This window comes from Nicotiana tabacum, chromosome 1, assembly GCF_000715075.1.
Source record: "Nicotiana tabacum cultivar K326 chromosome 1, ASM71507v2, whole genome shotgun sequence".
Lineage (NCBI taxonomy): Eukaryota > Viridiplantae > Streptophyta > Magnoliopsida > Solanales > Solanaceae > Nicotiana > Nicotiana tabacum.
The window spans coordinates 138313974-138458152 of record NC_134080.1 but is presented as its reverse complement, the minus strand read 5'-3'; positions in this window follow the sequence as shown (position 1 = coordinate 138458152).

The following is a 144179-nucleotide window of genomic DNA, read 5'->3' as shown; positions in this document are numbered from 1 at the left end:
TAGAACCTGGCTAATTTGCTCACACCACAACCTCGTTAGTTTTGAGACATTTAACATATAGGAAATCTCACGTTGGGATTCAATGCACCTAATAGTTAAACGCTTCTACCATGTGTTTGAACGGTTTGCATGTTTCATACCGGCCTTAACTAACCCTTCCAGTATGTACCTCTTTCTTTTATTTCGGCCTCTTTTTAATCACTCTTGATTTATTCATTTTGTTTCTGTCGCTCTTTTATTTTTTGGCACTCTCTTTTCTTTTTTTTTTCTTTTTTTTTGTCACCCTTTTTTTGTCATTCTCTTCTTTTCTTTTTTCTATTTTTTGTCACTCTTTTCTTTTCTTTTTTTCACTCAATTTTTCTTTCGTTTTTTCAGTTTATTTTTCACTCAATTAATTTTATGGCTATGATCGAATCCGATGAGGATTGCCTACGTATCATGACGCCGTATGAATCAGATCTTGCGTAGTTTAGAAAGATCGGAAATGGAATAAATAAACTGACTCTTTTTTTCTAATTTATTCAACATTTTTTTTTCTAACAAGGAAAAATATTTTGTTTTTTGATTTTGAATTCTTTTTTTTCTAAAAGAATGATTTCTGCAAATTTCTTTTCTTTTATTTTGAATCTTTTTAGGAATTTCGATAGTAAAAAGTAATTTATTTTTGAATTTTTATTTGTTTTCTCTTTTTCTAAAGAAGAAAGAAAATATTTTTGGCTTTTGGATGTTGCCTCTTAATTTTCGAAAGAGGGACATTTTAAAAAAAATATTTTGGATTTCTGAGTTTTTTTTATTTTTGTATCTACAAAAGTACTTCTAAGAAAAACGAAAATTTTTTTGGACTTCAATTTTTCAATTTTTTTTACATTTACGAAAGAAAGACTTTTAAATAAGGAAAAGAAATTATTTTTTGAATTTTTGGGAAAAATACTTCAAAATAAAGGAAACCCGTATTTTTGATTTTGATTTTTTATTTATTTTTCTTTTTATTTCTTTTTTTTTCATATGAAAGATTTCAGAAAGAAAGAAACTATTTTTTGAGTTTAATTTTTTTAAATTTTCTAAGAAAATGCTTCTAAGGAAGGAATTAAAGGAAATTGTTTTGGATTTTTAAAAATTGGGGCCGGAATCGATGTGGTTTTTCTATGTATCTCACATCCGGTGAGAATCAAACCCGCATAGTTCGGTCAGTTTTGACGGAACAGAAAACATGACACTTGAGATTTTGGGCTCATTTTGAAATGACTTTGTCTTTTCTTTTCCTTTTTTCACAATTTCAGTTGAGTTTCAGGATTTTTTCAAATACCTAGGTTTTTTAGAACCTGGTGAATTTTCTCTTTCCTAGCTCACTCTGGTTTTCTTTTTCTTTTTCTTTCTTTTATTTTTTATTTTCTTTCCCTATTCTAGAAGTCGTTTAACATGCAAGCCAAAACAAACAGATGCGCAAGTAGCACGTAAGATGTATCAGGATGGTCTTTCAATTTGGGTACACCTGCCGTTAACGGACCCAACCCCTGTGTTGAGTCCCCAAAGTCAAATGCACGTGATGAAGACAAGAGTTCCTACTTGGGATCCGGCATGAGGCTATGTTATTATAGATATTAAACCTGGGTGTACTATTCTAGACCTGGATTACCGAGCGGATAACTCAAGCTGAGGGGGGCAACGAACCGGTAACCAAAAGGCCATCCGGCTTTGTAACTAATCCGATCCTCGTTCTAAATTAGGGTATGACACTAATAGAAAAAAGTCACGCCAGCATGCATATCCCAGAAGATTTAGAAGACTCAGAGAGAAGAAGGGTTTCGTAACAGTTTTATATACAGTTCAAACAATATCGAAGCGGTAAAAAGCGACTTTTAGCATATTAGGCTCAAACACGTAAAAATAAGATAATAAACAAAAGCCAACTATAACAGTTATTCTAAGCTCGAATTCTGAACCCCGAACCAGAGATTCTGGGTTCTAATCTCCAGCAGAGTCGCCAGAACTGTCATACCTCCTTTTTACCCGAGGGGTATATAAGGGAGTTTTTCCACTTCAAGTGACATTATTCGATATGGGATTATTTATTAGTTTATAGAGTCGACACTTGGGATAGTTATTATGGTGTCTAAAGTCACTGGTTCATTTTAAATCCCAAATAGAGGAAATTGACTCTATTTTTGGTCTGCGAACACAGAAGACCGAGTAAGGAATTCTGTTAATCCGGGAGACAGTGTTAGGCATTTTCGGATTTCGTGGTTTTAGCACGGTCGTTCAACTATTAATAATTGGCCTAATTACCTGATTAATTATATGTTTAAAAACTATTGTGCATTTTTAACTTTATTACCGCTGTTATTTATTATTTATGAAGTTATTTCTGAAACAAGTAACGATTGTTGTACTTATCGTTTTAATACACATTGCAAACCGCGCCACATGAAATGCACACGCGATTCACAACATGTTTATTTTTATTATTGTTCGAAGTTACGGTCGGTTCACATGAAATGCACACCCGAATTGGAATTTACGTATCGTGATCGTGCCATGGGAACCATACACATGGTCATGATGATTTATTAATTACGCCAAAAGTAAGCTACGATGTTCATGATTATTTATTTTTAAGTTTTAGATCACGTATTGAGAGATCTATAGCTACAAAATTATTTGGAGATAAAGTACACTAATCAAGGTAAATTTGGAAGTTAACTTATATGAACTGCCAGAATATTGAATACTTAAGATTTTTTTTTCAATTGAATCAAATTAATGAGTGGGTTGCTTTCAATTATTTATTTTAAATAAGAATTTATATGAAGATAACACCACTGTGGGTTAAGATCAATTGACCTCCAAAAGGCACGTGACTGCAAGTGGGCTTACAGTGAAGCCCAATACGCTGAGGAAAGGATCGAATCAAACTTTAGATAAAAAAGTTATCCATACTTCAGCCTACTTGAGAATAGATTTGTTGTATTATAATTGAAGTCTTAAAAATGATTAACAACAATGAGATTTTTGCACACAGTTCTATCCTAATTCCATGAATCAGAACAATTCAACACTTAAAACAAATTTGCACTTCACTTTTGTCAAGACCCAAATCCACTGAGGTTCGTGATAGCGTCGGACATCGCTGTCAGGCAAGCCAACCATGAATACTTAATTGAATTCTCATTTAAACAATTGTGAAAAACACTGATTCTTCCTCAATTTTTACTAGTAAAAGATACTCAGTTCAAATTAAATATACATGTCAAGAAGTCAATACAAAATACCCCATAACTATCTCAGAACCCGGTGTCACAAGTGCATGAGCATCTACCAGTGAATCAAATAAAATACAGTGACTGTCCGGAATACAAGTGGACAGAAATGAAAATACAATACAATGCTCTGAAGGAGACTCTTCCGACTGCGGGGCGTCTCGAAAATGCAGCTCACCTAAGTCTCCGTACTAACCATGCCACTATGCCACTGAGCCACTAGCCCCACATAAGCCTGTAAAATAAAAATGCACAACAAGTGTAGTATTTGTATGAAAATAATATGTACCCAACGAGTATCCCATCTAATCTCAAAAAATGAGAGACGAGAGGTCGACTTCAATATTTACTAGTAGTCCAATAGTAATATATTATTAATGCGAGTAATCATGGATTTATTAAGAACAACAGTAAATTCAAATAAGTCACGAAACAGGTAAGAGTTCCTTTTTATTAAAAGTCTCCGGATTCATAATCCATTAATTAACAATTATCTCAAGTCGGGAAGAGCAAATATTAATATCAATAACTCTCAAGGCAAGCAATACAAGCATGCGCAAATCATGCCGAGGTCGTACGGTCCGATCCAACAGAAATGTAAAATGTGCACTGTCGAGAGTTGAGTGGTCCGAACCTTAGATGCATCTATTACCCCGCTCGCGAATCATCCATGCGACACGATCAACATAAAATAAACAAACACCCTGCTCGCGAATCATACATGCGACGTAGTTACACATAGAATCACATATTCAAATAGTTAATCAAGACTTCATCGGGGAACAACTATCCAAGGAAAATCCAATTCTCTTTTTACAATTCAAGAAAATGAAGTTCAATCTTTTTAGAAATTCACTTACTAATCCGATGTGATTTAAGCAATTCAAACCGTCAATAGGATTACAAATATTTCCAAGTACAACATGCTTTTGGGTCCTAGAATACCCGTACAATAGCATAATAGTAGTTACGCATGGACTCTCATTACCTCGTGTGCACGTAGCCCCCACAAATAGGAGTACATAACCAATTACTCACCTATGGGGATAATTCCCTTTTACAAGGTTAGAAAGGAGGCTCACCTTGCTTTGAAGACCCATAACCGGCATTCCACGCTCTTTTGAAGACTCGAATCGATGCACAATGCTCCAAAACTAGCCAATAATTATGCAAATCCATTAATATATATTCAATTACTCATTACAATCCAATTTATAACAATTCCTAACCCCGATCAAAAATTTGACAAAATTGTCCTTGGGCCCACGTACCCGGATTCCAAATTTTTTCAAAGATAAAGTTTACCCATGAACGCACGAACTTGGAATATATGATTTTCTCCTAATTTCATACCCAAAATCGTGGTCAAATTCCAAGAATATCAATTTTCTAGGTTTCCTCTCAAACCCCAAGTTTCTACCAATTTCCATGTCCAAATCCGTATATAATCATGTATTTAACTAAAAACTAGCATAAATTACTTACCTCATACTTGGTGGTGAGAATGACACCTCAAAGTTGCTCCAGAATCGGCTCCAATGGGGTTGAAATGAACCCAACCCCCAATTTAAAAGAACCTCACTGCCTCCAGCATTTTCGCACTTGCAGTCTCTTGACTGCTTCTGCGGTCTCGCAGGTGCGAACCAAACGTCGCTTCTGCGGTCCAGGGCTCCCAGTCCATTCCTCTTTTGCACCATCTCCTCCGCAGATGCGGTCCCATATCTGCGGCAAAATGACCGCATCTGCGGTCCCAGCCTAGCCGTCCATTTTTGCTTTTGCGGCTCCGCACCTGTGGCCCTAGTCTCGGAGGTGAGATTACACCAGCAACCAACAACTCCAGCCCTTTCCAATATTCCATTTTCGATTCGTTAACCATCCGGAATTCACCCGAGGCCCTTGGGACCCAGCCAATCATACCAAAAGTCCCAAAACACATTACGGACTTGCTCGAGGCCTCAAATCATATCCAACAGCGCTAAAATCATGAATCGACCTCCAATCCAAGCTTAATGAACTTTAGAATTTCAAACTTCTTCAATCGATGCCAAAACATATCAAATCACGTCTGATTGACCTCAAATTTTGCATACAAGTCTTATTTGACATTACGGACCTACTCCAACTTTCGGAATCAGAATCCGACCTCGATATCAAAAAGCCCACTTCCGGTCAAACTTGTCAAAAAACATCAAATTTCTATCTTTAGCCAAATGACCTACGGACCTCCGAATACACTTCTGATAGCGCTCCCAATTCCAGAATCACCATACGGAGCTATTTCCAGACTCAGAATCTCAAACGGACATTGATAACTCAAAAATGCACTTCAATCCAAACTTATGAGATTCTTCCAAAAATGCTAACTTCGACAATAGGCGATGAAATGTTCCCGGGTCTTCCAAAACCCAGTCCGGATATATGCCCAAGTCCGAAATCATCTTACGAACCTGCTGGAACTTTTGAATCCCGATTCTGAGGTCGTTCACTCAAAAATCCAACCATAGTCAATTCTTCCAACTTAAAGCTTCCGAAATGAGAATTCTCTTTACAAATCAACTACGAACTTCCCAAAATTCAATTCTGATGATGCGTACAAGTCATAATACCTGATGTGAAGCTGCTCATGGCCTCAAACTACTTAATGATGCCCTAGAGCTCAAAAGGATCGGTTGGGTCATTGCATTCTCTCCCAGTTAAACATACGTTCATCCTCGAACGTCCGAAATCACTGTTTAACACCTTGTGCACCTACCCATGCTACTACAACCCAGTTGAGCACATTGGCTCGATCAATTCAGAAGATATTCCCTTTTATTCAAGCAAATAAGCTTAAAGCCCAATTACAACATCTGGAATTCTCTGCCAGGCGTGCTTCCAATATATGAACAACGAATCAATCACTACACGAGGTACCAGAACATGACTGCATGCCTTTGCTGAATCCTCACCATGCACCACATCACTCACAGGACCATAATAACATTCTCTGATCATAATAACCGACATTCCTCGAATCTGATGCTCACAATGCACCTCATGATATTTATAAGTCTTTTTCCAACTCTCGCAATATTGTGGAAAAGATGTGTAGAAATTCATAACCAACTGCCGAATCAACAAATCATTGGGTCTACACTCCTGACAGGAACCATCACCTCATTCTGAACCAAATAATGGTCTCTGCTCCTTAATATACTTCATATAATCAGATTGCAATTATCCTAAATCCAATGATCTCGTCTCACCCAGTACGAACTGCTTAGGTTATAAGCCACCTCGGACATGATCAAAAGTCTCATATGATGCCACAATGTGCCAATAGGCTACCAATTCGAACACGATACAAAAGGAAAACGAACTCTAAAAAGGAAATCCAATTACCTTGCTCGCGAATCATGCATGTGATGCAGGCACACAACTAATATGAACTTTCCTAAAAAAATAAGAAACAAAACACATAAAAACAGATACGGGGAACTGTACTCAACATCACACTGTTGCGGCGCACAACCCGATCCAAATAATATACCTATGGCGGCATGCCACCCGATCCGCACATAAAATTCACATAAGGAGATACACGCCGAGCTAGATTGCTCATTACATCAAAATACCGAATGTCGGTTACCAGCATGTCAAGTGCATAATACCATCCTTGGGGAGACATATAGCGCTATAAGCTACAAACTCAAGCACAACTGATGTGCGATATACGATCTGAATCTCAAGAGCCATTATGCTCATATAACATCATCTCTACGCAGAACCTCAACACATAAGAAATTCACCAAGCCATCTCACGACTCACACGGCGCAATATGTCATTACATGAAATAGCTGACGACCAAATACACCCCGACTACTCTTCCATAAGGAGCGCATTGCTGAAATGAACACATCTGGCCTGATATAGAGCCCATATTCACATTTAGATCCATCCACAGACCTCAAGCTAATTCTGATCACACTGAACTAGTCTAATAACCTTTCAAAGGTCCATAATAACTCCCATTTTCTCATAACACCCGAGAACTACCATCATGACCGGAGTAATCCTCCACAGTCCACAAACCAATAAACTGAATGCCCTCCAGGCATCAATTCTCAATTTAATGACATCAGTATAATCTTCATACTTGGTTTAACTTCTTCAATCAATCAAGTGACTACATGCCACACTTATACAACCTTCCCATGGGGCACGCTCCCACAACCTTCCATGATAGATAACAGGATTATACATCCAAACCACCAGCCGTACTAACGCTAAAAAGCGATCACGAATCCTTAACCAGGATGCAAAGCCTTTTTCAGAAAACACTAATCCCAGGTGACGTTGAGGACAATACCAACTTACTTTAAACATCCAGTCTCCTCTCCTGCTCATCCGGGCTCGTGACATCCTCGTCAACAACAAACTGCAACCTTGATCCTCACTTCAAATTCTATACCACTCACTGCACCTAACATGCCAATATACAATAGAACACGATTTTTATCATAACTCCGGAACCACTAATAGATTAACACTTCATCATATAAAAACTTTTCACTTAACTTACTTCATAAGAACCACAACAACACATAGGTGAATTCTTATATCCGTTGAATATGCAAATCTCCAAGTAGTGGTCTAAGCCACCATAGCCCTTCTGGAATTCGCCTACACATAACAGGCCATAACAGTAGAATACTCCTAAATAACATCAATTACGACGGCTGGCAGGCATTGCACGTACCACCACAAATCCCTTGCATAACTTGATCACGTTGAAGGAACAAATCACTACTACCAATATGCCAATTCAACTATGGCTAACCAATCTATCTTCTTCCAATTTATCCTTGATTGCCTTATAGATAATAATAACTCCATTCAACACATAACACACTCCATCCGCACTCATCCCGAGTGACCTTGAATCACGAGACCATGCTGTCTCAAATCCCATGAAACCATTTCATACCCCCACCCCGAAATGCTACACTGCAAGTCAAAACATCATAGGACATTATGTTCCTCTTCTTATAAGCTGCTACAAAGCTTGCTTCTTAACTGTACTTATAGGCTCAAAATCATTAGGCACCCCACTTTACCCCTTTGAATCTACTAGGGCCGTTCTTGAGAGCCACCCGCTCTGACTTGGCCCCGAATATAATCAACTCCATGAATCTTCTAGCACATGAATACCCTCTCAACAATGCACCTGACAAAATCACTTCCCTTGAAACCCGCACCTATACAAGGCATAAATCCCGAATCCTTCCCCAAGTCTGAACATGAACCAATAAGGCCAACCATAGTACCCCTTTAACAATTCTTTTGCTCAAATTACCACTTGTGTTCTCTTCCCGTAGCTGAAATAACCATCAATATGCTAATAACCAGAAACCTCGCAAGTAGTTAACCATACAACCCAATCATAGGCGGTGGGACTCTCCCACTTAGCTCGAACCCACTATTACATAACTCTGGAATTCACCAGGATTTTTCATCTCTTACTAACATAACCTTGTGCAATCAACCGCCAAAATTCTCGGAATCTTCCTGTAAAACCCTTTTATACTCTAAATCATCAACCACATTCACACGACAAATGTCTTTACTGTACAACCAATAGAATTCTTCGCAGAAGCCTTGCCAACCACGCGACTGCTAACCTGCTCACAGGGAATAACCCACTTGTGGAAACCAATTCCCGACATCTTCCAACGTTGTTGAACCGGGTACAATCACTACAACATCAATAACCCATCCTGAGTCCGAGCTCACTCTCTAGCTGCACAAGTCCATTCACCCCTCGTGGACATCAATTAAATGTGCGGCAACATCTTTCCAATTCAAAGTGATGTTGTATCCTTCTTTATTTTAAGCAGCCCCTGCCCGTTATATCGAATCTCCTACCGCATAATAGCCCATACTTCAAATTAAATCCGTAGGTCCCAATCACCAATCACTAAAATTCCCAAATCATTTCAAACTCTCCTTAAGGTGCGTAGACATCCTACCATAAAACCCACACGCACATCCGTCACTCTCCCACTTTGGCGGAACTCACCCCTTTAATCGACTACTTGACCTTTGCTTCTCATACATGGCCTTCTAGAAATTTAATCACCGCCTGACCCTCCCCACATGTCCTTCCTCATCTTTTGCTGCTCAGTTGTTCCTTAAATAAAATCTATCTTCATAGCACTTGAACCAACAAATAGCTACTAACTTTAAACCTTTCCGAAGATCATCTTTCTCCAGTCGTCAGCATTAGAAACACCGATTCAATCCTGAACCATCGCACCCCGCAATATCTAAAAGTCATTTCTCCAATACTATTTCACAATATCTTACACCAAAGGCAAATTGCAGAAGACCATAACACCGACGAACTTAACACATACAATCGAGGACGACGACGCTATATCGCAGATGAAAATTCCACCACGCTCGAAATACCAAGTCTCGTTACTCCATCACCCCAAATATGGACATTCATAGGCCAATTGCTTTTCCTCCACCGGAAATGAAATATCATATCTCTAAATCGTGCACTAAGTAGACTTCCTTTCAATTCATTTACTGCCCTAACACATAGGCAAATATCCTACCATCAAGTCAATATTGTGCAATAACCAATTGTGAGAATTATAGCAACCTGTTCATAGCCTCCTAGCTCTTAGAAGCACAACTACCAAGCCGAAATAATAGAAAAATGTTTCCGCAAAGTGACGACAGTAGCCCAATCAACTATACCGGGAGGAACATCCCTTACCACATCTGTAGTACCAATACAATTCTCAATTTATAACAAGCGATTCACATCGCGTAAGAGTGCGTAGGATGGAAACAATTGAATAAGCCTCAAGGAAGCAAATCGCACGATGAGGAATTAAGAAAATAAGTGCTCCTAATAGCCCTGTAGCCTCTCGAAGATTAATACAGACATCTCCATACCGATCCGCGAGACTCTATTAGACTTGTTTATGACTCGTGAGACCTAAGGGAACCTAGTGCTCTGATAGCATGTTGTCACGACCAAAAAATCTACTAAGGGCCGTGATGGCGCCGAAAACTGCTGTCAGGTAAGCCAACCATGAATACTTAATCAAATTCTCATTTAAACAATTGTGAACAACTCTAATATTTCTTCAATTTTTACTATTAAAAGATACTCAGTTCAAATTAAATATACATGTCAAGAAGTCAATACAAAATACCCCATAACTATCCCAGAGCCCGGTGTCATAAGTGCATGAGCATCTACCAGTGAATGATATAAAATATAGTGACTGTCCGGAATATAAGTGGACATAAATGAAAATACAATACAATACTCTGAAGAAGACTCTGCCGACTGTGGGGCATCTCGAAAATGCAGCTCACCTAAGTCTCCGTACTAACCATGCCACTATGCCACTGAGCCACTAGCCCCACATAAACCTGTGCAACAAAAATGCACATCAAGTGTAGTATGAGTACGAAAACAACGTGTACCTAGCGAGTATCACGTCTAATCTTGAAGAAGTAGAGACGAGAGGTCGACTTCGATATTTACTAGTGGTCCAATAGTAATATATTATTAATGCGAGTAATCATGGATTTATTAAGAACAACAGTAAATTCAAATGTCACGAAACAGGTAAGAGTTCCTTTTTATTAAAAGTCTCCGAATTCATAATCCATTAATTAACAATTATCTCAAGTCGAGGAGAGCAAATATCAATATCAATAATTCTCAAGGCAAGCAATACAAGCATGCGCAAATCATTCCGAGGTCGTACGGCCCGATCCAACAGAAATGTAAAATGTACACTGCCGAGGGTCAAGCGGCCCGAACCTTAGATGCATCTATTACCCCGCTCGCGAATCATCCATGCGACGCGGTCAACATAAAATAAGCAAACACCCTGCGCGAGAATCATACATGTGACGCAGGTACACATAGAATCACATATTCAAATTGTTAATCAAGACTTCATCGGGGAACAACTATCCAAGGAAAATCCAATTCTCTTTTTACAATTCAAGAATATGAAGCTCATTTTTTTCAAAATTCACTTACTAATCATATGTGATTTAAGCAATTCAAACCGTCAATAGGATTACAAATATTTCCAAGTACATCATGCTTTTGGGTTCTAGACTACCCGGACAATAGCATAATAGTAGCTACGCACAGACTCTCGTCACCTCGTGCGTACGTAGCCACCACAAATAGGAGCACATAACCAACTAACTCACATATGGGGACAATTCCCTCTTACAAGGTTAGAAAGGAGACTCATCTCGCTTCGAAGACCCATAATCGGCATTCCACGCTCTTCCGAAGACTCGAATCGATGCACAATGCTCCAAAATAGCCAATAATTATGCAAATACATTAAAATATGTTCAATTACTCATTACAATCCAATTTATAACAATTCCTAACCCCGATCGAAAAGTTGATAAAATTGCCCTTGGGCCCACGTGCCCGGATTCCAAAAATTTTCAAAGATAAAGTTTACCCATGAACGCACGAACTCAAATATATGATTTTTTCCTAATTTCATACCAAAAATCATGGTCAAATTCCAAGAATATCAATTTTCTAGGTTTTCCCTCAAACCCCAAGTTTCTGCCAATTTCTATATCCAAATCTGTATATAATCATGTATTTAACTAAAAACTAGCATAAATTACTTACCTCTTGCTTGGTGGTGAAAATGGCACCTCAAAGTTGCTCCAAAATCGGCTCCAATGGAAGAAATGGGGTTGAAATGAACCCATTCCCCGATTTAAAAGAACCTCACTGCCTCTAGCACTTCCGCACCTGCGGTCTCGCAGGTGCGAACCAAATGTCGCTTCTGCAGTCCAGGGCTCCTAACCTATTCAGCTTCTGTGCCCTCTCCTCCGCAGATACGGTCCTGCATCTGCGGTCCCAGCCTAGCCATCCTTTTCCGATTCTGTGGCACGAAGGCCACTTCTACGGCTCCGCACCTGCGGCCCTAGTCTCACAGGTGCGGTTACACCAGCAACGAGCAACTTCATCCCTTTCCAAAATTCCATTTTCGATCCGTTAGTCACCCGGAATCCACCCGAGGCCCCTGGGACCCCAACCAATTACCAAACAGTCCCAAAACATATTACGGACTTGCTCGAGGCCTCAAATCATATCTAACAGCGCTAAAATCATGAATCAACCCCCAATCCAAGATTAATGAACTTTAGAATTTCAAAATTCTTAATTCTATGCCAAAACATATCAAATCACATCCGATTGACCTCAAATTTTTCACACAAGTCAGACATTACGGACCTACTCCAACTTTCAGAATTGGAATCCGACCCCGATATCAAAAAGTCCATTTTCGGTCAAACTTCTCAAAAACCTTCAAATTTCTATCTTTAGTCAAATGACTCCAAAATGACCTACGGGCCTCCGAATTCACTTCCGATCGCGCTCCCAATTCCCGAATCACCATACGGATCTATTACAAACTTGAAATCTCAAACCGACATTGATAACCCTAAAGTTCACTTCAATCCAAACTTATAAGATTCTTCCAAAAATGCTAACTTCCACAATAGGTGCCGAAACGTCCCGGGTCTTCCAAAATCCAGGACATACGCCCAAGTCCGAAATCATCATATGAACCTGCTGGAACCTTCGAATCCTGATTCTGAGGTCGTTTGCTCAAAAATCCAACCTTAGTCAATTCTTCCAACTTAAAGCTTCTGAAATGAGAATTCTCTTTCCAAATCAACTCCGAACTTCCCTAAATTCAATTTCGACGATGCATACAAGTCGTTAATACCTGATGTGAAGCTGCTCACAACCTCAAACTACTGAACGATGCGCTAGAACTCAAAATGGCTGCTCGGATCGTTACAACTTTGAGGAATATTTCTAAACATACCAGTGAACAACAACTGCAAACTTCATAGCATTGCTAGTTGAGACAAGTTTACTATTCAAGTACCAAGTGTTATGGCAGTATCTGAATCCAATTTTATATTCAAATAGACACGACATGTAAATAAATAATTGTAATTATTTGTTCAACAGATAAGAATATGTATTTTTCCTAAAAATCATTTTTCATAAAACATGAGTGATCCAAATCAGATTACACAGTCAAAATAGAGGAGATGTACCTTGCTCCAACGGAATAAAAAGAGACAGCGATAAGAAAATGAATTTGGAGTTCAGCAATGCAGTGAATCAACAACACTCGGTAGTAATTTGAGAGTTTAATCAATCTCAGAAGCCTAAAGATTAACCCACAAATTGACAGAAAATCAAATGGGTCTTAAAATGCCCAGAAATTGAAGATTAACCACTCCAATTCCAAGCACAATTCGAACACAGTTTGCTCTCTTTTCTTTAATGAAGATCTCTCCATGTCTTCACTATTCTAGTTGTCTTCTTTTAGATCTCAGAGGATGATTTATTTTCCATTGTTTTAGTGAGTGAGAGGTGCAACTGAGAATGACGAGGCGGGCTGCTGGGATTGGTATTGAAGGACGGGGTCTGTGTGAATGAAGAACAGAGGACGACGACTCGAATCTTTTAGGGTTCTAGCAAAAAGGGAGGGAGGTTTTCTAATTTTCTCTTGTTGAGCAAGAGATGAGGACAAAGATCAAGGGGAAACGGTGCTCGGTTTATTTGGAGATGATGGTAGAAGAAGGGAATTAGGGTTCCCTTCAAAAAAGGGTTAGTCCGATTTTTCTTCAGCTTTTTTGATGATGGGGGACATGATGCAGCGGCTAGGTATTTTATGGGGACATCTTCTTTAGATTGTCATTAGGTCTCTAGGGTAAGGGTTATTTTAATGGTAGGAAATGGGTATTGGGATAAAACAATTGGGCTGGAGTGTGGGTAATTGGGTTATTTTAATGGTAGGAAATGGGTATTGGGCTAAAAGACCAAATCTACTTCTTTTCCTTTGTTTTTCTTTTGATTTTAAATTCTAACAAAATTAAATCCTAAATTAAGACCTAACTTAAATCTAATTTACAAAATTAATTCTATTCATCTATTAACAAATGCATGTAAAATTAAAAAAAATATTTTGTTTGATTTTTATGTATTAATTCTAACAATTAAAGAGTAATTAATTCCTAAAAATGCAAATTAAATTTACGATGCCATGAAACGAAAATGTAACAATTTTTATGATTTTTCTTATGATTTGAAAATATTAAACATGCATGAAATGTAACTAAATAAAGAAAAATTCCTAAAATCTATTTAAATTATTTTTGGTATATTTTTAGGAGTTATTTCCATGCGAGGCAAAAATTAGGTGCTCACAGGACTTCATGCATCATATGTCCCCTTCCTTCACATTTATGATATTGAATAGAACTAGAATGTGTGGACGGTTTAGGGTTAAAGGTTTTACCTCCCTCTTTGTTCTCAAATTTGCCTTTATCCTTGTCTTCTTGAGGTCTAGAAGAACTCTGCAACTCTTGATCCGGCCATGACTTCTTGGAGATGGTGTTTGACCGAAATTTCCACGAACTAGTTTGCTTTTTTTTTTTAATTTACTTTTCTATCTTTAAAGAAAAATCAACTAACTCATCTGGTGTTACCTATTGTTGTAATTCTACTACATCAGCTATTTCGTTATTTAAACCATTTAAAAACCTATCCATTGTAGCCTCTTCTTCCTCCATATAGTTAGCTTGGATAATAGCCATATCCATAGCCTTAAAGTATTCATCCACAGACATGGAGACTTGCTTCAATGTTTGAAGACGTTGTTGTAGCTTTCTTTGAAAGTGTGATGGCACAAATCTCTTCCTCAGCACCCTCTTTATCTCAACCCAAGTAGCAATTGGTTCTTGTCCTTCTTGCATTCTGTCCTTAGTAAGCTTTTCCTACCAAATAGTAACATAGTGAGAAAACTCAACAACATCAAGTTTAACCTTCTTACCTTCAGAGTAGTTGTGACAGTCAAAGATGGCTCTAACTTTTCTCTCCGAAACAAGGCACAAGTCTGGTGTCATGACCCAAAATCCAAATAGTTGTGACGGTACCTAACCAACCCGCTAGGTAATCCAATTAACACCTATCCAATCTAATGAGATTTATCAAAAGAAAAAATGATAATAAAACTGCTTTTATACAAAGAATGTCCAAGAACTGGTAGTACAAATCATGATTTCTAATATTTAAATTTCATTACAAAAACTAAATTGAAATAAATACATCATATGTTTGAAATATACATGAACATATTAAAATTATATAGCTACCAAGGACAAGAGGCAACTATAACTGGTACGCAGGTACTTCTTCCGATCCAACTCCCGCCATACGCAACAACATCATCATCCATCATCTGCACGCAAGGTGTAGAAGTATAGTATGAGTGCAACCGACCCTATGTACTCAATTAGTAACAAACCTAACATTAAGTTGAAAGTAGTGTCGAGCTGGGACAAGGGTCCGAGTACAACTCCAATAACCAGTCACAATTCATAATAATATAATAACAATGATACAAGAAAATAACTCAGGGATAAGAGTCTCAACTCGTTCACATTTACAGAAAGTAGGCATGCTTTTCAAGTATAATAGTAATTCCCAAATATTCCACCGAAAACACCAAAAGCATAAAGTAAGTTCGAAAATCGTGAATTTTCCCAAAATCCGTTCAACAATAAATAAGATGTTTCAATTATTTTAGATAGCATGAGAAAAGTACATATCTATGCCTACATGTCATGTTGCAGGTGAAATCATGAATGTCACCAAAAATGGGTGGTGTGAGGAAATGCATCTCTATGTTTGTATCTCATATACGCATGCCAAACATAATGCATCTCAATAATGAACTCATGTACTCAAATGCATAGAGTACTCAATCTCATGGTCCACTCTCTCACTCCTCACGCTCAATACTCAGCACTGTACAGGGCAGATCCAGCCCAACCAAACATAAATAAAACCTCATGCTTAGTACTGTATATAGCCAATCCAACCCAGGGAAGATCCATCCCAAATATAGATATTAACTGACAGTCAGTTACTTAGTCAGTCACTCAGTACTATATAAGGCCAATCCAGCCTAGGGAAAATCCATCCCCAAATATAAATGATTTGGGCAAAATCCATGCCAGGAAAGATCCATCCCACAATATAAATTAACTACGCTCACTGTGGGGTGCAGATTCCTGAGGGGCTCCTTCTGCCCAAGCACTATAATAAGACAAATCCTGGCATAAATAAATAAGACGTGTTGTGGCATGCAGCTCGATCCTATAAATATCACTCACAATCAGGCCCTCGACCTCACTCAGTCATCAATATCTCTAGTCCCTCAGGCTCACAATGCTCATACTAAGCAGCCCTAATCAATGATATGAGATGTGACAATACATAATAACAGAGACTGAGATGTGATATGAATATTGAATAAGACTAAGTATATAATTGCAATTTAACAAATAAGTCAACATCAAAGAACAACTACTATGGGTCTCAACAGTACCAAGATATAGCCTAAGCATGATTTCCTAGCATGAATCACAATTCAAGTGCTCTAACACATAGAATGCAGCAAGAATGTTCAGATAAAATGGCTACGCAGTCCTAGGTTAATGACTAAATCACAATTTCTACAGTGCAAGCCAAGATGCTCATCACTTAGCATGCGCGTCACCTCAAAAATTATCACATAACACGTAAGTTGGGGTTTCATACTCTCAGCACCAAGTTTAGAAGTATTACTTACCTCAAACAAGCCAAATCCAATACCGAGCAAGCCAAACAACGCCCCAAAAATGCCATCCCGTGTTTACCGACATCCGAATAGTTATAAACTAGCCAAAAGCAACTCAAGAATATCAAATAATGCCTAAGGAAATAATTCCAAATCATAAAGGTCGAATCTTTAATCAAAACGCCAAAGTCAACCAAGAAGTCAAACCCCGCCCGCACCTCAGAACCTGATAAAACTGACAAAATTAAATAACCCATTCAATTATGAGTCCAACCATACTAGTTTCACCCAAATCCGACTCTAAATCGTTGTTCAAAACTCAAAAATTCACTCTGTGAAACTTTGTAAAAGAAATCCCCCAATTTTCTCTTTAAAATTCACAATCCAATTACCAAAAACAAAGATAGATTCACGAAATATAACCAATCCATATGATTAAAATTTCTTCAAACATTGCCCATATCTGAGCTCCCCAACTCAAAATATGACCAATTGGACAAACCCTTGATATTAAATATTTTTTCCCATCTATTCTTTCTCATTTCATGTGCCAAATAATCCTAAAACTCGTTTTTGATACCTTTAATGGATTCATTGTGAAATTTCAGCTAAGTTAGGCTTTTGAATCACTCCATTTGACCTTATAATGAAGGAAATATATTAATTCTAATATTTGAAAATAGTGCAGATTTTTACATATGATGTGAATGACAATCTTACAATTAATTTGAAAAAAAATCTAACAACTCAATTCTTAGTAAAATGACCATACACTCCTCATATGATGTCCAAATTCAACGATTCTTCTTGCTATGGTTCCATAAATACGATACAGATCAAATGCTTCAATAAAAACAAAAATTGAAGCTTATTTGGTTAATGAGGTACCATTTATGCTTGAAGAAACTACGTCGAAACATAAAAAACAAGCGCAACATAATCCAAACATATCAGAAACTTACTTGAGCCCCTCGGGACCCCGTCCGAGCATACCAACAAGTCTTATTACATAATACGGACCTACTCGAGGCTTCAAATCATGCATAACGACATCGAACCGACGAATTGCACCTCAAATCAAACTCATGAACTTTCCAGACCTTCAAATTTCCAACTTTCGGCAATTAGTGCCGAAACCTTCTTGAAATATCCAAATGCGAATCCGGACATACGCTCGAGTCCAAAATCACCATTCGGACCAAATGGAACCAACAAAACTCCAATCTAAGGTCAAATGCTAAAAAGTCAACCTTGGTCAACTCTTGCAACTTAAAGCTTCAATCATGAAGTTCATTCTTCCAAATCGATTCCGAACAACTTGAAAACCAAAACCAACGATTCAAACAAATCATAGTACATCATATAGAGCTACTCATGCCCTCAAACTACGGAGCAAAGTATAAATGCTCAAAATGACTGGTCGGGTCATTACATATTCCCCCACTTAAACATATGTTCATCCTCGAACGTGTCAAGAGTTGTTCCAAAGCCGTCAAACCTCCATTTAACCTTACCATGCACATACCTGGGGGTTATCCCATGTCACCCTACTCCATATACTCCTGACGACACAACCTAATTGAAAATCCTTAATTCAACCTTATCCCATAAACCTTGGAACCCGATTCCCAACATCTGGAGCTCCTTACAAGACCCGAATCTTGCACCAACACACTATATAAGTCTGAACAAGCTGTATAAAGCCATAACCGTAACTCAAGACACAATCACAAGATACCCCACACAACTCAAATACTCATAGCAATAACATCCGACGCATTAGATGCTCGATAACCAATCCCATTCCGGTAAGAAACCTCATATCAAACAAAACCTTGTTCTAAAACCTTCGTACATTGCAGATGATGAAATAATCACATAGAAACTCATAACCATTCATCAGATCAACATGTCATGGAGCTCCCTCTCCTTCGACAAGAACTATAGCCAATTTCTAAGCCGACATCCGATATTATTCTTCAAAATATACTGCAATTAGATCCAATAGCACCCATTTTAGGTCCGACGACCTCATCTTATCAAATACATATGCCCTACTGACATGCCACACCAATACAACCTTAAGCCCAAACCGAGCAATCTGTGCACCAATACGTAATAATTCAAGTGTACTCAAACATAGAAAATGACTCAAATGAGAGAATCATCGCGCAAGCTCAATAAGTACCACTACAACTCAATTCTAAGAACCCACCACACACTATATAACCAAAACACACGAATCTATCACAAAGGATCATATCCCAATATAACTTTGTCCAAACACTGGTCCATATGAAATACCTCAAGTCACAATGCTCAGAATCAACGACCACACACAATTCAACATGAACTACCCAAGGTGCATGACCATAACCACGGAGGAGAAAATAACACAATTCCACAAACCCAAAAGAACATAACCAATGCGAAATCAATCATTCTACACCCCGATATCCATTCCACTCGACTTCTGCTACAAGACTCAAATATAACCACACCATGTGTGTACATAACCAACAAATCATAACCCCTCGTAGCATAGAATAGTAACTCATAGAAAATATTAGAATACAAACAAGCTCAACTCTCACTGACTGACTCCCCCCCGAACATTAACCATGCTGAGTCAACAAATCCAACCTGGTATCGGATACCTATGCTCATTAGGCCTACCAATGGGCTCTAGATGAACCCTTGTCATCCACAAGTAGATAAATAACCATTTGAAGGTCCACAATAACCTAACTATAACACATACTATCATCTGGCTAGCTTTGGCCACATGTGTGCAGCCCGCAACCACGAAATAATCCACTTTTAAGAACTCCTAGTCTCCAAATCTATAGAACATATGAATCACCATATCTTATCCCAACTCTACCGCCTGAATTTCTAACACATCTCTCACACATAATCATCCCCACAAGAAATACTTCCATCATTCTTCCATGCCACATAGCAAAATTTGAATATCAGCAGTCAATCAACCAGGAAGTACCGCAATACCAATAAAGCATCCGTAAGTCAAAACACAGCGCGCCTTCTGAAATGCGCACCCTTCTCAGGCAATATCAAGTAGTAATGTAATTCATCTAGACATCTGAAACCATCCATGTTGTCTAAGAATTCATGACCTTCCCTTCAAAAGGAACCGTGACCTTGCACATGCCAATCTCAATCCCACATAACACATCGCATCTATCATGCCATCATGTGAAAAGTACGAGAATATCATAATTAACACTGAGTCACAAGAAGAATAAATAATCAATTGGTCAGAAACCTTCCATTTGATCTCACCTAGGAGAAAATCACAATACGCAACATGCTCCTCTCACCAGTCGAAAATATCCATCTCAAATTGTTGTATAAACCATCAAGAACTCTTCGAATCTCATTTGCACATAACCAAACCATCAAAACTGAATCTCTCTAACTCAACCAAGTTACGGAGGTCGCCAAATCCAAGAGTATTTCCACAAAAGACCTATAGAAACTCAACACATTATAAGTACCCAAAGGACCGATCATATCTATTGTCGTGCTCATCCAACCCACCACTAAGATGTCCCATTTCTCCGAGTTCCTTTTCGAATTATCCTCAAGGTGACACTTTTTCTTGCTAGAACATCATGATCCCTACCCAAAGCTCACCACGAGAGATGCTAGGCCCATAAGTCGTCGTATTCCCTATTAAGCATACCAAAAGTACCACAACCGAGACACCTACTCTCAAGAGACCTTCTGTGAATCTAAATCCATTAACTTCACCTTTCTGATACTGAAATGGAGAATTCATATTGATATAGAATATATCGCGAGTCGCGACACAGTCCAATATAAATCTCAAATTCTAGCCATATACAAATTTGAATATTCGCAATTGTTACATATAAATCTCGAATCCATTAAAGCATTCTCGAGAGTCATCCACTATGCTCAAATCTCAATTGTACCAACCAAACGAGCCGGACGACCTATGCTTAATTAGCACAACACCCTAAAGAAGTAATCCTGCCTTAACGCAATTGAGCACGTCCCAACTCCATTCGCACTACATTCATCACGAATAACAACTCAAATCATTCCATGATTTCCATATACCCATAAAGTGTAATATACCCCGTATCAAGAAATTCCCTTACTCAAGTCATCCTCGATCTCAACCTTTGCAAGTCATAACTAATTCACAAGTATGCCTTAAACCGAATAACGTACAACACATAATCAAGCAATCTAATCATTGATAACTAACTCCCCCACTTGGCTGAAAGCTATAGATCAAAACAGTTGATAACTCACAATACACATATTCTATTACTGCCATAATACTGTAGTGAGATTCAACTCAATCCTTCATAAGCTCATGTAACACAAACCATATATTACCTTAAATCATTTGCTAAGCTCTTATTAATCCTCGTGACGATAAGGTCCACTTTCTCAACCAATCCAAACTCAAATTGCAACACATTTAACACACTAGTAGAAAGAAACTCTCCACACAACATCATAAGGATCACACATCCGTAGATTACGCTATAACCCACCCACTTAGCCTCAAACTAACACCTCTCTATACTCTTTCACAACCACTACTACTACACCATCAATTAATATTCTTGAGTCTGAACTCACAGCAAGACATGAAAATCTAGTTCACTCTACAATTAAACAACATGAAAGATCCTTCAACACACCCATAACTCGGGACTATACGTCAAATCATAACTCAATCTCATGGTCTCACTCTCTCACTCATCATGCTCAATACTCAGCACTGTACAGGGCAGATCCAGCCCAACCAAACATAAATAAACCACACACTCAGTATTGTATATGGCCAATCCAGCCTAGGGGATGTAACGACCCGACTGATCATTTTGCTTTCTAGAACCTCGTTCCCTTAAATAAGGCTTTCGTATATATATATATCAACTGACAGTCAGTCACTCAGTACTATATAAGGCCAATCCAGCCTAGGGAAAATCCATCCCCAAATATAAATGATTTGGGCAAAATCCATGCCAGGAAAGATCCATCCCACAATATAAATTAACTACGCTCACTGTGGGGTGCAGATTCCTGAGGGGATCCTTCTGCCCAAGCACTATAATAAGACAAATCCTGGCATAAATAAATAAGACGTGTTGTGGCATGCAGCCCGATCCTATAAATATCACTCACAATCAGGCCCTCGACCTCACTTAGTCATCAATATCTCTAGTCCCTCAGGCTCACAATGCTCATACTAAGCAGCCCTAATCAATGATATGAGATGTGACAATACATAATAACAGAGACTGAGATGTGATATGAATATTGAATAAGACAAAGTATATAATTGCAATTTAACAAATAAGTCAACATCAAAGAACAACTACTATGGGTCTCAACAGTACCAAGATATAGCCTAAGCATGATTTCCTAGCATGAATCACAACTCAAGTGCTCTAACACATAGAATGCAGCAAGAATGTTCAGATAAAATGGCTATGTAGTCCTAGGGTAATGACTAAATCACAATTTCTACAGTGCAAGCCAAGATTCTCATCACTTAGCATGCGCGTCACCTCAAAAATTATCACATAACACGTAAGTTGGGGTTTCATACCCTCAGCACCAAGTTTAGAAGTATTACTTACCTCAAACAAGCAAAATCCAATACCGAGCAAGCCAAACAATGCCCCAAAAATGCCATCCCGTGTTTACCGACATCCGAATGGTTCTAAACTAGCCAAAAGCAACTCAAGAATATCAAATAATGCCTAAGGAAATAATTCCAAATCATAAAGGTCGAATTTTTAATCAAAACGCCAAAGTAAACCAAGAAGTCAAACCCCGCCCGCACCTCAGAACCTGATAAAACTGACAAAATTTGATAACCCATTCAATTATGAGTCCAACCATACTAGTTTCACCCAAATCCGACTCTAAATCGTTGTTCAAAACTCAAAAATTCACTCTGTGAAACTTTGTAAAAGAAACCCCCCAATTTTCTCTTTAAAATTCACAATCCAATTACCAAAAACAAAGATAGATTCACGAAATATAACCAATCCATATGATTAAAATTGCTTCAAACATTGCCCAAATCCGAGCTCCCCAACTCAAAATATGACCAATTGGACAAACCCTTGATATTAAATATTTTTTCCCATCTATTCTTTCTCATTTCATGTGCCAAATAATCCTAAAACTCGCTTTTGATACCTTTAATGGATTCATTGTGAAATTTCAGCTAAGTTAGGCTTTTGAATCACTCCATTTGACCTTATAATGAAGGAAATATATTGATTCTAATATTTGAAAATAGTGCAGATTTTTACATATGAAGTGAATGACAATCTTGCAATTAATTTGAAAAAAAATCTAGCAACTCAATTCTTAGTAAAATGACCATACACTCCTCATATGATGTCCAAATTCAACGATTCTTCTTGCTATGGTTCCATAAATACGATACAGATCAAATGCTTCAATCAAAACAAAAAATTGAAGCTTATTTGGTTAATGAGGTACCATTTATGCTTGAAGAAACTACGTCGAAACATAAAAAACAAGCGCAACATAATCCAAACATATCAGAAACTTACTTGAGCCCCTCGGGACCCCGTCCGAGCATACCAACAAGTCTCATAACATAATACGGACCAACTCGAGGCTTCAAATCATGCATAACGACATCGAACCGACGAATTGCACCTCAAATCAAACTCATGAACTTTCCAGACCTTCAAATTTCCAACTTTCGGTAATTAGTGCCGAAACCTTCTCGAAATATCCAAATGCGAATCCGGGCATACGCTCGAGTCCAAAATCACCATTCGGACCAAATGGAACCAACAAAACTCCAATCTAAGGTCAAATGCTAAAAAGTCAACCTTGGTCAACTCTTGCAACTTAAAGCTTCAATCATGAAGTTCATTTTTCCAAATCGATTCCGAACAACTTGAAAACCAAAACCAACGATTCAAACAAATCAAAGTACATCATATAAAGCTACTTATGCCCTCAAACTACGAAGCAAAGTATAAATGCTCAAAATGACTGGTCGGGTCATTACATATTCCCCCACTTAAACATATGTTCATCCTCGAACGTGTCAAGAGTTGTTCCAAAGCTGTCAAACCTCCATTTAACCTTACCATGCACATACCTGGGGGTTATCCCATGTCACCCTACTCCATATACTCCTGACGACACAACCTAATTGAAGATCCTTAATTCAACCTTATCCCATAAACCTTGGAACCCGATTCCCAACATCTAGAGCTCCTTACAAGACCCGAATCTTGCACCAACACACTGTATAAGTCTGAACAAGCTGTATAAAGCCATAACCGTAACTCAAGACACAATCACATGATACCCCACACAACTCAAATACTCATAGCAATAACTTCCGACGCATTAGATGCTCGATAACCAATCCCATTCCGGTAAGAAACCTCATATCAAACAAAACCTTGTTCTAAAACCTTCGTACATTGCAGATGATGAAATAATCACATAGAAACTCATAACCATTCATCTGATCAACATGTCATGGAGATCCCTCTCCTTCGACAAGAACTATAGCCAATTTCTAAGCCGACATCCGATATTATTCTTCAAAATATACCACAATTAGATCCAATAGCACCCATTCTAGGTCCGACAACCTCATCTTATCAAATACAGCCGCCCTACTGACATGCCACACCAATACAACCTTAAGCCGAAACCGAGCAATCTGTGCACCAATACATAATAATTCAAGTGTACTCAAACATAGAAAATGACTAAAATGAGAGAATCATCCCGCAAGCTCAATAAGTACCACTACAACGCAATTCTAAGAACCCACCACACACTATATAACCAAAACACATGAATCTATCACAAAGGATCATATCCCAATATAACTTCGTCCAAACACTGGTCCATATGAAATACATCAAGTCACAATGCTCAGAATCAACGACCACACACAATTCGACATGAACTACCCAAGGTGCATGACCATAACCATGGAGGAGAAAATAACACAATGCCACAAACCCAAAAGAACATAACCAATGCGAAATCAATCATTCTACACCCCGATATCCATTCCACTCGACTCCTACTACAAGACTCAAATATAACCGCACCATGTGTGTACATAACCAACAAATCATAACCCCTCGCAGCATAGAATAGTAACTCATAGAAAATATTAGAATACAAACAAGCTCAACTCTCACTGACTGACTCCCCCCCTAACATTAACCATGCTGAGTCAACAAATCTAACCTGGTATCGGATACCTATCCTCATTAGGCCTACCAATGGGCTCTAGATGAACCCTTGTCATCCACAAGTAGATAAATAACCATTTGAAGGTCCACAATAACCTAACTATAACACATACTATCATCTGGCTAGCTTTGGCCACATGTGTGCAGCCCGCAACCACGAAACAATCCAATTTTAAGAACTCCTAGTCTCCAAATCTATAGAATATATGAATCACCATATCTGATCCAAACTCTACCGCCTGAATGTCTAACACATCTCTCTCACATAATCATCCCCACGAGAAATACTCCCATCATTCTTCCATGCCACATAGCAAAATTTGAATATCAGCAGTCAATCAACCAGGAAGTACCGCAATACCAATAAAGCATCCGTAAGTCAAAACACAGCGTGCCTTCTGAAATGCGCACCCTTCTCAGGCAATACCAAGTAGTAATATAATTCATCTAGACATCTAAAACCATCCATGTTGTCTAAGAATTCATGACCTTCCCTTCAAAAGGAACCGTGACCTTGCACATGCCAATCTTAATCCCGCACAACACATCGCATCTATCATGCCATCATGTGAAAAGTACGAGAATATCATAATTAACACTGAGTCACAAGAAGAATAAATAATCAATTGGTCAGAAACCTTCCATTTGATCTCACCTAGGAGAAAATCACAATACGCAACATGCTCCTCTCACCAGTCGAAAATATCCATCTCAAATTGTTGTATAAACCATCAAGAACTCTTCGAATCTCATTTGCACATAACCAAACCATCAAAACTGAATCTCTCTAACTCAACCAAGTTACGGAGGTCGCCAAATCCAAGAGTATTTCCACAAAAGACCTATAGAAACTCAACACATTATAAGTACCCAAAGGACCGATCATATCTATTGTCGTGCTCATCCAACCCACTACTAAGATGTCCCATTTCTCCGAGTTCCTTTTCGAATTATCCTCAATGTGACACTTCTTCTTGCTAGAACATCATGATCCCTACCCAAAGCTCACCACGAGAGATGCTAGGCCCATAAGTCGTCGTATTCCCTATTAAGCATACCAAAAGTACCACAACCGAGACACCTACTCTCAAGAGACCTTCCGTGAATCTAAAGCCATTAACTTCACCTTTCTGATACTGAAATGGAGAATTCATATTGATATAGAATATATCGCGAGTCGCGACACAGTCCAATATAAATCTCAAATTCTAGCCATATACAAATTTGAATATTCGCAATTGTTACATATAAATCTCGAATCCATTAAAGCATTCTCGAGAGTCATCCACTATGCTCTAATCTCAATTGTACCAACCAAACGAGCCGGACGACCTATGCTTAATTAGCACAACACCCTAAAGAAGAAATCTTGCCTTAACGCAATTGAGCACGTCCCAACTCCATTCGCACTACATTCATCACGAATAACAACTCAAATCATTCCATGATTTCCATATACCCATAAAGTGTAATATACCCCGTATCAAGAAATTCCCTTACTCAAGTCATCCTCGATCCCAACCTTTGCAAGTCATAACTAATTCACAAGTATTCCTTAAACCGATTAACGTACAACACATAATAAAGCAATCTAATCATTGATAACTAACTCCCCCACTTGGCTGAAAGCCATAGATCAAAACAGTTGATAACTCACAATACACATACTCTATTACTGCCATAATACTGCAATGAGATTCAACTCAATCCTTCATAAGCTCATGTAACACAAACCATATATTACCTTAAATAATTTGCTAAGCTCTTATTCATCCTCGTGACGATCAGGTCCACTTTCTCAACCAATCCAAACTCAAATTGCAACACATTTAACACACTAGTAGAAAGAAACTCTCCACACAACATCATAAGGATCACACATCCGTAGATTACGCTATAAGTGATAACCCTCCCACTTAGCCTCAAACTAACACCTCTCTATACTCTTTCACAACCACTACTACTACACCATCAATTAATATTCTTGAGTCTGAACTCACAGCAAGACATGAAAATCTAGTTCACTCTACAATTAAACAACATGAAAGATCCTTCAACACACCCATAACTCGGGACTATACGTCAAATCAAAACAGAAATCAAGAACCCAATAGTCCTTTTTACATCTCAAGAAAACTCTTCTCGCCACGTTCAATCCATCTGAATGCATCCCGCAGTAACATCATACTCATCATATAGCCATCCAACTACTCATCGAGCCACAAATTACAATAATATGGACACTACTAGGCTTATAAGTCCAAAATCATGTGCTCACACAACCAAAATCCCTATACTCAAGCTATAGTAAAAACACGGCCTCAAGTCCTCCAGGCTGGCCCATCATCAGCACACCAAAACCACATCTAGCACCTCATCCATGGAAACACAAGCCCCGGATGCACAACTGATACCGAGCGCTCACATGCGCATATGAATGCGTGGAAGAAATTCCATAAGTTACGCTTCAAGCTTAATCAATTCCACATAATAAGGAAAGAAAGATGGGAAGTTTACCCTAAATGCCATGTAGCCTCTCAAAGATAGGTATGGACGTCATTATATCAATCCGCAATACTATACTAGACACATTCTCATGACTTATACAACCTATCAACCTAGCTCCGATACAAACTTGTCACTACCAAAATTCAACTAGTCCTGACGGCACCTAACTCTACTCGCTAGTTAAGCTAATTAACAACTATCCAATCTAATGAGATTTATCAAGAGAAGAAATGATAAAAAACTGCTTTTATAGAAAGAATTCCCAGGGACTAGTAGTATAAATCACGAGCTTCTAAAATTTAAATTTCTTTACAAAAACTGAATTGAAATTAATAGATCATCGTGTTTGAAATATATATGAACAGATTAAAATTGTAAAGCTACCGAGGACAAGAGGCTGCTGTAACTGGAACACATGTACATCTTCCGATCCAGCTCCCACCTTACGCAACAATTTCAACATCCAACATCTGCACGCAAGGTGCAAAAGGATAGTATGAGTACAACCGACTCCATGTACTCGATAAGTAACAAACCTAACCTTAGGTTAAAAGTACTAACGAGCTGGTACAAGGGTCCGAGTCCAACTCCAATACCCAGTCAGAGTTCATAATAATATAATAAGAATGATACAAGAAAGTAACTCAGGGATAAGATGCTCAAGTCCTTCAGATTTACGGAATGTAGGAATGCTTTTCAAGTATAACAGTAAGTCCCAAGTCTTCTACCGAAAACACTAAAAACATAAGAGTAATTTCGAAAACCATTATTTTTTCCAAAATCCTTTCAACAATAATTAAGATGTTTTATTTTTTCAGATAGCATGAGGAAAGTACATGTCACTATGCAGGTGAAATCATGAATGTCACCTAAACTGGGTGGCGTGAGGTAACATATCTTTATGCTTATATCTCAAATACGCATGCCAAGCATAATGCATCTCAGTGATGAACTCAAGTACTCACACTCTCAGAGTACTCAATCTCATGGTCCCACACTCTCACTCATCACGCTCAATACTCTACACTGTAAAGGGTAGATCCAACCCAATCAAACATAAATCAAACCTCACACTCATTACTATATATGGCTAATCCAGCCCGGGAAAGATCCATCCCAAATCCGTCCCATATATATATATCAACTGATAGTCAGTCACTCAGTACTGTATAAGGCCAATCCAGCCAAAGAAAAATCCATCCCCAAATATAAATGATTCGGCCAAGATCCATGCCCAGGAAAGATCCATCCCTCAATATAAATCAACTCCGCTTACTGAGGGGGTGCAGATTCTGGAGAGGCTCCTTCAGCACAAGCATTATAATAAGCCAGATCCAGGCATAAATAAATAAGACGTGTTGCGGCATGAAGCCTGATCCCATAAATATCACTCAAAATCAGTCCCTCAGTCTTACTCAGTCATCAATATCTCCAGTCCCTCGATCTGATAATGCTCGTACTAAGAAGCCCCAGTCAATGATACGAGATGTGACAATACAAAATAATAGTGACTGAGATGTGATATGAAATGATGAATAAGACTGAGTACATAACTGTAATTTAACATATAAATCAATAACATAGAATGACCACTATGGGTCCCAACAGTACCAGCATATAGCCTAAGCATGATTTGCTAGCATGAATCACAACTCAAGTACTCCAACACATAGATACAACAAGAATGTTCAGATTAAATAGCTACGTAGTCCTAGGGTAATGACTAAATCATAATTTCTACGGTGTACGCCCAGACGCCCGTCACCTAGCATACGTGTCACCTTAACATCTATCACATAACATATAATTTGGGGTTTCATACCCTCAGCACCAAGTTTAGAAGTGTTATTTACCTCGAACAAGCCAAATCCAATATCGAGCAAGCAAATGATGCTAAAAAAATGCCATCCCACGTGTACCGACCTCCGAACGGCTTGAATCTAGCGAAATGCAACTCAAGAATATCAAATAATTTCCAAGGAAACAATTTAAAATGATAAAGGTCAAACCATTAATCAAAACTCCAAAGTCAACCAAAAAGCCAAATTCGGGCCCGCAACTCGAAAACCGACAAAACTTACAAAATCCAATAATCCATTAAATTACGAGTCCAACCATACTAGTTTCACCCAAATCTGACTCAGAATTAATGCTCAAAACTCAAATATTCACTATGTGATTCTTTGTACAAAAACCCTCAATTTTCTCTTTAAAATTCACAATTCAATTTCCTAAAACAAATATAGATTAACAAAATATAATCAAAACCGGGTTGAGAATACTTACCACAATTCATATGGTGAATATCAGCTCAAATATTGCCCAAATCGGAGCTCCCCAACTCAAAATATGACCAAATGGACAAACCCTCGATATTAAATATTTTTGCCCAGCTGTTCTTCCTCGATTTATATGCCAAACGATCTCGAAACTCGCTTTTGATGACTCTAATAAATTCCTTATAAAATTTCAGTCAAGTTAGACTTTTGAATCACTCCATTTTGGCCTTATAATGAAGGAGATGTGTTGGTTTCAATATATGAAAATAGTGCAAATTTAAAACATAAGTGAGTGACAATTTATAATTAATCTGAAAAGTGTGGTAACCCAATTCTTAGTAAAGTGGCCATAAGCTCATCACACAGCATCCAAATCTGACGATTCTTTTTGTTATGGCTCCATAAATATGATACAGATTTAATGCTTCAATAAAAACATAAATTGGAGCCTATTTTCTTAATGTGGTACCATTTATTCTTGAAGAAACAACGTCGAAACACAAAAAATGAGTGCAACACAATCCAACCCTATTTGAAACTCACCCGAGCCCCTCAGGACCTCGTCCTAAATGCCACCAAGTCTCATGACATAACACGGGCCTACTCGAGCCCTAGAATCATGCATAACAACATCGATACGACAAATCGCACCCTAAATCAAACTTACGAACTTCTCAGACCTTTAAATTTCCAACATTTGCCAATTAGCACCAAAACCTTCTAAAAATGTCCAAATGGTAATCAGGGCATTCTCCCAGGTCCAAAATCACCCCAGACCAAACGGAACTAGTAAGACTCCAATCCGAGGTCAAATGCTAAAAGTCAAAGTTGGTCAAGTCTTCCAACTTAAAGCTTCCATCATGAAGTTCATTCTTCCAAATCGATTTCGAACAACCTGAAAACCAAAATCGATAATTCACACAAATCATAAGACATCATACAGAGCTACTCGTGCTCTCAAACCACCGAGCAAAATATAAATGCTCAAAATGATTGGTCAGGTCATTACATCTGGATCCCTTTATTTCCTTCAAAGACGACATCTTCATCTTAATGCTACTTATATTGTCATATTCTACTCTACATCTTTGTCCCCTCCTATCTCTTCTTACCTTATTAAAATCAATATCATTAAAATCATCTATAGGGTTTTCTTGATATACAATGGGAGCAATGGGTACATTTCTCCTAGCTTGAGGAATAACATTATTTCCTCTCCTAAGTTCATCTATTGTATCATTTTGCTCAGCAATGGTGTCCCTCATTTCTTGGAATTGAAAATTCCACCTTTCGAATTGTTGATCCTTAACTTGCAAGGTAAAATCATTTCGTGCTTTGATTTTGTCTTCTTGGAGAACCTTTCGTTCATCATCACTACCTATACGCGACATCATTAATGAAATAATTAAGTTTTATCCCACAATTGGCTTTTCCCTCAATTGTTATCATAGATACTTGTCCTTTATTCCTCTCGAAATAACCTCTGAACGAAATACTTTGTAGATTTGTAGTTAAACCCAACTCGTACGAAGTTCTTAGTAGCAAAATACAGATTTTTGGAGAAAGAATAAAAGAAGAACCAAATCCTAGAACCAGTAACCTCGGTAGAAACAATACACGAACAAAAAGGAAAGAATTATATATTTATATCAGAAATAGTATGAAAAATTTAATTGTTTCTTATCTCTAAAATCTAGGATCCCCTCTTCTTGTTTTCTTTATTAATATTTGGAAACAAATTAAATAAAAAAATTCTTGGAGAATACCCAAATAATGTGCACGATGCGGTAGCAGTAGAAGAATAAACAAGTTTAATTTTTCCAATCTATTTAAGTCAAGAGAAGACAAACAAATTCAAGTACAAGCGTATACGGGTAGTAATGATAACAATAATATCGGGAATCCAAACTAGAGTAAGGATTTGAGAAGTAAATGTGGAAGGAATTGCAATAAGGAATTAAATGACTAGAATTATAGTGCAAAAAATAAAGGATATGGGAAAATTCAAGGAATGAATTCCAAGAACTTCCAAGAACACAAGTTCTATAGCCTTGACAAGATCCAAGAAACAACGTTTTGATTTGTTAAAGAAATCAAATGCCTTTACTTAAAAATAAATCAAAACAATAGATTTGGACCTTGACCGCTTTATGAGTAACTCGAGAGAACAATTAATAATTGGTATTAATCGCCTTCTAAGAATAGCACAATGGAATCAATTATATCAAAATAAATAAGATATCTTACTACTTTGAACTATGAACTAGTAAAGGTTGAAAGATAAATCTCAAAGCATAAGTAACAGTTTCAAAAGAACCTCAAAGTATAATATTATTAATTAATAATCGAGTACCACAATAAATGAAAAGAACTCATATTTATAGGAGTAAAAAGTCCTTAAAACAAGGTAGGGTGGCTGCCAAGGCAAACCCTAACTTGGAGGCCAAGCTAAATACTAACAAATCTAATAAAAACTAGTAAAACTAAGAGGGTTGTTACACCCCATAGTTTCGTACGTGAGAGTACATCGTAAGTCAATTGATGTGTTTTGTACGTGAGAGTATGTCGTAAGTCAATTGATGTAAGCTCTGAAATGAGATCATCTTTGAATGTACATAAATTAATTTAATCATGTTAACTTGGAGGTTACAAATATTTAATATCATGGACTGCAAGTACCAAGAGGGTTGGAAGGCTTAAAAGCTAAATCAATTGAAGAAAATAAATTTTGTCGAAAGTCGACAAGCTCGGATGTTATAAATTATACTTTTGGAGTGAGACTAGGGTGCGTAACATTATAAGGAGGTTATTTTATGAATTATTTTAGTCATACGTTATGTTTTGAAGTCAAGCGAGTTGTGGAACAAAAGTTGAAAAAGGTTCATCACAAGTTACATTCATAAATGTGTTAAAACTTAGGTCAAATGTAGTTGAGCTTTTCTCCCAATATACTTGGAATTAGGAGATGATCAACCTACCAAATTGAATATCTACAAGTCTAGTTTCTAACTCATTAAACTGTTTATTGATACGATATTGGAGTAGACAAATATTTTCATTGTTGCGAGACTGCGCACACTGCACATGTGATAAGTAGGTGTGTCACTGAAGCTTTTTGAGCAATATATTTTGTGTGTTAAATGAGGTCGTTTTGGGAAATATTATATAACAAATCAAAGGTCATAGATTTTAGTTTCTAATGCTCTTAACCGTTCATTCATACGACATCTGGATAAAGAGATATAAGCATCAGAAGAAGGGCTAATGCTAGGGTGCCAAGTTAGCACTTCTTTGACTTTTCAAAAGTTGATATATATAAATTTTAAATCATATTTCTCTTCATTTAATTCATATAAAACGACCATATAACCCCCATAAACTTACCTTTAAGCTCACTACAAGGGTTTCTATGAAGATTAACATCCCGGGTACGAAATCAAGAAGCGATAACAATAGAACGATCCCTACGACGTAAGTATCACTATATTGCCTCTCTTTTTCTTTGTGGATTGATTTATGGAAGGTACTTATAGTTAAGAAAATACCTACTTTCTGTATTTAAGCTTTTAAATGTCAAGTAATATTGATAAATTTATTTTTTAATAATTAGAACTCTCAGGACGGTGACCAGAAGTCGTGAATTCGATTTATTTCACTTTTAGTGGACTATTTTGCAGTCCACTCGTGTTGGCCTCTTGTGCTGATGTTCTTTGTAGTCTTGGAGGATAAACGGTGTGGAGAAACACAAGATAATGACAGAATGGGGGGCTGGTCGTTCGTCATTATATTTTTAGGTTGTTTGACACTACTTTGATAGTCGTTTTATGTATGAAGTGATTAGGGTGTGTGGGATATTTTGTGGTGTATTGTGATGGAGATAAGATTGGAAAATGATGCATACATTGTTATTATTGTTTTCTTGTTAGTATATGGTATTGAGGGAGGTCTTTGTACAGGGGAGATGCTGCCCAAATTTACATAAACGAGCTACTAGTTTAAGTTGCAGACTTAGCCTTTACTCGACACTGATTTTGAATCTCTTTTTGCTATGGTAGATTGAGTTGAGTTGTTTGAATAATTTATTGGAAGGTATTAAGGACTCAACAGAGTTAAGGTATGTTAAGGATAAACCTTTTCTTTATTTTGGAATGATCCCGTAACTAGATGCGTTTGATAACGAGGCTAAGAAGAAGTTCTTATTCTTGAATTTATGTACATTATCCTAGTCTCATAAGCTACAGTATTCTCCCTTATCGGGACTTTATATTCAATTAAATATTATCTTCTTTCAGTCAAGAAAGCAGAGAGTTTATATATATAAAGTATTACTATATTTTCACCACCACCGAGCTATAATCGGTGGGCATGCCTCTATTGGGTAACCTCTAATTAGATGGTAAGTTATATACCAAGCCTATTGTGGTTGAGCGTCTATGAGGGAGCCCAGAAATTGCCAAGAGTCCGAGCCTCGTATGGCCGAGCGCCAATAAGCGAGCCTACTACGGCAGAGCAGTTACACATACCGAGCCTTATAGGGCCGGACAACTATTTTACTTACTATATTCAGAGAGATGAGTCAATATCAACAGGTAAGTATATCTTAAATTATATATGACTCTCAGGTACTTTCAATTATTATATTATCAGTTCAGTTTCAGCTTTCAATTATTATGTTGCCTTATATACTCGGTAAATTATTTTCCCTTTTGCTGGGGACACTGCATTGCATGCCTGCAGGTCCTGATAGACACCTGGAGAGACCTTCCTAGTAGACAAAGTCAAACACCAACTTGGTTGGTAAGCTCTATTTCCTTGGTATCACCAGGTCTATACCTAGGAGTCCATTTTATATATACATGTTTGATGGGTAGGTCGAGGCCCTGTCCTGACCATGATATAGTACAGCTATCCCTAGAGGCTTGTATATGAGTCATGTACATTTTTATATCAGAATTATGGCTTTACCAGCCTTATATAGGTGTTTACTTTGATATTGCTGGTTGTAGACATTAATTTCAGATGATTCAGAATATGGCCTCATCTGCCTAAGTTGAAGGTTACTCCTCCAAAGTTCACAGTTACAGAATGGTAAGCTCGAGCCGAGTATGGCACCGGGTGAGGGCTACGCCTCTTCGGGTTTGGAGCGTGACAAGGGTGGGTGGCCAAATCTCTTTGGGGCAAATTTTGGCCTTAAAACTACTAGTTTGGATTATTAGTCTAGGCTCCAATATGGCTCCTTTTGAAACACCCCTTTTTGGGCCTCTTTTGAGCTCATTTTAACATCTTCTAGGTGCCCTTTTGGTTGACTTCAAGAGCTGAGTTTTGGGACCCAATCTTCATCCTATTGGACTTCAATTTGGGCCACCAAATAATTGTAAAAATTGGACAATTCATCTCTTTTGGGCTTGATCTTTTGCTCTATAATTAAAAGTTTTTTTATTTGCCAGTGAAATCCAATAACCTTAGTCTGCAATTCTTTAGCTTGAGATCCTGTAAATAACATTCTTGGAACTTCCAAAACTCTATCCTTGTCCTGATGCTATTAAGAAAGTATATCTACCAATATGAATATGGAAAGGTAAAATAATCAAACACAATAATATTTACGTGGTAGTTGAAAAGATTGGGAGTCTATATATAAAGTGTAGAAATCTCTTAATAGTATGAGGCCTTTTGGAAAATAATCGTGCGGGCTCGGCCCAAAGCGAATAATATCACACCGTATTAAGAGTATATTCGAGCCGGTTTAGCCCCCTCCAACTATGTTCTATGTAGCCCATTACCACGATCCATCAATTTCGGCGATTCACTCCGTTCCCCCCACATTCTTAGAGTATTAGGGCAACAGAAGCCCGCAACAAGCTTCTGCCCTGCAACATCACTATGCCATCTTCATACTCGTCCTAAGATATTATTAATATGGTGTGATAATTGTTCGTTTTGGGCCAGGCCCGTACAGTTTTTCAAAAAGGCCTTACACCATTATAGGCTCCTAATTTTTTCAGCTACTAAGGTGGGACTGTTCGCACACTCAACTATCCGATTCCTTTAGAGACGCTCTGTTCATATGTGTTCCTTAGGATTTAAGAAATGCATATGAAATGAAGTCAAGTTGCCTAAGCTATGATGTCACTTAAGTTTACTAGACTCTATTATATGATGTGCAGATTGTATTAGAAAAAAACTAAGTTTATATTAAAAGATGATGTGGCATGACACGTGGATTAGTTAAATGGTCAAAGCGCAGCAATTGACTAAGAGGCACGGATGGAAACAACCACGGGAAGAAGAATTTAAATAGGCACAAGACGACGTATAGATACGAGTCTCGTACCAATTTAAATCATTTACAACCAACGGATAGAAGGCATTGAAAGCAAAGATCTGGTGACAGAAAGGAGTCCAAATTCATTATTAAATACTTGATACGTTACGAAATTTTCATTACGAAATTCTCGTGACAGAATTTAAGGGGCAATTTTCATGGCTATTGCCCGCACCACTGCTGATGCGTCTGTTTCACTATCATCCATTTGTGGACCCTAGATGTTGTGATTGGTTAAGGTAATGGATTAGTCTTCCACCAATTCACCTACATTACCTGCTTTCGTATTATAAAAATTAATTCATACTGTATCTGCCCACTATCAATTAGTCTATTATTCTTAATGAAACATCTGTTATAAAATAAAGACCATAAAGTAAAGACAACTATAGAGAGAAACTGATATATTATTCGAATTCAAACTGATATATTTATAACACTTCCCCCTGGATGTTCATTAAAAGATAATGTGCCTCATTAAAACCTTACTAGGAAAAACCACGTGGGAAAAAATCCCAGTGAAGAAAAAAGAGTACACATATTTAGTAAGACGCATTACTAGGTGCCTCATTAAAAACCTTATAAGGAAAACCCCATGGAAAAAACCTCAGTAAGGGAAAAAGAGTGAATCGCGTATTTTACTCCCCCTGATGAAAACCTTGTTTCAAATATTTGACACTCCGCATTCCAATCTTGTATACCATCTTCTCAAAAGTTAATGTTGGCAAAGATTTAGTGAATAAATCTGCTGGATTATCACTTGAATGGATTTGTTGCACATCAATGTCACCACTTTTCTGAAGATCGTGTGTGTAGAATAATTTTGGTGAAATGTGCTTCGTTCTATCTCCTTTTATAAATCCCCCCTTCAATTGGGCTATGCATGCAGCATTGTCTTCGTATAAAATTGTGGGTCTTTTCTCACATTCCAAACCACATTTTTCTTGAATAAAAAGAATTATTGATCTCAACCATACGCATTCCCTACTTGCTTCATGAATAGCTATTATCTCAGCGTGATTTGAAGAAGTAGCAACAATAGATTGCTTTGTGGAGAGCCATGATATGACAGTACCTCCATATGTAAATACGTAGCTGGTTTGAGATCGAGCTTTATGGGGATCAGATAAATAACCTGCATCTGCATAACCGATAAGATCTGCACTATCTTTGTTAGCATAAAACAAACTCATATCAAGAGTTCCCTTTAAATATCGCAATATATGCTTAATCCCGTTCCAATGTTTCCGTGTAGGAGAAGAACTATATATTTCTAGTAAATTAACATAAAATGTTATGTCAGGCCTTGTAACATTAGCAAGATACATTAGTGCACCAATTGCACTGAGTTAGGGTACTTCGGGACCAAGGAGTTCCTCGTCCTCTTTTGGAGGTCGGAACAAATCCTTATTCACTTCAAGTGATCGAACAACCATTGGTGTACTCAATGGGTGCGCTTTTTCCATGTAAAAGCGTTTTAAGACCCTTTTTGTATAGGCAGATTGATGGATAAAGATCCCGTCTGCTAAATGTTCAATTTGCAGACCAAGACTAAGTTTTGTCTTTCCAAGATCTTTCATCTCAAATTCTTTCTTAAGATATTCAATTGCCTTTTGGAGCTCTTCTGGAGTTCCAACAAGATTTATGTCATCAACATAAACAGCAAGTATAACAAATTCTGATGTCATTTTCTTTATAAAAATACATGGACAAATAACATCATTTATGTAACCTTCTTTCCAGCAAATATTCACTAAGGCGATTATACCACATGCGCCCAAATTGCTTTAAACCGTACAAAGATCTTTGTAATCTGATTGAATACATTTCCTGAGATTTTGCTTCAGGCATTTTAAATCCTTCAGGGATTTTCATATAAATTTCATTATCAAGTGAACCGTACAGATAAACTTTAACTACATCCATCAGATGTATTTCAAGCTTTTCATGTAGTGCTAAACTGATGAGATATCGAAATGTTATGGCATCCATAACAGGTGAATATGTTTCATCAAAATCGACTCCAGGTCGTTGTGAGAATCCTTCTGCAACAAGGCGAGTTTTATATCTTTCAACTTCATTTTTATCATTCCTTTTTCGCACAAAAACCCATCTATGACCAACTGGTTTTATACCAGCAGGTCTTTGGACTACTGGTCCAAAGACCTCTCTTTTAGCAAGTGACTTCAATTCCAATTGAATTGCCTCTTGCCATTTTGGCCAATCAGATCTTTGTCGACATTCTTCGACAGATCGAGGTTCAAGATCCTCACTATCTTGCATAATATTAAGTGCAACATTATATGCAAAAATATTATCCACCACTATTTCAAATCAATTTAAATTAATCCAATCACCGTTCAAACTTATTAAAAGTTCCTCACTCACATGAGCTTCGGGTTCATTGATTTCTTCAGGAATCTTGGAACTAATCAGATTTTGGGTCTCTTCAGGAGATCCCTTCATAGTATCGTTTTGATCATTTGTCGATTTTCTTTTTCGAGGATTTCGATCCTTAGAACCCAAAGGCCTACCACGCTTCAGGCGTGCTTTAGGTTCACTAGCTCTCATGCTAGTAGATGGTCCTACTGGGACATCAATTCGGATAGGCACATTCTCTGTTGGGATATGTGACTTAGTTATCCTTTTCAAATCAGTAAATGCGTCTGACATTTGATTTGCTATATTCTGTAAATGGATGATCTTCTGGACCTCCTGATTACATATAGGGGTACGGGGATCAAAGTGAGATAATGATGAAACTTTCCACACAATTTATCTTTTGATTTCCTTTTTCTCTCCCCCTAATTGTGGGAAATTTGTTTCATCAAACCGACAATCTGCAAATCGAGCAGTAAATAAATCTCCTGTCAATGGTTCAAGATAGCGAATAATAGAGGGTGATTCAAACCCAACATATATTCCTATCCTTCTCTGTGGTCCCATCTTACTACGTTGTGGTGGTGCTACTGGCACATATACAACACATCCGAAAATTCGTAGATGGGCAATATTTGGTTCATGACCAAAAACTAATTGTGACGGAGAATATTTATTATAATGTGTCGGTCTGAGACGGATAAGTGATGATGCATGCAAGATAGCATGGCCCCAAATAGTAGTGGGCAATTTTGTTTTCATAAGTAGTGGTCTTGTTATCAATTACAGGCATTTAATAAATGACTCTGCAAGGCCATTTTAAGTATGAACATAAGCTACAGGATGTTCAACTTTTATCCCAACTGATAGACAATAATCATCAAAAGCTTGAGATGAGAATTCTCCAGCATTATCAAGGCGAATGGCCTTTATAGGATAATCTGGGAATTGTGCCCTTAATCGAATTATTTGGGCTAATAGCTTTGCAAACGCCAGGTTGCGAGATGATAGTAGGCACACATGAGACCATCTTGAAGATGCATCTATTAGAATCATAAAATATCTAAACAACCCACTTGGTGGGTGAATAGGTCCACATATATCCCCATGTATATGCTCTAAAAAAGCAGGGGATTCAATACCAACCTTCATTGGTGATGGTCTAGTGATTTATTTTTCCTTGATAACAAGCATCACAAGAAAATTCGTCATTTGTAAGAATCTTCAAGTTCTTTAATGGATGCCCACTCAAATTTTCAGTAATTCGTCTCATCATTATTGATCCGGGATGGCCCAAACGGTCATGCCAAAGCACAAAAGTATTTGAATCCGTAAACTTCTGGTTTACGATAGAGTGTGCTTCAATTGTACTAATTTTTGAATAGTATAAGCCAGAAGATAAAGTTGGTAGCTTTTCTACAATGCATTTCTGGCCAGAAATATTCTTTGTAATACAAAGATATTCCCTGTTCATTTCATCTATTGTCTCAACATGCCCATTTTGGCGGATATCTATAAAACTCAACAAGTTTCTTCGGGACTTGGAGGAGAACAATGCATTGTCTATAATAAGTTTTGTTCCCTTAGACAAAAATATTATGGCTCTTCCGGAGCCTTCAATCAAACTTATATTACCAGAAATTGTTGAAACATTTGCTTTTTCCTTATGCAAATAAGAAAAGTATTTCTGATCGTTGAATATGGCATGAGTTGTTCCACTATCAATAACACAAATATCTTCATGATTTGTCTTTGATCCAAACATAATTTGAGGGTTATCCATATTCTTCAAAATAACATAAATAAAATATATTATAGTAAACATCATTATCAAAGCATAACTTTTATTTATGTATAACAATTACATAACCATACTATCTATTAGAGTACTAAATAGATAAACATATTTACGGTGGAGTCCCATATGGATAAGCTTCTTCAGGAAGATTATTTACTAAATGAACATCCATAATATAATATATTATAGTAAACATAATTATCAAAGCATAACATTTATTTATGTACAACAATTACATAACCATACTATCTATTATAAACAACAAAAATTAAAATATTTACATTTCTACATATTCACTACCGATTACATGACTTGTTTCTCCTTCTGGGAGTGCAAAGTAATCAGCAATGCATGAAGTCTAAATTATCTTCAGAAATAAAATTTGCTTCAGCGTTTTTCTCTGTCTTCTTCGGGGAGGCTTGATAAAGCTCAACCAGGTGCTTTGGCGTACGACAGGTACGTGACCAGTGTCCTTTTCCTCCACATCTATAGCATGCATTTTCTACATTTGGCGCTTGCACCGCTTCATGCTTTTGTTCCTTCCTTTTCCACTGCTGGTGGTGAGGAGGCTTCTTTGGTGCATTATTATTACCATGATTGGGGTTTCTTCCCCGACCACGGCCATGACCACGACTGGGGCCACAACCTCTTCCACGTTTAGCTTGGTGGAAGTTCGTCTCATTCACTTCAGGGAATGGACAAGAACTAATAGGTCGACTTTCATGATTTTTCATTAATAGCCCATTATGTTGCTCTGCTATAAGAAGATGTGAGATAATTTCATAATACATTTTAAATCCCATCTCTCGATATTGCTGCTGCAGGAGCATATTCGAGGCATGAAAAGTGGTGAAAGTTTTCTCCAACATATAATGATCAGTAATATTATCACCACATAATTTCAATTGAGAAATAATTCTGAACATAGCAGAATTATACTCACTGGTAGATTTAAAATCTTGTAGCCTTAGATGAGTCCAATCATAACGTGCCTGTGGAAGAACGACCATCTTCAGGTGGTCATATCTATCTTTCAAATTATTCCACAGTATGACTGGATCTTTAATAGTGAGATATTCCATTTTCAGGCCCTCATCAAGGTGATGGCGTAGGAATATCATTGCTTTGGCATGGTCTTGGTTTGATGCCTGATTTTTATCCTTGATGGTGTCTGCCAGACCCATCACATCAAGATGAATTTCAGCATCAAACACCCAAGACATGTAGCTTTTGCCCGATATATCTAGGGCTACAAATTCAAGTTTAGAAAGATTTGGCATTATTTAGGAAAAGAAAGTTCATACCTCTAATACTTTCAAAGTATTTTCTCGAGATGTCAGAGTCTAGTACTGATAACATGTTATAAAATAAAGACTGTAAGTAAAGACAACTATAGAGAGAAACTGATATATTATTCGAATTCAAACTGATATATTTATAACAACATCTATTTTCTTGCATACTAAACTAGTCGTTTTTCATGAAGAATTTAATTTTTAATGTTGTAATTGTATTGTAGAAAATTAATATTTAACTTGGAGTTAATTATGTGTCTGGCGTAGCTAGACACGTGGACCATTAGGAAAGTGACAGTCGGAGGACAGTTCTTAAAGAGATGCGAGTCTCAATATGTACGAGCAAGACGTCTAAGAGACAAGAAGAAATAGTTGCTCGGGTCTCTTCATAATTTTAAGAGATACCGGCGAAATGAACCAAGACAGCAAAAAGTACAGATTCGTTAACCTTCAGTTAATGAGCATGAATAATTAGTAACGTTACAGAATTTTCACGAAACATTTACGATTGCCAATTATAACGTTTCATTAATGTCATTAATTTCTCATTATGACTCAATTATGAGAAGGAAGAAAGATTGTACTTAGAAATAACTATAAAAGGGAGAGAAATAATATTTGTATGGACACACTTATTATTACTGGAATATATTTATTTACATTTACATTGATTACTCAGTTATTTCTCGTTCTAATTTTCCTTTATTATTGCAAAAATATTCCTTTATTTGATTATCAGAAGCCAGAGTACTTCTAATAATATACTTTGACCGAAATTCCTATTTGCTGGTTAAACAAATTGGTTCCGTTACCGAGAATCTGATAATCTTTTACTTTCCAAATCAATCCTTCATCCAAAAAATCATGTCAAACATCAACACCAGCTAAAGCCTAATCTTATAGTAGAATCTCAAGTGGTGGTATTAATGCACTGCATTCAATCCACTGGGAGGACACTAAAGGTGGGCTTTGGAACTTTTACAATTTTCGTTTCATGACAGTCATTCACATCAAAGGGAAGTACTGAAATAGCATGGGAAAACAAGATGGGCACGTGAAGTTCTGGACAATAACAGATGCCAATGCACTTGGAGAATGCACCAGCACGCTAGGGAATTTCTAGGAAATGCATGTGTTTAATTGTTTATTGCTGGAACATGAAGGAACTCGATAGGATCTGGTAAAAGGAGTGGAAAAAAGAACTCGGCATGCGTGTTGGAAACAATAAACAAATTAGCTTTTCGAGAAATGCTGGAAGCTCACATTTTGGAACATTGCAGCATTTGGGTATTTTTTTAATAAAATGAACTGTGCATTGTGTCCTACAAATCCTTTCATGTGCACACATGGTTCACTGTGGAACACATGGAAGACAACACATGTTGTCGAACAAAAGTATCACATGGACAAGTGTAATTCTTATGCTTCAGCTGTAAGTGGAGGACACATGATTTTGGATTCTACATTACACGTCTGTCTCTATGGATTATATAATTGGTCTGGGCAGCAGAATCGAGATTGCGAGGAATCAAAAGGATTGCAGGTTTTTTATTGTTTAAAAATGGAATTTTTTCGATGTATCTTTTTCATCGTTGCTTCAACCATTAAGCAATGGGGACAGAAGAGTCAGCGCACGCATGCAGTTTACTAAGACGCACCACTAGGTTGGCAATGCATTTTTATTGCAGATCACGCATGGCTAATAGACATGAATGGGTACTGTTTTGCACGACTGGCTATTGTTTCCGAGCTACCAATTTGGTGGAGGACACGTGATTGTGGATACTACAATACACACATGTCTCGAGATTTTTCTGGGCAGCTCAGTCGAGACTGCAAGGAGAACGATATCAAAAGGAGCAAAAATTTTGCTGGTTTTTTTATAGTTTAGTGCTGGAAGTTTGTTCACGCATGCTTCAACATTTAAGCAATGGGGATAGAGGAGTAAACGCATGCCTGCAGATTAAACCAAGGATGAAGCTCCTCAAATACTGGCACGCTTCACTATGAATAAAGGCTTGCAAAATTTTAGTCGACAATAGATGTTTCTGCAGATCACACGTGGCTAATATTTCAAATGGAGAAAAGGATTAAAAGGTAAAATACCTACCAATGCACATGAGAAGAGTGAGAAATAATATAATATTGTAATAAAAAAAGACAACATGGAAGGCAGTTGTCGGCCAACTTGGATTGTTTATTCAATATAATAATGGAATGAGTAACATGGGTATGTGGAAGGAAAGAGAAGTCCTAAAACATCTGATAGTGAAACACAAGGAAATAGGCTATTTCTGCATTCAAATTGATGCAGATTATGGCTACGTTTAGAATCAGCATGGTACACATTTGAATTGGGCTTCAATGGACTAGAAATACAAGGAACCAAAGGACATCTTCGGCCTATATTTGTATTTTACATTAATGTGATATCAATTTTGAGTGCAATGCTCAATTTTGATAATAGGCTATTTATTAAGTTCAAATTTTATTCCTTTCATTTTGTAGGATATCATGACATTGTATTTTGTTTATTAATTTTTTATATAAAAAACTAGCCCTAGGCGCTTGCCTAGCGGATTGCCAAAAAAAAAAACAACCAACAAAACCAGCAACATCAATTGAATTCTCAAAATCAACAAAATATGAAACTCTAGCCCCTTCACCGAAAAACTCTCCTCGACAATCTCGAGAGAGGACTCTTGACAGATCTGAATCGAATATGAATGACTAGCATGAGAACGATCAAGCAATTGATGCAGCATTGAAGGAACTAATCGCCCAACAGGTCAACAATGCTCTTAAAGCTTTTGTCAGTAGGTTGCCAACTATACAACTAATTCAGACAGCGGAGGAACTCCTAGCAAATCTCGTGATGGAGGGTCAGGTAACACAGTTAATTATGATTTATAAATTTTAGTACTAACTTTGCAGAAACTTCTCAAGGAGCAGAGTGATTGCATAGAGTAGATACCTAGTATACCACCCATAATCAATGGAATAGATATGGAGAAATACTCTTAACAACCTTGGAAGCCAAGCGCCACTCCTTTGCCAATTCCAAAAGAATTCAAGATGCCCGATATCCCAAAGTATGATGGAACTACTGATCCACGAGATCACGTAACGACATTTACAACTGGCGTAAAGGGCAACGATTTGACCAAGCAAGAAATTGAATCAGTATTGGTCAAAAAATTCAGAGAAACACTCACAAAGGGAGCTCTGACGTGGTATTCTCTTTTACCTGAAAATTCTATTGATTCCTTTGCTGAGCTTGCAAATTCATTTATAAAAGCACACTCAAGAGCTGAAAAAGTTGAAAAAGGATGGAAGACAATTTCAAAATAAAACAAGGAGATATGGAGTTGCTTAGGGAATTCGTAGACAGATTCCAGTGTGAAAGGAAGATGTTACCACGTGTACCCAAAACTGGCGGCTATGGCATTTTCTTGTAATCTAAGTGAAAAAATCTTGGAAGCCACGAGAAGACTCAAAGAGAGCTTACGAGAATTTCTCACAACAACTTGGAATGATGTTTACAATAGATATAGCACAAACCTGCGGATAGAAGAAGATACTATCCCTCAGTCTCCGAAAGATGAAAGAGCAAACTCAAGGCGGGTAGACACTGAAAAAGGTCCGGTAAAAGTAGGTACAAACCCTATATGGGACTAGCAGGAAGGGATTCACGTTTAAAACAGGAAAACCCAAGGTATAATCCTAGATCAAGCGGTTCAAAAGCAAAAATTGGCAGTTACAATATTAATGTTAGCACATCCCAGTTGATGGTTGTTTTAAGAAGCATGGGAGATAAGGTACAGTGGCCAAAAAAAATGAGATCGAACCCAAATAGGAGAAATCCCAATATTTGGTGCAAATTTCACAATGATCACGGTCACAAAATGGCGGATTGCAGATTGCTGTATGGTGAAGTAGAGAATCTATTAAAACAAGGTTACTTAACCGAATTATTTAGTGAAAAAGGAAAGCAAGCATATATGAAGAATAGGCAAGAACCTCTGAAACCTCCATCACGAAAAAGAATGGTTAATGTCATAAGTGGAGGGGAAAAGATCAATGGCATAACATACACAACAGCAGAGAAGGTGTCGAAAATCACAGTCACCCATGGGAAGCGAGTTCGTCAAGTTTTGGAAGAAGATAGTATAACATTTGATGATGCAAATGCAGATGGCGTGCTAACCCCACACAGTGATACACTAGTAATATCTTTACTTGTACATGATACTAACGTAATGCGACTTTTGATTGATCCAGGTAGTTCTATAAATATCATTCTATTAAGAGTGGTAAGCGAGATGCAAGCCAATGATAAATTGGTACCCAAATCACGAACCTTGTCTGGTTTTGACAACTCGAGCTCTGTAACAAAAGGGGAGATAATACTCACCAAGTTCACAGAAAGAGTAGTCAAAGATACAAAATTTCAAGTGATAGAAATGGACATGGCGTACAATATGATTGTCGACTCACAAAATGGATGTTGTTCCGCCTACCCTACAACAAGTTTTCAAGTCTCCTTCACAATAGGGAATACGACAAATTTGTAGTGATCAACAGGCTTCTCAAAGAATTAACTAAGTGGTAGACTCAAGCACGAAAAGCGACAAAAAATAGCAATTACATAATTCAGTTGAGGATTTAGCAACACAAGCCTCAACTGTAGACGGACAAACAAATGTAGACTCAAGGCCCGATACTATTCAAGAACCAGAAAAAATAAAAACATCAAGACAACAATCGAGGAACTGGAAGCTGTGGTATTGTTTATACATTAGTCGGACAAAAAAGTCTACATTGGTGCCAACATCATCCCGGAGATGAAAAGTAAGTTAATTGAATTTTTAAAAGCTAACGCAGATTGCTTTATTTGGTTCGCATTCAGATATGATAGTTATACCACCGGAGGTAATGACCCATAAGCTGAATGAAGATCCAACATATCCACATGTCAGACAAAATAAAATGAAGCAAGGATCCTTCAAGAATCAGGTGATTTAGGATGAAGTACAAAAGCTCTTAAAAATCGGGTCTATCCGCAAGGTAAAATATCCTGATTGGTTAGCTAATACTGTAGTAGTGACCAAAAAGAATGGTAAGTGGCGAGTTTGTGTGGACTATACTGATTTAAATATAGCTTACCCTAAAGATTCTTTTCCATTACTGCACATAGATCAACTAATTGATGCTGCTGCATGACATGAGCTATTATGTTTTTTAGATAACTATTCAGGATATAACCAAATAAAGATGGATCCTCTAGATGAGGAAAACACTTCCTTTATTACATACATGGGAACTTACTGTTATAAAGTGATGCCATTCGGTCTAAAGAATATTGGGGCCACGTATCAAAGGCTAGTGACCAAGATGTTTCAAGAACATCTAGAAAAAACCATGGAGGTTTATATAGATGATATGCTAGTCAAATCACAACAAGCAGGGGATCATATTCAACATCTGTCAAATACATTTCGGATTCTCCGCAAATTCAACATGAAGTTATACCCTAAGAAATGTGGATTTGGAGTGCCGTCGGGTATGTTCTTGGGATTCCTTGTTTCTAACCGTGGCATTTAGGTAAATCTCGCACAGATTAAGGCTATTGAAGAAATACCATATGTACTTACAAGCAAAAAAGAAGTGCAGAGATTGACAGGTAGAATAACAGCATTGAGAAGATTTATTTCCAAATCGTCGGAAAAATGCTTTAAGTTATTTTTAGCCTTGAAAAAACAAAGTCAATTTGAATGGTCTGAATAATGTCAACAAGCAATCCAAAATTTAAAAGCGTACTTGTCAAACCCACTATTGCTGGCCAAACCAAAGTACGGGGAAAAACTACTCATCTACCTCGTTGTTTCGGAAATGGCGGTAAGTGTCGTATTAGTTCGAGAGGACCAAGGTAAACAATCTTCAGTTTACTGTGTTAGAAAGTCTCTATTGGATGCTGAAACTCAATATCCTCATTTAGAAAAACTTGTACTAGCATTAATCATAGCATCTAGAAAATTAAAGCCTTATTTTCAATGTCATCATATCTCTGTAGTAACTGCCTACCCCTTATGTAATATACTGCATAAACAACAGTTATCAGTTAGGTTAGCCAAATGGTCTATAGAACTAAGTGAATATGACATCACATATCAACCTAGAACTGCAATAAAGTCATAGGTTTTAGTAGATTTTGTGGCAGATTTTAGACCAGGGATGGTAGCAGAGGTAGAAAAAGAACTGCAAGTATTTAACGGGTCTAATCCAGCTACTTGGACCTTATTTACCGATGGTTCATCAAATGTAAAAGTAGCAGATTTGGGCATTGTCCTGATCCCACCTGCAGGAGAGGCTATGTGACAAGCCATAAAATGCCATCCTATTACTAATAATGAAGCAGAATATGAAGTTGTGATTGCAGGTATAGAATTGGCACGAGAGCTCGGAATAGAATATGTCATAATCAAAAGCGATTCGCAACTTGTAGTTAACCAAATGCAGGGGACTTATATAGCCAGAGAGGCGAGGATGCAACACTATCTAGAAAAGGCATAAGACATAATTAGACAATTCTAAACTTGGAAAATTGTGCAAATACCAAGAGAAGAGCATACCGAGGCAGACGCATTAGCTAATCTTGCATTCGCCGTAGAAGTAACAAATGAAGAGAATGCTTCTGTAATACATTTGTTTCATTCGGTACTCAACCAAGATAAAAATGAGGTAAATTTTAATAAATTAACTTGGGATTGAAGAAACGATATTGTCAATTTTTTGCAATACGGAACACTACCTGAAGATAAGAAAAAGGCTCAGGCACATTGTCGAAAGGCTGCTTGTTATTGTTTAGATCGGGGCAATTTATATCGAAAAATATTTGGTGGCCCTCTAGCAAGGGGTCTCGGACCTTCTCAAATGGAATATGTGATGAGGGAAATACATGAGGGACATTGTGAAAATCACGCTGGAGGAAGATCCTTGGTAAAAACTTTAATTAGAGCAGGGTATTACTGGCAAAAAATAAAAGAAGAGGCGGAAAATTTGGTGGCTAAATGTGACAAGTGCCAAAGGTATGGCAACAACATGCATCGACCAGCAGAGTAATTACACCCAGTTGTTGCACCATGGCCTTTTATAAATTGGTGGATAGATATTGTGGGTCCATTACCACAAGCTAAAGGCAAGGCACGATTTCTATTAGTTCTTACTGATTATTTTACTAAGTGGGTAGAAGCAGGTGCCTTCAAGCAGGTACAAGAAAAAGAAGTCAGAGACTTCATCTGGCAAAACATCATATGCCGGTTTGTAGTTCCAAAAGAGATCGTGTGTGATAATGGCCCACAGCTCATAGGTGCGAAAATCACAGAATTCTTTCAAAGTTTGAAAATTAAAAGGATAACTTGGACACCTTATCATCCAGTGGCCAATGGAAACGCTAAATCAACAAATAAAGCTATTATTAATAACTTGAAGAAAATACTAGAGGAGTCAAAAGGCAAGTGGCCAGAGGTGTTACCTGGAGTCTTGTGGGCATATCGAACAACAACAGAATAAGTACATGAAAGACACCATTCTCACTTGTATACGGTGCTGAAGCTTTAATTCCAATCAAAATAGGGGATCCAACTACGTGTTATGTTCAAGCAATCAAATAGTCAAATGAAGAGGAGATGCAGGTAAATCTTGATTTGCTTGAAGAAAGAAGAGAAACAACTTTGATAAGGACGGCATAAAAACAAGTTATTGAGCTATATTATAATCAGAAAGCTCGTTTTAGATACTTCAAGATTGGGGACTACTTGTCACGACATCGGGGTGTCACCAGGCATGAGCATCTATCAATTTAATACAAGTCTAAAGTGTCTACAACGCTATTATAGAATCACAGAAAGAGAAAGAAATGAGATAAAGGGGGAGAAGCACGGGGCTGCGGACCGAGTAGCTGCCTCATGAACTCCGAAATCTGCCGGGAGCTCTCAATTCTCGCTAGCGGGATCTGCAGCGCCTTAATCTGCACACGGTGTGCAGGGAGTAAAGTGAGTACTCCAACTCAGTGAGTAATAATCATAAATGAATATTGAGAAATATGAAATCATGTAAGGCACATTACAGGCTATAATGCAGTTGTAAATGCCAGTAAAAACAGTGAATCAATGAAGATATGTAACAAAAAATCATTGAGTTCAGTTTAAACTTTCATAAAATGCCTTTTTAACAATTAAGCAAGCAATGGCAGGCAAATAGGAAAGACAGACACATAAAGGATCGCCCCTCGGGCTCAGTATCAACAAATTCGCCCCTCAGGCAATATCTTAGAAACAATACCAGCCCCTCAGGATATATCTCACATCACAATGGGTACCCGCGCTAACTGGGGGTGTGCAGACTCCTGGAGGGGCTCCTTACGCCCCAAGCGCAATATCAAGCCATCTTGTGGCATCATCACTAGGCTCTCAGCCTCATAACAACAAGCCACCTCATGGCATACATATCTCAGCCCCTCGGCCTCATAATCATAATCAGTGTTTCCTCACAACATAGGACCTCGGCCTTACTGAGTCAAAATCCTCACAAGCCACTCGGACAATAGTAAAACATGATTTTCGGCCCAAAATATCATTTAAAAATCATTGAAGTGTTAAAGCAGAGTAAACATGACTGAGTTATGGAAACAGTGAAATATATCATGACTGAGTTTATGTATAAAGTCAAAATAGTGAGGAAATATCAATAAAAATCCCCTAAGGGTTCAAATAGTTGGCACGAGGCCCAAATATGTCATTCCGCCCAAAACATGATGATAGCAAATAGATTTCAGTCAAATACGCGATAAAATAGTCATTCGGGATGGACTAAGTCACAATCCCCAACAGTGCATGACCCCACACTCGTCATCTAGCATGCGCGTCACCTCAATATAGCACAACGATGTGCAATCTGGGGTTTCATACCCTTAGGACAATATTTACATTCATTATCACCTAGATTCGGTCCCAACTCTAGCCCGCGATGCCTTTTCCCTCATGAATTGACCTCCAGATGCTCCAAATCTAGCCACAATCAGTACATAACCATTAAAATATGCTATGGAAACAAATCCCACTCAAAAATATCCAATTTACATAAAAAATCCCAAAATTTCTCAAACCCGGCCCCCGGGCCCACGTCTCAGATTCTGTATACGATGAAATCGGAGGGATCGATTTCTCGCCAATGAGGTGCATTTAGGGAGTCATATCGGTATCTCAAGGCTGCAGGGCTACGATCAAGCTCCCTCCCCCGAGGTTCGCCCACGACCCAACAAAGATTCCGAGGGTGGGGAACTCCCGAGGCGAGCAACTAGATTCAGCAGAGTCTAGTATCGCATCTAGCCATCCCATCCCCGTACCTTTACATTTAATGCATCCAGTACTATATTGTATTCCCTCTCCTATATAAAGGGAATCTACACCACCTTGTAAGGGGCTGATGTTGCGCCAACTATTCTCCACAAGATCAATAATATCTCTCTCTCTTTCTTCTCTCGCTCTTACTCTCTCGAGGCCATCCTTAGCATTTATTGCTTTCATACTTGTTCATCATTTATTGCTTGATATTGGCCATAAAGAGACTTCTTTAATTATATTCTAACTGTTATCCCTCTCCCGGTTACCCCCGATAGCTCGAGCTCGAGCCGGATATCGACCCCGAGGCCCCTCCTTGACCAGTCCGAAGCCCGGGCAGCAAGCCCCTCGGCTTGATTACTGCCCTGTTTTAGCTTGTGTTTTGTCGTTAAACTTCACATTCTTAGCATCAACTGCTCTAACAACTAGCATAAAAATAGATCACGTATTTTTAGCATCCCATTTACAAATATAATTGTTGTTACAATTTTCACGGTAAACAATTTGGAGCCCACCGTGGGGCTAAGAATAACAATGATTATTTCCTTGCTAGTTACATTACATAAACACAAGTTATCTTTCACACTTTTCTTGTCCAAGATCTCTTGATTTCAGGTCGAAATGTCTGGCTCGGTAAACAGGTTTGAGAACGACTGCCTCGAACATCATAGCGAAAATGGTGTGGCTGTTCCAGTCATTGGCATGCCACCGCAGTACCTCGATAATGCACCTGGACCGATTCCAGTGGATGCGGGTTCGCAAGACGTGTAGCAGGTCAACGAAACCTCACACACCGACGGAAGCATACAGCATGGCGGCCAACATGAAGCCTAAAAGACCCCAGCTCGAGAAGCACAGGAAGTCACTCTTCACGATATTTTTGAAATGTTGCAGGCACAGCAGTTAGCTATCGCTAAGTTGCAAAGCCACCCGAAGACTCCAAGCACAATAGCGCTGAAAACTACTCCCCCAACCGAACGGGTACCGGAGAGGTCAAGCAATGACGGATAAGTGGCTGATCCTGCCATCGTGAAAATGCTGGAGGACCTCACTAAAAGGATCGAGTCAGGCAAGAAAATGATAGCAGCCAACGATAAGAAGGTCGAAACTTACAACATCAGAGTCAACCAAATCCCGGGTGTGCCTCCGGTCCTGAAAGGTGTAGATTTGAGGAAGTTTGTGCAATAGCCGTTCCCGGAGGAAGCGGCTTCGAACCCTATTCAAAAGAAATTCAGAATGCCAGAACTCCCAAAATACAACGGGACCTCGGATCCCAACGAACACGTCACTGCCTATATGTGCGTGGTGAAAGGCAACGACATAATAAAATGATGAGATCGAGTCCGTCTTATTGAAGAAATTTGGAGAAACGCTCTCGAAGGGGGCCATTATGTGGTACCACAACCTAGCTCCCGACTCCATAGATTCATTCTCCATGCTAGAAGACTTCTTTGTAAGGGCGCACGTCGGTGCCATCAAGGTAGCAACAAGGAAGTCCGATGTATTCAAGATTAAGCAGAGGGAGAACGAAATGCTGCGAGAATTCGTGTCTTGTTTCCAGGCAGAACGAATGGAACTACCCCCGGTCTTTGATGACTGGGCAGTGCAGGCCTTCACTCATGGCCTGAATGAACGAAGCTCGGTGGTCTCAAGGAAGCTAAAAGAGAACCTGATCGAGTACTCCACCGTAACCTGTTCGGACATCCACAACCGATACCAGTCAAAGATCAGGGTCGAGGACAACTAGCTAGGAGCCCCTTCGTGCTCAGTATACCCGAGCAGACTCTTAGCGAAGGAGTCAAAATAAAATTAAGAGAGGTACCAGCCGTACCCCGATGACAGGAGAAACCCTCCGAAACGCAATCCACCTTGCAACGACCTATTGGTAAACCAAGGACAGAACCCTTGGGGACCCCTCAATAGAGGTGGCTTCGATGGGGACACAGGGCCAACGGGGGCACCCCTCCTATCAAAGTACAAATTCAACGATGATGTATCGAACATTGTGTTCGCCGTTAGCAAAATTAGGATGCCAAATGGCCCAGACCTGTACACTCGGATCCTTCTCAAATGAACTACAACTTGATTTGCGAATTTCACAACTCACACAGGCACCGAATCGAGAATTGTAGGCAGCTCCGAGAAGAAGTGGCTTGACTGCTCGATAACGGGCACCTTCGGGAATTTCTCAACAACCGGGCTAAAAACCAATCTCGAGAAAGAGAAACAACCAAAAATAATTACGCAGATGAGCCCCAACGCATCATCCACATGATTTTTTGATGCTCGCCCCAGAAGTATTCAAATACAGGACCACATGGCAACTGCCAAACGAATGCCAGAACTCGAAAGCGCCATTGCCACCAAGGTATAATAACCTCTCCCTTTTCTATCATTTACTTCACGATAACTCTTGTGCAGGCCACCGACCAAGGCAATAAGGACACCGCTCCAGCTCGAGGACCCCGAGGTTTCAAAGCGTCCATTGCACTCTTTTCCTTTGATCGGTTTTTTATCCCGAAATAGGTTTTTGCCGACAAGGTTTTTAAAGAGGCAACGTCCACACACTTCCCAAAAAGGATTCGATGGGCCCACCAGACTTTCTTTGCAATTAGCCCCGTACTTGGAAAGGACAAACGAGGTCCCAATAGGAAAACATGTGCCGGGGCAAACGGTTAAAGGAACCATGCCCGCGTTGGCCGAGTCACGTAAACAAAACAACATGTATTTATGCCAAGCAATTAAAGAATATCTTTCAGCATCTGGTACTCCAAAGAAGAATATTTCGGCATGCTCACGACAAGGATTCCCTCTACTGGATACGTCCCGGAATACTCAGAGACTTAGCGTCAAATAATTGGCACCCGCACGACCTCAGGGTCGGAAATCTGGGCTCATAAGGCCCCAATGAAGCAATTCCAAGCTTACGAATAACGGCCTTCGAGCCTAAACAAACTCGATGACTCGGAGACTGTTGTCAATCACCATACATTGGAAAACCCAAGGCCATAATACCCCGAGCGGGCAGACTCGGTCTAGCCAGATCTATTTTACAGGCATGACAAACTGTAAGACCTCAACAGGCATGACAAACTATAAGGCCTCAATAGGCATGACAAACTGTAAGGCCTCAACAGGCATGACAAACTGTAAGGCCTCAACAGGAATGAAACTCAATCCTGAAGTTTAGGCTATATGTCGCATTTGTAAGGCTCACCGAAAGGGCATACCCTCGATGTAGAGCCTAAACTATTACTCGGGATCAAAAATGGATCCGGCCAAACACATATGAATATGGTCAAAATGGCTGCACCAGCCAAATTAATACAACTCGAGGATGCCCGACCGTCGCTAACAAAATCATAGGCCATTACTTTGAATCTACTTCGAAAAGAACCGGTTAAACCAGGCTACCCTCAACAGGCAAATGAGCTTCGACCATGGTAGCTCCAAATAACAAGGCTTCGAGCTACACAGTCTACGAGCTAAACCTTCCGAGGTTCTCGAACATCGCCGCTAACGACTTGAAATTGAGGTTCTTCCCGAACTAACGACGGGTCAGGCAAAATTATTTCAAAAAGACCTTAACGAGAGGAGAAACAAAGTCTACAATATGCACACGGGAAAAGCATAAGATCCATTGTTGCCAGCCAAACAAACCTCAGGGCCTCACACTAAAATGTCGCAACGACCAATAGCGTAGAGCCATTGTTGCTAGCTTGAAAATTGAAAACTTGAGATTAAAATGAACTCGAGTCGTAACTCGATTCAGAGACCGAATCCAAAATAGTTAACTACACATGCCTAAGGGCACAACATAAATGCCATCTCGCCATCTCCGCAAGCCTCAGGGCCACATACATAAAAGGTCGCTCCGACCCAAGGCGTAAGAGCCATTATCGCCAGCCCATGTAGACGTAAAGCTTGAGGGTCAACTGAGCTCGACTCAGAGACTAAACCCCAAAATGGTTAAAGCACATACGCCCAATGGCAAAAAATAGATGCCGCTGTCGCCGGCCTAACGAACATCAGGGCCATATTACAGGTTCGTAGATTTCTACCGATCCAAAGGTCGAATCGACCCTATTGAGATCTTGACGAAAAAGAGTACAAAAGATACAAATTGCGGGGTTCCCCGTCTTATTTTTACATACTAGCGGTGAAGCACAATCTCAATCAACGACATATTATGAATGCTATATACACAAAGAAGAAGGCAGGGAATAAACGTTCCCCCTTCGACAAATACGACCCGATGGCCCCCTCCTCACCATGTTCAGCATCAGACAGAAGGAACTTGGCATCATACTCCTCCCCTTTGGCTTGCGTGATCTCCTCCGAGAGATTGAAACCCCTGGCTTGAATCTCCTCGAGGATTTCCCTCCGAGATCTGCACCTCGCATACTCCTTGCTATTGTTTGCACGATCAAGGGCCCTCTTCAACACAGCTTTAGCAATGGCAACGCTCCTCGAATAGGCTGCCACTTTCTGTCCTACCCTGGTATTACTTATCACAACCTCGATGCAGACATTTACCACCTTGGTTTTTGCCATCGAAAGCTTGGACGAAAGCCTTGCGATCATTTTCGCCCGAGCAGAATCGTTCGCACGAACTGTCTGGATTTGCACCTCAAGAGTAGAAATCTTGGCCTGAGCCCTCTCTTTGGCCGCAAAATGGGCACTCGCATGCGCCTACAGCTCGGTGAATTCGCGTTTTACTCAGCCAACCTCCCCCTATTGTTGTCCCAGCTCATCCGCCTTGTCCTTCAAGTGAAACATCAAAACATCAAGATGCCAATATAGAAAGGGAGTGTGAGATAACATGAAATACAGGGTACCTGTTCCTCCTGGTGGATCTCACAGATCCGGCTTCGGTCCACCTCACGCAATAGAGAAATGAGTTCGCCTTCCTTTGCCGCAGAAAGAAGCTTGAGGGATTTCTCCCTATCCAGAACCTCCCGCAATGGGGCCTCACAATGAAGCAACTCGGATATAAGCCTATCGAAGGCCTACGAAAGAAAGCCAGATAAAGAAAAAGAAGAGGGTAAAAGGATAAGCGCGGGGCTAGAACAACCTTACAGCAGTCAAAACTCACCATAAGGCCAAAACGCTGAGCCTCGTCGAAGGCCAAAGCAACGTCCGACGGCGTACCACTTCTAGAAGGTTTCCGATCGATCGAATCGCTTCAGATTAACCACAGAGTGGGAGTCGCCTCACTACAAGCCCTTTCGCATCCCGGAACATCTTTCCTTTTATCAACACTCCTTGATCCCAAGGCCAGCAATCTCTCCTCCTCCCCTCGAGGACGCGACCTCACTTCGAAAGGACCGCCAGAACCTGCAATAGTTAAATCAAATAAATTGGCAAGAAAAGCACCATTTTTAGGAGGAAGAGCGTCGGGAACCTACCATGATGCTTCGCCTCCCATCTCCCTTTGACAGATCTTGCCACCGGCGTCTATCATAAATTGAGCAAGCTGCCAGCTTAGGAGACCACTCGGCTAAATCAGGGGCCTCGTTAGGCGACCAATGAGTTGCTACAAATAAAGAACAGAAAGATATCATTATGGAACCAGCCTCCGGTCGAAATGAAGACAGTTCATACGAGGCACTTACGTGTGAAGTTCCACTTCTCAGGAAATGGCAAAAATTCTCCAGGAATGACGTCGGTCGTTCAGATCCAAACGAACTGATTCATCCATCCCCAGTCCTCGTCCTCCTTGCTGCCAACTACAGGAGCTCGGGTGGATCGATGCTGAAGAGCAATTAGGCCCCGTTAGAGCAATGGCCGATACAACCTCATGAGATGGCTGATGATAAACACTATCCCACCTTGTCGGCAAAAATATCACATCGCCTGCACTATTCTCAAAAGGGAGGGATGAACCTATTCCAGTGTTACTTGATATCTCTGACAGAAATCGAGTACGACCCGGTCGGGGGAACCCGTTACGAAAACATGAGTGTATACTGTCACGCCCCAAAATCCGAAGAGCACGATCGACGCTCAACCGAGTAAACCCGACTGAGCAAGCCTGTTAGGTTTCATCCTACCTAAACTAATTTATGAATAAGGAGGAGATGGACTCCATTAATCATAGTTTATAAATATTTCATTAACAACTCCCATTTTGTTTTCATTAGCCATTTCAACCATAGTATCCAAAATGTGAATTTTTTTATAGATATTGAGGAAAACATATTTACCAAATACCAATATTTCTAATTTAATTCCCAATACCAAACACCACCCACAACCTGTCTACGGAGCCTCTAAATATAACTGAAGAATAATATGGAAATGCCGGCAACAAGGCTCCGGCTATACCTCTAAATACAAAGTACATGATAAACAACGGTACAGGACCCCAAAATGAAGTGGGGCTCACCAAATCAGCTTAAAGGAAGATGCGCCACTAGCTGCGACCAACACTGCCTGCTATGGAACTACCTACATCCATTTAAAGATATAGCGCCCCCAGCAAAAGGGACGTTAGTGACATCGAATAGCACTAGTATGTATAACTAAACACCATCTAGATAGAAAGAACTATCATACAAGAGCAAATAAATCATAAACACCTTCTCATTAGAAAGAACTATCAAACAAGAATAAAGAAATCATAAAGGTCAATCAAAAGCTTTAATAATCACCACATCATCAAATCGAAGAATCATATGACTTTCACATAATTCCCATAGTTTTAGGTTGGGGATTTGATATTGTTCATCATCATTCATAATACCACCGCTCTCCTGAGCGGAGTCCGATCATGACCCCATCGGCTAGGTTTCTTCGTTTGAAACATATACCTCAATCACAATCTCATTTTCCCTTTTTCAGAATTCATTCACAATACCACCGCTACCTTGAGCGGAGTTCGATCTCGGCCCGATCGGCTAGGCCGCCTTACCAAGGCAATATTCCCTTCTTATTAATCATTTTGTTTCACATATATCATTTCAGCGTCACTTGGGTCCACAACTCTTCACATCATTCTTGGCACTAGGCAGCATTTCATAACTCAATCTCTTCTTTCCCACATTTCACATCATTTCCACATATTTCACATCAATATCATTTTCAGCAACAAGCCATTCAATTCAAGATGTCACGTACACATAAGAGGAATCATGAATCATGGGCATATACAATATTTCAGAAATCGTACACCTCAAGTTTATTAACAATGGAACTTTAAACAAAACGAATTCTCCCAAAAAGGATGGGACACACCAAACCACAATAAAAACACACACCAGAGGCATAAACAAGCAATTACACCAATTGTTCTTGAATTACTCTTTTCTAATCATGACAATATACAATTTCAACATAGAAGTATGTAACAACTCGGATCACATTGGATGTACTCATAAGGCAAAACAATATCTCGAACAACCACTTATGGCATAAATTGTGTACACAACTTTTAGGGCACTTTATTATTGAAGTCATTTATGGAAAGCAAAGTCGAGGCTCATTTCATAATCTGTTTCATATTTTCTCATGTCATAGGCATCACCGTGTACAATTATAATTCAAGTTCTCGGCACATTGGCCACACTCTATTTCCCAAATTCATTTGATTACTTCAAACATCTCTATACATAGAGGATTTTACATAGTTTGGCATAATATATGCAGCTCAAATCTCAATTTAAGGTCATAGCATTTCAATACATGATTCATATTCCTTGCACCCTTTTTAAGTTATCAAGAATAGCACATTTATCATATTGGAATGCATCTTTCACAAATATAGGGTCACAACACCAATTCATGTAAAGTATCAATCAGAGCAAGAATCCAAAGATCAGTCTTACCACATTTACACAAGCATCAATAGAGCTCAATTTTTAAAAAACGGGGTTTTAGCCATACATACCTTGTTTAAGCTTTCCTTAAGTTACTACAACGTTCCGAAAATTCTAGCAATCCCAATCTACTTTGAGACATAACAAAACTGAACACAAATTAGGAAGGTATTCATGGTTTCAGCTCATTTGAGAACTTTATCAAATACTAGTTGAGCATCTTCATTTCAAATCTCTTTTACAAGGTTTCCTTCATTCCCCAACCCAATCTTTACTTATTTATGTTCAACAATCTTTTCACAAACCTAATTTGTACATGCACGTATACATAGTAGCATTACACCCAAGGATCATACCTCAATACCTCACCTTATACCCCAAACTCAAAATTAAAGTCTAGGGTATAGAACCTTACCTCTTAGATGAAGAACTTGTGATTGGGTTCTTTGATTCTTGAAGATTAATGCAAGATTGGATGATTGAATGTTGGGTTCCTCCTTCTCTCTCTAAAATGCTCTCAACTCTCTCTAAAATAAGTAGAAAAATTACCCCAAATGAAGCCCCAAAGACTATATATTAAAATGGGTCGGGTTATAAAAATAGGAAGATTTACCCTCCGAATGCGGGTCTGCGGTCGCATAATGGACCGCAGAATGGGTATGATGGCCGCAAACGCGTCACAAAACTCGGTGCCCAAAACTGGGCTACACTGGTCTAGTTTGCGACCAGATTTACGATCACATATCGAGTATGCGGACCACATAATGGTTTTTGCGATCGCATATCTGACACAAGATCACATTTTTCCAGCCTTTGGTAATATGATAATAACTTTGTGTACGAATGTCCAAATGACGAACGGTTTGAAGCGTTGGAAACTAGACTCGAAGACCTTTCATATTATAGGTTGTTCATCATATAAAACTTTATACATATTTTTATATGCTCATTCAAAGTAGGGACTTGTGCGAACTCATTTGAAATCTTAGCATATTATGAAATTTTTCCAATTTAACTTAGGCTTAGGCCTTTCCTTGGGCCCAAAATTACTTACCACAAGACTTGTACACTTATTTACCAAATCCAATTGATGTCCACCATGTTAATAGCACATAAAATATTATAATAAGCCTACGTGGCACCACGAAATCCTAGGTTACTTAGTGAAATTTTCTGGGGCCTTACATATACGCTCAAAAAACCGTCAACATATGTCATAACGCTCTCCTCGGGGGAAGGTACTTGCTAAATCACGCCTTCCCCCCCCCCCCCCATCCACAATCTTTTCTGATCATCTCAAGGTTTTCCTCCCCCACTGACGAAATAATCCTCGACACATGCTCCTGATGGCCCAGAACATAGGGAGGTTTCCCCGGCGTGACAGCTCTCCTCGAGGCAGGGCATCCCGAGCGTCGCTCACCTGACTTCGCAGGCGAGACACTAACACCAACCGAATGCGGAACAGAGGAGAAACTCCCCTCCACCCAATGATCGGATGTCGACGTAGCAACCATGGCTACGACAAAGTAGGGAGGGAAAAAATAAGGATCTGGGCAAAAAAATTTTGAAAGAGAGGAAGTGGAAGGACTAGCGCAAAGCACCAGGCTCTACAGAAGAGACAGCCTTTTCAAAATAGCAAATTCGCCACTTGAGAAACAGATGAACAAATATAGAGAGGCAAAGAAACAACTGCCCACCTACCCAATAGGGCCAATTAATTATGGTCGCGTTAATGTCACCCTCTCCTAGGGAAGTGTACTAGCAGAATCACCCCGACCCCTTTTTCTATCGAATCGTACGAATATTGTTACCCCACATAACTCAAAAAACTATAGGACCTCGGGGAGCCCCCCGGTGGCATGAGCATTAGTCCGAGAGGAGTTGTCGATTTAACCCCGTGACATGACCAATTTCATGGTTCTGGTTGATCCAAGAGTAGGCACCGAAGGGCCGATGCCAAGAGGCAAAAGCAAAAACGCGAAAGCAAAGGGTCAAGGAGACTAAAGAAAGAGGGGAAGAAAAGGGTTGACAGAATGAAAACCCCTTTTTTAAATTGCCAAAAGAAAAACATCATCTTTACACAACCCATTTCCACGGGGGTCGCATACAAGGGGAAGATGAGGGGGTACAAAATGACTCGGAGACTGCTCCTCATCGCTATTATCTTCGCCATTATCAGGGGAAACTAAAATTGCCAGTTCTTCCTCCACTTCACAGGCCTCCTTGAGATCAGATGACAGGTCGATACCTCTGGCTCCTATTTCCTCCAGGGTCCCTCTCCTCACTTTTGCCTTAGCATGCTTAATAGCTCGGGTTAGTTTCTACCCAGGTGCTATTGATATGTCACAAGCTATTATATGCGCCGTGGATGCATCCTCCTGATAAGTGACAGCGTTTCGTTTGACCTCGGACTTAGCCGTGGCCAAAACAACAACCTCCCTACGAGCATCCTTGAGAAGATCCCGGGATGTCGCCAACTCCTCGGCCGCTATTTCATTTTGCTCCCTCAGCCCGGAGATTTCCGCATTCAGTTGATTAATACATGAGCCACTCTACTCGACCTACATAAGAAAGGTAAGCCTATATATATGGGAATACGGAATAAAAGTCGGTCACGAGCAAGGAAACGTAGATTGGCCTCCTCCCGGAGCGTTGTTTCCAAAGAGGCCCGAAGTTCTCCCAGCTCGATTTCTCCCCGGCAGAACAAGCCTCCGAATCCCGCAGCTTCGAAGTGACTTCCTTACATTCCTTCTCATGATAAGAAAACTCCCCGCGGAACCAAAGGATGGCATTTCATACATCTCCTTACATTGCGGCATAGCGAAAAAGTTGGAAAGACGGAGAAGCGTTCGAGGATGAAAGAAATGCACAAAAAATGGCTTTGACCTGCTCCATAAACTTCTCTGCCACTTTGACGGCACCAGGAATATCAAGATTAGTGCTATCACTAACACCATCAAAGATGTTGGCAATAGAGCCTCCCCCTTGGAGAGGAATCCCTGCGGTGGCGCCAATCATCCCCTGAGCATCCCGCAGTTCGCCTGACGAGATCAGGAAGCACGAAAAGAAGTCATTCAGGTTGCTGACTTCTCCAAGTGGCAACCCACGTTCCTGAAAGGCTCCAAGCCCTGACCCCTCAATATCAATAGAAGCGGTCCCCCCCCCCCCAAAACTACACCAAATCCAGTCGCGCGATCTGAAGGTACATCAATATCCTCTCCGAGGGTCCCCGGCTCATAAGGCTGACCGGAGCTAGCCGTTCTGGACTCAGCAGCCTTCGGTCAAGGTGCCTACGAGGCTCTCGCACTCGACCTCGTTCTTCGCTCTAGCAGGTACTTATCGTCATCCTCTCCCTTGGTATCAGGATTCGCCTCTAAGGTTGAAGCAGCAGTCCCAGCAGTGGCTCGATGCTCGAGTGACCTGGTTTTCTTTGCCACAAAATGGACAACAGCTGCTCTGCTTTTCCTCTTCTTACTCATGTCGGGCTCCAAAGCCCCTACTTCGCCACTAGGGGGTGGCCTCATATGCATATTCTCGCCAAGAATTACACCGGCGCAGTAACTGCAAGACGCTTTCACTAAGGGCTCAGAAAGAAACACAAAGTACAAGGAAAAGGCAGTAAAGGAACCTCACCATGATTCTTAGCCACCCAATGCTTCTTGGCCAAGCCGGTCCAAGACCGAACGCGATATAGGAACTTCTCGTTCAACCGCCTGAACCATCCCGACTGATCTAGAAGTGCCTCTAGGTACCAAGCAGCGGCTGTAGGAAGCATAAAGAGATCATTATTTCGAAAGGGAGAATAGTTGAAAAGCAGTTTAGGGAAAAATTGCTTACGTCGGGTATTCCACCTCTCTGGAAAGGGCATCCTCTAGGCCGGGATGATGTCCGAAGTCTTTACCCGGATAAACCTACTCATCAATCCTCGATCCTTTCCTTCGTCGACTCTCGAGAAAAAAGATTTTTCGGACCGATAGCGGAGCCTGATTAAACCTCAAAAAATTGAGGGTTGTACATCTTGATCAGATGATTTAGGGTAAAGATCTCACCCTCAACCTCTTCGGTGAAATAACGAAGCATTAACACTATCCTCCAAAAAGAAGGGTAGATCTGACCAAGCGTGACTTGGTATCGTTCCCAAAAGTCAAGGACAACTGGGTCTATCTCCAGGGGAGAGGGATCGGTAGAATTATTGGGACCCAGGGTTAATGGGTAGGTGTATACGTAAAGGAAGCCAACCTTATGGTCCGTTATATTATCATTGGGACCGGGAATCTCCACCCCCACTGCCTCGCTCCATCGGCAGTCCTTCCTCTCCTTACTAATATCGATCACGACACTAATATATCGGACACATGCTCGCACCGGCCATGTGTAGATGAAGTGGCATCAACGCTAAAATCCTCTGACATATCTAGATCAGGTGGGGTACATTTTTCTAAAGAGGTAATTGTTCTGTTTTCTTCCTTAGGCGATCAGGATGATGATGCAGCGTCGTCCCACCGGGGAACCGTCCTAGAAGTCCTAGCCATGACAATGGTAAAAATTCTTCTATGAAAAGATGAAAGAGTATCAAATACAAACGATTCGGACTCGTGATCTTGGAAATGGGGTGAAAGTTGGAAAGGTCAAGCAACCAACGCATTTATAGGAACCGCTTGGGGAGCGGAAATTACGAGCTAATGGCAGTTCGTGGGTTTCTCGATTATCGCATCTGATGGCAGCCTTGCACAGTTCTCTAGAACATGGCATTTAATGATCTTAAATGGTTGTCATCACGGCAATGATGACCTCGAGATGATGGTTCAAAATTGTTTCCTATTACTTCGTTCTAGGAAACCCGAAGACTATCTGTATACGGTGAAATCGGAGGGATCGATTTCTCGCCATTGAGGTGCGTTCGGGGAGTCATATCGATATCCTGAGGATGCAGGGCTACGACCAAGCTCCCTCTATCGAGGTTCGCCCACGACCCAACAAAGATTCCGAGGGTGGGGAACTCCCGAGGCGAGCAACTAGCTTTTGTAGAGTCTAGTATCGCGTCTGGCCGTCCCATCCCCGTGCCTTTACATTTAATGCATACGGTACTATATTGTATTCCCTCTCCTATATAAAGGGAATCCACACCACCCTTTAAGGGGCTGATGTTGCTCCAACTATTCTCTACAAGATCAATAATATCTCTCTCTCTTTCTTCTCTCTAACTTACTCGCTCGAGGCCATTCTTAGCATTTATTGCTTTCATACTTGTTCTTCATTTATTTCTTGATATTGGCTATAAATAGCCTTCTTTAATTATATTTTAACTATTATCCCTCTCCCAGTTACCCCCGATAGCGCGAGCTCGAGTTGGATATCAACCCCGAGGCCTCTCATCGAACAGTCCATATCCCGGGCAACAAGCCCCTCGGTTTTGATTACTGGCCCGTTTTAGCTTGTGTTTCATCGTTAAACTTCACATTCTTAGCATCAACTGCTGTAACAACTAGCATAAAAATAGATCACGTATGTTTAGAATCTCATTTACAAATTTAATTGTTGTTATCATTTTCACGGTAAACATATTCCGATAAAATTTACATCAATAGGTTCCTTACTTCCCCACGAATTCATACATATCAAAAGTACCAAAATCCAACCACAAACGACCCCTCAAATCCCAAATCCTAGGTCTCCAATTACAAGCCCTAGTTCTTCAATACTAGGCTTAAATTCCATGATTAATTAGGTTGAATTCACACAAGAATTGAGTATTGAGTTCGAAAATCTTACCTCCAGGTGTTATCTCTTGAATCCCTCTTCAAATCTTCTCAAAAATCTCCAAAATCACCCAACAATGGTGAAAGTTAGCCCCAAAATCGCGGACATTAGCTATTTAAACATTTTGCCCAAGCATCAAAAACCTTCTTCGCGAACGCGGTCAAAGCCTCGCGTTCGCGAAGCACAAACTCAAGTTGACCAATTCTTCCTTCATCTCGATCGCGACTATCATTACGCGAATGTAAAAGCTTGACTTTCTAACTCACTGCGAATGCGACACCACCTCCGCGAATGCGAAGAACTACCTCCCTGAACCCAGCTGCTCACCTTCCTTCTATGCGAACGCAACATGAACCTCGAGAACCCGATGCATAAGACTCTAGCCCTTCGCGAAAGCGGAGCCTTCATCGCAAACGCGAAGGCTAATTCCTCAGCTTGATCGGTTTTTTATCCCGAAATAGGTTTTTGCCGACAAGGTTTTTAAAGAGGAAACGTCCACACACTTCCCAAAAAGGATTCGATGGGCCCACCAGACTTTCTTTGCAATTAGCCCCGTACTGGGAAAGGACAAACGAGGTCCCAATAGGAAATCATGTGCCGGGGCAAACGGTTAAAGGAACCATGCCCGCGTTGGCCGAGCTCACGACATCAAAACAACATGTATTTATGCCAAGCAATTAAAGAATATCTTTCAGCATCTCGTACTCCAAAGAAGAATATTTTGGCATGCTCACGACAAGGATTCCCTCCACTGGATACGTCCCGGAATACTCAGAGACTTAGCGTCAAATAATTGGCACCCGCACGACCTCAGGGTCGGAAATCCGGGCTCATAAGGCCCCAATGAGGCAATTCCAAGCTCATGAATAACGGCCTTCGAGCCTAAACAAACTCGATGACTCGAAGACTGTTGTCAATCACCATACATTGGAAAACCCAAAGCCATAATACCCCGAGCTGGCAGACTCGGTCTAGCCAGATCTATTTTACAGGCATGACAAACTGTAAGACCTCAACAGGCATGACAAACTATAAGGCCTCAATAGGCATGACAAACTATAAGGCCTCAACAGGCATGACAAACTGTAAGGCCTCAACAAGAATGAAACTCAATCCTGAAGATTAAGCTATATGTCGCATTTGTAAGGCTCACCGAAAGGGCACACCCTTGATGTAGAGCCTAAACTATTACTCGGGATCAAAAATGGCTCCGGACAAACACATATGACTATTGTCAAAACGGCTACACCAGCCAAATTAATGCAACTCGAGGATGCCCGATCGTCGCTAACAAAATCGTAGGCCATTACTTCGAAAAGAACCGGTTAAACCAGGCTACCCTCAACAGGAAAATGAGCTTCGACCATGTTAGCTCCAAATCACAAGGCTTCGAGCTACACAGCCTATGAGCTAAACCTTCCGAGGTTCTCGAACATCGCCGCTAACGACTTGAAATTGAGGTTCTTCCCGAACTGACGACGGGTCAGGAAAAATTATTTCAAAAAGACCTTAACGAGAGGAGAAACAAAGTCTACAATATGCACACGGGAAAAAGCATAAGAGTCATTGTCGCCAGCCAAACGAGCCTCAGGGCCTCACACTAAAAGGTCGCAACGACCAATAGCGTAGAGCCATTGTTGCTAGCTTGAAAATTGAAAACTTGAGATTAAAATGAACTCGAGTCGTAACTCGATTCAGAGACCGGATCCAAAATAGTTAACTACACATGCCTAAGGGCATAACATAAATGCCATCTCGCCATCTCCGCAAGCCTCAGGGCCACATACATAAAAGGTCGCTCCGACCCAAGGCGTAAGAGCCATTGTCGCCAGCCCATGTAGACGTAAAGCTTGAGGTCAATTGAGATCGACTCAGAGACTAAACCCCAAAATGGTTAAAGTGCATACGCCCAATGGCAAAAAATAGATGCCGTTGTTGCCGACCTAACGAACATTAGGGCCATATTACAGGTTCGTAGATTTCTACCGATCTAAAGGTCGAATCGACCCGATTGAGATCTTGACGAAAAAGAGTACAAAAGATACAAATTGAGGGGTTCCCCCACTTATTTTTACATACTAGCGGTGAAGCACAATCTAAATCTACGACATATTATGAATGCTATATACACAAAGAAGAAGGCAGGGAATAAACGTTCCCCCTTCGACAACTACGGCCTGATGGCCCCCTCCTCACCGTCTTCAGCATCAGACAGAAGGAACTTGGCATAATACTCCTCCCCTTTGGCTTGCTTGATCTCCCCCGAGAGATTGAAACCCCTGGCTTGAATCTCCTCGAGGATTTCCCTCCGGGATCTGCACCTCGCATATTCCTTGCTATTGTTTGCACGATCAAGGGCCCTCTTCAACACAGCTTTAGCAATGGCAACGCTCCTCGAATAGGCTGCCACTTTCTGTCCTACCCTGGTATTACTTATCACAACCTCGATGCGGACATTTACCACCTTGGTTTTTGCCTTCGAAAGCTCGGACGAAAGCCTTGCGATCATTTTCGCCCGAGCAGAATCGTTCGCACGAACTGTCTGGATTTGCACCTCAAGAGTAGAAATCTTGGCCTGAGCCCTCTCTTTGGCCGCAAAATGGGCACTCGCATGCGCCTGCAGCTCGGTGAATTCGCGTTTTACTCAGCCAACCTCCCCCTATAGTTGTCCCAGCTCATCCGCCTTGTCCTTCAAGTGAAACATCAAAACATCAAGACGCCAAGATAGAAAGAAAGTGTGAGATAGCATGAAATACAGGGTACCTGTTCCTCCTGGTGGATCTCACAGATCCGGCTTCGGTCCACCTCACGCCATAGAGAAATGACTTCGCCTTCCTTTGCCGCAGAAAGAAGCTTGAGGGATTTCTCCCTGTCTAGAACCTCACGCAACGGGGCCTCATAATGAAGCAACTCGTATTTAAGCCTATCGAAGGCCTGCGAAAGAAAGCCAGATAAAGAAAAAGAAGAGGGGAAAAGGAAAAGCGCGGGGTTAGAACAACCTTACAGCAGTCAAAACTCACCATAAGGCCAAAATGCTGAGCCTCGCCGAAGGCCAAAGCAACGTCCGACGGCGTACCACTTCTAGAAAGTTTCCGATCGATCGAATCGCTTCAGATTAACCACTGAGTGGGAGTCGCCTCACTACAAGCCCTTTCGCATCCCGGAACATCTTTCCTTTTATCAATACTCCTTGATCCCAAGTCCAGCAATCTCTCCTCCTCCCCTCGAGGATGCGACCTCACTTCGAAAGGACCCCCAGAACCTGCAATAGTTAAATCAAATAAATCGGCAAGAAAAGCACCATTTTTAGGAGGAAGAGCGTTGGGAACCTACCATGATGCTTTGCTTCCCATCTCCCTTTGGCAGATCTTGCCACCGGCGTCTATTATAAATTGAGCAAGCTACTAGCTCATGAGACCACTCGGCTAAATCAGGGGCCTCGTTAGGCGACCAATGAGTTGCTACATAAAAAGAACAGAAAGATATCGTTATGGAACCAGCCTCCGGTCGAAATGAAGACAGTTCATACGAGGCACTTACGTGTGAAGTTCAACTTCTCAGGAAATGGCAAAAATTCTCCAGGAATGACGTCGGTCGTTCAGATCCAAACGAACTGATTCATCCATCCCCAGTCCTCGTCCTCCTCGCTGCCAACTATAGGAGCTCGGGTGGATCGATGCTGAAGAGCAATTAGGCCCCGTTAGAGCAATGGCCGATACAACCTCATGAGATGGCTGATGATAAACTCTATCCCACCTTGTCGGCAAAAATATCACATCGCCTGCACTATAATCCAAAGGGAGGGATGAACCTATTCCACTGTTACTTGATATCTCTGACAGAAATCGAGTACGACCCGGTCGGGGGAACCCGTTACGAAAACATGAGTGTATACTGTCACGCCCCAAAATCCGAGGAGCACGATCGGCGCTCAACCGAGTAAACTCGACTGAGCAAGCCTGTTAGGTTTCATCCTACCAAAACTAATTTATGAATAAGGAGGAGATGGACTCCATTAATCATACTTTATAAATATTTCATTAACAACTTCCATTTTGTTTTCATTAGCCATTTCAACCATAGTATCCAAAATGTGAAATTTTTTATAGATATGGAGGAAAACATATTTGCCAAATACCAATATTTCTAATTTAATTCCCAATACCAAACACCACCCACAACCTATCTACGGAGCCTCTAAATATAACTGAAGAATAATATGGAAATGCCGGCAACAAGGCTCCGGCTATACCTCTAAATACAAAGTACATGATAAACAACGGTACAGGACCCCAAAATGAAGTGGGGCTCACCAAATCAGCTTAAAGGAAGATGCGCCACTAGCTGCGACCAACACTGCCTGCTATGGAACTACCTACATCCATTTAAAGATATAGAGCCCCCAGCAAAAGGGACGTTAGTGACATCGAATAGCACTAGTATGTATAACTAAACACCATCTAGATAGAAAGAACTATCATACAAGAGCAAATAAATCATAAACACCTTCTCATTAGAAAGAACTATCAAACAAGAATAAAGAAATCATAAAGGTCAATCAAAAGCTTTAATAATCACTACATCATCAAATCGAAGAATCATATGACTTTCACATAATTCCCATAGTTTTAGGTTGGGGATTTGATATTGTTCATCATCATTCATAATACCACCGCTCTCCTGAGCGGAGTCCGATCATGACCCGATCGGCTAGGTTGCTTCGTTTGAAACATATACCTCAATCACAATCTCATTTTCCCTTTTTCGGAATTCATTCACAATACCACCGCTACCTTGAGCTGAGTCCGATCTCGGCCCGATCGGCTAGGCCGCCTTACCAAGGCATTATTCCCTTCTTATTAATCATTTCGTTTCACATATATTATTTCATCGGCACTTGGGGCCACAACTCTTTACATCATTCTTGGCACTAGGCCGCATTTCATAACTCAATCTCTTCTTTCCCACATTTCACATCATTTCCACATATTTCACATCAATATCATTTTCAGCAACAAGCCATTCAATTCAAGATGTCAAGTACACATGAGAGGAATCATGAATCATGGGCATATACAATATTTCAGAAATCATACACCTCAAGTTTATTAACAATGGAACTTTAAACACAACGAATTCTCCCAAAAAGGATGGGACACACCAAACCACAATAAAAACACACACCAGAGGCATAAACAAGCAATTACACCAATTGTTCTTGAATTACTCTTTTCTAATCATGACAATATACAATTTCAACATAGAAGTATGTAACAACTCGGATCACATTGGATGTACTCATAAGGCAAAACAATATCTCGAACAGCCACTTATGGCATAAATTGTGTACACAGCTTTTAGGGCACTTTATTATTGAAGTCATTTATGGAAAGCAAAGTCGAGGCTCATTTCATAATCTGTTTCATATTTTCTCATGGTATAGGCATCACCGCGTACAATTATAATTCAAGTTCTCGGCATATTGGCCACACTCTATTTCCCAAATTCATTTGATTACTTCAAACATCTCTATACATAGAGGATTTTACATAGTTTGGCATAATATATGCAGCTCAAATCTCAATTTAAGGTCTTAGCATTTCAATACATGATTCATATTCCTTGCACCCTTTTTAAGTTATCAAGAATAGCACATTTATCATATTGGAATGCATCTTTCAAAAATATAGGGTCACAACACCAATTCATGTAAAGTATCAATCAAAGCAAGAATCCAAAGATCAGTCTTACCACATTTACACAAGCATCAATAGAGCTCAATTTTTAAAAGACGGGGTTTTAGCTATACATACCTTGTTTAAGCTTTCCTTAAGTTACTACAACATTCCGAAAATTCTAGCAATCCCAATCTACTTTGAGACATAACAAAACTGAACACAAATTAGGAAGGTATTCATGGTTTCAGCTCATTTGAGAATTTTATCAAATACTAGTTGAGCATCTTGATTTCAAATCTCCTTTACAAGGTTTCCTTCATTCCCCAACCCAATCTTTACTTATTTATGTTCAACAATCTTTTCACAAATCTAATTTGTACATGCATGTATACATAGTAGTATTACACCCAAGGATCATACCTCAATACCTCACCTTATACCCCAAACTCAAAATTAAAGTCTAGGGTATAGAACCTTACCTCTTAGATGAAGAACTTGTGATTGGGTTCTTTGATTCTTGAAGATTGATGCAAGATTGGATGATTGAATGTTGGGTTCCTCCTTCTCTCTCTAAAATGCTCTCAACTCTCTCTAAAATAATTAGAAAAATTACCCCAAATGAAGCCCCATAGACTATATATTAAAATGGGTCGGGTTATAAAAATAGGAGGATTTACCCTCCGAATGCGGGTCTGTGGTCGCATAATGGACCGCAGAATGGGTATGATGGTCGCAAACGCGTCGCAAAACTCGGTGCCCAAACCTGGGCTACACTGGTCTAGTTTGCGACCAGATTTACGATCACATATCGAGTATGCGGACCACATAATGGTTTTTGCGATCGCATATCTGACATAGGATCACATTTTTCCAGCCTTTGGTAATTTGATAATAACTTTGTGTACGAATGTCCAAATGACGAACGGTTTGAAGAGTTGGAAACTAGACTCGAAGACCTTTCATATTATAGGTTGTTCATCATATAAAACCTTATACATATTTTTATATGCTCATTCAAAGTAGGCACTTGTGCGAACTCATTTGAAATCTTAGCCTATTATGAAATTTTTCCAATTTAACTTAGGCTTAGGCCTTTCCTTGGGCCCAAAATTACTTACCACAAGACTTGTACACTTATTAACCAAATCCAATTGATGTCCACCATGTTAATAGCACATAAAATATTATAATAAGCCTACGTGGCACCACGAAATCCCAGGTTACTTAGCAAAATTTTCTGGGGCCTTACATATACGCTCAAAAAATCGTCAACATATTTCATAACGCTCTCCTCGGGGGAAGGTACTTGCATAATCACGCCTTCCCCCCCCCCCCCATCCACAATCTTTTCTGATCATCTCAAGGTTTTCCTCCCCCACTGACGAAATAATCCTCGACACATGCTCCCGATGGCCCAGAACATTGGGAGGTTTCCCCGGCGTGACAGCTCTCCTCAAGGCAGGGCATCCCGAGCGTCGCTCACCTGACTTCGCAGGCGAGACACTAACACCAACCGAATGCAGAACAGAGGAGAAACTCCCCTCCACCCAATGATCGGATGTGGACGCAGCAACCATGGCTACGACAAAGTAGGGTGGGAAAAAATAAGGATCTGGGCAAAAAAATTCTGAAAGAGAGGAAGTGGAAGGACTAGCGCAAAGCGCCAGGCTCTACAGAAGAGACAGCCTTTTCAAAATAGCAAATTCGCCACTGTAGAAACAGATGAACAAATATAGAGAGGCAAAGAAACAACTACCCGCCTACCCACGAGGGCCAATTAATTCTGGTCGCGTTAACGTCACCCTCTCCTAGATAAGTGTACTGGCAGAATCACCCCGACCCTTTTTTTTCTATCGAATCATACGAATATTGTTACCCCACATAACTCAAAAAAACTACAGAACCTCGGGGAGCCCCCTGGTGGCATGAGCATTAGTCCGAGAAGAGTTGTCGATTTAACCCCGGGACATGACCAATTTCATGGTTCTGGTTGATCCAAGAGTAGGCACCGAAGGGCCGATGCCGAGAGGCAAAAGCTAAAACGCGAAAGCAAAGGGTCAAGGAGACTAAACATAGAGGGGAAGAAAAGGGCTGACAGAATGAAAACCCCTTTTTTAAATTGCCAAAAGAAAAACATCATCTTTACACAACCCATTTCCCCGGGGGCCGCATACAAGGGGAAAATGAGGGGGTACAAAATGACTCGGAGACTGCTCCTCATCGCTATTATCTTCGCCCATATCAGGGGAAACTAAAATAGCCAGTTCTTCCTCCACTTTACGGGCCTCCTTGAGATCAGATGACAGGTCGATACCTCTGTCTCCTATTTCCTCCAGGATCCCTCTCCTCACTTCTGCCTTAGCATGCTTAATAGCTCGTGTTAGTTTCTACCCAGCAGCTATTGATATGTCACGAGCTATTATATGCGCCGTGGACGCATCCTCCTGATAAGTGACAGCGTTTCCTTTGACCTCGGACTTAGCCGCGGCCAAAACAACAACCTCCCTACGAGCATCCTTGAGAAGATCCCGGGATGTTGCCAACTCCTCGGCCGCTATTTCATTTTGCTCCCTCAGCCCGGAGATTTCTGCATTCAGTTGATTAATCTGTGAGCCACTCTACTCGACCTACATAAGAAAGGTAAGCCAATATATATGGGAATACGGAATAAAAGTCGGTCACGAGCAAGGAAACGTAGATTGGCCTCCTCCCGGAGCGCTGTTTCCTAAGCGGCCCGAAGTTCTCCCAGCTCTTTTTCTCCCCGGCAGAACAAGCCTCCGAATCCCGCAGCTTCGAAGTGACTTCCTTACATTAATTTTCATGATAAGAAAACTCCCCGCGGAACCAAAGGATGGCATGTTCGTACATCTCGTTACATTGCGGCATAGCGGAAAAGTTGGAAAGACGGAGAAGCGTTCGAGGACGAAAGAAATGCATGAAAAATGGCTTTCACCTGCTCCATAAACTTCTCTACCACTTTGCCGACACCGGGAATATCAAGATTAGTGCTATCACTAACACCATCAAAGATGTTGGCAATAGAGCCTCCCCCTTGGAGAGGAATCCCTGCTGTGGCGTCAATCATCCCCTGAGCATCCCGCAGTTCCCCTGACGAGATCAGGAAGCACGAAAAAAAGTCATTCAGGTTGCTGACTTCTCCAAGTGGCAACCCACGTTCCTGAAAGGCTCCGAGCCCTGACCCCTCAAGATCAATGGAAGCGGTCCCCCCCCCCCCAAAAAAAACTACACCAAATCCAGTCGAGCGATCTGAAGGTACATCAATATCCTCTCCGAGGGTCCCCGGCTCATAAGGCTGACCGGAGCTAGCCGTTCCGGACTCAGCAGCCTTCGGTCAAGGTGCCTGCGAGGCTCTCGCACTCGACCTCGTTCTTCTCTCTAGCTGGTACTTATCGTCATCCTCTCCCTTGGTATCAGGATTCGCCTCTAAGGTTGAAGCAGCAGTCCCAGCAGTGGCTCGATGCTCGAGTGACCTGGTTTTCTTTGCCACAAGACGGACAACAGATGCTCTGCTTTTCCTCTTCTTACTCATGTCGGGCTCCAGAGCCCCTACTTCGCCACTAGGGGTGGCCTCATATGCATATTATCGCCAAGATTTACACCGGCGCAGTAACTATAAGATGCTTTCACTAAGGGCTCAGAAAGAAACACAAAGTTCAAGGAAAAGGCAGTAAAGGAACCTCACCATGATTCTTAGCCACCCAATGCTTCTTGGCCAAGCCAGTCCAAGACCGAACGCGATATAAGAACTTCTCGTTCAACCGCCTGAAGCATCCCGACAGATCTAGAAGTGCCTCTAGGTACCAAGCAGCGGCCGTAGGAAGCATAAAGAGATCATTATTTTGAAAGGGAGAATAGTTGAAAAGCAGCTAAGGGAAAAATTGCTTACGTCAGGTATTCCACCTCTCTAGAAAGGGCATCCTCTAGGCCGGGATGATGTCCGAAGTCTTTACCCGGATAAACCTACTCATCCATCCTCGATCCTTTCCATCGTCGACTCTCGAGAAAAAAGATTTTTCGGACCGATGGCGGAGCCTGATTAAACCTCAAAAAAATCGAGGGTTGTACATCTTGATCAGATGATTTAGGGTAAAGATCTCACCCTCAACCCCTTCGGTGAAATAACGAAGCATTAACACTATCCTCCAAAAAGAAGGGTAGATCTGACCATGCGTGACTTGGTATCGTTCGCAAAAGTCAAGGACAACTGGGTCTATCTCCAGGGGAGAGGGCTCGGTAGAATTATTGGGACCCAGGGTTAATGGGTAGGTGTATACGTAAAGGAAGCCAACCTTATGGTCCGTTATATTATCATTGGGACCTGGAATCTCCACCCCCACTTCTTCGCTCCATCGGCAGTCCTTCCTCACCTTACCAATATCGATCACGACACTAATATATCAGGACACATGCTCGCACCGGTCATGTGTAGATGAAGTGGCATCAACGCTAAAATCCTCTGACATATCTAGATCAGGTGGGGTACATTTTTCTAAAGAGGTAATCGTTCTGGTTTCTTCCTTAGGCGATCGGGATGATGATGCAGCGTCGTCCCGCCGGGGAACCGTCCTAGAAGTCCTAGCCATGACAATGGTAAAAATTCTTCTATGAAAAGATGAAAGAGTATCAAATACAAATGATTCGGACTCGTGAGCTTGGAAATGGGGTGAAAGTGGGAAAGGTCAAGCAACCAATGCATTTATAGGAACCGCTTGGGGAGCGGAAATTATAAGCTAATGGCAGTTCGTGGGTTTCTCGATTATCGCATCTGATGGCAGCCTTGCACAGTTCTCTAGAACATGGCATTTAATGCTCTTAAATGTTTGTCATCACGACAATGATGACCTTGAGATGACAGTTCAAAATTGTTTCCTATTACTTCGTTCTAGGAAACCCGAAGACTATCTGTATACGGTGAAATCGGAGGGATCGATTTCTCGCCATTGAGGTGCGTTCGGGGAGTCATATCGATATCTCAAGGATGCAGGGCTACGACCAAGCTCCCTCCATCGAGGTTTGCCCACGACCCAACAAAGATTCCGAGGGTGGGGAACTCCCGAGGCGAGCAACTAGCTTTTGTAGAGTCTAGTATCGCGTCTAGCCGTCCCATCCCCGTGCCTTTACATTTAATGCATCCGGTACTATATTATATTCCCTCTCCTACATAAAGGGAATCCACACCACCCTGTAAGGGGCTGATGTTGCTCCAACTATTCTCTACAAGATCAATAATATCTCTCTCTCTTTCTTCTCTCTAACTTACTCACTCGAGGCCATTCTTAGCATTTATTGCTTTCATACTTGTTCTTCATTTATTTCTTGATATTGGCCATAAATAGCCTTCTTTAATTATATTATAACTATTATCCCTCTCCCAGTTACCCCTGATAGCTCGAGCTCGAGCTGGATATCAACCCCGAGGCCTCTCATCTAACAGTCCATATCCCGGGCAACAAGCCCCTTGGTTTTGATTACTGGCCCATTTTAGCTTGTGTTTCATCGTTAAACTTCACATTCTTAGCATCAACTGCTCTAACAACTAGCATAAAAATAGATCACGTATGTTTAGAATCCCATTTACAAATTTAATTGTTGTTATCATTTTCACGGTAAACATATTCCGATAAAATTTACATCAATAGGTTCCTTACTTCCCCACGAATTCATACATATCAAAAGTACCAAAATCCAACCACAAACGACCCCTCAAATCCCAAATCCTAGGTCTCCAATTACAAGCCCTAGTTCTTCAATACTAGGCTTAAATTCCATGATTAATTAGGTTGAATTCACACAAGAATTGAGTATTGAGTTCGAAAATCTTACCTCCAGGTGTTATCTCTTGAATCCCTCTTCAAATCTTCTCAAAAATCTCCAAAATCACCCAACAATGGTGAAAGTTAGCCCCAAAATCGCGGACATTGGCTATTTAAACATTTTGCCCAAGCATCAAAAACCTTCTTCGCGAACGCGGTCAAAGCCTCGCGTTCGCGAAGCACAAACTCAAGTTGACCAATTCTTCCTTCATCTCGATCGCGACTATCATTACGCGAATGTAAAAGCTTGACTTTCTAACTCACTGCGAACGCGACACCACCTCCGCGAATGCGAAGAACTACCTCCCTGAACCCAGCTGCTCACCTTCCTTCTATGCAAACGCGACATGAACCTCGAGAACCCGATGCATAAGACTCTAGCCCTTCGCGAAAGCGGAGCCTTCATCGCAAACGCGAAGGCTAATTCCTCAGCCTCACCAGCTAACCCTTCGCGAACGCGAGGACCTACTCGCGAACGCGAGGACCTACTCGCGAACGCGAAGGTCAATTTTTCCTGCAACCCTTCAGCAGTTTTTGTACCTTTTCAAAACATGAAATGACCCGATTGACCACTCGAAACTACCCGAGGCCCTCGGGACCTCAACCAAACATGTTAGCATATCCCATAACATCATTCAAACTTGTTCCAATCTTCGAAACTCTCAAAACAACATCAAAATACCAAATCTGCATCGGATTCAAGCCTAAGAATTTCAAAATTTTCTAAATTACGCTTTTGATCGAAAACCCAACCAAACCACGTCTGAATGCCCTGAAACTTTTCACACACATCCCATATGACAAAACGGAACTACTGTAACTTCCGGAATTCCATTTCGACCCCTATTTCAAAATCTCACTTATCAACCGGAAAACGCCAAAATCTCAATTTTGCCAAGTCAATCCTAAACCTTCCACGGACCTCCAAAATCCATTCTGATCATGCTCCTAAGTCCCAAATCACCTAACGGAGCTAACCAAATCATAAAAATTTCAATCGGAGATTATATACAAACAAATCAAATCTTGGTCAAACCTTTAAAATTTCTTTTTTTATTTTTTTTAATTATACTACTAGGCATACCTAGTAGTTATTTTATTAATAAAAATAAGAATAACAACTAAACAAGACATTGTCGGGTGGTCTTACAAAATGAAAGAAATAAACTTTGATGCGTACATAGATCCTATTATCAAAGGTTCGTGTAAAACTCCCCAATGATAGTACGTGATGATATCTAAGATTTTTACTATTATTAAAAACTAGCCATTGTATTCCAACCTTGAAGCAGTCCAATTCTCCACAATGATTGCCCAAAAGGCCACGAAGGTGCATTGTTGAGCACTGTGTTAGTAACATAGTTATGCTTCAATTTTTGCGTATTTCCTTTCCTTGTCTTGTTGTAGGTTCTGTATATATTACTTGCAGAATTAACATACTAACATATTGTATTGATACTTTAGCCCAGATTTAGCAATTGTGTCCAAAATTCCATGACAATAATGGCCATAAGCTGTCCTGGGTATTGCCACTGAGTCCAAGAGTCCACAATTGTTCCAGTCATGTATGGCTCCACTTCTACCATTCCATTGCCACAACATTTTAGCATGCTCTTGATTTGTTGTCAATATAGCTCTGCATATGTATCTACTGTATCTCTCATATTCAAGACATATTTTGTAAACCAAATTTGGGCAGTTCAATTCTTCCATATTTCCAGCTGAGCATTGCTACCACACAAAAGAAAAACTGGGCAGTGTATGTATCTTGTGGCTTTGTTTTTCAGTCGAATCTTGAACATTCCACATTATTGCAAGGTGGATTACATTTCTTGAGAAATCATAACCTTGAGCATGAAAAGAATCATGCCAAAGGTCCCCATAATGTCATACCGATATAGCCTTTTCCAAAGTATATCCAACATCAAAACTTGTTCCTTCCACAACTTTCCTACAATTGGATTTAATACATAGTACTAATACCACCAATTCGAAGTTTTGCATATGGTAGTGCATGATTACAGTATTGTTTCCTGCAAAAACGAACACCATGTTAGTGAAAATGATTGTTCTCCTTGTTTCCCAGCCCTGTATGTAATCTACCACACGTCTGGGCAGATGTTGCCTGCATACGCCCTGCAGTAATACATGATTGTGTAGTCTCAAGCAGCCCTCTGTGTTAACCATTGGTTTGCACCATTCTTGAGATGAAGTAGTGGCCAGATGTACTGGTGCTTTATTAACAAATGGGCCCAGATATCCCTTATTTGAAATCCAAATGTCCAGGCCAATCGTGTCAATTTGGTAATTTCAAGCTTTAAACTGAGAACTCTTTTTCCAAATTCATTCTGATTACCCTGAAAACCAAAACCAACGATTTACATAAGTTATAATACATCACAGAGGGCTAGTCATGCCCGAGAACTAGCGAGTGAAGTGCAAAAGCTCAAAACGACGGGTCGGGTCGTTACACTACGTACTCAAGAAAGTTTTCCAATCCACAAGAGCAGCCAATATAGGAAAGCTGAGTCCAAATTGGGAAGGACCTTACAAGGTTCGAGGTATCACAGGAAAAGGTGCATATGAACTTGAAACAATGGATGGCAAGGTTCTACCCTTATGTTGGAATGTTATTCATCTGAAAAAGTACTATTTCTAAGAAAAAGAAAGGAAAGGAAATACCCACGGACATGTACCTTTAATTATGATTTTTGTTTTTGAACTGTTAAAGTTATACTAACAATTTTAGATGATAGGCAAAAAGCTAGCCCATGCCAAATGATGATATAAGACCTGAAAGACATGTGGAAGAAACATACTTCCCTGTGTAGGGTTACAACTTTTCTCATGGAAATATAAATGGTTAAGCACTCTTCATCTAAGTTATACTTCCGAGTCTCGTATGTTTTTCCTTTTCATGAAAAGGACCGCGTGGAAGGAATAATCAAGTGCTCGAGATCGCATACTTCAAAGCTCAAACACTTAGGGGACTATATAACATATATAAGGAATGCAAAGAAGACTGGAACAATTTGAATTCAAGTCAAGCCTAAAGTCTACCAAACAAATCAAATCAAAAGTTCAGAGCAAAGCGACGAGCAAAAAACACAAGCCTGATTCAAAAACCAATGAAGAATACACACGTGGATGTAAATTCCAAAATCTTACTAATGTTTAGGTTAAAGGCAATAATTAGTCATCGGTTATCAAGATATACCCTTGAAATATTTTTCCACAAATCTGTTGTAAAGAAATAGTTATGAAAGAAAATAGTTATAAAACTTTCTTCAAAGATATTCAAAGAAACATGTGTGTTCATATTTATACTTTCTTAAGTTTACACCATTATGAAGTTGAGACGTCTTCTTTATTAAGTGTCGTATATAAAAGGGCCCTCTTTTATAATTCAAGCTTGTTCGAAAAATCATGAAATCTAAATAGCATTTCTAAATGCAAAAGTTAAAATATAAAAGAGTAAAGCAAAAACACAAACATTAGAGCGAAATGGAAAACAAAGCCCCAAACTTATAAAGAAAAAGGCAAGGGCAAACCACTAAGGGAGTAAAACAGAAACTTGAAATAAAGGTTTTATAAAAGTTATACAAAAAACATTATGATATCATAACACCATGGTTAAAACAAAGTATGAACTTAGTTCTAACCTAATTGTCTTTACAAAAAGACTCAAAAACGGACTAGGGGAAAAACCTTTCAAACATCACCCCAAAATAAGACTAGGGGTAAACCACCAATAAAAAAATAAGAAAACACTTCAAATTTTCTTGAACTTTCACTGAGGGGCAGAATCCGAACCAGCCACGACATCATCATGACCAGGAGGGGCAACTTGAGTAGAAGGGGGTTCAACAACCACTTCACCGGGATTAGCCTCATCACCCTCGGGAGTGTCAGTCACGGGTGAAAAATAACTTTGGCATTGCTGGGTTTTCTCAATTGTTTGCTTAATCTTTACTATCTCAGCAGCCAAGTTAAAACCTTCCCGGCTTGTCTCCATTAAAGTATCATGGCATGCATTCAGAAAGGCCCAGCATACTTCAACGGCAGCCTTGTCCTCAAGAGCTTCATAATCTCTCTCCCAATGGTCGATCGCATTCCTAAGCTCTTCCTTCTCGGCCAATCTAGCATCATAAGAAACCTGTAAGGAGGCAAATAAACTCTTAAAAAAATGAACTCTATCGGAAGACACCCGGAGATCTTCTTGAGCTTGGATGAGCGTCTGAACAAGTTTATCCGCATAAACTTCTTCCTCATTCAACAAGGCCTTCAGACTTCTGATCTCTTCTATGGCCTTAAAAAGCTATTTAGCAAAAGAGGACTCAAGAAGGCTCTTGACCTTGTCTTCTTGGTTGGAAGAGGCTTTCTCAACTGCCAGTTCCGCTGCCATAACCTTTATTTGCTGCTCCAGGGTACATTTACTCCCTTCTAAAAACTCTAGGATGAGATCCTAACGAAAGGAAAATCATATATAAAAAAAGAAGGAATTTATATCTTCAAAAATGACTGCACAATACCGTTCATCCATGTTAGAGAGTTATGACTTTCCAGTTTTGACTTCTCAACCGGGCCTATCAAAGGTTTAAGCCACACGTCAGCCTGACCTGACTTCTTTAAACGTTTACCATTGGCAGGAATCTCAATGGTAACTTGTTTCATTGCTCTGCTACCACTTGAAGAACCAATTTCACTATGAGAAGTAGTGGGAGTAGGAACGGTCGAAGAAGTCAAAATAATCTCGAGTGGAGCAATAGAGACAACGGTAGGAGTAGCTAAATGGGGTTCCGTTGGAACAGACACAGGAAAAAAGGCAAGAGGCACTTCCTCAGAAATCAAGCCAAAGTTTTCATCTTAAACCCATGAGAAAAGAGGTGATCAATAGAGTCATGGGGTGTTGTAGACATCTCCTCATCAGAACTCACTAAAGTAGCTTCTCCGGGCTCGACCACAGAAATATGAAGAGGAGGAGTTGCTTCATCATCCAAAATGACACGTCTTTTGGCTCGTGGTTTACGAACTAATGAGCTTCCATCCTGCTCCTATTCATCTTCAGAATCTTATAGTCTATCGACTTTTCTTTTAGATGAAGAACTCAAGATTATCTCCTGGGCTCTTTCTAGAGAGAGCCTTAAAGCCACGATTGACTCAGAACTCACACCCCGAATGGGAAACCCTGATAAAAAGAAGGGTTAATAAGTTCTAAAGTAAAAACAAAGGTAAAGGAGAAAGTGAAAGAGAAAGTTACCGTGAGTCTTAAACTTCCAATCAAATCTATTTGAGAGATACTTCCAAGACCTTACTTCCATGGGAGCAATCGTTAACAATTTTTCTACCCAACCACGGAAACCGGAAATCTCCTCAACAGTTCCCATGGTTGCTGAAAAGGAAAAGTAAAACAGTTACGGGAAGTACACACTATACACAAAAAAGAGAAATTAAAAATTGTATGGGAAACTTACGTGCAAAGTTCCACTTCTTAGGGAAGGGCATATTCCCTTCACCTACTAAACCACTTGTAGGATCAACAACAAATTGGCCATACTAGCCATGACATTTATCATCCTCAATGCTGACTAAAACTCTCTTACTCCTTACCACAAGAGTAAAAACCCCATGAAAGAATAATTTGGGAGACTAGAGATGGATTAGATGATAAAAGGTGAAAGGTAATTGAGCCACGTTAGCCAAATACCTAAGGCATGCTACAGACCTCCATACAATAGGCCAGTATGTCCTAAACACCCATCAAAGAAGCGGCAAAATTCAATGATCACTGGGTCAATAAGAGGCCTAAAACCCAATGTAAAGGGATACGTATACACAAAAGAAAAGCCAACTTTAAAAGATATGATTCTTTGGTTTTCATTGGGGACCGGAATTTGAAAATAAAATTTCCAATAACAATCTCTACGAAGAACAAAAATCAAACCCTCAATAATCTGGGAAGGATAAACATCAACACGATCATGAGAGGTCATAGAGGTGACTTGATTCCTAATCGATTCTTTATCAGAATAAAAATAAAGTTCAGCAAGGATAATCTCGTCAACTGTAGGTTCATGAATTGGCTCACTGGAATCCCTATGTGTAAACGAAGCCCTAGTTCTAGAAAATGATGGAGGAGTAGAACTAGGTTGAGAAGAAGGACCTCATATAGAAACTGACCCTAAGCTATGCAACCTACCTGTATATGGTAAAATTAGAGAGTCTGATTTTATAATCGTTATGGCACCTCGTAAAGACCGCCCCCAGAAGGCTCGAGGCCCAGCTTGGGGTTCCACCCCGAGGGTTCTCAATGATCGACCTCAAGGTAGTGCAAATCAATGGCTATGATAGACAAACGGAAAGTTCCCAAGGCACGTGATTAAAGCTGACCAACGATTATACCCTTCATCGGTCGTTCATAGCCTAACGCTTATCTCGACCTCGAGGCCCCGTATAGGCCAGCTCGAGGCCCCGATTCTTAGCCTCCCGGTTTGCTCGATATACTGCCTTCAAGCTCTTATCATATTTTCTAGTCTCACACTTAGCATCTAATGTCTAACAACTAGCATAAAAATAGATCGCGTATTTTTAGAACCACAAAATCAAATCTAGTTGTAATTACCATTTTCAAGGAAAACATTTTGGCACCCACAGTGGGGCTAAAAATAATAGTGGTTGTTTTCTTGCTGGTTTACCACATAACGCAAGTTATCTTTCACACTTTTTCTTGTCCAAGAATCTTTGATTTCAGGTCAAAATGTCTAACTCAGTGAACGCACATGAAAACAACGATCTTGAGGACCATGGAAACAATGGTGTAGTTGTTCTAGGTATTGGTATACCACCACAAATCCCTGAGTATGCACCAAAACCAATTCCCGTGCATGTGGTCTCGAGCAACGCCTAACACGCCAACATAACCTCCCACACCAATAGGGGAATATGCCTAGAAAACCAACAAGAAGCTTAGGAAATCCCAGCGCGAGGGGAGAAAAAGGTTAGCCTTCACATTATTTTTGAGATGTTACAGGCACAACAGCTTGCGATTTCTCAACTGCAAAGCCACCAAAAAACTCCAAGCACAAAAGCACCAGAAACAACTCCTAGAACCTAACAGGTACCGAAAAGATCAAGTAACAACGGGTCAACAGCCGACCCCGCTATTATGAAGATGCTCAAGGACCTCACAAAGAGGATTGAATCAAGCGAAAAGATGATAGAAGCTAACGACAAAAAGGTGGAGACAGACAATTCAAAGGTCAACCAGATCCCGAGCGCACCACTGATCCTGAAGGGTGTTGATTCAAAAAAAATTCATACATAAGCCATTCCTGTCAAATGCTGCTCTAAAGCGCATCCTGAAGAAATTTATAATGCCCAATTTTCCGAAGTACAATGGAACCTCAGACCCCAACGAGCATGTCACTGCTTACACTTGTGCGATGAAGGGCAACGACCTGAGGGACGAACGAGATCGAATCTGTCCTACTAAAGAAGTTCGGAGAAACACTTTCGAAAGGGGCCATGATGTGGTACCACAACCTAGCTCCGAATTCAATAGACTCATTTTCCATGCTGGTAGATTCTTTCATAATGGCACATGCCGGTTCTATCAAGGTGGCTACAAGGAAATCTGACGTCTTCAAAATCAATCAAAGAGAAAACAAGATGCTGTGGAGTTTGTATCTCGCTTTCAAATGGAGCGAATGGAATTACCACCAGTCTCCGATGATTGGGCAGTGCAGGCCTTCACCAAAGGTTTGAACGAACATAACTCGGTGGCTTCGAAGTAGCTAAAGCAGAATTTGGCTGAATATCTCGCCGTGACTTCGTCGGATGTCCACAACTGATATCAGTCAAAGATTAGGGTTAAGGATGACCAACTGGGAGTCCCCTCGGGCTCGATATATCCAAGCAGACTCTTGGAAAAGGAGCCAAAGCCAGAAAAAGAAAGGTGCCAACCATACACTAAAGATAGGAGAAACGCCCTAAGGCATAACATACCCAGAAATGGCCGAAGGGAAGATCGAGGTCACAATCATCGTCGACTCGTAAGATGAGCCAGATTCGACATACACATAGAACCTATGGAGGCACCCCACTTATCGGAATACAACTTCAACGTTGACGTTTCAGAATATTGTATCTGCCATCAGTAAAATCAGAGACACTAGGTGGCCAAGACTTGTACCATCAGACCCGTCGCAAAGGAAACCCAACTTAGTGTGCGAATTTCACGGCACGCACGGTCACAAGAACAAAGATTGCAGTCAGCTCCGAGAAAAAGTTTCCCGGCTACTCAGCAAAGGGCACCTCCAAGAGTTCCTTAGCGACCGAGCCAAAAATCAGTTCCGGGAAAGAGAGGCGAACAGGAAGAATGAAACAGATGAGCCGCAACATGTCATCCACATGATCGTTGGAGGAATTGACATCCCGCAGGAACCCATTGTCAAAAGAACAAAAATATCTATCACCAGGGAGAAGTGAACTCGAGGTTATGTACCTGAGGACGCTCTCACATTCAGCAACGAGGACATCGAGACCCTGTCTCAGCCTCATAATGATGCCTTGGTAATTTCTTTCCTTGTGAATACATTTCAAATTAAGTGTGTGTTTGTGGATCCAAGTAGCTCCGCCAAAATTATCAGGTCGAGGGTGGTGGAGCAGCTCAGATTGCTCGACTAGATCGTGCCCGCCGCTTGAGTCCTCAACAGATTCAACATGGCGAGTGAAACAATGAAATGGAAAATCACCCTCTCAGTCAATGTGACCGGCACGACCCAAAATGCCAAATTTCATGTCATCAAAGGAGACATGATGTACAACACCTTGCTGAGAAAGCCATGGATATACTGCATGAGAGCAGTACCGTCAACCCTTCATCAAATGATGAAGTTTCCAACGAAAGATGGAATAAAAACTGTGTATGGGGAACAACACGTAGCGAGGGAGATGTTTGCGATGCACGATATGGCACCAGCATTGATGCCTTGAACATCGAAGGAGCCAAAGGATAGGCAAATAGTGAAGTAGCAATCACGAGACACATTCTCAGCTACACCTGAATAATACAAGCAAAGGACCATGCCATCACCATTAAGGTATAACCATCTCCCTTTATATTTACATCTTACATTAACCTTTGTGCAGGTGTCCGATCAAAATAGTCGAAGCGCTATCTAGATCGAAGACCTTAAGGTTTCAAAGCATACGTTGCACTCTTTTCCTTCGTTTGGGTTTTATCCCAAGAAGGGTTTTACCGACAAGGTTTTTAACGTGGCAACATTCTATATGCTACCCAAGGAGAAATTCACAAGTGTTCAAGGCTTCTATTCAATCAACCTCGAATACTAGGGGGCACCCCCCCCCCCTTCCCCAGAAGATCATCTTCTCAAAGAAGTCAAGATGAGCCAAAAAGTGTCTCAATAGGAAAATGATGTATCGAGCCAAACGGTCGAATGAACCGTGTCTGCATATAATAATTGATCCCTTGATGGTTAAAACATGTACACTTGTACAAAGTAATCGAAGAATATTTCCCCTCCATCAAAACGTTTTATGCTTCAAAGAAGTATGCTACTTTTACAAAGAAACGACTACAGAGCCTGAATTTCCTGAACACTCGGGGATTGATGCCAAAAACTCGAGGCCACATGACTTTCGGGTCGGAAACTTCGAACTCGTAAGCCCTCAGTGAGGCAATACCAAGTTTACAAGAATGGTTCCAGAGCCAGGAAACTTTCAATGACACAGGGACTGTCGCCGACTGTCACCCCCATCGATTTGTCAAAAACCCGAGGCTATAATACCCCATGTGGGCAACCTCGAGCTCATAAGACATTCATAAGGCAATATCAAATCTATAAGACCTCAAGCAAGGCGTTAATTATACCTGTACCAAGTAGCCAAATTTGTAAGACCTCAAGCAAGGCGTGAATTATACTTGTACCAAGTAACCAAATCTATAACACCTCAAGTAAGGCATGTTAAAATTTATAAGACCTTACCAAAAGGCATCATCATGATCTTAAAGTTAAGGCTATATATTCGAACTTGTAAGACCCCTAAAAAGGCATACCCTCGATGTAAATGCTGAAACGACTTCACCCGGGGACTGAAAGGATACGGCCAAACGCAATGACTTTGGTCACAAGGCTCCGGCCAAACTCACACGACTTGGGGACGCCCAACCGTCGCTATAAAATTACAGGCCTTCAATTACTTCAAAAAAACTTCGAAAAGAACTGGTTAATAAGGCTACCCTCTGCATAAGAAAAAGAGCTTCGATCATATCAGCTTCAAACAATAGGCTTCGAAAAAATTCAGCCATCGAGAGAAACCTCCTGAGGTGCTCATTGATCGCTACATAATGGCTCACAAATAGAGGCTCTTATCGAGCCGTCGAAGAGTCGGGCGAACAAAAAAACTTCAAAAAGTCTTTAATGAGGGAAAATAAAGCACACATTAGAGGTCGTACCGACCCAATGCATAAGAGCCACTGTCGCCAGCATAAAATTAAAGGTCGTACCGACCAAATGCATAAGAGCCACTGTCGCTAGCTTAAAATTAAAAGGTTGTACTGATCTAATGTGTAAGAGCCACTGTCACCAACTTAAAATTAAAAGTCGTACCAACCCAATGCGTAAGAGCCACAGTCGCCAGCTTAAAATTAATAGTCGTACCGACCCAATGCATAAGAGCCACAGTCGCCAGCCTCTATTAAAAGGTCGTACCGACCCAATGCATGTGAGCCACTGTCGCCAGCCTATATTAAAAGGTCGTACCGACCCAATGCATAAGGACCTAGACACCAGCCTATATTTAGAAGTCATACCGACCCAACGTGTAAGAGCCTATGAGCCAGCTTAAAAAATTAAGGGTTAATGAGCTTGAGTCAAAATCTTACTCGAAGACTAAGCCCGAAATGGTTAACTAAAAATGCCTAAGGGCAAATGCGTAAGATCCTACGAGCCTCATGTCCGATTTGCAAACCTAAGTGTTTTACGTCAAAGTCCAATTCACCTGGTCAATCATCGATGAACGTATAAGTTCAAAACGAAGAAAGACGTACTCAAGCAAATGGAAATTCATGACCGGAGAAACCGAAAGGTTTCTTTGTATACGCATATATGAAACAATACAAGGCTACATTTACAAAGTTCTCTGAGAACACTGTACGAAGAATCAAAAAGAAAAAAACCTAGTCTATTTTCCCCTTGGGGACTGCGGCCCTATCGGCCTCTTCTCCATTATCTCCGGTATTAGATGCGAGGAATTTGGCATCGTATTCATCCGCCTTGGCCAGGGTTATCTCTTCAGAGAGATCGAAGCACCTAGCATGAATCTCTTCGAGGGTTTCCCTCTGAGATTTACACCGAGCATATTCATTACTTCTGCTCTCTCGATCGGAAGTACCTCTCAACTTATCTCGAACATCACTAGTATCTTTTAAATAGACGACCACTTTCTTGTCGGCCTTAGCCCGAATCTCTTCAGCTTTATCTTGGGCGTCCACAACCTCGACCTTAATCTCCAAAAGTTCAGACTCAGGTCGTGTAATCCTACTTTTCTGAACTGAGCTTTCTCACGGGTGTTCCGGAGCTACACCTTGAGGGAAGAAACCTTGGCCAAAGCATTCTTCTTGGCCGCAACATGGGCATCTATCTGAGCCCTTAGCACGTTACACTCATACTTGACCTAGCCAAACTCGCCCCAATGGTGTTATAGATCCTCTATCTTTCTCTATAGCTAAAGTGTCAAAATATTAATCTCTGAGGATAGAAGAGGAAGCAGGCATTCCCTCGGAGCAAAGGTTACCTGTTTCTCAAAGGTGGCTTTCGTAGTTCAAGCTTCGATTCGCCTCGCACTGCAAATAGACCAATTTCTCTCCCTTTTTGTAGAAATGAAGTCTGAGGGATTTCTCCCTGTCTAAGGCTTTTCACAACCCGGCTTCGCTACGAAGCAACTCAAACTTAAGTTTGTCAAATGCCTATGAAAAAGGAGCTCAATAAGAACGCGGAAGTGCAAAACTAAAAAACTATTACAATCGCCCAATACTCACCACGGAACTGAGCCATTGAGCCTCCTTAAAGGTCGAACGCACACCTACCGGCTTGGTCTCATCGGCCCTAGCAGAACCACTCCCAACAGGAATGTGATCGTTCGAGACCTCGCTTGAGTTAGGCGGCCCCTGTTATCGAACACCCTTCAAAGTAACTTCGATGGGAAGAGAAGATGGCAGCAGAGAATCTTTGTCTCTCAAATTACCTTCGACGGGAAGAGAAGACGACGGCAAAGGAGGAACCATTGTTCTAAGGCAAGAAGCCTCAGGTGTTACAGGATCAGCTGAGACATCTTCTCTAGGCCTCCGGGCAAGGCTTGTCTCGCTATGAGCACCTTCGCCCTGTGGGGGTTCCTTCCATTTGTTATTGTTCCTCGGTCCCGAAGCTGGCAACCCCTCCTCCTCTCCGAGGAAGTACGATCTCACCTCAGAAAATTCACCAATGCCTGCGATGACGGAGTTAGTACACATAGAGTAAATTACCCTCCAAAGAATGCAAATCACACAGCACGTACCGTGATGTTTGGCCTCCCATCGACCCTTGGATAGATCTCGCCACTTACGCTCATCATAAGACGAGCAAGCTGCCAGTTTTCGAGTTCAATCTGCTAGGTCAGGGACCTCGTATGGCATCCGCGGGGTTGCTGCAAAAAAGAAAAGGAAAGCATCTTTACAGGATCCGTCTCCACCGTGAGCAAAAACGATAAAAACACAAGTGTACCACTTACATGTGACATTCTATTTCTAAGGAAATAACAGGAACTCCACGGGGATAATATCGATAGTCCTTACTTAGATGAATCGATTCATCCACCCTCGGTCCCCATCTTCTTCATCATCGACAATAAAGGGCATGGTGGATTGGCATCGCAAAGCTATTAGGCCTCGGCAATGAAAGGGTTGGTACAATCTGATGAGATGGCTATGGGTGAACTCGAGCCCAGCTTCTTCCGCAAAGAACCTCATCATCAGCACTATCCTCCAGAACGACGGGTGAACCTGTGTCAGGGTAGCCCAATATATTTGACAGAAATCAACCATGACTCTATCAAGAGGGCCCGATGTGAAGGGGTACGTGTATACATTCAAAAACCCCTCTGTATGAGCCGTGATGTTCTCTTTCGGGGACGGTACCTGAAGTACCACCTTTTCTCCCCATCCGCAATATATCCTCACTACCTTGAGGTGTCCCTCTCCTATTTATGAAGTGAACCTTGATGCATGATCCCAATGTCCCTCGACATTAGGAGGTCTCTCTAAGGAAAGGTTACTCCTCGAGACAAAGCATCTTGATGTTAGCTCGCCAAACTCCACCGGTGTACCACCGATTGAGCGGGAAGTAGAGGTAGAACCCTCCTCTTCTTGGTGAATGGATTTGGGCGTAGCAGCCATGGATATGATAAAACAAGCAAAAGAAAATGAAACTTAGGCAAAAACTTTGAATTAAAATGATGAAAAGGCTGACGCAAGGAAGGAGACCTCTTTAAAAAGGATAGCTGCTCAAAGTAGCGGAACCCTCAAATAAGGGGAGAGAGAACTCATATATAGAGCAAGCGGCGACTGTCCGTCTACTCTGAAGGCTAATTAATTCTAACTAGGCTATTATCACTTTCGGGGAAGTATACTGGCGGGACCATCTCGGTCGCTCTGTAACCGAGCCATACGAATGACACTATCATACAATGTTTGATGGATCAAAAATTCCCATGCCAATCTAGCCTCGAGATGGTGCCTAATATCGAGGATATCTGTTACCATAATAGTGAGCTTTAATGAGCCATTAATGCCAACCTAGCCTCGAAATGGTGCCCGATCTCGAGGACCTTTGTCAAATAAAATTGGGCTCTAAGGAGCTATTCATATAAACCTAACCTTGAGGTGGTACCCTATCTCGAGGATCTCTGGTTTTATAAGTGTGAGTCACTCACCCGATTCTTTGGCCCTCGGGCTACCTGAGCCCGAGCCAGTTCTCACTCGAGAATTACTAATAAAGCCTCAGGGTTATTTTAGCCTTCAGATCAAGTTAAACGCTCTCTCGGTTTCTTTTGCCCAGGGACCATCCAAGTCCCAACGTATCCTCATCTGGGGTCTATCTATAACACCTTAGGGCTATCTTCACTCTAAGTTCAAATCATGTTTTTGAGGCCGCCCGAGCTCAAGGAAACTCTCACTTGGGGACTGTTACATCTCGCGTTTTCGTACGTTAAAAGTTTCGTCTTCAATTAATTAACAAGACTCGGGGATGAGATTATCTTGAGGTTAACGTATTTATGCTATTTATAACAAGCGAGAAATAAGTGTCATGAAGGATAAAGGGTACACGAATTAAAAAAAAATGAGTTTCGTTGGAAGTGGCCAATTTGGGATAAAATACGGGTCGAGCGATAATACCCGATAATTATGGACTAGTACCACACAAGGTACCATATGGCTGTGATAAAATAATGTATAAAGTATATTAAAAATGAGTAGTATTTGTAGGTAAATTGAGATAATTTTAATTATACGGATAATTATTTAATTACCGGGTAGCGGGACATTACCCACTTAACTAATAAGTGGATAGAAATTAATACATTACATATCTAACATATGGCAAGAAGCCACAAACCTAGTGATGACTAAGTAGTCATTTATGCCTAGGTGGCTACCTAAGCTTAAGTAGGAATTTAATAATTAATTTTAATTAAACAAAACAAGACTATTACTAAGACTTGTTACATTTCTATACTGGATAGAGAGAAAGAACCAAAAACATTAATTTCTCGGTTTGATGTTCCAAATTTCGTTCAAAGATTTTCCAAGAATCATCAACAAATTTTGTTCAAGGCCACAACCAATAAAGCAACAAAAAATGCTCATCTATTTACATCCAGTGTAAAAATCATGTCCAAGAATTATTACAATGGAAAGATTACAAGAATTAAGTTCCAAAGAATTCAAGAAAGCTTCATTCTGCTAGTTAATATGTCCTAACTAGCATTCTATGGAAACCAAAGTATTTCCTAGAAGACAATTCCTATATCAGAATTTCAAAGAAGCAGAAGCAAATTTCCTTCAAGAAATTCAAAAAGTAGAAGCTTAATCTAGTGTTTTTTGAGTTCTAAGTTCAGTCAATGAAGATTTTCCAAAGGAATATTATACGGAGTTTTCCTTACTCCAGGTATGTTAAGGCCATCCATTCTTTCTTTTGGCATGGTCCAAATTATACCAAAGAAATGAGCAAACACATAATTTTCATAAGTTACTCTATTCATAGAAATATTAGAGGTGTCTATATTCTTGATTCCCCATGAAAATTATTATTATCTTCTGTTCATGGGTCTCAGAATAATAAGCAGTTACAAAAGTTTATCCGGAAGAAATATTGAGATTATCACGTATTTTTCATGCATTCACCCATTTATACATGTGTATTGACCCGTGAACAGATGGCGTTATATACACGTATACATGTAAATATATGTATATGGGATATGGAAAAAGGTTACGGCGTAATATACACACCACCACCTGATCAGTTGGTATATGTTGATGATGTTGCTCACAATGGCTGAGACGATATGATGGTATGCCCTTAGTGGCTTGATAATATTATGTACACTCATACCTATGCATGGCACGATATTTATATGCACGTGCAATTACGTTATAAATGTTTTAGAATTTACAAAGTTATTCATATTTAAAGATATGTTTCTTTATTCCATGCTTTATCTATGTCTTTTACGTACTAATTTTCATGCCTTACATACTCAGTACATTTTTTGTATTGAGGCCCTATTTCACGGGTCCTACGTTTCATGCCCGCAGGTGCCGGTAGGCAAGCTGATGGTCCCCCTCCTTAGGATCCCTGATCAGCGAGAGTTGGCATGCTCCACTTGATCAGGAGTTCTTTGATTTTGGTACAATATGTTTGTGTATATATATGTATATGGGTATGACATGGCTCAGTTCCGACTTTTTACAGTTATGTTTCTATTAGAGGTATGTAGACAGTATGTCTAGTTGAGTTGTATGTGGCCTTGTCGGCTTTTAGTTCTAGATGTCTGTCTATAGAAGCATTGCCGGCTCGCCCACTATATTCTACCTGTATACATACATATACCTTGAAGGCAGGTTTCCTTCATGTATGTTATTTTCGTAATTCAGTAGATGTTATTCAGGTTCATATCTTAGATGCATGCTTAAGGGTGTTTGACAGGTAAGACTAAGACACCTGTTGTGGCCCATTGGTTTGGGCCATGACAAAAATGCTATTAGAGCAGTTCTATCCTAGGGTTGTCTACAGATCGTGTCTAGTAGAGTCTTGTTTATGGGTGTGTTGTGCACCACACTTATAAACAAGAGGCTATAGGACATATAAGATGTTATCCTCTCTTTTAATCTAGGATCATGCGATACAAGAATTCATGTTCCTAACGATAAGTTATATTTTCAGCGATGCCTCCAAAGAGTACGGCTGCCCAAAAGGGAAAGTCCGTGGCTGGTGAGACTACTAGTTGAGCGCCACGAGTTACTAAGGCTCGGGGAGAGTCATATGGTGTGGTTCCATCTCAGACTTCACATACCCCACCTTTTATAGAAGAGCTCCGAGGGGCACCAGCTCCAGCGCCCACCCTTGTACTTTTAGCACATCAGCCGGATGCGCCGGGTCAGGAGATGAGAGATGTTATTCAGTTATTGACACGATTAGTAGCCGCACAGGTTCGGCGTTAGGAAGTAGGTATTGGTCACGAAGATAGGTCCGTGAGTGCGAGGGTTCATGACTTTATTAATTTAGACCCTCCGGTATTCACTGGAGCAGATCCAAACGAGGACCCTCAGGTATTTATTGATAGAATGCAGAGGATGTTAAGGGTAATGAAGGCCACTGCAACTTAGTCAGTTGAGCTAGCTACCTATAGATTCTGAGATGTTGTAATGAATTGGTACGAGTCTTGGGAATTGTCCAAAGTTGAGAATTCCCCTTCAGCAGTTTGGCAAGAGTTTACAGAAGCTTTTCTTCGTCATTATCTACCACCAGAGCTTAGGCAGGCCAGATTTGATAGGTTCTTGACCCTTCGACAGGGTAACCTGAGTGTTCGGGAGTACAGTCTTTAGTTTGATTCGTTGGCCAAGTATGCTCCCACTATTGTATCTAAGATGGAGGATCGGGTTCACCGGTTCGTGATTGGATTAGAGTGTCACTTGCTTAACGATTGTATGTTGGTATCACTTGAGCAATACATAGATATTTCTCATATTCAAGAATACGCTCAGGGTGTAGAGGAGCGTAAACAGAAACAGAGGGCCGATCGTGAGCATGCTAGGGCCCAGAATAAGAGAGCGAGGTTGTTACACCTATGTTTTCGTACTTGAGAGTATTCGCAAGTCAATTGTTGTAAGCTCAAAAATGAGATTAACTTTGAAAGTACATAAAGTAAGTTAATCATGTTACAAATATTTAAGATCATGAATACCAAATACCAAGAGGGTTTGAAGGCTTCGAATCTAAATGAATTGAAGAAAATAAGTTTCGTCGAAAGTCGACAAGTTGGGAATGTTGTGACATGTACTTTTGGGAAGAGAATAGGGTGTTTAATATTAGAAGGAGATTATGCTATGAGTTATTTTAGTCGTATGATACACGTGTATTTGGATTTGAAGTCAAGAGAGTTGTGGAACAAAAGGTGGAAAAGGTCTTCACAAGTTACATTCATAAATGTGTTGAAACTAAAGTAAAATGTAACAACGATTTTATCCCAATATACTTGGAGTAATGGGGTGTTCCATCCAAAAAATTGAAGCTTTATGAGTCTATTTTCAAATTCATTAAATAGTTTATCAATATGACATTAGATTAGAGAGATACATGCATTTATGCAAGAGTACACAGGCTGCTAGGTGACAAGTAGGTGTGTCACCTACTTGGTTAAATGAGAGCCCAAAAAGAGGCAAATTTCGTGTCAGCCAAAGAGCCCATTTAAGGTCTTATCTCCTGAAATATAAACCTCATTATATATAAAAAATAACCAGGCCTAAACCCCTACAAAATTCCTTCCAAAAATTACCCACAAACCCTAATTGATTTTCTCTTCCTTTCAAATTCTAATTGGAGGTAAAACCTAGAGTTCGAAGAACCAAGATAGGAGATGAGTTATCCAAAAACTAATATGAGTTTACTGATATATTTCATCCAATTTTTTCTGCTGTAAATTCATGGTAAATCGTTCTATACTTGTAAGAACTCACGGGACAGTGATCAGAAGCCGTGAGTTCGAGTTATTCACTTGTAGCAGACTGTTTTATGGACTGTTTTGTTTTGTTGTTGGGCTGTGTGTTTTACTACTGTTTTGTGGATTTTTGGAGGAAGAAGGGTGTGAAGAAACACCATATAACTGTAGGGTGGTGGTCTGGTCATTCATTGTAACATTTTCGGGTCGTTTGACACTACTACGGTGGTCGTTTTGTGTATGAATAGATTTCAGTGTGTTGGGCTATTTTGTAGTATTTGATGGTGCCTATAAGGTTGGAAATAATGTATATATGTCGTTATTGTTGTGTTCTTTTGCTTTTGGTGTTATCTGGAATTTGGAGGAAGTAAGAATTATAGAGGAGATGCTGCCCGTTTTAATACAAAATAAGCTTGTCGTTCGTTGTGCGATAGTTGTACCTTTCGTAACATAATGATAGTATTATTATCATTGTTGTAGATTAAGGTGCGAATAGGCGGGTTAAACTTGGTGATTGGAAAGATTGTCACATGTATGTTAAGGCTAAACCTTTCTTTCATTTGGCATGATCCAGTAACTACATGTGTTTGACAACGAGACATAAAGAGAAGTTCATACTCCCGAATTTATATACACTATCCTAGTCTCATAAGTTACAATGTTCTCCCTTATCGGGACTTCATATTCAATTTAGTTTTGTGTTATGTCATCCAAGAAAGAAGAGAGTCTATACATATATATATAGTATTTCAGTATTTTCACCACCATCGAGCAATAATCACTAGGCAGGCTCCTATTGGGCAGTACTACAGTATTTTCACCAACGTCGAGCTATTATCGGTGGGCAGGCCCCTATTGGGAAACCTCTGATCAGATGGTAAGTTATATGCCGAGATTACTGTGGCCGAGCACTTATGACCAAGCCCATCAAGGCCGATATACAGAGCCTAGTATGGCCGAGCGCCTATGAGCGAGCCTACTACGACAGTGCAATTATATATATACCGAGCCTTATAGGGCCGGACAATTATTTTACTTACTATATTGAGAGATTTAAGTTAGTATCAGCATGTAAGCATATTTTTAGATTATCTTTGACTCTCAGTAATATTCAGTTATTATATTATCAGTTCAGTTTCAACTTTCAATTATTTTGTTGCCTTACATATGGTACATTATTTCGTACTGATGTCCCTTTTGCTAGGGGATGCTGCAGTTCATGCCTGCAGGTCCTCATTGACATTTGAACAGACCCTCCCAGGAGACAGATCCAAACATCAGCTTGATTGGTAAGCTCTACTTCCTCGGAGTTACCAGGTCTAGACCTTGGAGTCCATTTTATATATACAGATTTGACGGGTAGGTCGAGGCCCTATCCCAACCATGTTACAGTTTAGTTATCTCTAGAGGCTTGTAGATGAGTCCTATATAGTTTATATATCAGTAGATGTTCATGGCGACCTCGTTAACCTCTCTCTCTCTATATATATATATATATGAGCTTTTGGGTATTTACCCCTTAGATAAGAGAGACAATATTTTCATATGATTCAGAATATGGCCTCATCGGCCTAAGTTGAGGGTTACCCCTCCAGAGTTTACAGTTATAAAGTGGTACGTGTGGGCCAAGTACGACACCAGGTGCCGACCATGCCTCGTGAGATTCAGGGCGTGACAAACTTGGTGTCAGTGCAGTTCTGTCCTAGGGAGTCTACAATCCGTGTCTAGTAGATCCTTGTTTATAGATGTGTTGTGCACCACATTATATAAACGGTCACAACCCAAACCGAGGGGCCGCGCTGGGCACCCGGTACCTTACTCAACCGAGTACCAATGTAACGTATCTTTCTTATTACATCATCATATACACGTGACATACGGGCCTAATAGGCCAACATAATTATTTATAAACTCAAAACATAGGACGACAAGGCCGTACAATCTTTCACGTACAAGACATATGTCTACCAGCCTCTAAGAATACATAAATGTCATAAAGGTCGGGACAGAGTCCCGCCATACCAAACAATACACATCTAAATCATACTAACCAAACGAGCAACTCCGAAGCAAATGGAGCGCACCAACATCATAATCATATACCAGCTGATCAGGTGGTGATGCGTATATAATGCCGTAACCTTTTCCCATATCCCAAATACATATATTTACATATATACGTGTATATAACGCCATCTGGTCATGGGTCAGTGCACATGAATGCAGTGCATAAAAAGTACGTCAATAAAATTATTCGGAATGTCATAAGACCATTTTGCTTCTGAGTAATATCATAAAGTAAACTCTTTTCAACTTTCATATTTTTCTGAGACCCATGAACAGATGATAAGACATTATAACACACGAAAATTCAAGAACACAGATATCTCTAATACTTCTACGAATAGAGTCATTCGTAGAATTTGTGCATTTACATGTTCCGTTCGTATCGTATGGATCATTCCAAAAGAAAGAAGGGATAGCCTTAACATACCTATTTGGAATTATTTGAACGAATCTTCTTCTGCGAAATTTACACTGAATTTCCTTGAAATTGGAATGAACTTGGTTTGGTGTTGAAATATTTGGAAGGATTTTTTATTTTGGTCTTTTACGTTTTTCTCAAAACAAGATGTCTTTGAAATTACCAAGAATCAGACTTGCCAAATATGTTCTTTCACATTTTTTTTCCTCAAAGAAAACATCTTTGAAATTACCAAGAATTAGACTTGCCAAATATGTTCTTTCACGTTTTTTCTCAAAGACAATGTCTTTGAAATTACCAAGAATCAGAATAGGCTTATTCTTTTTGTCCAAAAAGGAATCCAATCCATTAAGTTAATCAAGTCTTTACAATGATTCATTTTTATGAGTCATAAAATGGCTTTACACGTTACAAGCATATATGACTATGAGTCATATGCTTGGATGGTGGCATACTTCCACGTGGGGAGTAGGTTATTTTATTAATTTTTTATCTACTTATTAGTTAACCGGTTAATGTTTCGTTACCCGGTAATTAATCTATTACCCGCATAATTTAGAAATTATCACAAATTACTTAAAATTCTATTTATTTTCAAAATACTTCATATATACTTTATATATTACACTACCATAGTCATATGGTATCTTGCATAGTACTAGTTTATAATTATCGGGTATTATCGCTAGAAATACCGCTCGACCCGTATTTTATCCCAAATGCCAAACTTGGACGAAAATTCGTTTCCTTTGAATTGCTTCCCCTTTCACCTTCACGAATTTACTTATTACTTGTTTGAAATAGCATAATCTTTATAATCTCCGAATAGTATTTTCCTTGGACCGATGTCAATTATCTTACGACAAATTCCACGTATAATACTACAGGGTGCCACATCATCGTAATGTAGTATTGTGGAACGTGACATCTCACTTCCGGGATCTCATTAATTTATTTATGGTGTATTTTCATGTACGATAATATGGGTTGTAACATCATTCCCCCTCTTTGGAACATTCGTCCTCGAATGTCGACTGATGCGCTTATCGTTCTCATATCCCATAGTTCTTGAGAATACTTTAGTAGTCCTTTTGCCATCTAGGCAACTGATCTGTGAATTAAGTCCAAAGTCCAAGGCATTTCCTCCTTAGGCCTCCTTCTCACACCATAACTTGTAGTCGGAATCCTTCCAATCTCGTAACTGTTGCTACCTTTCATCATGCAGCTTTTACAATTTTGACATTGTCAGTGTGCCCAATCTCAAGGCTTCATATGTAGAGATTGATAATATGTCCCTTTGGGCATCTATGAGTATACCTAAGTTCTTTTGTCGGTACTTTATTGGATTTACAAATATTGTTATATCTCATCGTATAGGTCCGTTTAGCCATCCGTATTAATGTACTGACATAAATCTTACTTTAATTTATCTTTGTTGAGGTATGTTACCAAATCCCAGCTTACTCTCATTGCTTATCCCATATGTATAAGTCTAGGTCCTTTAATGCTTCCCCATTACTGCTCATTTTAAGAGTGATGACCTAACTTCATTTCATACTTTGTAACTTTTATCCATCCATTGTTTATTCACCTCAATATCGATCTACAATCCACCACTGATAACTGAAACCTCTTACATAATATCTTGCTACTAGGGCTTACGCTGCATCGAGAAATACATGAAGTGATTCCCATAATCGTATTTCATAGTATCTCAATGTGATTCACCTTATCGGGGTATTCTAATCCTGTGCCGTACGCAAAATCTTTTCTCTTCCTCCCTTTTTTTTTTCTTTTTTTTCCTTCAAATCATTATTCAATCAACGGCTCAAACGTCATATTTTATCTATCACAATTACACCCTCATTCTATTACCAGGGTCGCATTCTAAATGCTATTAGTCTTAGACTCTTTTGAGTTCATTCAGGCTATAATGAGCTTGTATAATATACAGAAACTGTCTGTTCTTCTTGTTTTCGTGGGCTTAATCCTAAAGACTTATCCATTCTCGTCACTTTTTTTACTTGTCTTTCCTCATCCTTACTCATGCTTCCTTAAAACTTTATCGCTCTACCATACTTTAGCATGCGACCCATAGATTTATAAACTTTCGTCCAACTTTCTTACACCATAGATTTTCTTATGTTATTCTGGAACGTCAAGCGAGACATCACATCATCTCCAACTTTTCTCTATTCTCTTATCTAAATCTCTCAATACTTAGAAACCATAGTTTGGAAGGCATGTCGCTGATGTTGCTGCTATCATTCCCGGTTATTGAATCCCCGTGTTTCTGGCCTTCTATTCGATGTATGGACTATTCATGATCTTCTACCTTTGAGTATCTCGTACGTTGTTCACATTTACCTTACTTACCTTAAAATCTTGCATCGTATCTTCTATCTCTTTCGTGACCTCCCTTCCGCCTAGGTACAATTTACATCCACAACTAGAAGCCCTTATCATAACACTTGCACCTTTGGTGCATACACAATCCGGTGGGAACTTCATACTAACTTTTTATGAGGCTAGTACTTCTTTTAACTGGCTTCCTTGTACAGCCATTATAGATTACGGTTGTTGTATTATTTCTCTTGAACATCTGATATTAAGAGTGATTCTATCATGTTCTCAAGCACAACTTCTATAATTTCTCTAGGTCCAATAATCAAACACCTGATTTACTTGGGTGATGTAATTCTTTGGTTTCCTCTTCCTTCTGATTAGCCTTTCTATAGGTTTAAGCTATCTTCCGATCCGTGGCTCTGGTATCAGTTATTACCTGGGCGTTATGGAATATCCATGATACAATCTTCTAACAATTCAATCCTTTCTCTATGCCCTGAGCTCAATTCTTTTTTTTAAACTTATATCAGAGTCTTCTATGGCTGTATGATTATCAACAAATATGCTACCTGGATAATGCTCCAAATTCTTGAGTGTATCCATAACGTACTAACTGTGGATAATTGATCGAATAATTCCTTTTGTTCCATCTAAGCTTTCTTTAAACGTGTGCAATTACTTTCCCTAGTCTTTCTGCCCCTTGTTGCATCCATACTTAGCTTATCTTAGTTTCCACACTTGCCATAGTTTTCATACAACTCATATGGTCTCGAATATTACTTTTAATTCTTACTTCCCGTTTATTAGTCACAGTAGGTGCCACTTTCCTTTGTAATGCTTACAATATTGTTGCGAGATTATTGTTATACGACCATTTCATCTTTAGGTTGGAGCCTTCTTTCTTTTCTCTTTGGCTAATCTTTCGTTGTAGTACTTAGGAAGAACCATTGACTCTCGTAAAACTGTGAGCTTACTACTGACCTTTTCTGATGTCCTTACTTGCCTATAATCATCTGTAGTTGCTTACTTCCATGCCCTTGTGCTTATATAGTTGCTTCTAAACTGATATTTTGATTGCCATCCCAGTGGCACTTTTTTTTATCCCCGTAACACTCATACGATACCTTTAACTATCCCGACTCTTGTTTGAATATATCTCAAGTATTATAATGATATTCTCTGAAGCTGAATTCTCTATGTTGGGTTCTACTATGTTTATCTTACATGATCTGCTATCTTGTTTGTATCCTCTTGACTAGCCATAACTAGGCTCTTCCTAAATTAATTACTAACTACTCGTTGGCCCATCCTCATATCAATATTCCTCGTAATCTTTCTTGGGTTATTTCCTTTGTCTTAACTTACGTCTCACACTGGCTCCTTATTATTAATAACAACTCAGGCAGGAACCTTTACTTCCTCTCCTTAACGTTGTGCTTGCACAATATTCTAGAATCGTAGCATATCTGTAGCATTTGGATAAGTTCAATCTCATCCCTTTCTTATTTTTTATCAAATTCTTCCTTTTATACTTCCATATTCCCGCCTTTTAAGGGAGTACTAAGAGTTAAAGCTACGACGACCTGCCTATAGATGTTTCACCTTTTCATCTTTGGAATCCTTTCACATCATTAATGACTCTTACTTGCCTTGCGGCAATCCTTTTGTAACAAGGATAACAAATTCCCTTGCTTGCGAGGGTGACACTTAATGTAATTGGTACATACAGTCCCTTAAGCTTAACTTTTCTAACATTACTTGTTTTAGGGGAGTGTTTTCCTAAATGTCCATTCTCTGAATTTCTCATGAATTTTCTTCTGTTGTCCGTCCTATTATTGCTGGAACGCAATCTGAAATTCTCATGATACTGACTATTATCAAATCACTCAGTCCCAAATTCATATTTAGTTTATCTTTTTCACCAATCCATACTGGTTCCATTACTCTGGGGTCTAACTTTTCCTCTTGGTAATCATGCTAGAGTTGCGAATTTATTTCTTGAAATGAGGACATGATTGTATGGCCTATACTCTTTTGTTGTCCTAAGGCCTGTCACTTCTCCTTTCTTCCTTCACTTAGCTGTAGATTTTTGTAATATTGTCATCTTTTGATATACCGTTGTCATTCATGTATCACATCTTACTCATAATGCTTTATTAACTCTTTTCTTGTTTCCCGCTAACATTTATTCCGATCACTTTATTCTGAAAACTTGAACAAGACATTCTTTTGCTCTTAGCTTCCCTTTGCTCTATCCAATGGCTCTTCAAGTTACTTAATGTTCTCGCTTTACTAGGGACACGAGCCACACTAAGGTAATATTTATCCCTTCAAGTCTTATAGTGCATGTCTTTGTAGTACTCATATCTGGCTACACTATTTTAACCATCTGGGTGTCTCACGAGGAGATCTATTAGCACATTTGCAATATCCTTCGGAAATGTCAACTGAAACAAATAATTCATCCATCCTATCTTCTTATACTACTTCTATTAACCCCCATAGGTCATATCTAGAGTGGGTGCGACCAATTGTATATACCTCTGTTACTATTGAATATTATTCAAAAAGCTTATGTTCCTCTGCCTCAATTATAAGCATTATTAACCTTCATTAACTGGATACCTCTAACCCCTTTTTTTCACCTTGCACCTTTTACTTGCTGAAAATTGTACTTATCTTCTTAATCTCTCGTTGTCCTTTACCATAAATATGGATAGGCATTCTTGCCTTAAGGCTTCTTATCAGGAAGCTTACACCTTTCAGTATACCCATGATCCGCTAAAGACCTCTTATTTACTTATCGTATGCATCATAAAAAATCTGATTCCTCTGACTCAGCTCTTCCACAACTGTCTCTCTTTCCAACATTCTTTCCGAATGTAGGCATCATCTTATTATGAATAAAATAGAATTTCAGAAGGTGAATTCTTATAAGTGAGCTCTACCACACGATCTAGAGTAAGAAGAAAGAGTGGCAATCCTAAATGACCTGTAGCCTCCTGCTTATAAGTGTGGTGCACGACACACCCATAAACAAGACTCTACTAGACATGGCTTGTACACTCCCTAGGACAGAACTTCTCTGATACCACTTTTGTAACAACCCAAACCGATGGACCGCGTCGGGCACCCGGTACCTTACTCAACCGAGTACCAATGTAATGTATCTTTCTTACTACATCATCATATATATGTGACATACGGGCCTAATAGGCCAACATAATCATTTATAAAATCAAAACATAGGCCGACAAGGCCGTACAATCTTTCACGTACAAGACATATGTCTACCAGCCTCTAAGAATACATAAATGTCATAAAGGTCGGGACAGAGTCCCGCCATACCAAACAATACACATCTAAATCATACTAACCAAATGAGCAACTCCGAAGAAAATGGAGCGCACCGACATCTTCCGCTGAGCTGATAGCCTACTTGGAGAGCTCTCGACCTGTCTATCGGGACCTGCGGGCATGAAACGCAGCGTCCCCAGGCAAAAGGGACGTCAGTACAAATAATGTACCGAGTATGCAAGGCACATAAATAAATACATAAGAGACATGGAAGACATATAGAGTACACGACTCAACTTGTATGTATGAATAACTTTGTAGATCATAAATTACTTTTAGCATCATGCATGTGCGTATGAATGTCATGTCGTGCATAGGTACATGTTTCATAACATCATCAGCCTCTGAGGGCATTCCATTATATCATACCGGCCACTGTGGGCAAAATCATCATCGTATACCAGCTGATCAGGTGGTGGTGCGTATATAACTCCATAACCTTTCCCATATCCCATATACATATATTTACATATATATGTGTATATAATGCCATTTGAGTACATACATATATATGCGTATATAACGTCGTTTGAATCATATTTCAGCCACTGTGGGCAACATCATCATCATATACGAGCTGATCAGGTGGTGATGCGTATATACTGCCGTAACCTTTTTCCATATCCCATATATATATATTTACATATATACACGTATATAATGCCATCTGGTCATGGGTCAGTGCACATGAATGCAGTGCATAAAAAGTACGTCAATAAAATTATTCAGAATGTCATAAGACCATTTTGCTTCTGAGTAATCATAAAATAAACTCTTTTCAACTTTCGTATTTTTCTGAGACCCATGAACAGATGATAAGACATTATAACACTCGGAAATTCAAGAACACATATATCTCTAATACTTCTATGAATAGAGTCATTCGTGGAATTTGTGCATTTGCACGTTCCGTTTGTATCGTATGGATCATGCCAAAAGAAAGAAGGGGTAGCCTTAACATACCTGTTCCTGGAATTATTTGAATGAATCTGCTTCTGCGAAGTTTACACTGAATTTCCTTGAAATTGGAATGAACTTGGTTTGATGTTGAACTTTTTGGAAGGATTTTTTATTCTGGTCTTTTACGTTTTTCTCAAAACAAGATGTCTTTGAAATTACCAAGAATCAGAATTGCCAAATATGTTCTTTCACGTTTTTTTCCACAAAGAAAACGTCTTTGAAATTACCAAGAATTAGACTTGCCAAATGTGTTCTTTCACGTTTTTTCTCAAAGACAATGTCTTTGAAATTACTAAGAATCAGAAAGGACTTATTCCTTTTGTCCAAAAAGGAATCCAATCCATTAAGTTAATCAAGTCTTTACAATGATTCATTTTTATTAGTCATAAAATGGCTTTACACGTTACAAGCATATATGACTATGAGTCATATGCTTGGATGGTGGCATACTGCCATGTGGGGAGTAGGTTATTTTATAATTTTTTCATCTACTTATTAGTTAACCGGTTAATGTTTCATTACCCGGTAATTAATCTATTACCCGCATAATTTAGAAATTATCACAAATTACTTAAAATTCTATTTATTTTCAAAATACTTCATATATACTTTATATATTACACTACCGTGGTCATATGGTACCTTGAATAGTACTAGTTTATAATTATCGGGTATTATCGCTAGAAATACCGCTCGACCCGTATTTTATCTCAAATGCCAAACTTGGACGAAAATTCGTTTCCATTGAATTGTTTCCCCTCTCACCTTCACGAATTTACTTATTACTTGTTTGAAATAGCATAATCCTTATAATCTCCGAATAGTATTCTCCTTGGACCGATGTCAATTATCTTACGACAAATTCCACGTATAATACTACAGGGTGCCACATTGTCATAATGTAGTATTGCGGAACGTGACATCTCACTTCCGGGCTCTCATTAATTTATTTATGATGTATTTTCATGTACGAAAATATGGGTTGTAAGATAAACAGGAAGCTACAAGTCATTTAGGAGTCTGTTACCCTTCTTTCAAATTCAAATCGTGCTATAGAGCTGAGTTATAAGAGTTCGAGCCAAGACTTATGTTTGCTAATGATATATAGATGCTTTCAATTAGAAAAGAATTACAGCCAACCAGAGGGCTAATATATCAACAAGTAAGGGCACTAATAGAAGAGAGTTCTTTACGACGTGGCTCTATTTGAGGCCCTATCAGATCGTGCATACCAGATGTGCAAATTTCCAACTTAAAACCCTAAGATGGGAATATCAAATACACCCCGTGAATAGCAAGCCATGGGAGTATCATAAGGTAAAAGTTTAAGTTTCAACATGTAATTGAAGAAAGGTGAAAGAGGTCACGAGGTACCCACTTAGTGGAGACTATCAATATTTATAATTCAGGCAGAGAAATACAAGTACTCTGAGTTTACTTTCAACAGTAATAGAGGTATGTACAATTGGCCACACCCATTTCAGTTATGCCCTATGGGAGCTAACATATATAGTTTAAGAGAACGATGGAATATTAGGATCTAGCTTGGTTTAGAGTAACCCAAAATGGTGGATTAAGCTAGAGGAGCTAAAAGTGAAACAATGTTTTGCTGAGGTTTTCAGAATAACGTGATAGACAGAAATATTAGCAGGAGAATAATAAGAGAGTAAATGAAGCATTATGAGTAAGGTATGATAAATGAGTGATAACGGTAAATAAGAATATGACAAGATGACAGAGTCTATAGTTAAATGAAGTAAAGACAAGAGGTGACAGACCTTGAGACAATAAAAGAGTATATGCCACAAAGTTGTATCCTTATTTTGAGAAATGAGTCGGTGATTCCAGCATGATTACTAGAAGGCTAAGTTAGACCCTCTAAGTAATAGAAATTATTATGGGCTAGTAAACAGGATAAAACCGAACATGAGTTAGGGACTGAATGATTTGATAATAGTCGACATTGTGATAATTTTAAAGATTGCATTTCGGCAATAATAGAATGGACAACAAAAGAATAACTTTTAAAGGTCATTCAGGAAGACGCTTCCATAAAGCGAGCACTGTGAGAAAAGTTAAGCTTAAGGGACTAAGAGTGATAGTTACACTAGGTGCAACCCTTGTGTGTAAGGAATTAAGTTATCCTTGGTATAGAAGGATTACCGCAAAGAGAGTAGGAGTCAATGAAGATGTGAAAAGATGCCAAAGATGAAGAGGTAACTATGGAATAGTAAAGGAAGAATGCGGTAAGAAGGTGAAAAGGATGAGATTGCATTGATTAGATCCTACAGATATCTTATGACTCCAGAACATTATGCAATAACGATGGTGGGGAGATGCAGTAAGGGTTCCCTCCCGGGATGTTATTGATAAATAAGTACAAATGAACATTTGATACTTAAAGAGTTAGTGTAAGTGGTAAGTTAACATAAAAGACATAACTTGAGAGAGAGTATACAGAATATAGATATGACCATGTATTGGGGAGTACTTAGTAGTTGATTCAGGAAGAGCCTAGTTATGGCTAGACAAGAGGTCTTAGATAAATCAGTAGATATATCTGAGATCATGCAAGATAAACATAGTGAAACCTAGCACAGGAATTTTAGTCTCACAAATATGACATCATAATCCCTAAGGAATATTCAGATAAGAGTTGGAGTAGTTAAAGGTACCATATAAGTATTACAAAAATAAAAGATAGTGCCACTGGAGAGATAGTCAAAATTTTAGTTCAGAAGTAACCTTACAAGCATAAGGGCACAGAGGTAAGTGAGTAAGGATAATTATAGGCGATTAAGTATATCAAAACATCCATCAAGTATATAATGTAATAAGCTCGCACCTTTACAAGAGTCAAAGGGTATTCCCTAAGCACTGCAACGAAAGACTAGCTGAGGAAACAAGGAAGAAGGCTTCAACATAAGCATAGTGACCTAAAGAAGAAATAATCTTGTAACAACAGTCTCACTACAATATTGTATGTACGCCATAAGAAAGTGGAACCTATCGTGACTAAGGAACGAGAAGTAAAAATCCAAAATAATATTCGAGATCATATGAGTTGCACAAAGTTCCAATATATGTGGTCACTAAGATAAGACAAGTATTCATGCAACAAGTGGCATAAGGACCAAGAAAAGTAATTGCTTACTTTTAACGAAAGCCGAGAAGGCACAAAAGTAATTATTCGATCAATGAACCAAAGATAGTTACGTTATGGACACACTTAATATTTTGGAGTGATATCCATGCATTATATATGTTGACAATGATACAACTATAGGAGACTCCAATATAAGTTAAAAGAAAAAATTTAGTCCACGTCACATATAAAAGCTTGATTTTTTAGAAGGTTACATAATGGATGTTCCATAGCGTCAACGAGGGGATAATGTATAACTAATACCCTGAGTCGCAGATCGGAAGATAGCTTAAGCCTACTCAAAGGTTGAGATAGAAGAGGAAACTAAAGAGTTACATTAGCTAAGTGAATTAGGAGTCTGATTATTAGACCACAATGAGTATAGAAATCGTGATTCAGAACATTGTAGAATCACCCTTAAAATTAGATGTACAAAAGAGATAGTACAGTAGCAATATTCTATAACGGTTTTATGATAAAGCCAGGTAGAAGTGTACCAGCCTCATAAGAAATCAATATGAAAGCTCCCACCGGATTGTGTATGTACTAGAGGTGCAAGTATTATAGTAGAGCTTCAAGTGGTGGATGTGAATTCCACCTATGTGGAAGGGAGGTTATGGAAAGAGATAGAATATTTGATGCGAGATTTAAAGGTAAGTAAGATAAAGGTAATAAAGGCACGAGATACTCAAGTGCAGAAGCTTGGTAATAGTCCAGACATCAGAGAGAGGCTATAAGTGACATGATTCCGTATCCATAAATGATAGTGGTGTCATTACTAGCATAACTTCCACCCTATGGTTTCCAGGTACCGAGAGGTCTAGTTAAGAGAGTACAAAAGAGCTAAAGATGGTGTGATGTTTCACTTGAGGTTCCAGAATAACATAAGAAAATGTATGGTGCTAGAAAGTTAAAGGAAGGTTGTGAGTACTCTAAATAGATATGTGTACGTCGCAAGCTAATGTAAGGTTGAGCAACAAGGTTTTAGGTGGACAAGAGTAAGGATACAAAGAGGTGATTAAGAAGGTGAAGAGAATTGGTAAAGCCTTAGGATTATGCCCATCAGAACAAGAGAGCTGATGGTTTCCGTAAGTTATAGAATCCTCTGTATATCCTGAATGAACTCGGATGAGTTTAAGACTATGAGCATTTATAAGAGATGGAATGCTGCCTTGGTAGGAGAATAAGGGTGTAATTGTGATAAATGTTAAGAGGATGACATTTAGGCTTTCGATTGAGTAATTATTTAAAGAGAAGGGATTACATGAATTATACAGGATTAAAATACCCCCATAAGGTGAATCACATTGGGATGCTATGTAATTTGGTTAATGAAGTATTGTATCGTCCCTAGGTGGATAAGGCAAATAACTTCAGATGTTCCCCGATGCAATGTGGGCCCTTACGATAATGTATTACGTAGGAGGTTTCAAGTTATCAGTGGTACATTATAGATCAAAATTAAGGTGAATCAACAATAGGTGGATGAATTTTCCAAAGTGTGAGATGGGATTAGGTTGTCATTCTTAAGATGAATAGTAATGAGGAAGCATTAGGGGACTCAAAATTTATACATAAAGAATAAGCAACGAGAGAGTAACTTGGGGTTGGGTAGAAGACGCTGGAAATAATAAATTAAAGTAAATGTTGTTGTATGGTATAAGCTACCTAGATATAGTAAAGCCATAAACATAGCTAACCAAGGTTATGAAACAAGATATCGCAATAGTTAGAAGTTCGACAAAGTACCGAGCGAAAAACTTGAGTACACCTATAGATTCCTAGAGGGACAACTTGCCATAGTTCTGTATATGCTCCCAAAGTGAGGCCTAGAGATTGGCTAAAAGTTGGAGGAAAAAGGGATAGAAGAGTTGCATAGGCGAACGTACAAGGACAAAGTCGGACAGGCTGCATGATAGAAGGTCGCAACAGTTAAGAGATTGGAAGAATTCTGACAACAAGTCATGGTGTGAGAAAGAGGCCTAAAGGGGGAATGGCTGGCCTTTGGATTGATTCACAAAACAGTTGACTATATGTCAAGGACAATACTAGATTATTTCTAAGAGGTACAGGTTATGAGACTAATAAGTGCATCAATCAACATTCAAGGATGAATGTTCCAAAGGGGGGAATGATGTTACACCCCATGTTCTCGTACATGAGACTATTCGCAAGTCAACTGATGTAAGCTCAGAAATGAGATCAACTTTGAAATTATATAAAGTAAGTTAATCATGTTACAATGGAGGTTAAAAATATTTAAGATCATGAATTCCAAGTACTAAGACGGTATGAAGGCTTCGAAGCAAAATGAATTGAAGAAAATAAGTTTCGTCGAAAGTCGACAAGTTGGGAATATTGTGACATGTACATTTGGGAAGAGAATAGTGTGTTTAAAATTAGAAGGAGATTATGTTATGAGTTATTTTAATCGTATGATAGACGTTTTTTATGATTTGAAGTCAAGCGAGTTGTGGAACAAAAGTTGGAAAAGGTTATTACAAGTTACATTCATAAATGTGTTGAAACTTAGGTAAAATGTAACTGCAATTTTCTCCCAATATACTTAGAGTTATGGGGTGTTCCACCGATAAAATTTAAACTCTATGAGTCTATTTTCTAACTCATTAAACCATTTATTAATACGACATCGGAGTAGAGATATATATACATTTTTGCAAGACTGCACATGTTGCTAGGTGACAAGTAGGTGTGTCACCTACTTAGTTAAATGAGAGCCCAAAAAGAGGCAAATTTTGGGTCAGCCAAAGTGCCCATTTAAGGGATTATATCCTGCAATATAAACCTCATTATATATCAAAAATAATCAGACCTAAATCCCTGCAAACTTCCATCCAGAAATTACCCACAAACCCTAATTGATTTTCTCTTCCTTTAAAGTTCTCATTGGAGGTAAAACCTAGAGTTTGAAGAACCAAGATACAAGATGAGTTATCCAAAAAAATGTGAGTTTACTGATCTCTTTCATCCATTTTTTTCTGTTGTAAATTCATGGTAATTCGTTCTATACTTGTAAGAACTCACGGGACAGTAATTGGAAGCCGCGAGTTCGAGTTATTCACTTGTAGCGGACTATTTTTTGGACTGTTTTGTGTTGCTTTTGGGCTACGTGTTTTACTACTGTTTTGTGGAGTTTTGGAGGAGGAAGGGTATGGAGAAGCACCATATAACTGTAGGGTGGTGGTCTAGTCGTTCGTCGTAATATTTTCGGGTCGTTTGACACTACTATGGTGGTCATTTTGTGTATGAAGAGATAGGGGTGTGTTGGGATATTTTGTATTTTTTGATGGTGCATATAAGGCTGGAAAATAATGTATGTATGTTGTTATTGTTGTATTCTTGTGTTTTTGGTATTATCTGGAAATTGGAGGAAGAAAGAATTATAGAGGAGATGCTGCCCGTTTTAATACAAAATAAGCTTGTCGTTCATTGTGCGATAGTTGTATCTTTCATAACAGAATGATAGTATTATTATTGTTGTTGTAGATTAAGGTTCGAAGAGGCGAGTTCAACTTGGTGATTGGAAATATTTTCACTAGGTATGTTAAGGCTAAACCTTTCTTTCATTTCACATGATCCAGTAACTACATGTGTTTGAAAACGAGACATAAAGAGAAGTTCATACTCTCGAATTTATATACACTATCCTAGTGTCATAAGTTACAGTATTCTCCTTTATCGGGGCATCATATTCAGTTTAGTTTTGTTTTATGTCTGCCAAGAGAGTAGAGAGTCTATATATATACAGTATTACAGTATTTTCACACCATCGAGCTATAATCGGTGGGCATGCCTCTATTAGGTAGTAGTATAGTATTTTCACCACCATCGAGTTATAATATGGTGGCAGGCCCTTATTGGGAAACCCCTGATCAGATGGTAAGTTATATGTCGAGCCTACTGTGGCCGAGTGCCTATGAGAAAGCCTAGCATGGCCAAGATATAGAGCCTAGTATGGTCGAGCGCCTATGAGCGAGCCTACTATGGTAGAGCAGTTATATATATACCAAGCCTTATAGGGCCGGACAACTATTTTACATACTATATTGAGAGAGTTGAGTCAGTATCAGCAGGTCAGCATATCTTCAGATTATCTTTGACTCTCAATTACATTCAGTTATTGTAATATCAGTTCAGTTTCAGTTTTCAGTTATTCTATTGCCTTACATACTCGGTACATTATTTTGTACTGACATCCCTTTTGCAATGGGGAGCTGTATTTCATGCCTACAGGACCTCATTGACAGTTGGACAGACCCTCCCAGTAGACAGAGTCAAACATCAGCTTGGTTGGTAAGCTCCACTTCCTCGACATTACCAGGTTTAGACCTTGGAGTCCATTTTATATATACAGATTTGATGGGTAGGTCGAGGCCATATCCCGACCATGTTACAGTTCAGTTATTTCTAGAGGCTTGTAGACGAGTCCTGTATAGTTTGTATATTAGTATATTTTCATGGCGGCCTTGTTAACCTCCGTAATTATATATATGAGCTTTTGGGTATTTTTACCCCTTAGATAAGAGAGACGATATTTTCATATGATTCAGAATATGGCCTCATCGGTCTAAGGTGAGGGTTACCCTTCTAGAGTTTACAGTTACAGAGTGGTACGCTTGATCCGAGTACGACACCGGGTACCGGCCACACCTCGTCTGATTCAGGGTGTGACAGAGGTCTTCAGGTCCTTCTGGTGAGTTTCTAGGTGGTCAGAGGTAACAGTACCCGAGGTATCAAGCCTTGCCATCAGCTAGCATACCTCCTCAGTTTGGCGGTGCAAGATTCGATCGTTCCACATATTCAGGGTTTTGTCAGAATTTCAGGGCATCAGGTTCTCAGTATAGGGGTGAGTCAAATCAGATGAGGCCGCCCTTGCCACGATGTGCTCAATGTGGTAAGTAGTATACCGGGTAGTGCCGTATAGGATTATGTGTTTGTTATACTTTTGGTTATTTGGGCCACGTTATGAAGGATTGTCCGATAAGAGGTGATGCAAGCATAGCTCAGCCAGCGGGAACTGTAGCTGGTTTGTCATCATCAGTATGTCCCCAAGGGCAAGGTCCACAATCACTAATAAGTCATGGTAAAGGCAGATGCGAAGCATCTAGCTCGAGCAACCCTTAGAACTGCATTTATGCGTTGGCAGGATGACAGGAGCAAGAGTCATTGCCTAATGTTGTTATAGGTATATTATCAGTCTCCTCATATGATGTGTATGCACTGATTGACCCAGGTTCCACCTTATCATACGTTACTCTGTTGGTTGCTAGTAAGTTTAAAATAAAACCTGAATTGGTTAAACCTTTTGAAGTGTCTACACCTGTTGAGGACTCAGTGATAGCCAAGCAAGTATATAGGAGTTGTATAATTGTAATTCATAGTCGATATACCGTAGCAGACTTAATCGAGTTAGATATGGTAGAATTTGATGTTATAATTGGTATGGTTTGGTTGGCTTCTTATCATGCCAACGTTGATTGTAGATCAAAGATAGTCCTATTTCAATTTCCAGGGGAGCCTATTTTTAAGTGGAAAGGTAATACGTCATCGCCGAGAGGAAGATTCATTTCTTATCTCAAGGGAAGGAGGATGATCAGAAAGGGCTGTATTTATCACTTAGTTCGGGTTCAGGATGTGGAAGTAGAGTCACTAACCATTCAATCCATCCCTGTGGTTAATGAGTTTTCCGATGTTCTTTTCGATGAGCTTCTGGGTCTCCCGCTAGAGAGAAAAATTTAGTTTGTTATTGACCTACTACCAAATACTCACCCAATATCTATTCCTCTCTATAGAATGGCCCCCGCAGAGCTGAACGAGTTGAAACAACAACTGAAAGACTTGCTTGGAAAAAGATTTATCAGACCTAGTACATCACCACGGGGAGCACCTGTGTTTTTTGTGACAATGAAAGATGGTTCCTTACGAATGTGTATTGATTATACATAGTTGAATAAGGCGACAATTAAGTAAAAGTACCCGCTCCCGAGAATTGATGATTTATTTGATCAGTTGCAAGGTGCCAAGTGTTTTTCAAAGATAGACTTGAGGTTCGAGTACCATTAGGTAAGTATTAAGGATGAAGATATTCCGAAAATAGCATTCAGCACTAGATATGGGCACTTTATATTTTGGGTTATGTCGTTTGGTCTGACCAATGCCCTAGCAGTATTCACGGATTTGATGAACCATGTGTTCAGGCCCTTTTTAGATATGTTCGTAATTGTATTTATCGATGATATATTGGTGTATTCTCATTCAGAGGCTGAGCATGCAGATCATCTATGTACTGTGCTCAGAGTTCTACAAAAAGGGAAGTTGTATGCAAAATTTTCTAAGTATGAATTCTGGTTCAACTCTGTAGCTTTCTTTGGGCATATCGTTTCGGGTGAAGGCATCTGGGTAGATACACAAAATATTGAGGTAGTAAAGACGTGGCCTAGATCTCACCGACGGAGGTTCGTAGCTTTCTTGGTTTGGCAGGTTATTACAAGAGATTTTTAGAGGGATTTTCTTCTCTTTCAGTACCTTTGACAAAGTTAACTCAGAAGGGAGCAAAGTTTCAATGGACCGATGCTTGCGAACGGAGTTTCCAGGCATTAAAGGACAGATTAACGTCAGCACCGGTTCTAAATCTTCCAGAAGGGACCGATGGTTAGATTATCTATTGCGACACTTCGGGCGTTAGATTGGGTTGTGTGCTGATGCAGAATGGTAAGGTTGTGGATTATGCTTTTAGACAACTAAGAAAGCACGAGAAGAACTACCAGACCCACAATTTAGAGCTAGCCGCGGTGATTCATGCACTAAAGATGTGGATGCACTACTCATATGGCATTCATGTTGACATCTATACGGATCATAAGAGCCTCTAGTACATTTTCAAGCAAAAAGAATTGAATCTACGTCAAAGGAGATGGTTGCAACTACTTAAAGACTATGACGTTGATATTTTATACCATTTTGAGAAGGCGAACATAGTAGCCGCCGCCCTCAGCCGTAGGTCTATGGGTAGCCTGTCGTATTTGCAGCCAGAAAATAGGGGAATAGACCATGAGGTTTATCAGCTAGCTAGTCTTGGAGTTCTGTTACTGGACTCACGTGACATTGGAATTACTCTTCAGGATACAGCAACATCCTCTTTAGTAACTGAAGTAAAGGAACACCGGTACGAAGATCCTATGTTAGTTCATTCTAGAGATACCACCCATTAGAAGGAGAAGACGCTGTTGGAAATTATAGTAGATGGGGTCCTCGGATATCGAGGATGATTGTGTGTGCCTAATGTTGCAGGGTTGTGTCGGCAGGTTATAGAAGAAACTCACTATTCTCATTATTCCATCCATCTAGGAGAAACAAAGATGTATCATGATATCACGGAAGTGTATTGGTGGGAAAAAATGAAAAAGGATATAGCAGGGTTTGTGGCTCAGTGTCCTAACTGTGAGCAGGTTAAGATTGAGCATCAAAAACCCGGTGGGTTATTGCAAGCTATGGAGATTCCGACTTGGAAATAGGAAGGAATAAATATGGACTTTATTGTAGGCTTACCTTGTACCCAGTGTAAGTTCGATTCGATATGGGTGATTGTTGATAAGCTTACAAAGTCAGCCCATTTTCTGCCCGTTAGAACTACATATTGCTTAGAGGATTATGCGAGGCTTTATATTAAGGAGATAGTACGACCGCATGGTGTCCCTGTATCTATTATCTCGTATAGAGGAACTCAAGTTACAACTAACTTCTGAAGGTCCTTCCAAAAAGATTGGAGACTCAAGCAAGTCATAGTACAGAATTTCATCCCCAGACAGATAGATAGGCTAAGTGTACTATTCAAACACTGGAGCATATGTTACGAGCTTGTGTAGTAGACTTCAAAGGTAGCTGGGATAATCATCTGCTTATTGAGTTTGCATATAATAATAGTTACTATTCCAGTATTCAGATGGCTCAATACGAAGCTTTTTATGGACGAAAGTGTAGGTTGCCTATAGGGTAGTTCGATGTTGGGGAATCTGAATTACATGGGCCAAACCTGGTTTAGTAGGCCATAGAAAAAATAAAATTGATTCAGGATCGACTATTGACAGCTCAGAGTCATCAAAAACCGTATTCTGACGTCCGGCGATGAGATTTAGAGTTTGGGGTTGATGATTGGGTATTCTTAAAGGTGTCACCTATGAAAGGTGTGCTGAGATTTGGAAATAAAAGCAAACTTAGCCCACGGTACATTGGGCCTTATAGGATCATACAAAGAGTGGGTCAAGTAGCTTATGAGTTAGAATTGCCCTCGGAGTTGGAGTCCGTCCATCTAGTGTTTCACGTATCTATGTTAAGGAAGTACATTGGCAATTCTACCCGAGTGGTGCCCACAGATGATGTACAGATCACAGAGGACTTGTCATACGAGAAAATTCCGGTTGCAATCCTAGACCGACAAATCTGCAAGCTACGGAATAAGGAGGTAGCCACTGTGAAAGTACTTTGGAGGAACAACAATGTGGAAGAAATGACTTGGGAGGCCGAGGAAGATATGAAGTCTAGATATCCCTACTTATTTCCTCCTGGGTCAGACTGAGACGTCATAACCATAAGGTACGTGTATAAATTCTTGTGTTGGTTATTGTCGTTGGTCGTGTGAGGCCATTGTCGTTATTTATAATGGTGGTCCTGTATGGCATTGGATTATTAAGCTTATACGGGGGGAGTTTATAGTAGTGTTGTTACAAAGGCGACTCTGCCAAAGTTATACAGATCATGGGGAGTTGAACATTCGAGGACGAATGTTTATAAGGGGGGAAGGATGTTACATCTCGCGTTTTTGTGCGTTAAAAGTTTTGTCTTCAATTAATTGACAAGACTCGGGGATGACATTATCTTGAGGTTAACGTATTTATGCTATTTTTAACAAGCGAGAAATAAGTGTCATGAAGGATAAAGGATACACGAATTAAAGAAAACGAGTTTCGTTGGAAGTGGCCAATTTGGGATAAAATACGGGTCGAGTGATAATACCCGATAATTATGGACTAGTACCATACAAGGTACCATATGGCAGTGATAAAATGATGTATAAAGTATATTAAAAATGAGTAGTATTTCTAGGTAAATTGAGATAATTTTTTATTATATGGATAATTAGTTAATTACTGGGTAACGGGACATTACCCAATTAACCAATAAGTGGATAGAAATTAATAAATTACATATATAATATGTGTCAAAAAGCCACAAACCTAGAGATGACTAAGTAGTCATTTATGCCTAGGTGGCTACCTAAGCTTAAGTAGAAATTTAATAATTAATTTTAATTAAACAAAACAAGACATCTACCAAGACTTGTTACATTTCTATATTGGATAGAGAGAAAGAACCAAAAACATTAATTTCTTGGTTTGATGTTCCAAATTTCATTCAATGATTTTCCAAGAATCAGCAACAAATTTCATTCAAGGCCACAACCAATAAAGCAACAAAAAATGCTCATCTATTTACATCCAGTGTAAAAATCATGTCCAAGAATTATTACAATGGAAAGATGACAAGAATTAAGTTCTAAAGATTTCAAGAAAGCTTCATTCTACTAGTTAATGTGTCCTAGTTAGCATTCTATGGAAACCAACGTATTTCCAGAAAGACAATTCCTATATCAGAATTTCAAAGAAGCGGAAGCAAATTTTGTTCAAGAAATTCAAAAAGCAGAAGCTTAATCCGATTTTTTTTGAGTTCTAAGTTTAGCCAACAAAGATTTTCCTATAGAATATTATACGGAGTTTACCCTACTCTAGGTATGTTAAGGCCATCCCTTTTTTTCTTTTGGCATGGTCCAAATTATATCGAAGAAACGAGCAAATGCATAGTTTTCATTAGTTACTTTATTCATAGAAATATTAAGGGTGGCTATATTCTTGATTCCCCATGAAAATTATTATTATCTTCTGTTCATGGGTCTCAAAATAATACGCAGTTGAAAAGATTATCCGAAAGAATATTGAGATTATTACGTATTTTTTATGCATTTCACCTAGTTATACATGTGCATTGACCCATGACCAGATGTCATTGTATTCGCGTATATATGTAAATATTTGTATATGGGCTATGGGAAAAGGTTACGGCGTTATATACGCATCACCACCTGACCAGCTGGTATATATTGATGATGTTGCCCACAGTGGGCGAGACGATATGATGAGATACCCTCAATGGATTGATGATATTATATACACTCATACCTATGCATGACACGACATTTATACGCATGTGCATGACGTTATAAACGTTTTAGAATTTACAAAGTTATTCACATTCAAATATGTGTTTCTTTATTCCTTGTTTCATCTATGTCTTTTACGTACTAATTTTCATGCCTTACATACTCAATACATTTTTCCTACTGATGCCCTATTTCACGGGGCCTGCGTTTCATGCCCGCAGGTGTAGGTAGGCAAGCTGACGGTCCTCTTCCTTAGGATCCCTGTTGGCGTGCTCCCCTTGATCCGGAGGTGCTTTGATTTTGGTACGATAGGTTTGTATATATATATATATATATATATGTATATGGGTACGACGTGGCTCAGTCTCGCCTTTGTATAGTTATGTTTCTATTAGAGGTCTGTAGATAGTATGTCTAGTTGGGTTGTGTGTGGCCTTATCGGCTTTCAGTTCTGGATGTATAGTTGTCTATAGCAGCCTTGCTGGATCGCCCTCTGTATTCTGCCTGTATAATTACATATGCCTTGAAGGCAGGTTTCCTTCATGTATGTTATTTTCGTAATTCAACAGATGTTATTCAGGTTCATATCTTAGACGTATGCTTAGGGGTGTTTGACAAGTAGGACTCAGGCACCCGTCGCGGCTCATCGGTTTGGATCATGACAGGGACTGTCTGTGAATGTCTAAGGGCTATCTTTATTCTCAGATGATCGAGCAAGTTCTCCCTCGACGACTATCGACGGGGCCTAAAAGGCCAAATTTTGTTCTAAAATTTAGGCCCCACTCTCACTCAATTCGAAGTCAGGGGTTCCGGCCACCTAAGCTTGTATTGAGTCAATCCGGACTTAGTCTAAGGAACAACAAAGGGTTTCAGGAAATATGATATTAACCAATCAAGAACCAAGGGAATACCTACGCCCGGTTCTAGTATTCAGACCGAACGGTAAAGTCACATGCTCAGATTCTTTACAAATGCAGACAAAGGGAAATCAAGCACAAATCAATGAAAAATTGAAGAAATATTTTTGTATTAATAAACGATGATTACAAAAGCCCACGAGGGGTCCTTACCTAGAAACAAAGAAGAAAAAAATAATAGCTAAAAGTCTAATATATTCTTGGAGGTGCATCCTCAGAAGCAATATCTACGAGAACCATTTCCTAGGGGACCCCATTTCCATCTTCAAAACGGCGTCTCCAAGAATCTCGAAGTAGCAGAAATAGATGAGGAAGAGGCTGTAGCCTATCAACAATCAGGGAAAGTTGTGGCTTGGTGAAAAATTTGGCAAGTATGGGTGTCGCCAGCACTACTATTGAGAAGCTACTTCTTAAGACATTGCACCGATGTGGGATGCAAAAGTTAGTAGATGGAACCACCTCACTCCATGGAAAGCAAAAGGAGTGAAGCGCCACACTAGGTTGAAGTTAAGAGAGATGAGCGGAAGCTCATGGTCCACATATCCTCTAATATGGGAATAGTTTGAAGCTCCTCTCTCATTATTTTGGGCCAACAACAACAAACTAGTGTGATCCTACTCAGTGGGGGAAAGCTCCGAGAAAGATCCATGACATAACTGGCGAGAACACTATCGTGAGACCTTACGGTCACGGGCTTGAAACATGGAAAATAGAGTTAGATGAGGATGAAGAGAAGAAAAGAGTTAAAAGCTGTTGAAGAATGACTGTATGAAGTTTTGGTTCAAGAAAGCTTCCATTTATAGAAAGGCGATAGCGTAACCGACGACGCAATCAATGCTTTTTGGGAGACTAATCGACAACAATATTATCACTTTGAGAAAATAAATTTGCAGTGCATTGAACACTTCTGGAAATATGAACCGATGGGACATTTCATTTATCGCAAAGTTTATATCATAAGCGTGATGTCATCATGAGAGGCTCGAGGGATTCGATGTCAAGACCATTTCTTATCATTTTCATTCTATGAAATGCGGGGACTATCTGTATACGGTAAAAATCAGTGAGCCCGATTTTATGACCGATATGGCACATCATAAAGACCGCCCCCAGAAGGCTCGAGGCCCAGCTCGAGGCCCAGCTCGGGGTTCGATCTTGAGGGTTCTCAATGATCGACCTCGAGGCAGTTCAAATCAATGACTATGATGGACAAACGAGAAGTTCCCAAGGCACGTGATTAAAGCTGATCAAGTTTATTAGGCTAGTTCAAGCCCATATCGTGGCATTAAATAGCTATACCAACCTCAAATCCTTGTAATAAATACGTCTGTACTATGTTGGATTCCCCCTCATATATAAAAGGGACCCTTGTCATTTTGTAACACGCATAATATAGAACACACAACATTCAATACAAGAACATTCTCTGTTCTCTAACTTAAACACATTCTCCTTGAGTCTATTACTTACATTTATTCTGTTCCATTAATTGTTCTTCATTTATTACTCATTGTTGATCATAAAGAGCTCTGATAAAAGCTCTTACAATTGTTAGTCCTTCATCGGTCGTTCATAGCTTATCGTTTATCTCGACCTCGAGGCCCCGATTCTCAACCTCTCGGTTTGCTCGACACACTGCCTTCAAGCTCTTATCATACTTTCTAGTCTCACACTTAGCATCTACTGTCTAACAACTAGCATAAAAATAGATCACGTATTTTTAGAACCACAAAATCAAATCTAATTGTAATTACCATTTTCAAGTTAAACACTACCACCTCTCCTACTTCTGGTACGAGCAAGGGAAGTATATCTACAATAAGGACCTTCTGAGGATCAGGGTTTGATGAAGACATAGTTGTATGAAGAAGTAGAGAGTATTGAATGGCAAGATGTGGAAAACCTTTTTGTGAAAGAAAAGACAAAGGATATATTTATACTCGAAAGCAATCATCAAACAAAAATATAATGATAGAAACGTCATTATGAAACTGTCATTTGTGATTGAGGCATCCATAAAAAGCCCTAAAAAGCGCTGATGAGTTGCAAAACTAATCGTAGGATACCATGTGTCACATGCATTAAATGAAAGTGACATACGATGCGTTAGTTCAGAAGAAGGTATAATGATATGAGGGAAACGACGGTAAAAATTTCCACTTTAATGAGATCCACTTACCAAATATTCAATTGCTGAATAATTGGCAAGTGGGGGAGACTATCTGTATTGGAGAAAATCAATATTACACTTGGAATTAATTATGTGGCTGACGTAGCAAGACACGTGGATCATTAGGAAACTAACAGCTGGGGGAGAGTACTTAAAGAGATGCGAGTCTTAATAGGTACGAGCAAGGTGTCTAAGAGACAAGAAGAAACGGTCGCTCGGGTCTCTTTATAATTTGAAGAGATACCAGCGGAATGAGCCAAGACAGCAAAAAGTACAAATTCATTAACCTTCAGTTAATGAGCATTAATAATTAGAAACGTTACAGAATCTTCACGAAATAGTTACGATTGCCAATTATAATTTAATTGCTCGGTATGACTCAATTATGAGAGGAAGAAACGTTGTACTTAAAAATAGCTATAAAATGGAGAAAAATAATATTTGTATGGACAGACTGATTATTACTGGAATATACTTATTTACATTGCTTTACATTGATTACTCAGCTATTTCTCGTTCTAATTTTCCTTTCTCTTTGCAAAAATATTCCTTTATTTGATTATCAGTAGCCCGAGTACTTCTAAAAATAAGCATTGATCGAAATACCAATTTTCTGGTTAAACAGTAATGTTTTAATAGGAGGGTTTCCTTTCTTAACTTCAGCTTCATAATTTGAAAATAAAGGCAACATCAATTATTTAATTACCAAAAGTACTAGTGATTAGAGACCAATATTCTAACTAGAGTTCCATGAACCTTAGACGCATTAAAGTTTTTATATATCGACTACTTACTTATATGACAAATAAAGTCTAATCATTAAACTAATTTTTGGTCATACCATCTTCTATAACTCTTTAAGGGAGTCAAATTTACACATTGTATGAGAGACTCTTCTTAGGCAGGCAAAGGTAATAAGTCGAGTCTCGCGTCATTTCTTTGTTATCATTATGTTCGTCCTTGATATTAATTATTGAGCTAGACTGTCGGAAAAATATTCTTAAAATAGTGTGATATTCTATGTTTTGACATGTAGTCCTCAAAAATATTCACATCATAAAAAATATCTAAAAAGCCAAAACTAAGAACACTTGTATCACATCCCGTAATTCACTATGATGGTCTCTTTTTAAAAAGTTCCAAGGAAAAGGGAAGAAAAGGAAAATAACCAAACATTAGGTTGGTGCTAATGTTAGAAACCATTTCCGCGAGTCCCAGTCTTGTAAAAGTAAAAACATAATTTCTATTCTAGATCAAAGTCCACATTGCTACTTCTATAAAGTAGAAAATCTTGTCCATCCGTTTTTTCTCCAGTGTGATGGACCACTTCCTTTTTGGAAAGATTAATCAATTCCCTCTTACTCCATAGTTAGGTGTTGAACTAGAAATATAACATACTGTGTTATGATACATTTGCTTGAATTATTTTTATTTATTCTTCATCTATTTTACATAATTGATAAGGAAGAGGGAACGTAATCAACAGTATGAAACTACGACTTGAGTTGTGTCATTTCAACTACTAGATTGTTGCATTTGGTAAGTAGAAAACGAGGGGCTGGTGAAATGAAAACGGATAAGCATGCGAAATGAAATGAAATGAAATGAAATGATAAGTAGACAAGTTGATTTCTGGAAAATGCCAACGCAATTAATTACTTCTTTGGAAGTCCATACCAAACAAACCTTTCACTTCACATTGCTTTCAAGAAAACGTAATCCAGTAAGTAATAAACACAAGTTGGAGGGACCAAAAAAGCATATTTGTCTGCACATATAAACCAATTTCATAGAAGAGTCGTCTAAATGCATTTCATTGCATTATTTATGATTCTGCTTGTTACATCTTTTCATTGACTTTGATCACAGATAAAACTCAGGATTTAACAGTATGAATGTAATTTAACCTGTTGTCACAGCATACTAGTTCCATTTATTATGAAACGTTATCAGCAGTTGAGTAACTTTTAGATAATCTGACAATATAATAATCCCTTTAAATTGTCACTGTATAAAAGGTTAACTCCGAAATTTACGATCGGTGAACTCTTTAGAAGCCATTTTATTCAACGCCGATCCTCCAAGAAATTGACAAAAAAAAATGGCTCCATAGTAAGGGGTAGTTGCCCCCCCCCCCCCCCCACACACTCACCCCCCCCCCCGTATCATATTACGAAAAGACAAGAATTGTGAATCGTTCATGAAAAGATATTAGAAGTTATACATAATTTTATAGATACACAATAATGTCCAATTGATGATCTTTTCAACTGATAGACTTGTGCTGATGACTTTATAAACTATGAAAAATCTCTATAATATCATATTGCCCGAGGCACAAGCACTCGCTATACCAAGATAGGAAAGGTCTACTAGTGAAAAAGACACTACTTACCAAATATCAATGTTAAGATCAATAATGCATTTTAATAGTGTAATACAATAGCTTAGACATTGATGGATAGTTTAGATTTTTGTTCGCATAGTTCATCTCCATGCTTTGAGAAGTCTATTTCTCCTAAAAGTCCAGTCACATCCTGTGACTATCCCTTGTTATCTGTCAAGTCAATAAAAGGGTTCAAAGTATGCATCTCGGCACTGTATATTAGAATGTTCAACTTGCCCAATTATGTCCCGGTACATATTCTTGGTCAAATTCTGTCCAATATTTCTCGGTTACGTTATGGTATACAAGTAAAATCGGGGATAAAGCATACCTCATTTTTCCGGTGAAGAAAACGGAAGAAGGGCATGGACGCACGAGATTGAAATCGAGGCCAGAAACAATAGAATGATGTGTTCATTATCGGGCGTGATAAAGCGACGTTCCTCGGACCCAGAACGAGTTCTAAAACCTCGGAAAACGCGGTAAACAATTACAAATGACGGATAAAGGGCCGTGATATTCATACCTGACCGAATATCACGGCGCGGATCTCGCTTGATGTCGGTTACGGCAGTAATTAACGAGAATGGAAGATTTTTACCTTTTTTGACATGTACTAGGGATGAAACTCTCCTACTATATAAAGAGCAGGTTTTTTCTTTTGAAACACATTGTAACATGCAAATCAAGGCAATATACAAATTCATGTTCTGCTTTCTAGCTATTACAAAAGTTTTTAATTAACTGTTTGTTCTTCATTCGCAATTGGATTCGAACCAAGGGTCCGACCTAGAGCAAAACTATTATTCAATCTATGTTCGAGTTAGGACGCAACAGTACAACTAGTTTTATCATTCATTTTATCATTAATTCGTTTATCTAATATTTTTAGTTATTTGTGTTGAATCAATTCACATATCCTTAAAAATGCGTATAAATTTAATTGTTACTCGATTTAAGGATAAATAGTTTGGCGCCCACCATGGGGCCAAGGATAATTGTGCTAATTTGATACAAATCTCTATAACACACTCTATTTTATGCTTGTTCTTTAAAGTCTTAATTTCATATTAGCTTAAAAATGTAAAATTCCCAGTTTGCCAACTTGAACGTTGACGCTGAGTGTGGCCATCATGGCGAAAATAATAATCTAATGCCTTGTAACGAGGTGCCTCATGCTGATCCCAACGGAGTCCCGGTTGCTAATTCGGCGATGCTAACTCACAGGTAGCCATGAACATCAATCTGCTGACTGATCTCCAAAACAGCATTCACGGGAGACCTCGACCAATAGCTCGAAGATCTTCTGAAGACAAAGGAAATGGGGTAAGCCTACTGTTAATTTTCGAAATGTTGCAGGCTCAACAGGCAAAGATACCGCAACTAAAGAATCAACGCCATGCCCCCAGCCGGGTTGAGCCTGAAAAATCCTGGGAAAACATCAGAAGAAATGAATAGATCACCGAGAGACCTAGTGAAGCTGAGCCCGGGGTCAGTCCCAAAATAATAAAAATGCTTGAAGCATTAACAAATTAAGTGGAGTTAGGTGAAAAGAAAATTGAAGCCAATGACAAGAAGGTGGAAACATCCTCCAATTGCGACACAGAATCCAATCCCAGAAAGGTTTTGTATGCCCGATATCCCAAAGTTTAGCGGAACCACAAATCTGAATGAGCAAGTGACCTCCTATACATGTGCAATCAAAGGGAATGACTTGGAAGCTGATGAAATCTAGTCGATGTTACTGAAGAAGTTTGGGGAGACTTTGTCCAAAGGGCCAATGATATGGTATCACTACTTACCCCCAAATTCCATTGACTTATTTTCCATGCTTGCACATGCTTTTGTGAAAGCCCATGCCGGGGCCATTAAGGTCGACACCAGAAAGTCAGACCTTTTCAAGGTTAGGCAAAGAGATAATGAGATGCTCAGGGAGTTCGTGTCAAGGTTCCAGATGGAACTGCCTCCGGTTGCTGATGATTGGGCCGTTCAGGCATTCACTAACGGGCTTAACCCCCATACTCCTTGGCATCACAACAGCTAAAACAAAATTTGGTGCAGTACCCGGCGGTGACTTGGGCAACGTCCAAAACAGGTACCTGTTGAACATCATGGTTAGGACAACCAAATTAGAGCCCCTTCTAGGTCCATTTATCCTATCATGGCCGATGACAGGTCTAAGAGAGTGGTAGATCATGAGATAAGGTCGGTTTGAATTCTGTACCAACCATACAGCATAGACCGAAGGGAAAATGGGTCTAGGTTTCACCAACAAGTAACGAGAAGAGAAGTGATCGAGGAACCAGTAGCCAAGTCGGATGACTAAAAATGGTTTTGACAAGCCGCTCGGGTGCAGGGAAGCACCGAGATTATTAGAGTATAATTTCAACATTGATGCTGCCAACATCATGTCGGCCATCGGGCGCATGAAAGAGACCAAGTGGTCCTACCACTACAGTCTGCCCTTGCCCAAAGAGATCCTAACTTGATGTGTAAGCATAGCGACACTCATGGTGATAGGACTGAGGATTGCTGACAATTGAGAAAGAAGTTGCCCGGTTGTTCAACAACAGGTATCTTCAAGAATATTTGAGTTACCGAGCCGAAAACTCCTTTAGGAATAGGGACGCCAACAAAAAGGCGGAACAACAGGAGCCTCGGCACGTCATCAACATGATAATCGGAGGGGTTGATGTCCCCCAAGGGCCCATGATAAAGCTCATTAAAGTGTATATCAGAAGAGAAAAGACACTCGAGATTATGTCCCGGAGGGAACCATTTAGTTCAGTGACGAGGATGACGAGGGCATCGTGCAACCTCATAATGATGTTATAGTAATATTTGTACTTATTAATAAATCTCATTTTAAACATGTGTTGATTTATCCAGGTAGCTCGGCAACATCATCAGGTTGAGGGTCGTAGAGCAATTGGGGGTACATGACCAAATAGTGGCAGCAGTCCAAGTGTTGAACGAATTTAACATGGCATAAGAAACCATTAAAGGGGAGATATCCCTGCCGGTGGACAATCCAAGAGACATATTTCTAGGTAATCAAAGGGGATATGAGGTATAACGCTTTATTAGGAATGTCGTGAGTTCACAACATGAGGGAAGTACCCTCGACCTTGCACTAGGCATTGAAATTCCTTAAAGCGGGAGGAGTCATGATGGTCTACCAAGAGCAGGCGACCGCAAAAGTGAAGTTCGCAGTCGACAAGGTAATCTCGGTGCCTACGGTTTTGACATCAAGGAACTCGGAGCTGACTAAAAAATAAGAAATTAAATAGCAATCACTAATGTCAGTCTTGGACAAATCGGAGGAGCGATGAGTAGACGAGGAGGATAATTACGAAATTCCAAGATCATTCATCGCTCCTGATGATACTGACACCACAAAATTGACGATCGATGAGTTGGAGCAAGTTATATTAATCAAACACCTACCATATCGAAAGGTATACCTGGGCACGAGGTTAACCCAGAGCTTAGGAAAAAACTCATTAATTTTATTAAAGCTAACATAAATTGTTTCTCTTAGTCTCATCTTGACATGACAGGGATTCCACTGGAGGTAACCACTCATAAGCTGAGTTTGGACCTAAAGTTCCGTCTGGTTAAGTAGAAGAGGAGACCGCAATCTGAGATCAAATATGCGCTTATCAAGGATGAGGTATCCAAACTCCTTAAAATAGGGTCCGTCCGGGAAGTTAAATACCCGAACTGGTTAGCAAACGTAGGGGTAGTGCCCAGAAAAGGAATAAGATAAGAATGTGAGAAGATTACAAAGACCTAGATAAGGCATGTCCTAAGGATTTCTTCCCTTTGCCTAACATCGATCGGATGATTGACGCGACAACCGTGCATGAGATACTCAGCTTTCTCGATTCCTACTCCGGGTACAACCAAATTTGGATGGACCCGAACGATCAAGAAGAGATTCTTTCATCACTAAATTTGGCACCTTCTATTATAATGTAATGTCGTTTGGATTAAAGAACGCCGGTGGCACCTATCAATGCCTAGTAACCAGATGTTCGATGAATAGATAGGAAAATATATGGAAGTTTATATTGATGATATGTTGGTCAAGTACCTTCAAGCGGAAGACCATTTGAAATATTTGCAGGAGACCTTAGACATACTTAAGAAACACAATATGAAGCTGAACTCGTAGAAGTGTGCATTTGGGGTCGGATCGGGAAAATTCCTCGAGTTTATGATATCGAATCGAGGGATCAAGATCAATCCCAACAAAATCAAAGCCATAGAGGAGATAACGGTGGTGGACAATGTCAAGGCCATTCAATGACTGACTGGGCGTATAGCCGCTCTAGGCCGGTTCATCTCGAGGTTCTCAAAAAAAAAAGACACCGATTCTTCTAACTATTAAAGAAGAAGAATAACGTTTCATGGACCCCATAATGATTTTAAGCTTTGGAAGAACTCAAATGGTACCTATCAAGTACGCCCCTGTTGCGTACCCGAAAGGCAGATGAACAACTGTACCTCTACCTAACAGTTTTCGAGGTAGTAGTAAGTGGAGTTTTAGTTTGGGAGGAAGAAGGTAAGCAATTCCCTATTTACTATGTCAGTAGAACTCTAGGTGAGGCTATATCAAGGTATCCTCGTCTCGAAAAATTGGCGCTCGGCTAAGCGCTTCCAGAAAGCTAAAGCCATACTTCCAATGGTACCCCATATGTGTTGTTACCTCTTACCGACTAAGGAACATCATGCACAAGCCCGAGAGATCTCGGTCCTGATGGCCAAATGGACCTTGGAAATTAGCGGGTAGATTTTAGCAGACTTCGTGGCTGACTTTACACCGGCCTTCGTACCCAAAGTCGAAAGGGAATCATTGTTAACCCCATGGACTATTTAGGGAATCAAGACCCTTTTCACAGATGGTGCCTCGAACGCGAAGGGGCCGTGCTCGGCATAGTATTAAAACTGCCTACGGGAAATGTAATTAGGCAATCTATTGTAACTGTGAAATTTACTAACAACAAAGCCGAGTATGAGGCCAAGATTGTAGGTCTAGAATTGGCTAAGAGCCTTGGGGCCGAGGTGATCGAAGTTAAGTGCGACTCCCTCCTCATGGTAAATCAAGTTAACGGGACGTTCGAATTAAAAGAAGAATGTATGTGAAGGTACTTAAACAAATTGCTGGTAACTCTACATCAATTCAGCAAATGGTCCCTAGAGCACGTACCCCGAGATCAAAATAGCGAGGCCGATGCACTAGCTAACTTAGGGTCATCGGTCGATGTCGATGAATTAGATTCGGAAATGGTAGTGCAGCTAATGAAGTCGGTGATAGAAGAAGGTTACACCAAAGTAAACTCAACGAGTTTGACTTGGGGTTGGAGGAACAAATACATAGACTACTTGAAGACATAATATGTCGATTTGGATACCGGCCAAAATCGTTTGCGACAATGGAAAATAATTCATAAGCACCAAGGTGAATAAATATTATTGAAGATCATAAAATCAAGAAGATACTATCAATGCCTTATCACCCTAGTAGAAACGGACAGGCAGAATCAACAAACAAGACCATACTTTAAAACCTGAAAAAGAGGTTGACCAGTGTGAAAAGAAATTGAAGGAGATCCTACCTGAAGTCTTGTAGGCATACCGTACCACTTCAAAATCCAGCACCGGGGCCACCCCGTTTTTTCTTTGTCTACGGAGCCAAAGCCTTAATACTAGTCGAGGTGGGACAATTGAGCCTCATGTTCTAGTATGTGATCGAAGAGCCAAACGGCGAGGCCATGATCACGAGCATGGAACTATTCAATGAGAAACGGGACGCCGCTCCTGTTCGGATGGGTGGCCAAAAATAGCGAATAAAAAGGTATTATAACCGATGAGCTAGCCTTCGACACTTTCAAGTCGGGGACTTGGTGTTGAGGAAAGTAACATTACACACTAGGAACCCAAATGAAGGGAAGATGGGACCCAACTAGGAAGGACCGTTCCGTGTTGTCGGAATAACCGACAAAGGCACGTTTAAACTAGAAGATGGAAATGGCGTACAACTGCCAAACAACTAGAACATGACATATTAAAAGTAGTACTACTGCTAAGGTACGAACTAAATTACTTTTAATCATCTTATAAATCAAACTAACGTTTGCATGAAATCGGCCAAGGATATATGTGGCTATTCGGTCTGAAAGCACGTGTTGCACTCTTTTTCCCTTGAATCGGTTTTTCCCGAAGTGGGTTTTTCGACAAGTTTTTTAATGAGGCAATAGTAAAATGTGCTAACGTAGATTTGAAGACCAGCTTCAAACTAGAGTCAATGATCGTTTGCTGCAAGTCAATAGTATTCGAGTCCTCACGAGTTCGACCTCGAATACTGGAGCCCATTACCCTTAGATTAAGGTCTTTAGCAAGGGAAAAAGAAAAACTTATGTGCTAAAAGCTAAGGCTTGGTGGTTAGGATTCGTTGTAAGGTCCAAACAGTCGTCTGAACCATGCACACATAGTCCACTCTAGCCATGACACAAGTTTTTATGAGTTTTCAACCGTGTATCTTGCATACTAAAAAATGAAAGAAATTTCTACTTCCCTTACACTTTGTTACTACGCGTTTTTTCTTCATCGATCCCGAATCCTAAAGCCCACGGGCTGCCCCTACTAGGGGATTATCGCCCGAAGAAAACTCGGACAACCCCAGCTACCGAATCCCGGAGGCACCAAACCTATTAGGCGGTGCTCAAATATAAAAGGTTACGGCCACCCTAAAAACGACACGGAGACATCCAAAATTCGTAACCAGAAAGTAAGGCCCTCACGAAAATTCTATACCTACTAAAAGGTTACCCTTGGAAAAAATATCATCTAAAAACACTTAAGCATCTTGAAAATCTCTGGTCTCACTGAGGGTTCGAAGCCACAAGTAAACAAAGTTGCATTGAAGCTGGATTTCATTCGAACCTTCGAAAAAATGAATGCCCCATAGCTACATCCGATTCTATGCTAAGGCATCAAAAATAATACTTTAATAGAAATTGCAAGAAGATGTTGGAAAAGTAGAGACACGATATTGCCAGAAAGGGAAACATTTTATATTCCCAAATATATTTACAAAGGCCCGATAAAACGACCTCAAAATAAACAAAAACAATACATAAGAAAAAAGAAAAAACTGGAAAAATACTAAGGCATATCTGGTCATCACCGGGGGCCCAACTTGTCGCCAGAACCGTCAGAGCCCTCAGAAAACACAGAGCCTTCTGGACCCACACGCTCGTAGAGCTTGTTGCCTCGGCCTAGAGCCTCCTAGCTTCTTCAATCTCGGTCGATAGGTCAAAATCTCGGGTTTGGATCTCTTCGACTGTCTCTTTTCATGATAGTTGCTTTAAGTATTCGGTCTTCGTCATTAAGAGGGTCTCAAGTTGTCACGCCCCGAACCTGGGAGCATGACCGGCACCCGGTGTTGATACCCAATTTTTCACTGTATTTTTAAATATGCAAAATACCTTTAAAATAGCCTATATATTCATATATAACTATATCCCTAGGTTACATTATTTTTTCTTACTTTTTTTTTCAATGACTTTTAAATTAATTCACTACCCTATTTTATCAAGAAAAACCCAATAATTATCTCCAAAATTATCATTTTTGATTCATTTATTGGAGTCTCATGTTTACACTAAAATATAGCTAAAATAGTTTTTCACATATTTTTTACAAATTTATTTACTATTTTAAGGTTAAATTGCATAATTGCAATATTAGTCATTTTTAGGTTTAAATTCGTCTCATGTTAATAAAATGGGATCTTATATTTTTAAATTGATAATTATATATTATAAACCATTTTTAGTGCTTTCAATTTGTTTTTAGAAATTTATTTACTAATTTTCTATAAATAAATGGGAAAAAGGGGCTATTTAACTCGTAGCCAAATTTGGCTTTCAAATTTAGCCTAAAATCAAACAGACCCCAGCCCAAATTAAACCAGCCCAAAGACCCAAGCCCAATCCCTAAATCTACCAGACCCAACCGGAATAAATCTTGGTCGTTGATCAATTTTTATCAACGGCCTAGATTCGTTCTTACCAAATTAAACCAAATGACCCCCCCCCCTAAAACCCCGCTCATTCCTCACTCAATCAACTCTCATCTCTTTATATCTCTGGTTCTCTCTAGAACCTTCCCCCTTCCCCTCCACTTTGATGAGCTTCAATCACCTTCTCCGGCCATTTTCTTGCCTGAATCAATTGTGGTTTCACCATCTACCAGCCTTCTATGGCTCCTACACACTTGGTTACCGAAGTCTCATGACCTGACCAAGAAGAAGCTAGGTCCAAACCTTGCTTGATTCAAGTTCCATGGCCATCTCCGGCCTTGCTCCGGCAAGCCATCTCTATTCGAGACTGGCCTCAACTCCTCCTGCTTAGATCAACGACTATCCAAACCTTTCTCATTGTTTGGGTTCCTCTAAAACCCTAGCTTTTGAGGTTCTTCTGATTTCTTTAGATATGTTCTAGATTCATGTTTTCCCTAAACTTTTAAACGTTTTCTTGATATTTCTTTCAAAACTATGCTTTCAAAACCTTTATTTTTTCCGATCTAGGGTTTTTGAGTTATTTAGATGTTTCTCTGATTTTCTTTTTCTCTTGTGTGTTTCTTTTACTATGTTTCTTCTACTGTGTTCTTTGTGTGTTTCTTCTACTATGTTTCTTCTACTGTGTTCTTGTTAGGTTTCTTCTACCATGTTCTTATCAGTTTCCTCTAGTGTGTTTTTATTTGTTTCTCCTACTGTGTTCTTATTAAGTTTCTTCTACTATGCTTCTTTATATGTTTCTCCTATTGTGATCTTGTTAGTTTCTTCTACTAGGTTTCTTATTAGTTTCTTCTGCTATGTTTCTTTACTATATGTCGCATGTTGTTCTTTTACTATGCTTCTCATGAGTACCTGCTAATGAAAGAGCATGTCAAAGGTCTCAATTCCTTTTTGAGACCTCTGAACCTGTCTCGGTTAGTACCTTTTTCCTTGATTACTTGTCCTCTCATCTCTGCACTCGATTGATGGTAAAAACCCTATAATTTGGGGGTTCATCCGAGTTTTTAGACCATTGGCTATATGATTTGCTTGAACTTGTTTGATTCCAGAAACCCTAACTCCTTTAGACCTATTTCGAGTCTCTGAACTAAGTCTTTAAATCTCGGTTTCGTTGAGCGATTATGATTTTCTACTAAACTCTTCTAAGGTCCTTATACTGGACCCTTTGTATGCTATTTGATACTATCTCTTCTACATTGCTGACCTATGTGACTACCATGATCTTGTAGTATATTACCTACTGATTTTGCAATGGCATGACGTTTTATCTTTGCCCTAAATTCAGCCTAGCATATTTGTGTGCTCTTTATATGTACAGAACTTCCTCTAAATATGGATTTCAATTTTTATTGATTTCATACTTCCTTTCTATAAGTTTGATTGATTTCTTTCCTTGTCTGCTAACTTCCCTGTTACTCGATTTGAGTCAAAAACTTTCCTTAGCTTTTCTGACTTGGTTCATTCATGGACCAATGATTACAAAAATCTCTGACCCCTTGATTTACTGTATACTGATTGATTCTTACCTTATTTGTTTTAACCGTGTATTTCAAAATTCATCCCTTAATTAAACCCCTATGTATTTACCCCTAATTGCCTACTTTGCGCAAGATGCTTATTTGATTTCTTTCCTTAAATAACTTTTACCGTTTAAGTCTGAGTTCCTTAATTAAAGGAAGTCTTGTATTGATTGATTTTTAATTGATATCCAGTTCCTTAATTATTTTCTTACCTTATTTTTGCCTGTTTTTCACACTATAAATACACGACTCTTTCTTTAGAAAAAACATCCATCACTCGTAGTCTTTCTGAACTTACACTAACACTCAAAAGTATTCTCTCTTGTTGCTTGTACTGTGGCCTGTTCACAAGACCTACTGCCTGCCTTTCTTTATTTGCTTCTTTGAAACTGGTATGTCCTGATTTAAGCTTTTTAGCACCACAACAATGTGTTTATTTACTGCTTCTGTATCCCTGTCTGATTACTACTTCTGTGTGGTTCAACACTACTAATTTCTTTTTGTTTGTTTGTTATGAATCCCAAACCCCTGCCCCCCTATATGTTCATGCTATGGTTTGAGGCATGGCAATATGCAAATTATTGTCCATGAATTAAACTTGATCCCCTGGGATCCTAGCCTTTAATAATGTGTGTTCTAGCAGGCTTATGGGTATGCTAGCATCCTCCATTGCTGGGCATGCCTAAAGCCTGCCTTTGCCTAAGCAATAGGTTGTTTACAATCTCCCCATTCCCTTGAATCCCCCTATGTGTGTTTATTAGTAGTTGTTTCCCTCTCCTTTTCCTCCTTAGCATTCTATTATGCACTTGCACACTTTCTAAGTCTTTAAGTTCTGCCCCCCTCTTGTGAGCCTTACCTTGGGACCCTTTGAGTTCCCTCTAAACTTGGACACATTGGGGCTAGCCCTTCCACGCTGCACTTGTCCTAATCTAATTATACATTTGGGTGTGAGCATTTTCTGCAGTCCCTTTTAGGCTCTTAGGGAACTTTGACACACTCAAATGTGAGAAAGGCTTTGGATTATGATATCATAGAGTTGGTTTACCTCATATTTCAGATATGAAGACTGAATCAGGATCTCCTTTGGTTGTACTTTTATTTATATTTTCTGATGTATTTTTTACTTTATTCCGGGCTATAATAATTTGTAATAAACACTTGGTGATGGTTAGTGAAAAAGGAGCAGGTAACTATGTATGCAAAAAGGTTAGATACCATGCCTATAGGTGTTTGGAAATCTGCATATGCAAATAAAAATCATGCCTATAGTTCCTTCTTAATTATGTATATCCTACATTCATATAGAAATCATGATCATAGGGCTACTATATTCATATATAAATCATGCCTACATGATTGTCTAAATCTGCACGATCAATTGCACCTGGATATCATGTTCATTCAGCATCTAGATATCATGCTCATAGGTTTAAAACGAGTCTTCTGCATTTTTATACCATGTCTACAAGGTTCAAAATCAACTACACGTAGAAAGCATGTCTATAGGAATTCCTAATCGAATCTGAATCGCTTCATTCACGTATAGAGCTAAAACCAATAATAATAGGTACCATCAGTTACAAAACTTATAACCTTCGTTAAAACTTGCCTTTCTTTTAATAATCTGACTACCCCTTTTAACCAATACGTATTCAGTTTATTTTGCATTTTGAATTCAGTAGATACCATGCCTATACCCTGATGCGGGATTCTTATCTGAACTATGTAATAGATCAGTCTGCCTCAACCTTTAAGTTCTTTCATGTCTAGTATTTAATCAGACCCTAAAAGGTATATGTAAGTCATGCTAATTACATGCTTCTTTGTGTAAGGAGGTATATCTGAGCCTCTGCTTGTTATGTGCTTTCCTTAACTTGCAATACATGTTTTGTATGTCTCCTTAGAATTTTTGCCTTTGAAACTACAAATAAGCCTAATATCCCTCCACTTTAGGATTAGTAGTCCTAAATGCCTCCAGGACTAATAGGATTGGGATGGGTAATAACATGCAATAAGTAATCGAGACCATTCCTCGCTTTAATACCTTAATGAGGTGGGAAGGGTAGATATGGATATGATGACCACACGATAATGTCACGTGTAGCCCCTCATTGAGGAGTGATTATCGGACATTGTGTGGGGTGATCCATATTATTAATAAACCTTGGACCCCCCTTTCCCTTTGTTTCTTTGTTTCTTCTAAAGATTTCAAACTATTTCTTTTAAGAAAAATCAGCTTTCTTTTAATTCTTTCCAACTTTGTTTATTTGTAAACCATTACGTGAAAATCTCCTCTTATTTGAAGTTTCATTTGCCTACATGTTATTTGCACCTAAATTCACAACAATAGTCTGGCCGGGAACCACACTAGTGGATCCTGAGGGGTGCCTAACACCTTCTCCTTGAGATAATTTCAAGCCCTTACCCAATCTCTGGTTACTCAAATCAAACCCTCTTGGTGTCCTAATGCACCTTTATCATTAGGTGGCGACTCTTCAATTCAAACCCAATTCCCAAAAGGAATGAGTTGTCCTCTCAAATGTCATAAACTCAATTTTCCTAGAAAAAGGAGGAGCGACAGCGTGGCAACTCTGTTGGGGATTTTTAGGCTTTTACCATTTCAGACTATTATTGTTAATTTATGCTTCTTTATGCGTAATTATCTGTTATTTCTTTCAAGCATTCATTTTTCTTTTAGATTGCAAAACTGACTTGTCTTTTGTTTCTTTCCTTTATTACTTTCCTTTACTGCTTTCCTTTACTACCGCTTTAAATTATGAAAAATTGTTGTATTTACTACTTTCCTAACGTGCAAATACGTGACAACCTGCTTTAATTGTTGCATAATCATGCTCAACATCATATTCCACTCGTGCCAAATAAAATAACATAGCAACACTTATAATGAGTGGTTGCGCTCTTCCGCTATTATCACCCCCTGAATCCGAAAAAGGCATATTTGCGGTAAAACCAGTCGATCACCGGTGTAGTCGACGGTTCAGTGTCTTCCCCCCTTGAGTTGTCCGTTCAAGGGTACCAGTCTAAAACCCCATATAAACCTTACTCAAAATGTGCATGCATCATGGTCAGCCTAGTTGAGTCAGTTATGTTGTCCGCATAATGGCTCTTTAAGATAGCCTTGTCCAAAGTCCACTAGGTTTCCCTAAAACCCAAATGGATATTATCACATTCTGTGCATTTATTTGGAGAACTAAATGCTTTATGCTAATTGTTGATGTTAAATAGTCTAGTCTGGCAGGGGTAAGGGCCTAACCTTGTTTGTCTTGCAGAAAATGAAGAACGAGGTCCCTAATTTCGGTATGGTTAGCACGCCCCCACTCTGCTAGACTAGTGGAGGAGTCTTCCATCAGATGACCAAATCAATGAGTGGAAAGAGAGGCCCGTCAGAGCTAGCGAAAAGTTGGAATATCTGTAATACAGTTTGCTGGAATTAGAAGGAAAAGTGAGGAAGAGAGTCACCGATTGCCAGAATGTTGAAGGAAATGAGAGCGGACACCTAGCCATAGCCTACCTGTTGCTGGGACTTCGCGAGTTAGTAAAGTTGTTCGATGGAGCCAAAGATGCCGAGTCTGGGAAGGTCCTTCTGGGATCAAATAGAGAGGAGTTTTTTGTTTTTGCTTTGAGAAATGTAATAAGGCCAATGGCCACTAGTGACATTTTATTTCCTGTTATTTAGTGTCGTTTTGGGATTCGTCTACTTTTTATCAATATAATGAGGCATTTAGCATTCTAAGTTCTCCAAATCAATTTGTCGCTAGGCCTACCTCAAGCACGAAGAGGTTCCCCAAATTAGGACACGATTTACATTCTTGCACTATGTGTTTAAATATCGCAACATTTTCTTATAATCCTCACTAACTTGTTATCTTTTTTTGTTTTTACTTTTGTTTTATTATTCCCCTCCATAAAGGTTATTTCGTGCACTCTGGCAACATCATCTTATTCAATGAGATCCAGGGGCCCTCCACCCACTCCTCCTCTTAGTCCAGTAAAAAACAAGAACAAAGGAAAAATGGAAGATTTGAACAATGCAAGAAAGGAGAACTCAACTAAATGGGTAGAGGTCACTCATGGTCATGATACATTGGTTCCTAAGGAAAGTGCATCCCAACTTGAACAAAAGCTGTTGAAATTCCAAGAAGAACTTGATCAGGTTCAAAATCTGGAAAATCTGTCATTTTACCTCACCACTCCGGATGCTAATTTCCCAAATGCTCAGAACCCCGCACCTCCACAAAATATCACAAAACCACAAAACTATCCCGCTCCTCACCACCACTGCAATACTTGCTACACTTCCAACAATACTCCACTACTCATCCCAAAACCTTTGAACTCCACAAATGACCATTTCCACACTCATCATAACACCCCCATCTATGTAGAGACCATGCCACACTCTACCCAACCTATCTCAAGCACACCCGAGTCTGATGATAATACTCACTCATCAGAAACCTGGCTAAAGAACTTATGAAATTAACTAGCCGAATTCAGGGCATCGAAGGAAGTAAGGGGATTGAAGGACTGAACTACGAAGATCTTTGCATACAACCAGATGTCAAACTGCCCGAGGGGTACAACCTCCAAAGTTCGAGATGTTTGATGGTACAAGGGATCCGAGAGTCCATTTGAGAACATACTGCGACAAGTTGGTCGGAGTAGGGAAATACGAGAGGATCCGCATAAAACTTCTCATGAGGAGTCTGAAAGGAGATACTCTGTCTTGGTACATCAGCCAAGACCCGAAGAAATGGTCACACTAGGTAAGTATGGCGTCCGACTTTATGAATAGGTTCAGGTTCAATACAAAAAATGCACCAGATGTGTTCTATATCCAGAACCTAAAGAAGAAGCCCACAGAAACATTCTGTGAGTATGCTACTCGCTGGAGATCCGAAGTTGCTAAGGTCAGACCTTCCTTAGAGGAGAACAAATGAATAAATTTTGCGTCCGAGCTCAGGACCCGCAATACTATGAAAGACTGATGTTGATTGAGAATCGTAAATTTTCTAACATCATCAAGTTGGGTGAAAGGATCGAAGAAGGCATCAAAAGTGGTATGGTTACAAACTTTGAAGCTTTGCAAGCTACCAATAAGGCCTTACAGTCTTGTGGTACGTCCAAGAAAAAGGGACATAGGTGCCGTAATGGTTGCACAAAGAACCAAATCTCCTGTCAAATACCAAACCTATCCAATGACTCCACTCACATATCAGCCTACTCCGAACTACCACGCATCCTTACCCTCCTACTAAACTCCACCACCCACTTATCAATCACCTCCACCTCCCATATATCAGCCTAATTCACCTAGATATTCCCAACCCATACATGTTTACCAGGCCTACAATGCTCAACCATCCCGCTATCAATCGCCTCCCACACGTCAAAACTTTCATAGACCTCGACCAAGTTTTGACCGCAGACCTTCTAAACAATATACAACCATTGCTAAACCTATTGACCAGTTGTATGAGAGACTCAAAGCCGTTGGTTATATCGCCCCTATCTCTGCTGCAACTTCTGATAACCCTTTTTAATGGGTTAACCCAAATAAATCCTATGCATATCATTCCGGCATGAAAGGGCACACCATTGATGGATGCCGCTCCCTAAAAGACAAGATCCAGGCTCTCGTTGACAACAAGATTATTATGGTGAAAGAGCCTGCTCTGAATGTCCGCAATAACCCTCTGCCAGACCATAAGGGTGGAGGCGTGCACATGATTGAAGTAGAGGATAATTGGGATCCTGAGGGATCAATCGGGCTGATTGCAGAAGGTGACGACCCAAAGAAGCCAATAGTTACCTTGAATCCAATTGTGGTCCTCATTCCTCCCTCTGGGGATGCTGAGATAAATAAGTCTATGCCATTTGAGTTTGAAGCAACTGCAAAGGCACCAGCGCTAATTGAGGTCGAGTTCGTGTCTCCAACAAACGCACCTGCACCATTTGAATTTATGGTTTTACCTTCCAAAGCACATGCTCCGTTTGGAGTAAAGATAGCCACACCAATTCCAGTAGCAATGTCGGCCATGACATTCCATACCAAGGCTATACCATGGGACTATACAGCCGAGGCAAGGAGGAAAGGCAAGGGTAGGTTCGAGGAAACTATCTCTGCACAGGGTATGAGGAGAACTGGTAGGGTCTATACCCCAGAACACTTATCTGAGTCAAGCAAGCAAGCCTCCAATCGGTCACCCATCATTGAGACCGGTTCAGATGATCATTGGAGAAAGATACAAGCCAAGGAATACTAAATCATTGATCAGCTGAACAAAACACCGGTGCAAATCTCCATCCTGGATTTGCTATAGAATTCTGAGGCACACAAGAATGCTTTATTGAGGGTATTAAGTGAAGCATACGTGCCAAGCAACATCACCGGCGGAGAAATGGCCAACATGGTCGGACAGGTGCTGGAAAGTCACAAAATTACTTTTCATGAAGATGAGCTACACCTGAAGGTTTGGGTCACAACAAAGCATTGCACATCACTGTGCAATACGAGGACTACTTTATCATCAGAATCCTAATCAACGGGGGTTCAAGTCTCAACATTTGTCCACTAGTAACACTCAAGAAATTAGGCAAAGGATTGCACGAGATAAAAGACGGAGCTATCAATGTAAAAGCCTTTGACGGTTCCTAGAGGTCCACTATTGGGGAAATTAGTCTGTGTTTGCAAATGGGACCAACTTGGTTCAATGTTGACTTCCAAGTGATAGACGTGCCAGCATCTTACAATCTGCTGTTGGGACGACCGTGGATCCATGCCGTTAGAGTTGTGGCATCAACGCTGCATCAGGAAGGGAAATTTGAATGGAATCATCAATAGGTGATCATTCACAACAACGGTAGCAACCCTATATACAGTCGCTAGACCATTCCATCGATTGAAGGAAGAAGGAAGCTAAGAGGAGAGACTTACCATCGCATCGAACGGGTGAATGTCATTGACAAAGACAAATGGTGGGACAGCAAGATTGAAAGTATACTGAATTGGTGTGGGTACGAACCTGGCAAAGGGCTCGGTAAAAACCTCCAAGGAATCGCTAAGCCCATAAAGCTTAAGAAGCATGGCACTACTTTCGGTCTGGGATATGAGTACACCTGGGAGGAATTCAACCACTGGTCGCCACCATGGCACGGTCCTTACTACCTGCCGGAACAGCCAATACCACACTTGGAGTGGACTTTCCAACCGGCCGGTGTTATCTATGGGTTAAAAGAAGAAGAAGCACTTGTAGCAATAAGGAAACTGTTACTAGAAGACAATGACATGGACTGTTGTGTTGTTCTCGAGGAAGAGGGAGAGGAAGGACTTTCCATACAGGCCGTAAGTAGAGGGGCACACCTCAATAACTGGACCATCAGGACAACCAGAACCCGACGAGCCTCGAGGTAGCAACGCTAAAACAGGCACTATTTTTGATTTACTAAAAGATTTTATTTTCTCGCATGTTTTAATTCCTGCAATAAGACATTTAATGTTCAAAACAATTATGCAATTTATCAAAGCATTTTTGGCTTTCCTTATGAATCAACGCTTATTACTATTGTTTTTCTCTCATTACTTTATTTATACAGCATTACAATTACTTATCTTGATGAACCAATGACTGTGCCATGCAACAAGACAACGCAACAAACGGACATAGATTCTGAGGAAGATAATATACCAAAAGAGATTGTTAAAGAAGTCGAGAACTTTGAGAACAGACCGAAGTCCAACCTGGACGAGACTGAGATTGTTAACCTGGGAGATGCCGAAAATGTCAAAGAAACACGAATCAGCGTTCACTTATCACTATTAGAAAAGTAAGAGTACATAGAATTTCTAAGGGAATATGAGGTTATATTTGCCTGGTCGTATGATGATATGACTGGTCTGAGTACATCTATTGTGGCCCACAAACTTCCAACCGATCCAGCATGTCCGCCGTTAAAGCAAAAGCTCAGGACGTTTAAGCCTAATATGAGTTTGAAAATGAAGAAAGAAGTTACTAAGAAGGTCAAAGCTAAGGTTCTCAAGGTAGTGGAATACCCAACATAGTTAGCTAACATTGTGCCAGTGCTGAAGAAGGACGGGAAGGTTAGTCATATGTAGATTGTTTTGCTGGGTATCATCAGATCTGGATGGATAAAGAAGATGCTGAGAAAATGAATTTTATCACACCATGGGGGATGTACTGCTACAAGATGATGCCGTTTGGGTTAAATAATGCAGGGGCCACCTACATGAGAGCCATGACTACCATCTTCCACGACATGATACACAAGGAGATAGAAGTGTACGTAGATGATGTTATTATCAAGTCCAAGAAAGCCACTGATCACATGGAAGATTTGAGGAAGTTTTTCAATAGATTGCGAAGGTACAACCTGAAACTGAATCATGCAAAGTGTGCATTTGGGGTTCCTGCCAGAAAACTACTTGGGTTTATCGTGAGTCGTCGAGGGATAGAGCTGGATCCATCAAAGGTCAAAGCTATTCAAGAGTTACCACCGCCAAATAGCAAGAAGGACGTAATGAGTTTCTTGGGGATACTTAACTATATCAGTCGGTTCATAGCACAATCTACAGTTATTTGTGAGCCAATCTTTAAGATGTTGAAGAAGGATGCCGCTACCAAATGGACTGATGACTACCAAAGGCCTTCGATGGAATCAAGGAGTACCTGTCAACACCACCAGTTGTGGTCCCGCCCAAGCCAGGTAGACCTCTATTACTCTACCTCGTAGTATTGGATGGAGCGTTCGGTTGTGTTTTGGGGAAACATGATGAAACGGGGAGGAAGGAGCAGGCCATCTATTACCTTAGTAAGAAGTTCACCCCGTACGAGGCCCGGTATTCTCTGTTAGAGCACACCTATTGTGCTTTGACTTGGGTAGCTCAGGAGTTTAGGTACTATTTCTGTGCCTATACTACATATCTCATATCAAGGATGGATCCTTTGAAGTACATCTTCCAGAAGCCCATACCCACTGGAAAGCTAGCCAAGTGGCAAATCCTGTTGAGTGAATTTGACATTGTCTACGTAACTTAGAAAGCGATCAAAGGACAGGCACTAGCAGATCACCTTGCTGAAAATCCCGTGGACGGAGAGTACGAACCCCTAAAAATGTATTTTCCTGACGAAGAGGTATCATTCATAGTAAAAGATATTGCAGAATCCTATGACGGTTGGAGAATGTTTTTCGATGGAGCAACAAATTTCAAAGGAGTTGGCATATTAGCAGTCCTAGTATTAGAAACCGGTCGGCATTATCCAATGTCTGCCAAACTCAAATTTCCTTGCACCAACAACATGGCCAAGTATGAAGCCTGCATCCTAGGGCTTAATATGGCCATTGACATGAACATTCAAGAGTTTCTAGTAATTGGGGATTCAGACTTGCTCATACATTAGGTCCGAGAAGAATAGGCAACCAAGAACTCCAAGATACTCTCATATCTATATTGTGTACAGGAATTGAGAAAGAGGTTCACAAAGACAGAATTCCAGCATGTTCCCACAGTCTAGAATTTGTTCGGCGATGCATTGGCTACCCTATCATCCATGATACAGCATCCAGACAAGAACTTCATTGATCCTATTCCGGTGAAGATCCATGATCAGCCAGCTTACTATGCTCATATTAAAAAAGAAGCAAGCGGAAATCCTTGGTTTCATGATATCAAGGAATTCTTGGCGAAAGTAGAATACCCAGAGTTCGCAAATCCTACTCAGAAATGCACCCTTCGGAGGTTGTTCAACAATTTCTTTCACAGCGGGGGAATCCTGTTTAGGAGGACTCCTGATTTGGGATTTCTAAGGTGTGTCGACTCAAAAGAAGCATCCAGGCCATTAGAGGAGATTCACGCTGGGACCTGTGGTCCACATATGAATGGTTTTGTCTTAGCAAAGAAGATACTCCGAGCTGGTTACTTTTGGATGACCATTGAGACGGATTGCATCCAGTATGTTCGAACGTGCCACTGCAACCAGATACATGCAGACATGATCAAAGTACTCCCCAAATGAGGTTGCTGCAATAAGCTCACTGTGGCCGTTCGCTGCCTAGGGAATGGATGTTATTAGACCAATCGAGCCTGCCGCCTCCAATGGGAACATGTTTATCCCAGTAGCAATTGATTATTTCACCAAATGGGTCGAGGCAGCATCTTATAGAGCAGTAACCAAGAAAGTCGTGGCAGACTTTGTCCGCGACCGCATTGTTTGTCGATTCAGGATTACAGAGTCAATCATTACTGATAATGGCTCCAACCTCAACAGTGACCTGATGAAAGCCATGTGTGAAACCTTCAAGATTAAATACAAGAATTCTACAGCCTACAGACCTCATATGAACGGAGCCGTAGAAGTTGTCAATAAGAATATCAACAAAATACTAAGGAAGATGATAGAGAAACATAAGCAGTGGCACGAGAAGCTATCATTTGCTTTATTGGGGTACCGCACCACAGACCACATATCAACAGGGGCAACCCCCTACATTCTGGTATATGGTACAGAAGCGGTCATTCCCGCCGAAGTAGAAATCCCTTCATTGAGGATCATAAAAGAAGCTGAGCTTGGCGATGCAGAATAGGTGAAGAATCGTTACGAGCAGCTAGCTCTTATAAATGGAAAGAGAATGAATGCAGTTTACCATGGTCAGCTCTATCAGAACAGAATGTCCAGAGCCTTCAACAAAAGAGTTAAGTCGAGACAATTCACACCGGGGCAGCTGGTGCTAAAGAAAAAATTTCCGCATCAAGATGAAGCCAGAGGGAAGTTCTCTCCCAACCGGTAGGGTCCGTACATGGTTAACCAGGTTCTAATAGGAGGAGCCCTCACATTTGTGGAAATAGACAGAGAAGTCTGGCCAAAGCCGATCAATTCAGATGTAGTCAAGCGATACTATGTGTAATCTATGTGCTTTCACATATAATGTAATTTGAACTATGCCTGACCTGATTCCCGTTTAAGAGGGGATATGTAGGCAGCCTTATGGGTTTTGTCACAATTCAATAAAATTTTCATTTCCCCCGTAATTGGAAACTGGGGTAGAATTTTGAGGAGGACCCTAAAAAATCCGAAGTAATTTCAGCCAGTCATCACAAGCAGCCATCAGAAACATCAACCCATTAAACTGGGGCAGAATTTTAAGGAGGACCCTCAAAATTCCAAAGCATGTGAGGTTTCAATGTCTTGAACCACGTCACAGTCGTTGGTTCATCTAAAAATCTATTTTTTAAAATATGTACTTATGTCATATTTATACTAACTCATGCATGTTTATTATCAAAATTGTTGTGTTCAGCAATGCTACCCCAATGATACATACTGTATCACCAGATCAAAGTCGAACAGGTCGGACCAGGCTAGCAGGGATGCGAACTAACCTCTCTTCTACAAAACTCACGATTTTTCTTTGGATGCAGACATTTGGATTGCGAAAGAATCTAACATGCTATATATTCACGAGATAAACGTTGCTCAGGAATACAACTCTCAGAATTGTTCGCGATTACCAACATTTGCTATCCATGCACGTCGGCGATATTCCCTATATTGCAACGTCCCCAACAGTCGCAATATCTCAACCTGCTATCAGCTAAGAAACTCTATTACCATTTGTCGTTTTATTTTTTATTTCTAAATTGCATAAGACTACAATTCTACCTTCCAAGACTAAAAACTGTCTCCATCTACATTTTCTGCATTGCATAAGGCTACCATTCTGCCTTCCAAGACTAAACACTATCTCCATCTACATTTTCTACATTGCATAAGGCTACCATTCAGCCTTACGAGACCAAACACTGTCTCCATCTACATTTTCTGCATTTTATAAGGCTACCATTCTGCTCTCCGAGACTAAACACTGGCTCCATCTGTATTTTCTACATTGCATAAGGCTACCATTCTTCCTTTCGAGACTAAACACTGTCTCCTTC